Here is a 125,092-nt window from a genome sequence, read left to right as displayed (position 1 = left end):
TAGAAGGGTTCAACAGTGCAGCAGTAAAAAAAAAACCTCGTTCACATGCGAACATGAGGGGAAAACATGCGCCTGCATACACCCACACACATGCACGCACACACACTGTGTCCAACATTCTGTGTTTCCCACTGTTATAAATCTGAGTGAATGAAACTTTGTCATCCAATCACATCACTCACAAGCCATGCAGACATCCCCCCCCTTTTTTTTTTTCCTCCTCGCACTTAACCCCACTCTCTCTCTCTCTCTGCCTTTCTTTTGCTCTTTCAGCTAACATTTCCACATGTGCAGCCAAACAGTTTTTTATCCAATATGTGACATCCTCTTATCAACAGCCTCAAACTGAACGCCCCCTGCTTCTCGTTTTGTTTGCACAATAATTTCAGTCCTGGCTTTAACTCTTCTTTACTTGACTTGAATTGGAGCGATATATATATAGCCTATATATATATATATATATATATATATATATATATATACATATACACATATACATATGTACATATATATGTATATATATATATGCTTGCTGAATATATACATATATATGCTTGCTGAATATACAGTGGGTATGGAAAGTATTCAGACCCCTTTACATTTTTCACTGTTTCATTGCAGCCATTTGCTAAAATCAAAAAAGTTCATTTTATTTCTCATCAATGTACACTAAGCACCCCATGTTGACAGAAAAAAACAGAAATGTAGAAATTTGTGCAAATTTATTAAAAAAGAAAAACTGAAATATCACATGGTCATAAGTATTCAGACCCTTTGCTCAGTATTGAGTAGAAGCACCCTTTTGAGCTAGTACAGCCATGAGTCTTCTTGGGAATGATGCAACAAGCTTTTCACACCTGGATTTGGGGATCCTCTGCCATTCTTCCTTGCAGATCCTCTCCAGTTCCGTCAGGTTGGATGGTGAACGTTGGTGGACAGCCATTTTCAGGTCTCTCCAGAGATGCTCAATTGGGTTTAGGTCATGGCTCTGGCTGGGCCAGTCAAGAATGGTCAGAGTTGTTCCGAAGCCACTCCTTTGTTAATTTAGCTGTGTGCTTAGGGTCATTGTCTTGTTGGAAGGTGAACCTTCGGCCCAGTCTGAGGTCCAGAGCACTCTGGAAGAGGTTTTCTTCCAGGATATCTCTGTACTTGGCCGCATTCATCTTTCCTTCAATTGCAACCAGTCGTCCTGTCCCTGCAGCTGAAAAACACCCCCATAGCATGATGCTGCCACCACCATGTTTCACTTTTGGGATTGTATTGGGCAGGTGATGAGCAGTGCCTGGTTTTCTCCACACATACCGCTTAGAATTAACGCCAAAAAGTTCAATCTCGGTCTCATCAGACCAGAGAATCTTATTTCTCATAGTCTGGGAGTCCTTCATGTGTTTTTTGGCAAACTCTATGCGGGCTTTCATATGTCTTGCACTGAGGAGAGGCTTCCGTCGGGCCACTCTGCCATAAAGCCCCGACTGGTGGAGGGCTGCAGTGATAGTTGACTTTGTGGAACTTTCTCCCATCTCCCTACTGCATCTCTGGAGCTCAGCCACAGTGATCTTTGGGTTCTTCTTTACCTCTCTCACCAAGGGGCTCTTCTCCCACGATTGCTCAGTTTGGCTGGACGGCCAGGTCTAGGAAGAGTTCTGGTCGTCCCAAACTACTTCCATTTAAGGATTATGGAGGCCACTGTGCTCTTAGGAACCTTGAGTGCTGCAGAAATTATTTTGTAACCATGGCCAGATCTGTGCCTTGCCACAATTCTGTCTCTGATCTCCTTGGACAGTTCCTTCGACCTCATGATTCTCATTTGCTCTGACATGCACTGTGAGCTGTAAGGTCTTATATAGACAGGTGTGTGCCTTTCCTAATCAAGTCCAATCAGTTTAATTAAACACAGCTGGACTCCAATGAAGGAGTAGAACCATCTCAAGGAGGATCAGAAGAAATGGACAGCATGTGAGTTAAATATGAGTGTCACAGCAAAGGGTCTGAATACTTATGACCATGTGATATTTCAGTTTTTCTTTTTTAATAAATTTGCACAAATTTCTACATTTCTGTTTTTTTTCTGTCAAGATGGGGTGCTGAGTGTACATTAATGAGAAATAAAATGAACTTTTTTGATTTTAGCAAATGGCTGCAATGAAACAAAGAGTGAAAAATTTAAAGGGGTCTGAATACTTTCCGTACCCACTGTATATATATAAATAAATGTATATATATACACACATATATATATATATATATATATATATATATATATATATATATATGTGGTCATGCTGCACTTCATTACCTTTACTTACGAAACTGAAGGGGCCCTTAGCATTACAACACAGCTATATATTTACCCTTTCACTGCTTTGAACTGAGAAATTAATATGTATTGGAGCCTATATCACAGTAGGCCAATGACACCCGATGTGGCCCCTCTGTAACGACTGCTCCAGACACATATAAACACGCGTGTGCCAATAGCATGGCCTTGATGTGGGTTGTGTCTGCTCCGAGTGTCTGCAGCTGTAGGCCAAGGTTGCTAGGAGAGAGGAGGAACGAAAGAGAAGGGAGAAAAAGGATAAAGAGAGGAAGAGACGGAGGGACCTAAACATTTTATTTGGAAGAAGATAAAAAAAAAAGACTAAAGAGGAGGCAAGATAGGCAAGAGTAAGGTGTAATTCATCATTCTTAATCATGAACTAAAGTAAGAAAATGATTTGGTATAAAATAATGCAATCAGAGGGTGGAGGAACAGTCGGAGGCTGCAGGAGGCGAGCTGTCCAGAGGGGTAGACTTGTGGTGAAATGTGGCAGACTTGGGCTGGAAGGCTGAAAATGGAAAATGTGACATGTTTTAAGCACAGCAAGAGGGCCCCCATTTGAGGCTGTGTGGGTGTGTCACTCACGCTGCTGTGTCCTGGTTTTGGAAAGGTGCTTCAAAAAAGCCAGACCAGGCCACAACCTTACTGTACCAAAACTTGCTGGATTTACTGTGGCAAGCTTTCTTTGACCAGAACATGTCACTAAAATCCACATGATGGAATATTTCAGACAAAAGAGAAGAAGAGAGGTTTGAGGGATACACTCTCCGAGCAGACACGTGAAGCGCCCTCTTATTTTTTGCTGTGAAGGACATCCGTGAATAACAAATTTGGCTGCTTTATTGTTATCTTGAACTAACTCTGTGATCAAAGGCAGATCTCATTTTCTAACTCATCACACACCAGGCAGGAGTCTGTCAGGTCAAAAGGTCAGGGTGGAGGCCAAAACATCCTGACTCAGCTATTAGTTTAGCTCAGTTTGTTTCTCAATAGCCCCTTCTTGAAACAATCTTTGTTTCATTTTGAATGAAAATACATAACCTACCTTGTAGGAATCATATTAACTTATTTAATTACTAATGATCCATACTATCAGTGATAAGACCAATCATTAAATAGTGATGTACGATATTGTTGCTGTCCTGCAAAAACGACCTATCTCCAAAATGTCCCTGCTTCATAAACTGAAGCTGCAACAATGGTCAGCTTCACAATGAACATTTCAGATAATTCAACAAGTTTAAAAATACTTTGCTTTGGAAGAATTTTTAAATCCTTAAAGGAACCCTGCATCTTTCACTTCTTATAAGACATTTTAAATCACATGATTCAGAGATATGTGGATTTCAATGAACAGCAGCCATACCGTATAGTGTTCGTATGTGATCATTAGACACAAGTCAATTGGAAAAATAAAGAAAAGTATATAGTAAGATCTGTCACAATCACAGAACGTCATACAGTAAATAAGTAATTCTGAGCCACTCGTACCCTGAGGGGGCTTTTAAGAAAAATGATCAGAAAAATAAACAAAAATGTGTCTGCTCCTTAAATTATTTCTGTTTTTTGACTTCTTACTTTTACTGTCCCTATTGTAAAAAACTAGATGGGTCTGGCCTGTAAGAATTGTTTTAATTTAGTAAATAATCTGAGACAGAAACATTTCTCTGCTTGAAACTCAAAGACAAGCAGAATCTGATCTGTCAAGGGGTTACGAGCAGACATTGTTTCAGTTTAAAGGGTCACAATCCAAAACAGTTGAGAACTGTAGAGCCATGCAAAGTCAACACAAATAGTTGGAATAAATTATAAACTGTCCAAAAAAATTATAACTGATGCCTATTTAAAGTGCTGTAGCGCTCTTTTCTGCAGCCTCTGGCAAATTTGGTATAGTGGATGATGCACTGACCCCATCTAAAGGCGAAGAGGAAACTTGCAGGTTCTGTGGGGAAAAGAAGTGCCACAGGCAGACAGGTTTTTTATTTTTTCATACTTTAAACAACTTCAAGCACTGCAATTTTTTTTTTTTTTTTTAAATAAGTAAAAAATAAAATTTATAAACATCATTTATCTTTGATCATTTAGGCTGCATTGATTTTCTCATCTACACTGTTTCCCAGAGTACTAAAAAAATAATTCCATGTCAAATTTGATCATTCATGTGCTCAGATTAACAAAAACTGTATTGATAAAAAAATAAATAAAAAAAAACTTTCTTCTAACACCAATCATTGTTCTCAGTTTTCCCTGTAAATAAGCATCCCAGCAGAGAAAATAATAAATTTCTTTAATGGTGCCATCACCACACCAGGCACTCATTTATGCAGCTCACAATGACCTAATTCATTCACTGTGCAGCTCAGTCAGAAGTCAACCACGTCCATTCACAGGATGGGAAAAAAAAGCTTTTCTGGCCAAGTCAATACAGGGATATATTAAATGTTTTGGTGTGAAGCACATAACTACTTTTAATTTGTTCTTTTCTGGAAAGTTAGTCTCAGTAATTCTGTTAGTGGGAAACTTTTAAAAGGGTATAACTTCATTAAAGATATACTGTAGCTGCACCATTGCATCCAACACCAAGTGATCTAAAAAAATGATCAGTGTCGATCGTTTTTTCTCCAGTGTCTCCCTGAGGGTTGAAAAACAATATGAAAAGCTTGTCAACGTGTCTCTCTCTGACATGACATTTTTCTGCCAGTTTTACCGTCTCCTTGTCGTATGTCCTCTTATTTCCAGACTTTTAAAAATCACTTCAAACAGAATAGCTGATTGCTGACCGTTGAGTCCACTGAAAGCTCTGTAACTTAACAAAACAGCGTGTTAGCAGTTTAAAGCTTTGTTTCATGGCCTGAAGGGCTGAAGAAGTAGACAGCTGGTGTATTCTTATGTAAAGAAACTGTTTCCATTCTGCTCTCCACTATCCTTTTACAGTTTTATGTCTCAGTTTCTCTTTCACACAGCGAAACCCTCAGCCCTATCGGGCAGCTCAGTGTGTGTGTGTGTGTGTGTGTGTGTGTGTGTGTGTGTGTGTGTGTGTGTGTGTGTGTGTGTGTGTGTGTGTGAGAACCATACTGTGTTGTCTCTCAGCCAGGTGGACCTCTTCTTACTCCTAGAGCCACATGGGAGGGGCCAAAATGTGAATCCAGGAAAGCTAGCTCCTCTTATTTCCCTGGCAAATGTTGTCACCACAACCAGTCACATTTCTCTCCTCCTCCTCCTCCTCCTTCTCCTCCACCACCGACGAGGTGGAAGAGAACGACTCTTCCACTCTTTTCCTCCGCTCCACATCTATCACTCCCTGCCTGCCTGTCAGAAGTCCCAAATATCCCTAGAGGATAAGATGCCATGGAGGCCACAGGAAGAACAGCACTCTATGTCTGCTCTGTTCTGTTCATCTTTACAGGTGAGTGTGGCGTGGTAAAGTGTTGTGGGTGGGGATGTTGTGCTGGAGTTGTTGGTGTTGTGTTGGCACGGTGCGAGCAGTTACTGTGGTTGCTGTTTGTTTGGTTGGTAGGGTGAAACTGAGGAGTCAATTGAGGAAGTTTTTGTGGGAAGCAGGAGTGAAATATTCATATAAATCCTAAAATGTGTTTGGACCAGAGAAGCAGCAATGAAACTGGGTTAGGAAGTGTCTTAAAGTGCTCCCCTTAGAGTCTGTCTTGGGTTATTTTGCATGTCTTTTCCATAGTCACCACCGCGTGGCTTTACAGAATTAGCTTTTCTACTGTTGCTGTCTGTAAGTAAAAAAAAAAGACAGGGTCAGTGGAAAGAAGAAGTGACCTGGGCCACAGCTCTGTGACACCGAGATAACAGACAGCGCTGCTTTCACAAGATTAATCTAACAGAAAACTGCCTCAGACATGGACACTGCCCCGCTTTGATGTTGGTATCATCAACCTTCCTTAAGAAGCTGTTTGTCTTATCTAGAGTAGGACAGGAGATGGTGGCGTTCGGACACGCACCCGGTAACTTTATTTAGTATCCAAACAACTTGGATATGTGTGAGGGTGATAAGAGGCAGGTGCTGGTGGGTCTCCACATGGAGCTGTTTGAATGTGTGTGTGTGTGTGTGTGTGTGTGTGGTCACAGCCACTAAACAAAGATGATCCTCACACCTCAAAGCCCATTGTCCTGCAATCTCCTCTCTAGCACCACAACAATATCCATGCTGTTTAGGGACAACAGTGAAGGAGCGGGCTCGGCACACTCCTCCTCATTCTGCCTTTTCACCGAATCTCAGCTGGTATAAACACAGGCACACGCCTGCTACTGACAACACACACACACACACACACACACACACACACACACACACACACACACACACACACACACACACACACAGACCTGGGGGCTTGTATGAGTGGCACCAGGGGTGTCTGTGCTGCATTTATTATTTAGGACATAACACCAGACACAAAGTAGATCTATTGTGATGAGCAATACGTGCAGCAGTCACCAGAGACCTGGCTGACACCAGCTGGATGTCAGAAGGAGGAACTATGTACTGCCCAGAGGCAAAGAAGAGGATGACGAAGAGTCTGAACTCACATTTCTGAGTTTTTCCTTCTTTTCATATATATTTTTGTATTTTTGTATTTTTTTTTTGCAATATCCAAAGTTTAAATCATTTGAAATATAGAAAACTCTGAAACAGTTTTTCATATATATATTCCTGCCATGTCTTTAAAGCTGAAATGGAGAAAGAGAAGATGCACAGACAGAAGTAAGACAAAGGGAATCGTGTAACAAAAAGGGGAAGTTGAAAGAAATTACTGTGAATAAAAACTGTGAGGTTTTTAGAGAGTTTCTTTCACAGTAGCACTGCCTACTCACATGCTGTTGCTCAACTCAAGCTGGCAACCAAACAGACTCACTTATCAACTTTAAATTGACAAACGAGCAAAGGTCATATCTCAGAAGAAAGATGCACTTCAGATGAAAAAAATATGGCTGTGGAATAAATAGGTAAATGACAGTCTGGATAATTTTATCTTTTCATATTGAGAAAAAGCATTCAATTCAAACTTCCAGTTTAAAATGACAATATCTGCTGAAAAACACTGATAGCTTCTTCCATTCTTTTTTTTTTTTTCTTCCAAGTTGTCTGTTTTGGCTGTGTATCCAGTGAACAAACTGCCCTGGCAACCGGCCGTCACTCGAACAGACAGCAAGAAGCTATATATTAACTGTCGAAGTAACTTCAGACGGCCCAAGTGTTTGTTTCGCGAGGGGTCATGATTAGAGAGACAGGCCTCGTCCTTGTCTGACAACAACGACACTCTGTAATGAGCTGGGTCAATATTAACTCTCTACAGTTTCAGGACATGGCACGAGGATACAGATGACTGGATTACACAGTCTTCCTCTTTCGAAGGAATAGCTCTGTTTTGCTTTCATATTGTTACACTGACTCCTTCCAACAGTTCAATATGACTCAAAATATTTTCCTGAAAGCAACCCACTGCAATTCATCCTGTAGAAAATGTATGCAAAATCAGTTTGAATTTGTTCAAATTTCTACATTTGAACCACAAAATGTTGTGAAATGACAACACTATATGATCTCATCACAACAATGCAAGTTGATATATTTGATAATATGATAAACCTTAATTGTTACAAAGTTCCAATAAGCATTGCTTTGATGCAGCACTGATACATGCCATGGTTTTTTAACTCAGACTGAACAGAGTTGTATCTGTGATAAGGTTGCTATTATATGGTGTGTGTAAACGGAGTGCGGAGGGAGCGGGGGGGGTGGGGGGAGGGTGGAAGCACAAATATTTCCCTCTGAAATTGGAAAACACAGAGAAGATAGAGCTCCAGTTGAATGCCAACATTGCCCAATTTCTGGTGGATTTTAAGGCAGTGCTGTCTGTACAGCTTGCTGCTCAGCCTCCAGGTGCCTCAAAATTCATTTATTATAGATTATAGATATTATAGATATTAGCTTTTCGGCACCACCAAGTCATTTGACTCAAGAACTAAAAGGGCAGGCTGACATGAAATTTTTCTTGTAGCCATTTTAGTAAATTGTTTCCATTATTGTGAAACTGCAGTTAGGTGACCTAACCTGAAGAAACTGCTGAAACACCTTTTTCACATTCTGAATTGTCAAACTTAAAGACAAAGTATGGTAATATTGTTTAGCTAAAGCTTGGTGTCGGTATCAGTCTCAAATCCCATATTGTTTTGAATTACATGGCGAAGTGAATACTCTGTGTCATTCAGTATCTCACAGACATAGTCCTGCAGCACCCTGTGTGTTTATCCCTAAAATTATTTTAAATCATTAAAGGACTGTACACTTGTTCCGAAACAAGCTTTATATTGGTATGTAATGTGCATAGTGCAGGTATGAAGCCTGATGTCTTGCATGGGAGCTCTAATAAGTTACCTTACAATGATCGTGCAGTAACTATGTTTCCCTTCCCTCTTGTTTCCTTCTCCCATCATTTCCACCAACTCAGAGGTCAGCTCCGAATTCATTCACATCCCTACATTAGTCCATCATGGCATTGAAGGAAAGTCCTTGCTGCTGTCTGTGGAGACTCACTTTCTGATGGACGAAGCTGAGATCCAAGGAACTTGGTCTCACACCAAGCTAAGTGGCACCAGGACCACCTTAGTGACTTTTACCAAACAGGCTGCAATCACTGACATGATGTACCGTAACCACCTCCTCTTCAGAGAGCCCAATGTTTCTCTGCTAATCCGGAAATTAAACCAAGAAGATGAAGGGGATTATCATCTGAGCCTCAACATAGAGTTTCATAACAAAACAGGACTGGTCATCAAGGAGGAAAGAACTGTTCATGTAACAGTAGATGGTGAGTTACGTGTTTATCCTGACATGAACCATTTTAATGACATCTATTGGATAGGACTCTAAAGTTACCCGTGTTTCTTGTTGTCTCTGTAGTCCCTGTGTCCATTCCAATGATTCAGAAGAGCCCGTCATATGCAGTTGTTGAGGACAAGGCGAACGTAACTTGGACTTGTTCTGTTGAGAGAGGAACAAGAGTAGTGTTCCAGTGGCTCAGGAATAATGTCGCAGTGGGTGCCAGCAACAGATACCACTTCTCCCAAGACAACTCAACACTGTTAATCAGCCCTGTGAGGAAAGAGGACAAGGGAACTTATCGCTGTGTGGCCAGCAACCCAGTCAGTCAGGGCCGGAACAGCAGGCCTGTGGAGCTCAACGTCTACTGTGAGTAGCTTCAGTTTCTATCTGTCTGTCTATTCTTCTTCCATTTCCTTCCAAAGCCACCTCTTTTTCCATTTCCCGGAGAACTTTGGTTTGGCTGTTTTGGTTAAAGTATCAACCCGGTAGCAGGCGTATTACAAGGTAAAGGTATTGACATATATGAGAGATGGATGCTGACACGTCACAGCCAGCAGCTTCTCATGCTTACTTTTATCACTTTTTGCATGTGAAAATAAATGGGGTGAACATCAGCACCAGAAATGGTCTGTAAATTCACAATGCTGAGGCAACATTATGAGGACTGCAATCAGATAACATCCAAATTTGTTTTTACCTCCCTGGTTGCTGAAATATCTTAAATGGCAGGATCTTGTGTCGTGCATTGAACTGACACAATGACACACGTTGAGTCTAGATAAATCATCGTTTTCCTAAAACACGTTTGGGAATATTTTCCATTTTTTTAAATCTAATTTGTCACAAACTGCCTGTACTAATTACAAACCAGAAAAGACGTCTACTTTTGTGTTCCGTGTTGTACCTTAATGTCGAGGAAGTATTAGATTATATGTAAATTTCTGTGAGGTCAGCCTACAGTCCTTTTTGACAGCAGAAAGCATGAGGTTGTTATGGGATGGTATTTGCATGCGAGCAGACTTATCTCACAGGGCTCCTCTGTTTCACAATAAAGGGTATAGATGCACTGATAAACTTTACTGGTTGCGTGAGTTTGAGGTTGGACGGAGAACCCGTGTCTTCTCTTCCCGTGCATTAATTTGAAGGTTTTTCAATATTCACAAAACTGAAGATTCGGTATTGATTGGACCTATAGGGTTGGGTACATTTTTCTGCAGCTTCCTTAAGTTATTTGTACCCTCTCATTATTCTGTGTATTTAAGCACTTGACACTGACATCACCCCAGTTTGCATAGGCAGAGCATGTTTGTGTTTCAACCTGCAGGAAGCACTATCTCTTTCAGTTTTAGCCGGAGACTGCTTCTTAATCTCTTTTTCAGTCTGACATACAACACAGAGGGACTTTAGTTGTTACATAGAAGTTGCAGTGTTTGGTTTGCTGCTGCTGTTACAGCAAATTACATCATAACAGACATAAAACAGAGAACTTATTGGCCTCCCTGCACCAAAGAAGCTGAGAGACACAGCTGTTGTTATCAAGAAAAAAGAATATCTGCCCATGAAGAGGAAACTTCTGTGATCATAATACAATCCTATGATATTATGTATTGCTATTTAATATTCAGGTTTCATGTAAAATATTGATTTATGGTCTTAAAGTGCACACTAAACCTTTTTTTAAAAAAAAATAAAAAATCTATTTATTAATGTGTTGATTTTCTAGTAATCCTTCTGTTCTTAGCCCTGTTTTTAACCCATTTTTATTTTATTGGTTGTTTATTTTATTTGACTGTCTTTTAAATCCAGATTTTGTTTTATATATGAGCTGCTGGACATACGAATTTTCCCATTGGATAAATACAATTTCTATCTATCTATCTATCTATCTATCTATCTATCTATCTATCTATCTATCTATCTATCTATCTATCTATCTATCTATCTATCTATCTATCTATCTATCTATCTATCTATCTATCTATCTATCTATCTATCTATCTATCTATCTATCTATCTATCTATCTATCTATCTATCTATCTATCTATCTATCTATCTATCTATCTATCTATCTATCTATCTATCTATCTATCTATCTATCTATCTATCTATCTATCTAGCTTCCGTCTGTCCGTCCGTCCGTCTGTTTGTCTGTCTGTATAGATACAGGTTCTAGTAATGGAAAGCATACAGTTTATAACTGTTGTTAGAAATATTATTGTGTTGCTATACAACAAAAATGAAGATGTTGCACACATCCATGTGTATGGGGCAGTGAAATAGTCACCCATGTTTTATTTTTAATAGTTGTATAGTTAATAGTTTTAATGCTTTTCTTAACTGTTCGAAAAACAAATTGCTCATTCTTAAAGACAAATGATGTGCTTCCGCTAATGTGTGTTGTATGCCAGAATACATCCAGCGGTACTCTAGTACCAGAGTACTTTCTCTAATGAGGTCTCACTGATCTCCACTGGTGCCATATAATTAAATGCACCTCACCTCACTCACCTATTTATCCTGGTAGTTTGTGTATTGAACCGGTGACCTTGTAGTTAAAAACCCACTTTCCTCTGCTGCCCCATGCTATAAATAGCACCCACTGCATATAATAAAGCAACATCTCAGCAGTTAACTGTCATATTTCCTTGGCCCATACAGATGGCCCCTACAACCTGGAGGTGAACTCTGTCCAGGGCCTGCGGACAGGGGAGGTGTTCACCATCAATCCCGGGGAACTGGTCTTCTTCGAATGCCAGGCTGACTCCAACCCACCAAACAGCTACGTCTGGATCTCCAAGAGCCGCAACGCCACCCAGATCATCACGGAGGGCCCGCGGCTGGAAGTGCGCTCCTACAGACTGGCTCAGGCCGAGGAGTACCTGTGCCGCGCCTTCAACAATGTCACGCAGAAACAGGACGAAGCCCAGTTCACTCTGGTGGTGGCCAGCTTAGGAACAGGTGGGTAGAGGGTGGAACATGGCATGATGGAGCAGAGCGTGGGTAGGGTTTGGGAATCCTCTGAGATAAACAGTGTGTCATGCCAAAAGCAGAAGAGTTTGGTGAGCTTTGAGAAATAAACCTTGCCAGTGACACACACTGACAGGCTTTGGAAACAGGTGGGTAGATAGTATACTGTAGCTGGAGCATTACTCTGTGCGCCACTGCTGAGAAGTGAAAGCAGGTTATGGATATAACATGAAATATACATGGCTATCATGAATCAGAGGTTTTATCTCTGTTGCCAGGTTCCAGTGCCTGCAGCCAGTATTAAAGTTCAGTGGATGGGAAAGTAAACAATGGAGAACAGCTGTTGAATTTGTTGACCATGTTTTATAGCATGTGGAGTTTCTGTGTGCTGAATGCGACATTGATATGTTGTCTTGGTGATAACGAGAAAGGCTGATTTAAAATGCTGTTCAATGAGTCAACAAAAATTGTGACAGCCTACGTTTTTTTTGTTGACATAAAAATCTCTTGTGAGCCTTACCAGAGAATTTTCTAAACATTTTAAAGCCATGTTAGCTGCTGTGTGAGGCTACGCACACTGTTGCCTTAAGCAACATGCTGACAATAGCTTGATATCTTGCTATATGGTTTTTAAGGTATTCTACTCAACAAAAAATGTCAACATGCAGTAGGCGCCAGAGGAAAATTGCAGGGTTTTATCCTCTGAAGACCATGAATGTCTGTACAAATTTTCATGGAAATCCAACATACCTGCAAGACATATTTTAGTCTGCACCAAAATGGTGGACCTAATGACCGACACTGTCTTCCCAAGAGCCATGCTGCTACCTTGCCTAAAAATTTGCGTTGCTATCATATCATTCACACCTCTGTTGTCTATTAACAGGGAAAGAGAAGCACACCCAGGAGGGCGGCTCTGTATCTCCGCTGGCAGCCATCACAGTCTGCTCTCTGTTTGTCATCAGCCTTATGCTGCTCTTTTTCCTCAGGAAAACCTGCCATCCTAAGAGAGGTTAGATGATAAGTGGTTTTCTAGCAATACTTGTTGTTTATTCCTGTCAGTTCAGTCCTGACAGGAAGCCTGCATTGTGTTTAACATGTCCAAAGCTTCAAATCTGGATGTCTGAGTAGAGATGTAAAATATTCTGGCTGTAGAATGGCAATCTTTTCCTGTCGGAAGATAACTGTAATAGCTTGCTGCACCATGCTCTTACATGTTGAAGTCAATCATAAATGGAAATAACTTGCAAATGTCAGTCAAACTGAAGGTAACTGGGGCAGAGTAACTTCTGTATTAAAATAAGTCAAGGCATAATATTCAAAATTCTGTCATTTGTTGCATTTGTGAATAATTATTTTTCTCTTTTTCTCTATTATCAACAGTGCTTATGAGCATTTACAACAGGTAAGAGCTTTGTATATAAAATTAATACAGACAATTATTATCATGCATTTAATCCACATATAATTAACTGCTGTATTTACCTGTTTTTGTCAGACCGTTCTTAGAGCAGAAACGACCACATCGTTCAGGTAAACCATTGTTTGTTCACAGGTGTTGTTACCTTCATGTAACATCAAACACCGCAATCTTTAACAACACCCACATAGTAAAGTTTGCTCTTGTGCTTACATATACATATGTCATATTTTGTGAGGCATTACTGTAGAAAATAAAGGATGAACGGCACTTTGCTTGGTTCAAGTCTTTTCTAAAAAAAAGGTTTAAGATAGGTATGGAGAGGAGGAACCTAAAGCAGAAAAGTAAACAAGGTCAGGATCATTAATTTTTAGCTGAAAAGCAGTGTTAGGTTTTATGATATTTATCAGTAAAAATTAATTTTAATTATAGTAGACACTAATGCTGTCACTGTAATCAAAGTGTTGGTGTGAAATATGTATTAGCAGGCCATGAGGATGCAACAGAAGACTTTGGCATCTACGAGTTTGTCTCCATACCTGGGAAAATGGAGTCTGCACAGGTATTTAATGTGTTGTACGCTGACACTGATTCACAGATGTGACACCAACCCTCATTTTGACTAAATTAATTTGTGTTTTCCATCGTATTTGTTTTCCTATACGACTGTACCCGCAGGCATCATGCAGATCTCTGGCTCGCCTCGAGTCAATTCAGGATATGCACACCACCATCTACGATGTGATCAGACATGTGTCTGAGACTCCTAGTCACAGTCTGCTAGAGTAACATCCAGCTGGAGAGTCGCTTCACTCGAAGACTTCTGTGTTGCTTTACTCTCCTAAGTCTCTGTTATCAAAACCTGAAGCACTGGTTTTGGGACCCAGGTTTTTTTTTTTTTTTTTTGCACAAGGGGTGAAGAAGGCCTGTGTGAGTACACAAACTGATCGTGCACTGCTATTGTCAAAAGTGTGGGACACATAGTAAATGTCCTTTTTTGACATTATTGTGTGATGAAAATGCATGTATGGCTTGTTTTTTCATGTGAAAGTTGAACTGAAGTTAAACAGTTTTTCTTTTTCAGTTCAAAAGTGAATATCACGTTAAACCAAACAAGTCAGTAGTAGTCAGTTTTATATTATTTTGAAAAGTTTGAAAATTCCCACATCTGGATTATATTTAATTTAATTTAAAATATGAATTTATCTATATGAATAATATCTTTCTAATTTAACATTCCCTGCTAAGAGAGTATGTTTTGTGAGAAGTGTTATAATGAATGCATTTCCTTGTATGAAATATATTCAGGTTAAATGTAAATATTGTACATGGATTCTCCTGCAGATTCTTTATACTTATTGTTCTATTTCTATGTTTGGCTCTAATCTATTTATTCCTATAAAAACTCAACCCTGTTTCCCCAAATGTAGCATTATCCTCTGCTCACAAAGGACACAATGAAATGCTCAAACAAAGAAAACTATAAATAATTCATAAATTATTGTACAGTTTGCATTCACATGTTTGTTTTGTACTTTATTAAAGATATAACTGTTTACTATTCTGGGTCAATTTCAATATTCATTTGTTGCCTGCAATCAAAAGACAGTGTGCTCCATTCTGCGATTTTTGCGTTTATATTTGTATATTTCTTAATACATGCTTGTTTCAAAGAAAAGAAAAAGCAGTCATGGCTTGAAAGGAACAATTTTCCTTTCACACATCCTGAAAAAAAAAAGGTAGCTGAAGCCAGCAAAGCTGTCAGTTGTTCTGTTGCTTCACAGTCAGTCTTTGTCTGATGTCTTGGCTGTGATCTCTCTTCTCGCAGGAGTATGAGTTGGATTTATTGTCTCGAAATTGCTGCAGAGTGCTTGTTTCTCTCAGCCTAGTTGTGTTGGTATGCTGTGTACCTGGTGTGATATAAAGACAGGCAGCAACAGACGGATGCTTCAGCATGTGGCAGAGTGCCCTCCACCTGCTCCTGCTGACATCTTGTCATGAGCAGACAGAAACGTGTGTGTGCTCGCTTGTGTTTGTGTGTGTACGTACGCTGCATATAAATATTGTACATATACTGTATGCATGTGTGTGTGTGTGCTTTGAGAGAAAGGAGATATAGAAAAGTGTGAAGAGATTCCGAAATGAAGATGTTTAGTTACGAAAATAGAAGCCAAAGTTTATATGTAATTTTAAAAAGTCAGTCAAGACTCCCACAGTTAGTTTTCTGTTATTTTTGCCAACCTTGGACAAATGAATCATGTTGCAGAGTGCTGAGTACTTCCATTTAATGTCATGACAAATTCAATTGCAAAAAAAGTTTGCACATCTGTGATTTTGTATCAAAAAATACATTATGGAAGAATCAATGCATTGATAGACAGATTGATAATCAATGCATTACTTATTTTACAATACTGGCATCATATTGATAATTGACAAATTACAATAATTGACAAAGACAAATAGTTTTACGATTATATTGTTACTCTTTCACTGACCTGATCTTCAAACTGAGTTATAAAGTTTGGCGGTTCATGATGCTCCCCTGCATAACAACAAGTAGTTTATTGAATCTCGTTCTAATTATAGCTTATGAACTGACCAAGTGAGTGTGCGGCGTCTTTGTGGTGGCATCTCCGGGTAGGGGTTGCCATCTGTTCCGTCTCAGTGTATGCTTTAAGGGAGGCTCCACACTGTGGATGACTGCCTAACAAACAACAGTGGAGTAAATTCACCTAAAGAGAGTGACCTCACCTTCATTTGACTGGGAAATAGCCCGAGGCATCATTAACCAGGAACTAGAGCTCACAGTGCCTGCTGTCTGCGGCATGGTGCCTGCTTTTAAACCAAGCACTGCTCGACATAACACCGAAGGGGGCAATTACAAAGCAGGCTGAATAGGTCTGCATGCACGAATTTTATAATTATTTGGAACAGTTTACAATCCAGGGCCAGGTCTAATTACTTGCTTGGCAAAGATGGTGTTATATGAGTCATGCATGGCATGGCGGTGACATGACAACTCTTTCTCATGAAAGCAAATGTGGTTTGTTAAAAAGTGCAGCAACACAAAAATAATATATAGTGTTAACCCGGTGGGACCAGAATGACACTTAATTGCAATTTGTAAACAACAAAACATATTATACACTGCACAGACAATGGAATATTTTTTATTTTTATTTGCTCAGGTAAAGGTGGCTGGACCATCATGTAATTATACTGCATTCAAAATCTTAAGTAAAAGTATAGCAGTATTTTAAAAAATTTACTTTTAGTATCAGTAAAAATGTGCAAAAATGGCTCCAGTAACACTGACGTAATTTTATATATTTAATTTAGTAAGTTCTATTATTGTTTCATTATCATGTCAGTTTGATATAATCATATTTCATAAGACTATTATGTAGCCTAATTCATATTTGTATTATAATATATATATTTACTTGAGTAAATCAAATATTTGACCATAGGTTATAGATAGATAGTAGCTGTTGAAAGATGGCAAAAATTAAGAAAAGCAGAAGTGTTGCTTTTAACGTGAACAATGACTCTATTCTATTTAAATGCCACATAATCCCACAACAGACCCCGAAACCAAAGAATTCAGCCTCCATTCATGTTATTATGTACACCTGTGCTTCTTTTGCTGTGACACAGTGAGGCAAAACAACCACCCCTATGAAATATTCTATCCCAGTCTGCCACTTCAGTAATGTTAAATTACTACCATCCTGGTGCCATCCAGTGGTCTATGACAGCGATACATGCATCACACTGTTAATAATTTACACCATTTTTTTAATACAGTTTAAAAAAAAAACATTTTCCCCATTCAAAACAACACATACGTTCAATGTCATTCAGATATTTTGATTTTTAAACGAGTGTCATTCTGACAGGTAAGGTTCTATGTACGAGTAATAATTAAAAACTACGTTTCCCAGGATGCTTTGTGGCTCTGCCGTAAGCAGTCACGTGACAGTCAACCGCTATGGCTTCCTTCTCGTAGCGATGGAGGCGAACTGTTGAAAACACGGCGAAATTGAAACTCCAGACATTTAATTTGCGTGCTGACACCAGTTGGAATAACGATGCAGAAGATCAAGTCTCTCATGGCCCGTCAGGTGAGCAGAGCAGGTCCACGGAAACCGAGCTGCTCGGCCGTTTGCCTCTTTGACAACTTGCAGGTAGCTAGCAAGACAGCTGGCTAGGCTAACTGGCTAATTTGACAGCTCATCGTGAGACTCATTAAAAAAAAAACACAGCCGGGTTTTTACATTTTTTTTTTATAGCGACTGCATCTCCGTTATTATCTGTTCACCTGCCTTGATGAAAATCCATCCGTATGGGCAAGCTACACTTGAGAGTGCACCGCCAGACGAGCACAACAACGGGGCGCCACGGTGGAGGCTGGGCGGTGAAGGAAGTTCTCGGGTTTTGCATGAGCAGTGATGTTAGACAACAGAGCACATCGCTTTCAGAAATCTGCCTGTCGCTTCCACTTTTCTCTGCGTGCAGCAGCGCACGGGATGAGTGACCGGCTGCGTGACATGTGGCAAGAGGTTTACAACGGTACTCGACGTTTTGAGGTTTAATTTGGATTTTTAATTATTATTTTTTTTTTTTAACAGGGCCTGAAAAGCCCCCAGGAGAGCATGGCGGACCTCAGTCCTGTGGAGAACCTGAGGATCCCAAGCAAGGTAAACTTCTTCACCTGTGATCGATTATGTTGGAGACGTAACATCTATCTATCTATCTATCTATCTATCTATCTATCTATCTATCTATCTATCTATCTATCTATCTAATCCATCCATATCCATCCATCTATCTTTCTTCACTGTGATAAAACTTGATTGGATTCTACCACAGTTGAAGTTGTGTTCAAGTAGTGTAGCAGGTGACGACCTGTCCTCTGTTGCTCTGATGTCCACATGCAGGAATATCTTGAGTATTTGAATGCCGACTGCAACACCGTGTCTGCTGACTGAAGCACATTTGGCTGCAGTCTTGTCATTCTTTTGAAGACACGGCGAAGGTCAGCAAATGTGCGATTCTGCTATTGAAGCATGATCTCGGCCACTTGTTGGTTGTTGTTGTTAAAGTGGAGATTTTGGCCAGCTTGACTGTGTGTATTATTGAAAGTACACATGTTCTCAGAAGCAATGATGTCAGTAGTGATGCAGCAGGGTTGAATATTTCACGCATGTTTTGCGGCAGTGGTAAGTTCACTACTCATTGTATCGCATTTTAATCTGATTCCTGGCATTAGTCAATCTCGCCCACAGTGTTTTCTAGACGGCCGTATAAGGAAACTGAAGGGTCCCATTTATATCACTTTCCTAGCCTTAGCATCAATCCTCGCACAGCAGTGTCAAGTATGACCTGCTGTAGTAGCATTTTAACATTTTGGCATGGCAGCGTTTGAGACATGTAATCAGTCATGCTTAGTCACAGGAAACATTTGTCATTATCTACTTGTACAAATTCAATTTGTCAAGAGCAGGCAGAGCAAAAAAGGCGGAGTGGCTCTCGGTAATGTATAGTCACTTACTTACTGACGCCTCAGTGCACTGCTTGTTGCCGGCTTTGCTTTGACTTTGCCTCGAAAGTGATGACCTTCCATTAAGGCAGCTGAGTACAATTTGGAAGGCGACCAACTCAATTCATTCATCGTGCTGGGTGATATCAGCCAGGCCGATTCAACTAGACGTTTAATTTCTCTCCTTCTGAACACTCAGCCTTTATGTCGCTCTGACTGTCACCAGAGTTTGACCCGAGCGCTTAATAAGTGAGTAGAATTTCCTTCGTGCCGAGGCTGTGCGGATAATTGTTTGGTGCGCAGGTTTACAAATGCTGCAAAAGATAGGAGCAGGTAAAAAAGGGGAAGAGTTTTTTTTTGTGTTTTTTTGTGTGTGTCAATTCACCCGTGAGAGTTCCGAAAGATTAAGCTGACCGAATTTTTTAAAAACATCTTTCAGTCTGTTGTTTAATTCAAAAGCCGTCATGGCAAAAAGAAAAAGGCGGGAGTGTCTGGAGAAAGATTTGTTTGTTTTCATAGGATATGAATCTCTTTGGGATCTGTATCAGGCGATGTGGTCCAACCCGTTGGTAATCAAACACTCCTTTTGGTCAAAGGAAAATATTCACCTTTGTTTGTGCTGGACTCCCATGAATGACTGCAAATCTTATAACGCCTGGTATACACCTTTTTGATAAGACCAAAAATAAATAAATATATAGCATAGAGTTAATATGGATGTGAGAATTGAGTGCGTTAAAACCTGCTGCTTGAGATTACCCATGAATTGACTCTTCCCAAGTGCACCGCAAACACCTGCCTATTGTGTGTTCAACCAAAACACGGGGCGTTATTGTTCAATGATATCCTGCTCTGACTTAATTTACTTTGTTGCCTCAACTTACAGAAAAAACAAATAAGCTCCCACACAGGCCAGGCTTTATATAACACAAGTCCTTTTTGATTAAAGATAAATCATCCTCCCAGCGTGCCTTTAGCACCGCCATGGTAGGGTAGACGGCACGACATGACACGCTGCTCTGTGTGGGAGAGGGAGACCAAGGTTCTGCAAGTATCAATACAATACCGACACCTACCTATTGGAAGCATTCCTGCGATTCCCACCATTTATCATCCTTCAGGAGATGACTGCACCATCTGGCTAACTGTAGGAGGGAGGACTGATGTGGGGGATGATTGACAAATGATGCTGACGTGTCATTTGGACACGACTTATGGGTTTGATAGTGTTTGAGTCATAAGCAGGCACAAGATAAACATACACAAGTGTGCCTTTAGTCAGATTAATCAATTATGAACAAAAATTGTAGGTTGCAGCTCTCCACCAGTGGATAAATATATATTCATATATTATATGTTAGGGTTGCTCTCCCCAATAGGTCGACGTGTTTGTCATGTTTGGGTGCACAGAATAACCTTTAGATGCTGCAAATGGGTATTATTGTCTCTTAAAGTAATGTTACGCTGCAGAGGAGGTCAGCAGGTAGATTCCACCGTGGGTCAGGTATTTTCAGCATTCTTCAATAGAGGGCAAACATAGCTTTACAGATGCTGTGGAAATGCAGCTTCATGTGACCTTCGTGTTTTGATATCGGGTTTTATTTTTGAGCATTTTACGCTTTTTAAGAATGAAACTGATTTGTAATACTGTTTGTTTTAAATTAGTGTTTGAGGGCAGAAGTCATGTTTTTAATTGGGAAGTTACAGCAGCTTATGTTGATACTCATTTGGCAAAAACACAAACTCTTTTATGCAAATATAGATTATGTGTTGCTTGTCTTCTATTAGACTGTCAACCATTGGAGCAAAATCCTTGATTATAATTCGATGGTATGAGGTCATATTTATGTGGTTTGCATGAGCTTTGTATTTACATCTTTTACTCACAGTAGATTTATGAAAAATGGTGTCAAAGTTTTAACCTACAAAAACAATTGCTTTTGTTAGGGTGGGGTGGGGGTGTTGCGTTGAAGATGTCAGGCTGGTTACGTGTGCATACAGAGGTCAGACTACTGGCAATAGCATGAGTTTACCCTCAGGGGAAGCCATTCTCTCAAAGAAAATCTCATCCCCTTGTTCACCTGCTGCTGTGTACCTAACATGTACGTTTATGTCTGGGTGGTAGTGACACGGGGACACACATTTTTTTTATTTTCATTTAACATGCCAAGGTGATGAATTTCTTCTCCTACAAAAAAACCCAGATGAAAGTAGGTCAATGGCATTTAAAACTAAAATGTGTTTACCAAAATTCATCATAACCATAATATTTTCTTTTATGTTATTTAAATTTTTTTTTTTTTTAATTTCAATGAGTCCGAATGGCTCCAAGCTTTTTTGGACCGCTTCGATGTTTCTGTGCCTTTTTTTTTTTAATGCTCCGAAGCGGCTTTGTGGGTTTACACTAAACACAAACTGGCCTTTTACTCCTTTCCAATCCTTCCTGTTCAAAGCTGTTGTCCCTCTGCGAGTCCATTTCCCGGATTTTCTTTGAAGGTGTTGTGGATGGGGGTTATCTCTCTTAACCTCTTCAGCCCGATGGTGCCTTTGATGATTTGTAACACTGTACTATATTGGCTTAACACTGAACACAACGAAACTTCAAATTCTATAAACATATAAATACAAATGTGAGGATTTGGAGCTTTACTTTGCTTTCATCATAAAGGCATTTCTATCTCTCGGTTTTGGACCTCTAGTCAGACAAAACAACTCATTTTAGTGAGACTCTGGTTTGAAAACATTTCTGGAATGTTATAATCTAAATAATGAATTGGTTAATTTCAAAATAACTGACATAGGCTGATGTAAATAGTTTACATAGTATCTCTGGGATGCTGGGCCACATAGAAAAAAAAAAAAATAATTTTTTTTTTACCTTGCTTTTGAGAGAAGTGTTCAATTCCCTGAGGCAGCAACGCACCTCCAACCCTGCTGTTTGTGTGCTGGTCGATACAGTAACCATTCCCCACCAGCAGGGGTCGCCCTCTATTTACTCATCACACATTTCTCTCAGAATTACTCAGGTTACTAAAATGTTCATTTACTCAAGCTGAGTGCACCATCTTCTTCATATTGTCCTTATTTCTAAACTCAATGGAGTAACGTGATTGGCTGACTACCTCCGGTGTGCATGATGTATTTTTTCTGAGGGCAGGGCCTGCAGATAAAGCTGTGAGGGTGACATATTTGATAACCCGTGAGTGGTTCACACAGCATATCTTGAGGGGGAACATGGCTCACTTTGACCTTTCACATGCGTTATGACCTGACGACCTCATCAAGCTTTGTAGATCAGCTTTTGTGTAAATACATATTCAAGTGCCTGACGACACACTCGTAATGAAACAACTGCATGACATCATAGATACACAGTCCTCATGCTTTTGTGGCTCAATAGGAGACCGCGCTGAATGAAAGGTATATTAATCACGTTTGTCCAAGCAGAAATACAATCATACTATTTGTTAACCCAGCGGCTGTTGGCAGCGTTGAAGCCTGGATAGCGCTGTCGGCTGTGATTGCGTCCTAATGTCCCAAAAGACAACCGTGTTAAACCCTTGTTGAGTCGCAGACGAGCATATACACCCAGTTAGGCTCCCATACATATTCAACGCTGATTACAGTGAGGAGGTTTTGATTTGTTCGTCTAATGAATGATTCCATAGTGGAAATAATTGGCTCTCCTCTCCTCTCGCCGTGTCTCACAGGATTTTCCATGAACCTCTTTTGTTTATTCAGTCGTGTGTTTTACCAGGGCCGCTATGTTGTCGAGATTTATTTATTTATTTTTCTGGTCACGCGCTTGATTTTCCACACTCAATCAGCACTCCAGACCAATATCCACTTTGATTCTCTGATAAAGCCCGTTAAATGTCCCACACATGGGATGCAAATAGATTTCTAATTTCCGCAATGAGATGAGGATTTCATTCATTTGTGTGTGTCTCTGTGTGTGTGTGTGTGTGGGGGGGGGGGGAGAGGAGGGGTTAAGAATGGTTTGTTTGTCTCTCATCCCTTCAAAGTGAAATTTGATCAAATTCTCACAGTGGCTCATATTTCGGGTTTCTCACGTGGGGCATAGCTGCTTTGTATTTGTGCCTTGCACAGCAGCAGGGAGGGTAGGGAATTGTTTAACCTGAGGCAGCAACCTCCTCAGTGAGTCATTCACTTCAAGAAGTTTTAAGTTTTGCCTGTCACTGCCGGTGGGAGGCGAAATAAGAGAGAGCAGAGAAAGATGGTGGAGGTGAATTGCCCTAAAAAGCGGCTTCACAGGAGACTCATCGCTGTCTTTTTTTTTTTTTTTTTTGCTCATTCCTCTTGTCTTTTTCTTTCTGCTGTAACTTTCGCGCCCAATGAGTCATCCACCTCATCCTCCACCCTCCCCTTTTTCACTTTCCCTCTCATTTGAGCTGATTTCCCACCCACCCTTTTGATAGTGGAGCATGATCTCGTACCGCTAACCCTCCTTTCCAATCTTGCGCACTCACCCACACATTTCCCCCGGGGCTCGAGCTGCTCACTCCTTCACCTGGATTCAAATATGGCAACATGCACACTTGATCTCACACATACACACACAAATGCACCAACACACATATTAAACACATTTAACGCTTCATTTCAATCCTCCCAAATGCCTTGTGTAGATGACATATATGGTATTAAAGGGATTCTGTGTGTGTGTAATTGAATTAGATGAAGCTATATTTTAACTGTGAACATAAAAATTGCTCACAGCAACATTTCTTTATATAAATTTCACTCAGCAAGACACGCTGTCACCCACAGAAGCAGATTTAGTTCCTTGGGTGGTGGCACACCTCATTGCCTCGCTGTACGCCTTTTGCTGATAGTGTCTGGGAAAATATTTGTGGCTAGGCAGGTGTGTAACAGAGTTGTCTTGATCAGTGTCTGCTATCTCAGGAAGGTGTTTTTTTTTTTTTAATGGAGTATGAATGCATATAGGGGTGTATGGATTGCATTTATCCCATAATTCCTCATCCAACCTCATTCCTAAGCCCCTGGCCTATTTTAATTGCCATTAGGCTTTAATGTGCTGATGCCTCAAAGTATTGATGCCACACAAACAAGAAGTTCGACTCACGATGCAAATGAAGGACTTCCTCTCCATCCAGCATGAATTGTTTTCTTTATTTACCAAGGATGGGCATTTGAAGCAGAAATGCTAATTGGTATTTGGTGGAAACAATTTGACTTTAATTCAAAGCGACCTAACAGTCCCCTGCGCAGGACCTCGTTTTTGTTTTTGTTTTTGTTTTTTCGAAGATGCTCCACGCAGATCTTACTGACAGGAGCCTTTGAATGTTTCATTCGTTTGTACTGTTGCATCCTGTCTCACAGCGCCACACATGTTCTTCCAAAGTAATGTCGTCTTCTTTTGCTTCTTAATAGCGGTTAGCGAACAGCATTTAGGAGAATTACCGCCCCCTTTTGGCGATAGTCATGCATTACTACAAGGTGCTGGTAGAAACGAGGGGAAAAATAACCACAAGTGGCATTTTGCGGGTTCGAGCCTTTTCGCGTTCAGAATGAAGCACCTCAAATGACCAAAATTAAAGCTGCAAGCAGCTTCCACAAGCGTGGTTCAACGTAAACATCTACCACGTTTTATGACGATTGGACAGATGCATTGATTTGTGGTCAAATTTGCACCGGGCTCATGCACATGTTTGGAACTGGTAGCAGCCTGGATTGAGGAGTTTTTGAAAACAGTTTTACACGCATAGTTCGCTATTGTTATGAAACATAATGGCCTGTTTTGTAATGATCGGACAAACAATTTCTCATTTATAGTCGGATTTTGTTGTGCCACGTCCATTTTTTTGCATTCGCAGCGCCCTGTTCGAATGAAACTTTCAGAGTATGGTTCAAGTCCTTACGTGGATGCATCCTGCCTGTTTTGTGAGGATTGGACCAACGGTTGTTGATGGTGGTCTATTCATGTTCTGAGCCATGACTTTTTGAAATTAATTAGTCTATATCTTAAAAACCATACAAAGGAGCAATAAGCTCTAATAAGCTTGGTCTGATGATAATCTACAGGAAATCCAGTTGGAATCGGACCGACGGTTTCGGAGGATATGTCAATGTGTTTTTTTAATTTATTTTTTTTATCAAGAAATAAATTGCAGAAAGTCTATCATGGCGGACTTTTACGGTCCTATTCTTTTATATAAAATGCAATCTTTTTATGCAATGTAATATATTCAGTGGGTATTTAGTATTCTTAGTCATGTTAGTGGCATGAGTCTCAGGATGAATAAATATACCTTTCACTTTTATTTTGAGCAACTTTTACTTGTATATTGCAAAACACAGTCATCCCACCACCGTGGAATTAATGTTACTGTATCTTGGCTCATTGAGGCAGTCAGGAGGGGATGTGGGGCTTAAAACCCTTCATCTGAAAGACTGACTGCAGCAATAAGCCTCGACGGATGCGCGGCATGTTAATCGATAAGGCTCTGATGTTTTTCCGAGATTCTCAGAAGGGATATCTCCGTTGTCTCTCTTTTTTTATTTTATTTTTTTTGGTCAATCGTGTCTTCTTTTCTTTTCTTCTCATGGCTGCCTGCCATCCCCCATGACAGCTGTCCAACGAAACAAGCTGCAATCTTATCCCAAACTCTGTGATTAACATTTTCCTCCCTTTTTTCCCGCACTGCACACCACCTCGTTCCCTCTCCTTGTCCTCTGCCTCATTTATTTTTCTGGCCTCACTTTGTCCTTTACTCTTTGTCTTTGTCCTTGAACTCCTCTGTACCTCTTGTTTCTCTAATCTTATTGTTTCTCCTTTTATTGATCTTTCCTCTGGCAGCTTTGCTATTTTCTACATTTTTCTTGATGGTATTTTTGTTTGTCATTACTTGGAAAATGATGCAATCTTGCGTCTCCAGCATTTTCTGTTTATGTCCCAATGTGTCTGGAACTTTCTGATGCTAACTTCAGGGACGTCTTTTAACTATGTCTCTCTTTGTCCCTCTTGGTCTGTCTCTGTCTTTTAGGAGGAGCTGCGGGAGCTGAGGGAGCAGCCCATCGACCCACAGGCGGAGCAGGAAATCATTGACAGCATCGAGGAGGTCTACTTCTCAAACGACTCCTTCGACATGGTGCAGCATGAACTGGAGGTCGGATACTCTTTATAAATGCCAGGGCTTGAGCTATTGACCGAATGAGCACCACTCACTTGTAAAATGACGACATTTGGAGACTGGCCTCCCAAGTTCCCACGCCCCCTCAGTGAAACAATAATTCGATCCAACCCACCCCATTTCAATAACTTTGATAACAGCAAGACTGCATTTCTAATGTGAATAAATATGGTTTATTGTGCTTTGAACCCCATCTGACTGGCAGAAGTAAAGCTCTTTCTCACCTGAGCTGCTGCCTCTTACACTTACACGCTGAGCCGCATGCATACCATTGACGTCCCGATTGATGGATTGCATCCGCTCAACAGAAGAAGGGTGTGAAATCTCATTAGATTTATCTTGGTATTGCTACGCCATCTAAAATGAGACTCTCAGTCAAGGGGAAAGTAATTACCTATCATCCTCTGGGCCATGGATTTGCAATATCTTCTTTCCCGAGCAGAGTTTGTTTGCTGTTTACTAAATAATGTCCTCTACCTTCTTGACTAATCTCAGTCATGATCTCGCAAAGTGTATTTATTGAGCAAATTCTTTTTGTTTTTTGGAATAGAAGAAGAGCCAACGCTATCTTTTGTCACCCCTGTGAAACCAGCTTTAGCTCTTCGAAATGCCTAGTGCGATATCTCTGAAAAATTAGGATGCCCAGGAGTGAAAATTGTCTCTCCCAAGATAAATGACATCGCTCCTACGGCCCTCAGCATCGGAACTTTGATACTGCCATAGGTCTTCTTTGAATATTCTTCTGTCGGACGCACACACAGCGAGGATTTTTATTATGTTGAATATGAGAAGTGTTTGGAAGCAAAACGCAGTTGTCAAAGAAGTGTGCAAATTGTGTTTACTGACAGAAAAGTCTTGGATATCTCCAGCTGTGTAGGAGGAAGTATTGTAAACACACATTAAGTTTGCATGTTTGTATCCTTGTGCGTGTGCGTGTGTGCGTGTGTGTGTGTGTGTGTGTGTGTGTGTGTGTGTGTGTGTGTGTGTGTGTGTGTGTGATTATAGAAACTCCCACCTGAGCTGAACCTGCAGGAGCTGGAGGAGTACAGAGACAAGCTGAAGAGACAACAGGCAGCAGTAAGTACCTTCCTACTCTGTCGCTCTCGCACACACACACACACACACACACACACACACACACACACACACACACACACACACACACACACACACACACACACACACACACATATTCACACATGCAGGCGTACAACCATGCCAGTGTATTTTATGGTCATTTCTGGCTCATAAAAATCAAGAACCAAAAGAACTCAACTTTCTTTATGATTCTTGCCCTGAAATTAGTAGTTTGACAAAATGTTCCGGTGCTCTCAGCTCTCTTGCATGGTTTTTTGCAGTTGTCATGGAGATGGAGCTGTTGATACATAGTGTATGCTATTGGTTGTGATTTTAATGACGGCAGTTAGGACGTCATGTTGGCATGAAAGCGCAATGATGTACTTAAGGCCTGAAACTCTGTGTGCCAATGAAGACCATGTAATATGGATTACAGCTCCTAAATGGACCCTTGCATTGTTTTGTCTTTTTTTTCTTTGACTTTGAAACCCCTTTCCCATTTGATTTGCAAGTGCTTCAGTTTTGTGGTTTGTTCATGAGTACTTTGCCACAAATATGTACAGTGTGCGAGTGTTATAGTTGACATAGTTAATGGATTTTCTGTAGATGCATCACATGATTTAACAAGATCAAATCAAAACCTGGTACTGCATATGTCTCGACCTTTTATGAAACCCTGGAGTGCTTTTAATTTCAAGTGAGGGCTTTTAATTTGAAATGGATGCACTCAAGCCCAAAAGAAAACAACTCTAAAAGGTCCTCTCAAGAGCCTGTTGTGAGCAGTGGCAAACTCGGATCATTTGTCAGGTCAAAATGAATGGTCAGAACATAAAATACAAGTCTGGGGAATCTTCCAATCAGGCTTTTTATGGCCATGGATTTATTGGGATTGAATTCTTCAAATTTGATACTGATCATCAAAAGTATTTATTTTACTGGTAGCAGTGTTTTCTCAACAAAAGAAACTAGAGGTCCAAAGTTTCTTCTCCTTCTTGGAAACCTTGGCTGACTTCATGTTGAGCTAAATTTTATTCTTGTTTCTGGAAAATGGAAGTAATAAAAACTGCTTAAGCCGTCCATGCTAACTTACATTGTAGATATATAATATATGAAATTAAAACACCTGAAAATCCTGTTTTCCTTCAGATAAAGGCATTGAATTTCTGCATTTGCTCTGTTGTCTCAGGACAACTGATCAACAACAGGCTTCTGCAATGTGGTGTACAACCCAAAGATTTTACAGTCCTACCTGACAACATATAACGAGCCCCAAACACCATGGTTTTTTTTGGGCTGATTTGGAATTTGGTGGTCTTTTAAACTACAAATGAGAGATGGGGGCAAAAATATATAACTGATACCGATCAGCGGTCAATAGCGCTTGGGTTCCTTGTGCCTGAACTCTTGAGTCCTGTGACGTCATCGGCCTGTGTTTTCTTCCACAGCAGGGCCATCTCCATAGTGACCGTTGTTCTGAGGTCAGTCAGGTGCGCTCAGACTTTCAGACTGGAGAGCTGGCCTGTCAACAAATTCTGTTTATAGAAGCACGTGGAAGAGCAAGCAGCTGTTTTCCCCTCTGTTCTCTCAGTCCCCACAGTCCGGTGTAGTTTTTTTTCCACCTACCCTCCATCCTGACATGCGCCTGTAGATTTGCTCACCTGTTTGTCACCTTTTTTTTTTTTTTTTTTCATGCTTTGACACATTTATACCATTCATACTTCTTATCCCTGTTTTTCATCCATGCTGCTCGTCCTCCTCGTCCCCTCTTTTGACATCAGTAGCCCACAGAGCTGCTTGCGTAGCTAAAAGGACGCTCCAGACTCTCTCGCTCTGTGGTATGGCGACACCTACAATTTAGCACCGCTTCAGTGTACACAAACACACTCTCACACATATCCTCTCTGTCTCTTACTTCCTCTATCTTTCTGGCTGTCAGCCTGCAGGTACCTCACGGGAATGGCCATGGTAATTGGTTCAGTGTGCTGCCAGGCAGCAAATCCGCAGCTAAGTTTTTCAGCAAGCTTATCAATGCAAACCTGTAGATCTGCACCTCAATGAAGTGTTTGTCTAACTCAACGCCCTGAGGTTTTTATAAAGTATTCACAGTATACACCTCAGTCCATTCTACCTACATTTTCTGCTCTTTTTTCATCATTTAAAAAAAAAAAAATAATAATTTTATGAAGAGACATATATAGTATATATATATATATATATATATTTTTTTTTTCCCACTGTCTTGAAAAGTTTGACCATTCCATTCAAGAGTCAGGCTTTTTCAGAATAGTTACCAGAAGATTGAGATTACACTTTTTCCCATTAATGAATTATACCTTTCTTTTAATCTAAAGTGAATATTTTAACAAATACTTCAACTGTCACTCTCATCCTGTCCAGACAAAGTAGATTGGTAAATGGTGGTAAATGAGGTTGTTAAAATAGAATTGTTCTTTTCTATCTGCAGTGTGATTGAGTTCATGCTTCCATTTGGTTCACTAAGGTGACATCCCAGATTTGATTGGCGGGTGTTATCTTACGCATTATAAATAAGATGCAAGGGGAAAAGTTTGAAATATGCTAATGAAGGGGGGGTTTAAAGACGCTGCTGAATTTAAAATTTGTGCTGAAATATATATATTTTTAAATGCCTTTATTGTACCGTGAAGTCAATAAATGGCAATGTTGGCAACAGCATCTCTACAGGTGGGCAGTTAATATGTGTACATTCATACTGTATACAACTCTTCTACTCATGCGCACACACACACTTGAGCCTACGGATGCGCTCAGTCATCAGTGTGTGAAATAGAGCATAGTCCTCTGAAGAAAGTGATAATAGTGCTATCAGATTGTCTGCATCAGGATGCCCCGCGATGGCCTTTTCCTACTGGTGGATGAGATGGACGCTCTCTGCACAATTTATCTGTGACATCATTAGTTAGGCTGTAAAGCAGCTCGGCGTGCGTGACCGTGCGTACTAACAGGGGCTTGACTACATGAAAGTGAAATAGATGCAGTATGTACCATATACATTTGCAGCCCTTTACCATCCTCTCTTCACTCCTGCTGTGTTTGTGTGTGTTTGTGTGTGTTTGTGTGTGTTTGTGTATGTTTGTGTGTGGGTGTTGACTTACATGAACATGAACTCTTCTCTATGTGAATTGTCTGCTGCAAGGCGGAGCGGACTCTCGGAGGTTTCGGGGAAGAGAACCGCTGCCCCATTTCTCCGTAGTCGCGGTGTCCACACTTAATTGGCATCGCTGACAAGCGGCTGGCAGAGACTCGTCTCGAGGCTAATTACCCTTTCATGCTGCGAGACTTTGGCTCATACAAACAAATGTCAGGGTCCAGAGATGCAATTTGTGTGTTTTTGCCATTATTCCCATTTAACATAAACACTTTAAAGCATCAATTAATATGGACACACATGCTTGTATCATACTTTCTCGGGGCGTCATCAAACCTGATCAAAAGTGTGAGCTACTTTTACCATTAAAATTAAGTTAGTCCGACTTTTAAATGTTGAAATAGTTTGAGACAAGAACTATTCATAATAAAGTACACACATGCCCAGTGATTTATTCTTTTTAGACACAACTTAAGAGCGGTATCAAAACGTTTGACATTACTGTTCCCATCCACCTGAAGGTGACTTTCTTCACAGGAATGTAGGTAGGCTACTTGGCAGCAGAGGCGATGGGTAGTAATGCGGATGAACATGTTCAATTTTTAATGAAACTTGAAAGCTGGAGATGACTCTCCCTCCTGCAGCAGTAATGAATTCGGTCCCCCTGCTCAGTTTTTAAATTTTTTTTTTTTTTTTTTTTTTTTAAAGTTTGTAAAGCTTATGCAATCTTTGCCTAAGTCTTGCCTGGCTGCCAGATTCCTCCCCATGTCTTAAATCAGGCTGAAGTGACGTCCTGCTGTGCAAGAGGAAGTTCTAGTTGGTGGAAGTGGAAGTGAAAATAGAACAGCAGAAGCCGCATGGTTGCATGACAAGTACGCGCGCACACACACACACACACACACACACACACACACACACACACACACACACACACACACACACACACACACACACACACACACACACAGTGATAGATAGCTTCAAAGCGATGGTATAGTGATATTTTTTTAAAAGCTGGAAAGCACCCCTATTGAGAAGTAAACAGTGAAAGTTAATACATTTTTATTTGACATTTTGGTGGAGGGTGTCCTGCTCATGTGAGGGACCAGCGCACCCTTCACTTCAAGGTTATTTGGGTTTATATGGTTCTGTGCTACCTGTGGAAACCCTCACTGTTGACTTAACTCTCTGTAGTTATTGTTGAGTTGAATCGTAAGTTGAACTCTCTTAATCAGGCTGACCTGCACCATCACTTCGCTGTTTAATACTTTTCACTGCTACCAAACCTAATCATCGCTCGCTAATATAATCTTAATTGACTCGTACATCTCAGTTAATACTTGCTAGAAAGAGGAAACATATTTTTGCCACATATTTTTTCAACCTAACACTTATATCTATAGGGCACATCCTTCTTGCTAACGAGTGAGTGCAAGATAAACTGCCCAAACATGTTCAGTCTTTCATTTTAATGTATGATGTGTGTCTCTGTATGAGTCATTTGTCTTCTGCTGTGACTTCCCTCATTTTGTCTCATTTCTTTTATCCCTCCTGGCACAGGAAAATTGCATTCATTGTCTCGCTGTGAATTGATCATTGCTCATTGTCAGTCACTAGTTTTGGACAATATTTAGTTTGTCTGCTAAATATTACATTCACTGTGCTTGCTTTGGTATTCAGTAATGGCACAATTAACCTCCATTTGTGTGCGAGAGGGCAAGCTGAGAATGAATGACTTTGGCCTTGTGGCACAGGTGGGAGGACTGCATGGTGACTCAGCCAGTTTTGCTTTAGAGTCTTTTACTTCTTTTGAAAATGTTTAGTATTGAATGGTGTAAAGAGTGGAATGCCAATAGGTGGCATTATTTTGGGACAGCTTAGTAAACTCCCAACTTCTTACAACTTGATCAACTTGTTCCTACATTTATATTAAGGATGCACAGTAGCAGACTTTTTGCCGATATCCAATATGCCCATAGAATGTATATAAAAATGGACGTAGCCTCCTGGTCTAAGCGGGAAGCCAATGTGGAAGGGCCTTAAAGTGCCACTGAAGGCCACTTGGGGTACACTCCAAAAAGCCTCCAGCTCCGTAGACTCCCATTCAACTTTGTTCATGAAATACACAATCAATATTTATTTTTACAAATTATTAATGTGTCCCTCAATAAGTAAACTCCTTCTGATCAGTGTTCTGGTGGTCCATCTGAAAATGATCCCATAATTAATGAGATAATAGGCCTCAAAAAGCTATAGGTGTTCGGGTTCAGAATTGTATCAAGTCAGATTCGCCACTTGCTCCTCCTCAACTCGTTTAAATATGGTCACTTGTGGCTCTAAAAAACCCACAAAGATGTCAAACTCGACGCTTCAAAATTATATAATTGGTTCACAAACCAATGTGTGATGTCATGGTAGTTTGTAGCTTGGACATGCTCTGATATTTTCTAACTCTTTTGGCCAATTGCCCGAACAGACATGTACATATTTTCCACCTAATTGCAGGGTTTATCAAGTCTCTCCTGTGGTGGAATTAACATGTTATGCATATTGTGAAGACATACTGGCAGATGTAGACATAAAAACAATGCTTTTAAAAATGTGCAAAATCACTTGGCAACATAAGAAACCCCTTCAATTTAGGTTGTATTAAACATGGCATATTTACCTTTAGGTAACATTTTCTTTCAAACTAAATTGTAAGCTTAATCCTGGGGTTGGATAATGCTCTCCCTGAAACAGTCCTAACAGTGGCCACAACCAGGCACAATTTTTAGGACTTCATTTAATCAATCATTGAGCATTCCCTTATAGTTACATTTTGGCTTCATGGTCCAGTCATATTTGTAGAAATGTTAATTTTGGGCCGATGCCGGTATTATTTTTCAAGGCCTTAATCGACCGACACTGATGATGTGCCGATATTGTCGTGCAACCCTATTTTGAATATTAAAAGACACACAGACATGCTCAAACCCTGTCGAATGAACAGTTTCACTTGAGCTGCATTTGCCATCTGCTCAGGTCTCCTGCTGGCTACCGTGCATACTTTACATATGTCGAGATGTCATCCCCACCTCTGGCCTCAGGAAGGCTCACTGTGAGTGGGAGAAAGATAGTGGATTGGTTGGTTTTATCTACTGGATGAGTGCTTGTTCTTTGTCATTGTAATTAGCAGGACATTCATTTCCAGCTCATATATTTGTAATCAGATTTGAGAATCCTCAGGTTTATCCTTGATATTTAAATGATTAATAATAATAATTAAAACAAATGAGTAGTTGAAATGATGCTGTGCTGAATCTACAGAACAGTTCATGTATTTTTTAGTCAAATGCTTCTTCTTGTAACAATGGAGATTGTACAACATTGTTATGTAATGACCACTGTAACTCTGGATGAACTTTAGAAAAAACATTTGATGATGCCATGATGTCATCAGGGTTAACTTGGATTGGGCTTAGAAAGTACAAATATATAAACAAAATGCTAGAGCCCGACTGACACTAGATGTTTGAGGTCGATGCCAATATTAGGGAAAGTAAAAAAATTCTGGTACTGATATATCGACTGAAATGTCCTTATTAAACACTTTTAATGGAAATATGTAATGGAGGCAGGATATTTTACAGTTTAATGACAAATTTTGGTGTCCAAAATGACATCAGTGCATCAAAGTAGTGAACTTCACTAGAAATGTAATGATACAAAATAATTATGAAAAATACAAATAGAACAACATCTAAATTACTCCCAGCATCTTTTTCTGCATTATGTTTTGTAAGACTTTTTTTTTTCATATCGGATACCATATACACTGATACTGATATATCTGTCTATCTTTTTCCTTTTCCACTAAAAGAAAGTGAATATCCTGCTGATCCTTTGACAAGGCTTAATACCGGGCTGAATGTCATGAGCAGGGCACAATATCTTCAAAATAATTACAATTTCACTGTAGCTGTGAATTAGATTGGTAATAAGCACAGCGTAGAAGACAGGACATTAGGAACAGAGAGAACAGAGACTTCTCTAAAAAAAAAACAAGAGTAATGTTATTGAGAAAGACACTGAGTGAAATGAGACTGTCCCTTATAAGACTTTGGATTTAGATACAGACATCACTGATTGCTATTCTTGTCCCATCCTCAAAAGCAAGATTATTCTGTCCAAACTGTTTCTGCCTGGTCACATTTGGGAAGAACATCAAAATGTTTTTTTTTACTCTTTTTTTAATTTTTTTTTTTTTTTTTTAAGAAATTGTTTTTCTCTGTCTGTCTGTAGGTTTCAAAAAAAGTTGCAGATCTTATTCTGGAAAAACAGCCTGCTTATGTCAAGGTAAGTGTCCAGCATCAACTCAGGACATCACTAAACAGCCTTTCCTTTCTTTTTTTCAGCCCAGCTGGTCTTAAAGTGTTTATTTCCAAAACAATTCACTTATATTTGCTTATCTATCTATCTATCTATCTATCTATCTATCTATCTATCTATCTATCTATCTATCTATCTATCTAGATATCTAGATATATACATATATACATATATACGTGTGTATATATATATCTTTCTGTGTGTATCTCTCTCTCTCTCTCTCTCTCTCTCTCTATATATATATATATATATATATAGATAGATAGATAGATAGATAGAAGTTAAGAATATATATATATATATATATATATATCATGTCTTAACTTCTGACATGTTATGACAGGACATCCATTTTTTTTTTTTATGCTCTCAGGGTGCCAGTAGATATATTCCTGTGAATGTGATGCAACAAGATAAAGACAGAATTTTGGTAACCATGGCAATGGGAAATCTAACTCCATTCATGGATAAGGAAAATGGGGCCAGCAATCTCGTTTTTTAAAATTTTTATTCAGAACATAGTCAGGTTGTGAATTAAATCGCACAGTGGTTCTGCAATGAACTGAAATGAACCAGTGTTTGTGAGGATTTCCTTTATAGGAGGTAAGTTCCTCTGTGTGTGTTTGGTTTTGAGAACGGGCTGGCGATTACAGGAGACCAAATTTGCTATTGTGACAAGTCTTTTGCCTAACTTTATTTAATACCATTTTGAATTGATGAATTTTAGATAACAATACTTGTTGGTTCATGAAACGAGCAAAGGAAGCCATCATCAGTACTAAACTATTAATAAATAGGTAAACATATAATTTGGTTTGCAGCTGCATCAAGTGGGCTTCAAATTAAAGCATTTTGGCAGAAGATCAAAGACGTGTGAATGCTGAGATTTGTACATGTATTTGTGTGTGTTGGATTTCACTGAAGAAGTTAGTCTTTTGATTTGATTTAGCAATCAAGCTAGTTCCATCAGATATAAATCACTACTGAAGTTTGGTTGAGCATGTTAAATTCGAATTTAGTCAAAGAAGAGTTGAACCTGGTAAGACACAGCAGATGACTGACAGCTTTAAAATATTTCGTGTGCAGTGAAATTGCAGTGAGATCACTGCCATTGTTAAGCCATCGCAGGGTCAGTCTATGAATAGTAAACTGATCATTTCTATGACCCTAACTTTGACTCCGCAGAGTTAAGATGACAGCGGGGCTTATTAGTAGACATTGCCAGAGATGTTGGGGCATTTCCGTTGACCCATCTCAGCCCACATTCAGTCGGTCTACAAATGTCATGTGAAGTTCAGAGGCCATTCCAGTTTCCACATCTCTGACTTTACTGTCACAATGAAAGGGAAGAAAAGGTTCTACTGCATCATTTTCTAGCCCTGAGCAGGATTTAGACACCAATTGTGGCCTCCACTTGCACTCGGAGTGTTTGTGTGGAAGATTGCATCGAGGACAGAGCCTATATTACTGGTTCATTTACAGTTGTTTATCACGATCTCATTGTGTATCATTTTCACTTGCCCACACTGACCTTGTCTTTTTTTTTTTTCACTTCAAAACCTCTACCTTTTAGTTTTTAAAGCTGACACGTATAAAAAACATAAAATTCCATGAGTTCATGGTTTGATCCAGTTAAACTCAGCAACATTGGTAGCGGGGTGGTTTGAAATAATTTCCCCGTCTTATCTCCTCAGTTAAAAAGAGACAGGTTAGAATTGAATGGCCAAGCTGCACGAGCCTCATACTTATCAGGAAAGAGGGATTGCCTCGTTGGAATCCCAAGTTGTAATGAATTTGCACCAGGTAGCCCCGACCAGGTCACTCAGCATCGTTACAAAAGAATGGACTTGGCTCCCTTGAAAGAGATTGGTAATTTGTCCAACATGGGCGGTCATACCTTCCAATTACAGGGGGGGGGGCCCTTAAGCTCTCTCATTGAGGAGACTACAACTTAGAAAAAAAAAGGATGCGACAGGGTGATTAATATCTAATGCAGACGAGCAGGTATGGTCACAAAAATAATTGTGTATTAAAGTGGAGACATAAACACACTATAGAAAATACAATGTTAACTTCAGCTGTAAAAGCTATTTTCCACTGTGTCCCGTCTGCGACACGGCCACCGGAGCTGATCACCGTCATTAAAGTTAATGCTTCATATCCCACCAGTTGTGCCACGGTGCGTGTCGGCAGCGTTCCAGAAGCGGCGCTAAAGATAGGCGATAGACAGTCCATTTTTGATTGAAAATGCACGGAGATGCTGGGCAGGAAGTCAGTCACAAGTAAACCAAAAGAATCCTGTCAGTTTTCAAAATAAAACATCCATGTGCAAACTCGTGCTACAATAGTTACAAAATAATTCAGAGGGTTAATGTTTTTTTAATGTCTAAAACACAATAAACTATAATAACTTTGTCTGTAGGCTACAGCACAAAGTAGGAAATAACAACAATAAACACAAAACGGGCAATTAAACAACATTTACCCACTTTAGAAACATAAAAATCAAGAAAACATGACCAAAGCAGGAAGCAGGCAGACAAAAATGCTGCACCTCTGAAATGCTCCCGGTGGGCTATGAAACCACACCGAGAACTGAACAAAACTGCAAAAATGCAGGTAAGAAACTGCACTTGTGTCTCCCTGTCATTCAGCTTTGCTTTCAATGCACCTCAATAGTACAAAGTCGGTACTTCAGGGCCCGAAACAGCAGCATCATTAGCATGTATAGGTGGGAAAACAGGGAGCCACTGCATAATCAATGTGCTACAGGGTCACAGAAAGGACCTCTTATGAATATATGAATAAAGAAGGCTGGAAAAAAAAAAAAGGGCTCCCATGCAATTAACCATCTTTTTCTGCCTAACCTGCACTTCCCACACCAGAGCTGTGTTTGTGGACACTGTAAGAGTCGGGTCATATAGTGTAACTGCTTTAGAGTTTTCCTGTTTGTGTGCGGTACAAATCTATAACTGCATTTGTGTTTTTCATATAGTGGATTTCAGTCTCTCTTTTCTTGTGGTCTTACTTTGAAGTTTATTGCAGTCATGCATACAAACTGTGAAACCTCTTTTATGTATTAAAACCCACCTGACTGTTTGTCAGACCTCACCACAGTTACAGTATCTCCTCTTCCACGAGTTAAGCTGATTGAGCACTAAGTCTGTCAGGTTAAGTGTAGCTCACACATAGGGGTCGACAGCCCGGAGTGTAACTACAAATTGGAGCCTCAGGCTACATACTGAGCACTCATCATGTTGGGCATTTGTGTCTGTGTGCGCGTTTCTGTTTGAACCCGAATGCGACAGCATTCAAGCTGTCTTCATATTTATTTTCCTGTGTGGATTTATGAACGTAACAGAATGCTTGTGTTACGCTGTGGGACTGTTGTGTTTGCCCAACTGCTGTGTGTTGGTAATGGCCGCCGCAACATGGGGTAGAGACGGCAAGACCGACTGTGAGTGTTTGCTCGGTGAAGATAAGGTTCTGCTGGAGACTTAAAGAAAAGGCTTCTTTTGTCATTACATTTCCCCCCCCGAGCGCACTTCTTCTGTCACCACACTGCTATTAACTGTTAAACTGAATGAAACCAGCCTCCGTTATGCTTTGATTTACTTGTCAGTCGTCGAATCACCGCTTAGCAGACAAGGGCATCTTCTGAGGACGCATGTTAATGTTTGTCTGAGTGGCACCTAAATGCCACCATGGTATCTGCACGTATTTGTTTTTAACTAGTGCGTAACTTATTGTGAAGAAATGCTGAGATATGTGGTAACTTTAAAGACAAGTCATCTTCGGTATTTAAGTTGTATTTGACTTGCAAAGACATCAGTTTGATTGTTGTTCTAATGTTCATGCTTTCATTCAGCTTGTTGTTCATGTTGTTGGTTGTAGCGGTACCTGCCACCTACTGCACATATGTGACTTAATGTGAATTGTTTAACAAACAAGACAGAGTAGGTCAAGTTGGAAGAAACAGTTTGATTATTTCATGTATTTACTTGTTTGGAGACGGTCTGGGGAGACGATCCATACTCTCAAAATCTGCAGCCAGCAGCTGGTTGGGTAGCTGAGCATTAAAAACTGGAGGCAGGGGGAAACAACTAGCCTGGCTCTGTCTAAATGTAACAAGTGGAAAAGTGGAAAAAAGTTGTAGTTTTAATGGGGGTGATATTCCTGACTAAGAAATAGCTGGAAACGTAATCCTCTATGGAACCACAACTTGTTGGGTTTAAACTAGATACAGTACTTTTAATTAGACATTTACTTTAGACAGAGCCATGGTAGCTGTTTACCCCGTTTTTAGTTTTTAGGCTAAGATAAATGAACTATCTCCTTGCTGTAGCTTCATATTCACTGTTCAGATATGAGAGCAATACTGATATTCTCATTCAAAACAAATCCATGTCTCCCAAAATGTCACATTATTCCTGGAACATGATTAAGGATTGTGTGTAGCTCAAACAAAACAACTCATAGTTACAAATTAATAAAGCTGTAAGCAGTTGATTTTTCTGCTGATATACGACCAGCTTCCAGTTGGGCTTCATGAAATCAGATTGTTGAATTGGCATCGTGCCATGTGGACGTTGTCTCTTAGTTCCCCAGAAGAGCGTACGAGTCACAAAGTGCATTTCCTTCCAGAGGAGATCCTGGCTATTGAATCAACGCCTGACGTGTCAGGGTCTTCATCAACTCTCAGGATGTTGAGGGGAGATTGGTTTGAAGGGGTTATTGATTCCGTACCCACAGCTAAGGTGCTTTGATGTTATTGTTTTTATTTTTTTTATTTTTGCTGAAAATGATTTTCCCCGGATTACATTTTCTTTGGAAAAGTTTTGTTTTTGTCTGACTATGTTTAATGAGGAAGCTTTTGAGAACTCAGAACCTTTTTGGCGATGGGATAATACAATGTAAAAAAAACAACAACCCGATCAAAGAACAAGCTACTCCCACCTACGGCTCGACATCTGGCAGACCAAGAAAGTAAAAGCACAAAGGCGAGAAGAAAAGTCAACAATATTGCAGGAATGCTGTTTGTCCCTTCGCACTACTAATATTGGCTGAGGGGTGTGCTTGTTCTTGGCAGAGGTCGTTGAAGTGGCATAATAACAGAACTCTCAGACCTGAGTCCTCATTGATCCTTTTCTAAATGTCAAAGCTCGCAAGAAAAATAGTGTTTTCTTATATTTTTTATGTTTTCAAAGTTGTTTTCCAGAACTATACTTGTCTTTGGCACCGATGAAACACGCCTTACCATAAAAACAACATCTATATTATCTGTCTGCTCACCGCAGGGTGCATCTCCCAGAGGAGTACTATGTGTGTGTGTGTGTGTGTGTGTGTGTGTGTGTGTGTGTGTGTGTGAGGACTTATTTTCATGGGGTTTGCTCGATAAATGACATTATTAGAGGCGTACCTCTCTGATAGCCCCCTAAAACGAACCAGTCTACCATCACCTTTGTGTCCTACAGGTTCTAACTCATTTCTTGTTCTCAGGAGCTGGAAAGAGTGACGGCCTTACAGACCAACCTGCAGCTCGCAGCAGTCATTTGCACTAATGCAAGGAGGTAATGACGTTCTGTTATCCTCTATCTATTCACTGCACTGAAATAGCTGCTCAAAAGCACACATTAAACCCGCATCTGCATACTAAGTGCTTTTCTCATAACCATGATAATGTCCCATCATATATTCTCAGTCTCTTGACACGGTCACAAATCCCAAATGATTCCGCCTTGTTTGCCCTGGAAATAAATCAACCATCGAAAACATGCCACTACACATCATACTATGTTCTAAAACACTTGTCTTTATTTATTAGACTTTGCCAAAGCACAGTGAAGATAGGAATTGTGGAGAAAGAGAATAGAGGAATGACATGGAGCAAAGGTCCAGACTTCCAGGAGTCAGATGATTAATTTTGTGTTATTTAATTAGAACCCTTACATACTCATTATTAATCTCAATGATTTGTCTAAATAATCAAGCTTCTGGTGCTACCACCTCTGCATCTGTTTAATAATCAACATCCAGGCAACCATGTCAAGATTATTTATTTATGTTATGTGTTTGTGTAGCAAATCACTATTGACAGTATAGATCTACTGTATGTGCATCATCTGTCTCATTGTTCTACTCACCATGTTGTATATGACCTTTGATTACCTTACAAATAATAAAAAATAGTAAGACTGTCCTGGGACTTGTTTTCTAAAGGCAACTGAGTGTGGCAAAAGAGGGATTTACCGGGGCCAGCCTGGGTTTATTGGCCAATCAAAGAAGGCGACAACTGCTGACAGGCCTGCTCAAGTCCTTGAGGACCATCAAGACCCTGGTAAATTTAACAAGCATAGTTTACATATAACATATTACACTCTAATTTGTCTCTAAATGTGTTGTGAATAGTTTGTTTATGTTTAGCCACAAAAACAGGAATCTGTGCTCTGTTGAATTGTCCATAAGTAAGATTGATATAGGCTTCAGTAGTTATGCTTGAGTCTTTAATCCTGTGACCATCCCTGTCCTAGTTTACAGTTGAGCTGGACCACTAACCTTCTTTTAGAAATTCTTCCCGAGTTCCAAGTAAATGCACAGTTTCTGTTGGGTCCTTTTAGTAGGTTCTGCATCGATTATTATTCTGGTTTGGTCCAATAGCGTAATCTAATTACCAGCCAACATGACTGCATAGTCCTACAGAGATTGTCTCAGCATCCAGTGTGTTGCCTGTTTACTTAAATGAACAGTCATCTGGAAACTATCGTTTAAATATATTGTGTAAAGCTCAGCTACTCGCGGCCATTAATGCAGCTACGTCGTGCTCACTGTGTCTTCGGAGCGGGTCTCCAAAGGCACTCAACTTTGCTGCCGCCTGGGCCTCTTATCACCCCCCTATACACTCGCAGACCTCCGGTGGCTGAGGCTCCTGCCAGTAGTTGCTCTTCGAACGGGTGTCTTGGTCAAAAATACCCCTTAGTCCGGGCCTCACTCCCAACGGGACGCTCCCGTTTCCCCCACCACCTCCGTTAAAGTGACGCACTCCCGGTGTTAGGGGTGCAAATGGAGGCAGGTGACACACGCTCCTTGCCCGCCGCTTGGAACGTGGCACCCTGGACACCCTTCAAGCACCTCTGCTACACAACACCCTGCCTCTCTTCAGAGGAGTTCAATTAAATGAAACAAAAGAAAGACTACTCGACATGAAGGTTATCAGTCGCCTCTTTGGTCTCCTACAGATTTAATTCGATTCGATTTGATTCAATTCAATTTAGTTCTATTCAATTCAATTCAATAAAAAACTAATTATACAGCGCCAAATCACAACACAATATGGTATTTCAGGGAACTTAACATAGTAAAGTCCTTGCAACAGAACTTCATAACATTATACAGATGAACTCGACAATTAAATAATTTCAACGTGAGCAGGGAGAAAAAATTCCCCTTTAACAGTAAGAGGTGGGAAGAAAAAACGCTTTTAACAGAGAGAAACGTCCGGCTCTACCAGGCTCAGAGGTGGGCGGCCATCTGCCTCGACCCGTTGGGTTGAGGGGAGAGCAGAGAGGGAAAACAACGGCACAGAGATCCAAGACAATGAACTGTTGGTGGGGCCAGTAATTGCAGACATAAGGCATGCAGCACCAGATAATTTGACTCATCAACTTTCAGGGAGCATATAGTACAAGTCCACTGTAAGTGGGAATCTGAGTCACCTACTGATACTGACCCTGAGCTATTTCTTTCCGAAATAGCTTCACAAACACTGTGGCACATGTTACTGTTGATGAATGAATCGGTGGGGTCGCCGTGAATTATTGCAACTGCTTCTCCACACGTTTCAAAATTGTGATTCGTGTTAATCAGACATACTCTGTTTTTTTTTAATACATTTTCTCATTTCCTTTGATCATTTCCTCAAACTGTGATTATTAAAGGATGTTTCCAACATTGTCACAGGAAGAAAGCATGCAACCAATATTGTGTCTTAATGCTATATTTCTATCTTCTTCTGCCGTTCTTTCCCTAACAGCAAAGAACAGATGTAAGACTCAGCGAGATGCTTGAGGTATTGCCATTCAACTCAGTATGCATGCACGTACACCCACCCACACAAAACAAGCGCACACACACACACACACACACACACACACACACACACACACACACACACACACACACACACACACACACACACCTGCATACATGCATACATGCAGAGATGGTAGTAATTGACTGAAAAAGATCAAACTTCAGCAGGGTTTCTGCCTTGAAAGCAAAACCAACACAAACACTAGATACTTTAACAAATACCCATCTATTGTGAAGGTCAGCAGTAGCGATTGGTATGGATTTGACCACTGTGTGTTATCCCTGGATATCTAGACAGTACTTGCTGTAACAACCTTTTCGATCAAATAGTTAGATGAGACTGGGTCAGAAAATGGATGCGCAGCACGGAACAATGTCACAATCAACCATTATCCAGTATTTTACAGTGTCAGTAGCAGTTTTCTTTTGAAATTGAAAATGGAGATTATACTGTCCATTTGGACATGGAAAAATAGATTAAATTATCTCACCTCTCTGTTCTTTCAGGAGGAAGATTATCCAGGTGCAATCCAGCTCTGCCTTGAATGTCAGAAGGCTGCCAGCACCTTCAAACACTACAGCTGCATCAGGTACAGTATGAGCAGGTTGATGAAGTGAAACTCAGCCATATCCAATATGTGCAGGCATGGACTTCATTTTCTGGCTGGATGGAATATTTTTTTATATAAATATGATTTTTCTGATCGCGTTAGTCTGGAATCATCTGATGTCAACTGTGCTTATGAAGAAAAACATAGAAAATTAGTCTTGTTTAAATTTCTGTTTACTTTGAAATGCAAATGGAAAAATGCCATAAGTATTTTTTTTCAAGGTTGGAACCTCCTTGCTTTGTTTGGAAATATCTTATTAAGGGGTGCTTTTTAAAAAAATTCCTCTTGTTTTGCTCATCATTATTCAATTTTTAACCATCTATAGACATCAATAGAGGGCTTTTAGCTTAGAAGAAATGTACACAGTCTGAACCAGAACATTTTCAGTGTCATTTTGCTGCAGTCACATTTGTCTGTTTGACTTTTGGTGCTAAATTGTTTGGTATACATCTGGCAGCTGACATCTTTAGATATATTATTACTGATTATCTCTTGTGAAAACTTGTAGTTCTACATTGCTCAAAAAAAAAAATAAAGGGAACACTTAAACAACACATCCTAGAACTCAATGAATTAAATATTCCAGTTGAAAATCTTTATTCATTACATAGTGGAATGTGTTGAGAACAAAATAACATAAGAATGATCAATGGAAATCAAAATCATTATCCCATGGAGGTCTGGATTCAGAATCATACTCAAAATAAAAGTGGAAAAATCTGATCACAGGCTGATCCAACTTCTGTGGAAATTCCTCAAGACAAGTCAAAATGAGGCTCAGTCGTGTGTGTGGCCTCCATGTGCCTGTATACACTCCCTACAACGCCTGGGCATGATCCTGATGAGACGACGGATGTTCTCCTGAGGGATCTCCTCCCAGACCTGGATCAAAGCATCAGTCAACTCCTGGACAGTCTGTGGTGCGACGTGGCGTTGGTGGATGGAACGAGACACGATGTCCCAGATGTGCTGGATTGGATTCAGGTCTGGGGAACGGGCAGGCCGGTCCACAGCATCAATGCCTTCATCATGCAGGAACTGCTGACACACTCCAGCCACATGAGGCCTAGCATTGTCATGCATCAGAAGGAACCCAGGGCCCACTGCACCATCATATGGTCTCACAATGGGTCTGAGGATCTCATCCCGGTACCTAATGGCAGTCAGGGTACCTCTGGCTAGCACATGGAGGGCTGTGCGGCCCTCCAAAGAAATGCCTCCCCAGACCATCGCCAAACCGGTCACGCTGGAGGATGTTGCAGGCAGCAGAACGTTCTCCACGGCGTCTCCAGACTCTGTCACATGTGCTCAGTGTGAATCTGCTCTCATCCGTGAAGAGCACAGGGTGCCAATGGCGAAGCTGCCAATCTTGGTGTTCTCTGGCAAATGCCAATCGCCCTGCACGGTGTCGGGCTGTAAGCACAGGCCCCACTTGTGGACGTCGGGCCCTCGTACCACCCTCATGGAGTCTGTTTCTGACAGTTTGAGCAGAAACATGCACATTAGTGGCCTGCTGGAGGTCATTTTGTAGGGCTCTGGCAGTGCTCCTCCTGTTCCTCCTTGCACAAAGGAGCAGATAGTGGTCCTGCTGCTGGGTTGTTGTCCTCCTACGGCCCCCTCCACGTCTCCTGGTGTACCGGCCTGTCTCCTGGTATCTCCTCCATGCTCTTGACACTGTGCTGACAGACACAGCAAACCTTCTTGCCACAGCGTGCGTTGATGTGCCATCGTGGATGAGCTGCACTACCTGAGCAACTTCTGTGGGTTGAAGACACCACCTCATGCTACCTCTAGTGGTGAGGGCACTGGCAAAATGCAAAAGTGACCAAAAACCAGCCAGAAAGGACGAGGACAGAGAAATGGTCTGTGGTCACCACCTGCAGAACCGTTCCTTTATAGGGGTTGTCTTGATAATTGCCTCATTTCCACCTGTTGTCTGTTCCATTTGCACAACAGCAGGTGAAGTTGATCCACAACCAGTGTTGCTTCCTAACTGGACAGGTTGATTTCCCAGAAGTGTGATTGACTTGGAGTTACATTGTGTTGTTTAAGTGTTCCTTTTATTTTTTTGAGCAGTGTAAAATAGTTGCCGTGGACTGGAAAGTTTGAAGCGACAAGATAGAAAGACGCAGGCATGCAGGTGGCTAGTCGTGCCATACAGATGGTGAAACAGAAAAACACATCAGCAGACAGACAGGCAGACGTCCTTTATCGAAAGCACGCGTGACGCATTAGAACACCTGAGGAAATGTGAATCACGAGGAAAACACAGGGATTGAAATGCCTACACATGACTGTCATAACAAATCGTTCTTTCTACTTGCCTCTGTACTGAGAGAAAAAGTAGGATTTGAAAGGTTGCCACAAAAATCGAAGGTGTATCGAGGCTTTAAGTGGATAAGCATCTGTATGTAGGACTGCACTCAGCACACGGGGAAAGTCATTGAATAGCTGAGGGTCAAGCATGCGTGTCAATTTAGTCAGAAGGTGGGTGCCACAGCGCTCAGTTTTTGTTGGACCACTTCAGCGGGACCACAGACCTAGAAACATGCCTATTTGTCACTGAGTGAGTGATCAAAGTTACACCATTGGTCGTGCTGTGACAAATAAACATCTCACCTCATTTTTGTCAGCCAATTAGTCCTGTAGAGTCTAATTGGGGGGACTTGCTCCTCTCAGTGTAGCTCAAAATGAAGCTCTTGCTGAAAAGGAGGCGTTTATGTCAACAATAATAACAATTGCTTACCACAGACTGGAGGAGAAAACAATGGGGATCTTGTTATGGCAATTCCATTTGAGTGACAGATTGACTGCTGGGAAATGGTTATCAATAAGGCACTATTATTAAGGCACACATTGTACTGAGGCTTTAAGCCCAAAACTGCTGGAACCCTGACCGCAGTATTGTCCTCTTCAGGCATCTCGTTCCCAGTCTGCCTCTCCTTCATTTAACCTTGTAACTAGGGTTTTCCATGGACTGCTGAAAGCCGTACGTGGAGGCTTTGTTTCATGCTTGACCTTCCTTTGTCTTCATCTCTTACCCTTTAAAAGTCAATGTTGTTTTCCCAGGAAGGCACTTACACAGCATCATGCTCTGTCTCAGTCCATTTGCATCAGGCAGTCCACATAGGCATCTACTGGGCAGCTTAAGACCCCAACAATTCAGCACAGTGCTCATAAACTGTGAACTCTGCTGTGACTATAGAATAGTAAAACTTGTCATCCAGCCTACACCTTTTGAAATTGTTTTCTTCACAGTCTAATAATTTCATAGTATTTCTTGCAGAAAAATATTCTGACCTGTTAAGGTGTGTAAATATGTATCTTCCAGTTAGACTCAGGACATTTATTATGAACATATTGCAAATCAATTTCCATATTTCACGTCTGGAAATGACTTCTGACAGATTCGTTCTGCAGAAGTAGAAAGAAATGTGTTGTTTCTTACAGAACTTGTCGTAATTTAGAATAACGATCTCAGGTCTGTGTCCCCCCCCCCCCCCCCCCCCCCCCCAAAAAAAAAAAAAAAAAATCAGGATTTCCAGGGTGTTATACAGAAATGCGCACACACACACACACACACACACACACACACACACACACACACACACACACACACACACACACACACACACACACACACACACACACACACAAAATACCTGTGGTTAAATTGCAGTCTGGCTCAGAATACAATACTTATTTTATAGTAGTTGTTGTACAGATAGTCGGTGGGTTATCCGAGGTGAAGCTCCTCCATATCTCCACTTCAGATGAGGCCCCGCTTTTGTATTTAGAAAGATTATTTGTTCAGCTGGTATAATCTATTCGAAAGACAGGGCGGTTCAGCTGCATGTTCAAGAGGCGAAAACATAGGGCAGGCAGCTTCTGAATGAATTTTTGTGTCACTTATGTTCACAGTCTCGACTCTCGACATACAAACAGTTGTGCACAGGCTGCCCAACATGACACTAGAAACACGTCCGCAGTTCACCAATTTATTCAGAGCCACGGTGCCTTCAATCTCCTCTTTATGTCTGTCGAGCAGGTTCTCAGTCGTCACCGTTTGTCACTTGAAGTTGTGTTTACTTGCAGTGGTTTAGAGATCACGATAAAGGCCCCCCACTCACAATAATTGCAGGAGCGTATTCAAAGTCAAGTCGAGTACATTGGTCTGAGTGACGTGTTGTTTGGGTCGTGTTTTTTTTTTTAATACTCTGGCTGATAGAGCCACAGTGCATTTGTCTGTTTCTCCATTTGTCATCAACATTACTTTTACAGTTATGCTTGTATAGGTAGAAGAAAGAAGATGCTGAACATATTTATTTCAGTTTAATTGTAAGCCCGTCTTTTTCACGATGTGCACCAATTATGCCGCGTGCATTCATTTCTGCAGCCAACCTGCTTCAATCAGACATGCTGTCTTCTTTCTAAACGTTTGGATTTAATTGGATTTTCACACAAGCCTGAACCTAAAGCATTGTAAGTTATAAAGGGCATATCTAAAATTTGCAAATATCTGAAATATTTTTCTTTTTTTCTTTTTTCACATCTGCTGTAAATCATAATAAGCTTGTATGACGCAAACAATTTGTACAGCTGTGTCCCAGTTTTGCACCGACTCTGGATTGGACAATAAATTCACAAAAAACAAACAAAAGCAAAAACAATGTGAGACTCAATGAACTATTGAAATGTCGCTCGTAAACCAGCGTCTGTTTATCAACTTTTGATGTTATGATCGTTTGACCTCGGAGGGCCCATAAGTCAGAAATGCAGAAATGGTCACAAACTCACGAGAGATATCGGAGCCAAATATTTATCACATAAAATCTTGCACTTGAAGAAAGTAATACAATACAATCATGTTCCAATGGTCTTTCGTCATCACTTTTTCCCCACGGCTCTCACTCCAAACCCCTTCCATCTTCGAATCCTTTTGTTCTCGTCTCGTAGCTCCCCCATAACCACCTCTGCGTTCTCACTTGCATAATTGGGGTTGCTGTTGTCCCCTCTCGCCGTTTCACTCTTTGAAGCCCTTCCCTCGCCGCTCTGTTGCCTCTCCGCCTGCTTTGTAGCAGCGGCTATCCCGACCGCAGCAAAAACGCCGTCCTCACAAAATCTGAGCATCTGGCAGACCCTTGGAAGCACAGTGCATGTTGCCTGTTTAGCAAGTCAGCAAGTCACCATGGAGCGACTCTCCTCAAGGCCCAATGGACACCTACAACCAGTGATAATTGAAAAAGGGATGGGGATAAAGTACCTGACTTCTGCATAACTCTATTTCAATGCTTGCATTCCCCGCAGGGAACAGATTGTTAATTAGGTTTTTTCTCCTCATCTGTTATTTATGCATTCTGTCTGATCGTGGAAGGGTGCCAGTGTGGAGGGAGGAGCTGCATCTGTACGCACAAGAATACGCTCTGGACAGTATAATTATGTGATTTATATATCCCGGGGACGGACCCAGAATAACAGCGGGTGACCTGGGTTATTGGCTTTGAGTTGACCCCCTGTGTTGTGTTTTGCCAGGTGATCATGGATCCTTTTTTTGTGCTGGAGTTAAGTCTTGCAGGCCCAATGTGGACTTTGTTAGTAGACTGTTAAATCAATCCGTTTAACTGAATGGATATGATGTGTACTCTGAAGTTAGATGACATGAACAAAAGGGCAGGGTATTGATCGGCAGTTGAATGGTTGTGTAGCAAATGAGGATGTGGTCCAGACATTTGTAAGTGTCTCTTTTTTCTCCTGTTTTTCAAAATAGAAGTTTGACTTTTTGGGGAAATACTTTTCTTGCTAAATGTGAGACGAGAATGTTGAGGCTGTCTGTATGCTAAATATGGCGCTTTCATTTAGCAGGGAGTTAGCTGAGCTTAGCAGAAAGACTGGAAACTGCTAGTCTGGCTCTGAACGAAGGTACATAAAATAACACAACCACCACCTCTAAAGCTTGTTTGTTAAATCCATATACAAATGAAAATGTAAAAATGATCTTTTTGGGTTTTAAGGGGAGTTGTGTGCTGTAAATATTTTCTGGCTTTTCCAGTTGGGAAGTCATTGATTTGGCCCGCTCTTGTCCAGATTAAACCAGCAAGATATAAACGAGCTTTACCTGTGGTAGTAGGCTTATATCTGAACTCTGGGAAGACATACACTTCTTCAACAGTTTGTCATATGCTTTTCAAATGCTGTTCAGCTTGTGGTTTATCTCCAGAATATTCTGTAATGAACATTGCATTTATCCTCTTGGCCTCTGCTCCTCTGCTGTATCTCCTTAGTCTGGCTGCCAGAAGCACAAGCCTTGATTTCACCCTCTCCTGGGTCTTGCTATGGACATTCTGATTTCTTTCTCCAGTCGCCAGGACCTGACATTGATCAGTTCACCCCTCTATAGTTGAGCCAGCTTTCTAACGCTGTAATATTTTCTGAATCGTGGCATCCAATCCTAGTTTCCACTGAGGATACCGGCTACAGTATGACTTGCCCTCTGATATAGTTGAGAATTTCTGGTGTTATCATTGCTGTAGCACATACCAACTCTGCAGAGTCCATTAATGTGGTAGTAATGGAGATTGGGAGTCACACTCTCATTTGCCATCTGCAACTGTATGTCATACTGCCATTAAACTGCCTAGTCATCCTTAAAAGTTCCATTCAGACACTCGCTGAAAGCTGCTGACTCCTAACTTTCTCTCTAATATCTGCTTTTTGGCCAATGTTTCATTTGACATCTTGGTATTGCTTCACATTGTGCTTACTAGTATTATGTGTGTGTCAATGTTGTTTGAAAGTCGCCTCCTTCAGTCCCCAGTTCTGGTAGCAGCTGTCTTTTGTGTAGGTTGAACATTTGGTAACTGACAGCTTCTCAGATTTATACGCACACACAGGCAGATACAAAAGGGTTACAGTGCATCACAGTTTTAAATGGCTTATTCATTTTGTTACTTGTTTCAGAAACTGCACGTCGAACAAAACCCGCAGTCTCCTCTCAGTTTCTCTGCTCCCTCCTTCTTGCTCGCCTCACCCTCTTTCCCCAACTGAAGCTAAGATGCTTAATTAGCAATTTGTTAAGGACACTCTCTGCCTTGGGCGATTGCAGACTCACAAGGCACCACATAAGAGCAGGCTGACCTGAAAAAGACCCCAAGCAAAGCAGGGACAGAGGCGGGTAAACGGTGGAACGGAGGATGATTATGAATGGACGCAGTGCACGGGGGAGTCACGGGGGAATTGAAATGGTGTCTTGGGATCTGCAAAATAGTCTGGATTTCTAATGCTATTTCTCAACTTTTTCAGTTGAAAGCATTTTCTTGGATGAGGCAAACTCTGAGGATGCGTAGGCGTTTTGTGTCTCGGATAGAGTCGAAGATGAACACACAAACACACGCAAGCTAGGAGAATTCAAACTCGATTTTACTGTAGAAATTGAAAAAGGATAAACTGAGCAGAAGAAACTGCTTCCCTTTCTAAAGTTGGGATACATCCATCACTTATTCCCAGTTTATATGTGTTTCATTGGTGTTTGCCGGGACTTCCCGGCAGAAGACATGTTGGATTTCAATGGAACCTTACTGGTTAAATACAGGATATAAAATACATTTCCTGGTTAATATAAAAAAATACATCAGTTTTATTTATTTGTAAAAAACTAATTGTAGATAACTGATAACATGTTAATCATTCTTAACTTCATTGATCACGTCCCTTATTTGGTTCCAAATTCTTAATATAAAGATAGGTTGGATTTCCTACAGTCTGAGTATTTTCAGTATCTTTTACTGTTGGTCAAATGAACAATTTCATGGTTCAGTTTAGACAGCAGTAATTTGTGTTAAGCATTTGACATTAACTGTTGTCATTTCACACAAAAAATTTGACTTTTTATTGACAGCTGTTAAATACCTTCAACAAAATATATTGGATATATTATTTGATAATGTATTTTATTGTTCGCTGACTTCACATTCCCCTTCAACAGTCTCTGTTTTCTTCCACAGCGAATTGAATTCCAAACTACAGGACACTCTGGAGCAAATAGAGGTGTGTGCTTTGCTTCTAATGCCATGACCTGATATCCTGCTGCAGAGACAGTGGAGCACTTTCTCCAAAAGATTCCTCCAGCTCCGCTGTCACAAGGACAGATACAGGAGATTATTCCTGCCGACCACAATTAGACTGTACAATAACTCACCTCTGGCAAAATCCATCACATAACAATAACACTGTTGTCTGTGTTTCTTGGTTGTTTATATATAATATATATAGATATATACTGTACTGTATATACTGTGCATTTTATATTTTATATTTTTTACTGCTATTTTATTGCTTTTCTATTGTTCTATTATTATCTTATTGCTTCTGTATGCTGCTGTAGCGAAAAAAATTTCCCCTCAGGGATTAATAAAGTAACTACCTAACCTAACCTAACCTAACCAATAAGGAGACTTTTAGTAGTGCAAAATATTTTGTACCAACCTTGTAATTTTCCAGCAGCCTTCATCTGAAAGAAGCAATTTATACTTCATTTTGACATTTTGATGGTTTGTCTTTCTCAATCTGGGTGTGCCAAATATTGACACATCCAGAAAGTCATTATTGTGAGTGTGGAAGCGCGGTAAATTATATCTGTTTCATCTCTAGCTGTGTTGTGACATTTGTGCGTGATGAATGGTATGCAAAGCAATTTTCTCTGCACCGCTGCTGCGCTTGAGTAGATTAATTACTCACAGTTTTGTCTGTACACAAGAAAGAGGCGTGCGTGTACGCACACGTGTACGATAAGTAGTCACTCGCTTAGGTGCTTGTTTGTTTACCTGTCAGGATGAGTCAGTGCAAAAGCAATGCCAAATCCTCTAAAATCATAAAGGTGTGTTTGTTCTTGTGTTTACAAGAACAAACACAGTCACAAATTAAAGCCAGTTCTATTAAAATTGGTTAAACACACGGTTCACAGTCAGGGGCTTTCGTTTTCTATTTGTGCCCCTCCTCATATATTCTACACATTCACAGTATATACTGTGTATGTAATCATCCAACACACTTTTGAATTTCATTAATATCATTACTGATTAGTTACTTCTTGTCATGTACTTCTTGTGTTTTTGCTGCTGCAGTCTCAAGTCCCGCTTTGAGAAAATTCTTTGTGACGGAAGGCATTTGCTCAATTAGCCGTTGTCAGCGCTAAACGGTGTGAGGTGGCCTTATTGAGTCAGGGCCATTACACATCCTTATCCTCCCTAGTTTCATACTCACCTGGTTTTACTTTCTTTTGCCATTCTTTTCATCTCTTTGTCAAAGACTTACACACATACGCATACTGTATCTACACCCACATCTAAGCACCTGCCCTTGGCCTTGTGCTATAGCTTCACATCTGCGCATCTATACGTAAATCTCGGGTCTTAACATTGATAATCCCCTCTCTTTTTTTTTTTTTTCCCTTTACCTGTGCCCCTTCTTTGCCTTTGTCATCTATCTATTTCTGTCTCCAGGAGCAGCTTGACGTCGCCCTGTCGAAGACTTGTAAGCACTTTGATGTTTCGCACTACACCAAGGTCCAGCTGGCATACACGCTCCTGGGCAAAACACAGGTCAGTGGTTTGACCAGTCTGCAGGGTCACTGTCTCTTGTTTGGGGATTTGAAAGATAATGACAAAGTTTGTTGTATTTTCCTTGATTGTTCGTCTCCTTTTGGCACTCTTTTTTTCTGTTGGCAAAGTCATTTCCTCACATTTGCAACCATTTGAACAGCATTAAAAAAAATTCACATGACAATGTAATTTAGTTTTTTTCAAATTTCTCGTAGTCATTATTCCTTTTTGCCACAGTGGCATGTTGTCACGAGTTGAGTAAATTCAGGGTCTTTTCTCTTTGGAGTTAAGAGTATTTTGGGCTTTTTGAATGAGTAAGGCCCCGGGGCCCGTGCCATGTCATCCTTTTACAATTGAACAATCAACCGCCACCCACAAAATCACACACAAAAAGGAGTTGTGATTCTCCAAATACAACCGTAGAAAATATTTAAAATAAGCTTTTGAAACATCAAATAATGCTGTCACAAACAACATGTTTGTAAGTTAAGTTTTTATGACTCCTTGCCATTGGCTAGTGATACATCAAAGCAAAGGATTTAGGGGATTTTTTTTTCTCAGAAAAAACATCTACGTTTGTAATTCTGATGAACAGTGATGAGTTTGTTGGGGTTTAATCAATGCCAGGAAAAGAAAATAACTTTATCATATTGTAACATACCACGTCAAGTATATTTTTACTTTCTCCTTACATTGGTCTCATGGCTCTCCCTGTCATTATCTGGCACTGATTCACTGGCTTCTCTCAGTCTAAATAGCCTCGCCATTAATCTGGTCAAACATCTGCTTGTTTGCAATAGAAGTGTTTCCTTTTTGCAGTTTAGGACTAATAATGTGTTCCAAGATTGCTGGCTGGAAATTGGGATTATTGTTACGTATAGGTGCTGCCATTAGTTGCCTGCCTTTTCTTTTGCAGCCCATACTTTGTGAAAGAGGGCAAAAAATGTTGGAATTACCTCGGTGGCAGCAGGGAGTCTGAATGGATGGGGGCAACATTTTGTGGTCGTGAGCTTGTGGAAAGAAAATCTAATTGCACTGCAACACCAGTACCTAAGGCTTCGTTCAGTACTGTGCCCACGTCTCCTGTGACTCTGGTGTCCTCATTTCTCAAGGGTCCCATAGCGAGACAGTGGTTGGGAGCCGCCACAGAAAATGGGGGTAAATGTAATTTGACTTTGAAAGAGAATAAACGATAACAGTCTCAATTTGGGAAGACACAAACAGAGCACAGTGCGGTGGAGCAAAACTGTACTGTGTGTGCGTGTGTGTGTGTGTGTGCACCTGTGTGTGCGTGAAATCATGGTCTAGAACAGATTTTGGATTAAGTTGCCAATTAAATCTTTGATTATTATCTTTTCAGCATACACTGCTGTTTTCTATCTGCTCAGGACCAACCTGACTAAGTTGGTGACTTGCTGTTGAACAAAGTTCAGCTTTAAGCAATTTTCCACAGGACTTTGTGGAAACACAAGTTAATATCCTCACGCAGCGGGAAATACACCCATCCGTCCAAAATAGCATACTGTTTCCATATCATGTTTTGCCTCGTCTAGGCAGTGAAAATCAACGCGCTAACATTTAGGGGAAAACAACAACACGTGATTAGGGTTAGGCACAAAAGCTAGCTGATTAGAAAAATATCTCTTCATAGAAATTCACATCAAATTTTTCTCAGACTGAAACCCAGGTGTCCTGGGTGTAACTTCTGAGTTTGATCTATCCACCCATCCCCAAACTACCTCCCTCCTTTTGTACTGTACTTTGTCAAAAGACCTCGGTCAAATAACCTTTGTTACATGGGCCCTGTCTCATGACCTCCTTCTTCAAACATGCATGTACTTCCATGCAGAGGCAAAACGTGACACTTAAATGATATCCTTTTGCCGACTGAAAACGTATTACACACTATAGCTTGATACTGGGCTGGGAAACAACAACAGAGCTAAAACAGTAGTAAATATTGAACATCAGGTTGACACAACTCCAAATGAATGCTGATGCTCTTCCATGTCTGTTGGATGTGTACATAGAGAAAAAGTACCTGCTTATAGTTGATTTCAAACAAAGCCAGAGCAGAGGTGGAAGAGGCTGGTTGGGAGATACATCAAAGACACGGAAAAGTACATCTTAACTATTTCTATTCAATATATACTATATACTTTTAGTGTTTGACAGTTTAAGATTAATTGATTAGTTTTTCTTTTCACTCAAAGCAATTTGATTATAAAGGATTTTGATGAAATGGCATTCCTCATGAGATTAGTAATGCGACAACAGAACTGCTGGAAGCAGTTAGCTGTGCTGCCACACCATCCGTGTCACAAAAAATATGTCTCTGCCACTCTGTTTTTCTGAGTATTTCTTGTCCTTATTGCTTCATTACTTTTATTTTTCACAGCACACTACACTTGAGTTGTGAATCACGGAAACTGGAAACAAAATTTCCCATTCTCACTTGGACGTTGCAGTTCCCAGGGTGGACAGCTATCCTCATTCCCCCCATGCAATATTGTGCAACCAACATAATATGTCCGGAGATAATTCAGATCATCAAGTGTACACGATGTGTGTCCAAGAAGACATTTGATTTGCAATTTCCCTGCTGTTTGCCTTTTCACAGATCCCCACTGGCAGACTGACAGTGACATCTTGATACAATAGTTTTCATAACACTGTGTTTGGCTCTTTCTGCAGACTGCTATGGACCAGCTGCACATGCACTTCACCCAGGCCATCCACAACACAGTGTTCCAAGTGGTACTGGGATATGTTGAGCTGTGTGCCGGCAACGCCGATACAAAGTTCCAGAAGATGCAGTACAAGGACCTGTGCACGGTAAGGATGTGTGTGGTAAATTTTTCCTCCACTGTTCACCCACTCTGTAAGGAGCTGAGAAGCTTTTTGATTGATTTGGTTAGATGCTACTATGAAGACTTGCATCATCTCAAGTCAGTGAAGTGAGAGCTTGTATAAAACACACTACATTTACAAACTGCTGGGACAAAATGCATGGAACACGCACATCTTACTGACAACCCTCCCTTAACGTTTTTATCGTCTTTTAGCCAAGCGCTAATAGGCTTTGTTTCATGACAAGAGATTCTTCCGATTTTCCATAATATAGTGTAACGCTGGAGGAGACGAGAGCATGGAGAGAGTGATTGAAAGAAAGGGAAAAAAAAGTTATTATTTAAGTGAGAAGCATAGTGGACCGTAGCCCTTCACTGAGATAATTAATCTTGCTCACCAAACAGAACCAATGCACCGCAGCAGCAGCAGCACTTTTTGACTGGGGTCTCCATATTGGTCCGCACGCCTCAGTTCCCTCTCTGTCTTTTTCTTTCCCCTCAAATTTGGAATAAATCACATTTGCATGCCCAGCAAGCCATAGCTTGGCCAATTCATCATGAACTTGCTGAGAGTGAGTTTTCCTCCCCGAGGGCTGTGTTACAGTCCGACCTGTGTAGTGGTGTAGTAAAGGTTATCCCAGCCTCATTTGAGGATACAGTTTGTTCCTTTACAGTCTCTCCCAAGATATCAGCTATTTGTGTGTATTCCTCCTTCACTCTTTAGCTCCATGTTTGGTGTGGCTGTTTGACTGCACAGCTTTTACCAGGGGCATTGCCAGCTGTGCTCATTTCCACAATGGCCTGTCCTTTACCTCTTACCTTTGTGTTACCTCTCCCCGCCTTCACTCCTCATCCCCTGATTCCTGCTTCTTTTTGTCCCTGTTTATGCTTGGTTTCCTGCCTCTCCTGGTAGGTGGCCTAAGAGGAGTTTTTTTAATTTTTTTTTATTTATGTTAAGGGGTTCTGGGTCAAGGCTTCTTTTGTTTGGGTCCTGGTTGCTGTTCCAGTTGGAAAGTTTTCATACCGGCTTCATATTTCCCCTGTTTTTCACACACTAATGTAATGTTTGGCCAAGAATATTAACGTACTCAGTAAAACATTGTTACCTCAAGCTAAGGTGACATACTTAACTGTCCATATCCTCTGTTCCTTTTCTTTTTTTTTTTTTTCCCTGTGAACCAAACTATTATTTTATTTCTAACTAACAATTTTTCAATTTGGTTGTATTCTGTGCAATGCTAATAACATCTATTCTATTCTATTCTATTCTATTCTATTCTGTTCTGTTCTGCTTTATTCTGTTCTGTTCTGTTTTTACCTATTCTATTCTATTCTATTCTATTCTATTCTATTCTATTCTATTCTGTTCTGTTCTGTTCTGCTTTATTCTGTTCTGTTCTGTTTTTACCTATTCTATCCTATCCTATTCTATCCTATTCTATTCTATTCTATTCTATTCTATTCTGTTCTGTTCTGTTCTGTTTTGTTTTTTTCTTATTGTAATCTATGACACAGATCTGAATTACGGTGACACTGTACACTAGTTATAGACACACTCTAATGTTTACTTGTGTTTAATAGATTCACTGTCAGCACGGCGTGTTGCCTGGATGATTCCACTCATACCACAGGAACACTTGTTTATATTGTACACTCAACAATTTAAGGTTGGGCAGATGTGTGGTTAGGTTCTCGGCTGTGAGATCATGATTGATCGGGTAGCCCTTACACAAACACAAGCGCACACTCAAATGAAGAGGTTTGTGAACACCCACTTGCAGTTCATCTGTGTCACTGACGGCCTTTTCAGCCTGTCTGCAGTCGCTTTTATGGGAAGATCAAGGGTTTTGCTTCCTTTGACTCCTTATGGTAGATTATTTTATTGAAGGCACTTATGTACCTGACTTTAAAATGTTAAATGGAGAACAAATCAACGCACCCATGTGAAATACACTCACTCACTCACTCACTCACACACACACACACACACACACACACACACACACACACACACACACATATATATATATAGGACTGAGGTGGTTTTAAAGAAGTACTAAAAGTCTCAAGAAGGGCTTTAAAACTTGTTCCAAAATACCTGTCAGTGTCCTTCTCTGAGTACATTTTGGATTTTGCCGCAAAAAGTCCCTCACTTGTTTCTAAGGTTTCTCTGGCTTGTATAAATTTACACCTGTGACAAATTCTGGCTTAAATCAACAGATTGACTTAAAAATGTGGTTGAGGAAATCAGCAATGTTCTCTGCTCCATAAACAAATAATGCAGATTTTTCTTGAGCAAGGCATTACAAATCCCATCTGCTGCTGCAAAGTTGCACTGTAGAGAATGTACTGACTGTGTAGAACTGCATCAGCAGCAGAAAATGCACACCCCCAACTGTGACAGAAAATACTGCCTCAGTGGGTGAGGCCAAGTCGCTCAGTTGAGAAGCCAATAGAGATTACAGGAAACCATATCATCCCCGGCAGGTATGGAGCCACCAGCAGCATTGTGTGGTTGCTTCTGTCTATTCTGTGAAGTGTCAGCAGGAGCAGTGGAAGCGGAGGGAACGTATACAAGAGGCAATCTGGTCAGAGGTGTGCCAGCAGTCCATCCTGCCCCAATGGACTGGCTGGTTTCAAGAGGGAGAACCGCAGCTCCACTCTGCTGCCTTGTTCTGCACACCTTGCAAATGCCTTGCCCTAAGTCTTGCAAAGGAAAGTGAGGACCACTGAAGCAGCCTCTGAGCCTCCTCTAGGGGCTGACTGGATTTAGTGTCTCCCTGGTGCTTCACATGAAAAACTTTTGAAGTTTTGTCTGACCGAACAAGGACATGTTTCCCTTCCAAGACAGGGAAGAAATATCTGAGGGATATGCTTACTGCATGTAGCTGAGCCTTTGCTGAGGCCCTGCTGGTCTGTCATTTTACACAGACCCTCAGCATGGGAGGGAGGAATCTGTTACCACCATCTCCTGATGAAAGGGAAGGGAGCCCAGCGAAACTCCATGGCACAGATAAACCGAGTTCTAGAAACCAAAGGTACTAGTTATTGATCATCACCATCCTGCTTTGGTTCCTCTTGGGGTTGAGGACCGAACAATTGATACCGTAAAGCAAGGTGATGTACTGAGACTTTTAAAACAAATCTAATGTCAGGAAAACTGTCATAGTGTAAAGCCCATTCCATCCTATATAAAATCGGAGTAAATAAAGTTTGCCTTTTTCATGCAATCAGAACAGTTGGATGCATTTGCATTTATCATCGGGACCAAACACTCGCCTACAAATCCAATTAAACCAGCACTTAGAACGCCGTAAGGCTACCGATGTCGACAGAGGGAACAACGCAGCTCCAAATTCAAACTGCTGGTGTCGCAGACAATTTATACAAGTTACTTTGGTAGGTGTAATTGCACATGATCACCATTAGCGTTAGGTCAGTAGTCAAGGAACAAAAGGCACTCTTCAGAACGATTCCCCAACTGTCGATACAGTCCTCATAACCAGGCAAAAAAGCCTCAGAGAGAGTGATCCGTCAAGTATATAAAAAAAAAATCAGGTGCTAAGTGGTTAGCAGTGCTTACCTGTTGGGGAACTAAAGGTGGCTACTTGCCTGAAAATGGCCAATGCTTTGTAGTTAAAGTTTTGACAAAAACTTCCAGCAGAGATGAGCAATGGCCATGCAGCTTCTGTAGGATAGAATATTGCTCCGAGCAACAAGTTACTGGCATAGGCAGTAAAGCACGGATGCTAGCTAATGCCAACAACATACGCTCGACCTGCTGCGCATGGTCACTGTGCACATCCCAATGCATATCGTCTCTGGCAGTCAGGAAGACTGCAACACAACTTAGTGTTTGCGAAGAAGAGAAAACTTCAGAGGCCGTTCCCCTGATGAATACATGCTGAAGAAAGTGTGAGAGCCTCTTTGCACCCTTTGGACTTGCCTCTTAGTTTTACACCTTTAAATTCAAGGGAAATGGGAGCTCTCACAAAGGTCACTTCTGAGTGTGAAAGGGTCATATTCATTTTTCATCAACATCTCATCATTATGGGATATCCTCACTCCATATCAATCCCTGGTCTGTCTGACTTTTCTCCTGATGCAAATTGGATAGTTCACTCCCAAACTCATAGGAGGCTTTTACAGAAGAGAAGGCGAGTATAAAGGCCGGATAGTTAAAGTATTGCTCTCCATCTGTCAGCTGGTAGCCTGCTAAACTAAAAATAGTAGCACATTAGAAGGGGCTACCACAAATAGTTGTTTGTTCCTTCAACAAACAGCAGCATTCAAATCACAGTGAGTGTAATTATATAGTAACAACCTTTATGTTCTGTAAAAGCTTGTCGCTGGGCTTATGACTTTTATTCGTGTTTTTTTTTTTGCCTGTGTTGTAAAAATGTATCAGCTCTACTGATAATAGAAACATCTCCAGTAACCTATTGTGATCAATCCCACACTCTGTTGTGCAGTGCTGATTTTTTTTTTTTTTTTTTTTTTTTTAAATATAAAACTTGACCTTTATGGCTGTTGTGTGTCTGAAGTATTTTGTCAGGATGTAGAGCCAGATGTTGCTTTTTCATGTTGAGCAGTGCCAGCTATGATCCTATACCAGATTTTTGTGTTAACTGAAACTGCAGATTGCTTCATTGTAGACTATTAACAATCTACTACAGCTCTTATGGATGGAAACTGGTCTCATGTAGATTATTGTTGTTAATCTGTCACAGTAGTGATATATAGCTAAAGACTGCAGCTTTTTATCAATTGTTTTCGAACGTGTGTGTGTGTTTGTGATTTGGTGCCATGGTTCTGTCTCTGAACTCTTGTAGCGGCCTAGATAGCAAGGCCTTATAAATGAAGATCAGCTGTTGCCTTCTAGATTGCAGTGGGGAGGCTGATAGCAGTATAGATAAGATTTCAAGTATCTCAAAAACTTTGTTAGATTAGATGTTTTTAGAAAACTGAAATGTTATAGAGAGGAATTTCAGTGCAGATTCTTTTTTTAAGACTTCACTTGTATTGTGCTTTTTTTACATCAGCAGTTTACAATGTGCTTCACAGAGTTTGCGTCTCACTCACCCGTTCACACTGGTCACACTGGTGCCATGCGTTGGGTTCACTGTCTTGCCCAAGGATGCTTGCGGACAGGAGGAACTGGGGATTGAACCATCAACCTTGTGATTTGTGGGTAACCAGTTCTATCACCTGAGCGACAGCCACCTCAGTCATTGCTCACACTTGTTACTCAAACCAACCCAAACTGCCTTGATATATTTGGTCCATATTGTGTCATATGTCATGTCCACACTTGCAGGTTCCTACACCAAGTTGTGTAGCGAGTGTTCTCGTTTGCGCAAGTCTGTAAGAAAGAGAGAGAAACTCTTCTTCAGTGAACTGTACTCGGTTTATTTGCCTGCACAGCCTGTTTACAGACTGCTGATTAGGTTTTTGATCTCTTACAGGTTAATTTGTTCATTTGTTCTCATCTGAAGCATGTGTGGAGCATGTGACTGTCGCTAAATCAAGGTTAATTGCATTCCTTTGGATGTCTTTTGGAAGATGGGTGGCATTTCTGTCATGCATACCCCCCACATGCCCACTCACACAAATGCAAATGTGTACAGAGCACTTTTGTCTTTTCAAAACCTCTCCTACAGCTTGGCATATGTTATGTGTATAAATAGGTAACTGTCTCCAGAAAATCAAATGAGTGTTCTAAAATAGCTGCCTCCCCCGATGTCTCGTCTCTGTTCGTGTTTTGAAGGAGCTGTCTGGCGACAATGTATTTATTGTTTACCTAACGGTGTGACTTGTGTCAGTTGCAGCCAGCAACATGCGCACACACAGTCGCACAAACAGTAAAAGGCAGCTGCTCTGCGTAGGCGTAGCTGAAGTTACTTCTTCTCATTAAGCCCAATTGAAGATCCTAACCCACGCACCCCAGTTGCTTGGCAACATGCTGCTGTGATACGTTTGGCTGGTACAGAACATGGGATGTCAGGGTACGACAGGTTTTTGTCAGAACTGGTTCATTAGCTTACCTATGTGGAGTTAGTGGAGGAAGAATGGTTGTGGTGGTCAGGTGTAGGATGTATGACCTTATGGCTTTGAGCAAAGATAACGCTGCCAAAAAAATGTAGTCACAGGTCACACTAGATTAGATGTTAAACAGGTAGAGCAGCGGTGATGGGTGTGAGTATTGAGGGAAGTGGTCCTGGGACGCCGGGACTGCTGCTGAGCCTTCCAGAGGTGTCGTGGGCCTAACTGGACGAAACACTGGTGAAGGGAGGTGCCCACTTGATACCCCCAGTGAGATACTGCACACTCTCACCGTGTTGCCAAGGCTTTGTTATTGGTGGTTTCCACGTTGGTATATTAGCATACCATACATAGTGTTAGTTAGTGAGATGTTTGACAGAGATTGAGTCAGTTGATCCTTGAGGTCTTATTCTGCATTAATTTGACACCTTGTGTATTGTAAAACTGTGACTACGGCTCGAGTCTGTCTGTAGTTTCACTTGTATTCAAATGTATTTATTAATTTCATGTCGGTTGTGAAGCACTTGTGCTCACTTAGTTTCTATTATTGCAAATTATAAGTAGAGTAAACTGTAATGGTTCAGGAGTAATGGAGGAAGTTGTTCATTGTTATGAGTGATATTGTTTGCTAAGGTGCCAGTAGAGCAAGACCACTTGAACTTTCTAATCCCTTAAATTCTGTCACACTATGTTGGACCTTTAGCAATAAAGCCAATATGGAGCCATATCAGCTGCACCTCTGCTGTATTTAACCGAACTAGAAAGAAACTACTTTTGGCACTCCTTAAAATCACTGAAGCTCTGCTGCACTGACTTAAAAGAGAACTAATCAGAATCTTAAACACTGTATGCTCCATGACAGTATGATCCTCGTTATGCATTACTGTTATTAGCCCTGCTGATTTGAAAATAAGCCAATTTTTTATATTTTATTGTTGAACTAGAACTTGAATATTAGAATATGACAGATATAGTGTGCAGCTGTTCAGGTAAGAAACAATCCTTTGCTCTAAATTATTCCGCTCTACACTGAAGCAACGAAGATCAAAACAAAAAGGATTTCCAAAATGTGTTCCAGCTGTTCCATGTGTCACCAAATCACCGGGTGATACTTTGGTCTGTGCTTTGTGGTGTTCATGGCTCAGATGGAGCTTTAACACTCTGTTAGTGTTGCAAGTAAAGCACAATTCTTGCAGTCAACACAGCTCATAGGGGACAGCTGGTATTTGCGTGTGATTTTGGTGGTGTGTGACTCTTTGTGTGTGACTCCTGGAGTATTCACTTCCCCACTACCAGCTGTAAACAGTACGCTGGGGTCATTATGTTGTAGAGCAGAAGTCTTTGACAGCGGGTCCGCGACCCCTAGGGGGTCCGTGGAGGTACTGCAGGGGGTCCGTGAAATTTTTGTTTGATTAGACAATTTTTCACATTTCTTAAAAAAACAACAACAATTCCACAAATTTAAATGTTTTTAAATACACATTAACATGAATCCAACATATTGTAGCGAATGGATAAATGGAGGCAGAAGATGTTATTTTTCAGTCAGAAATGCAAACATTCAACGACACACAGGAGCTCTCAAACTGGGCACAGGTTCACTCACAGCGCGAGACTAGCCTGGACCTGTCCCTCCAAGCCTCCTGCACTCCTCCAGTTTAATATAAAACACAATTTTATACAATATATATAGTAGGGGGTCCCTGCTCCATCTCTCTATCAGTTTGGGGGTCCTTGGCCTGAAAAACGTTGAAGACCCCTGTTGTAGAGGATTGTCTATGTGCTAAAATTTTTGTTTTGCAAATGAGTTGCCATCGTTCATAGTCATAAACACACATTAAGAAAACTGATTAATTTCCATTGCAGCACGCAGGTATTTAAATGTCTTTTCTACAGTTAAACAAATTGAAGGGAAGAATTGTTTTGCACTGGTAAGAGCATCATTGACTGCCATCATTGGAGATTTTGCATGGCATCATACATTAACGTGTTACAGTGAAATTTGTATGAAAGCATTACCTTACCTGCAGTTTTATAAAAATTGAATACAACATAGTACATAAATAATTGATATTACTTGCTTTTCATTGGAAGAGCCGCAGGGGTTATACATCGTTTAATTTGAGTGTTCTGAGTAGTGATGTTGCGCTTCTTAGAAATGTCTGTGATCTCATAACATTTCACTCCGACAACACTGTCTCATGGAGTCATGCCTGTTGTGCAGTTCGGCTACCTTGGGGAGCAGTTTGGATTGAACATCCTATCAGTTGGGAGCCAGCACATGAAGCTCTCTTGCTGAAGGCTCACAGTCGTGAATGTACTTCATATGTCTTGCTAAGAAATGTTGTGTTGACAGATTGTCCTGTTAAGTGGAGGTTTTTCACTCAGGATCCCTCAAACCTGCCAGACAAAAAAGCCTGGAGGAGAACTTTACTCATGTTAGCTTTTTGCACAGTTGGCGTCTGTTTAATTCTGCGACTGCCAGCGTGTTCGTTTTGTAAGCGGTCTCCTAACACTTTTTCATTAACATGGTGGAGTCTTAACTGATGTTGACAGAACAGTTTCATCTGGTAGTGATTAATTTGTCTCGTTGAATGGACTCGTTGGCTTATTGAAGAGCCTTGAACTGTGTCAGTGGCTACTATTGTGGCAGCTGGACTTTTTCGAGGTGGGCCAGATTTAAATTCGGCACACATATTTTTCCAGACTGTCCGACCCAATATCTCATCTGACAGTTTCACTAACATGACTAATTCTATGTGGGTTGGTAGGTAATTGTTTATCATAAAAAAGACATCTCAACATTATAATTATCTTAAACACATTAATACATAATCCATGTTACTGGCAGAATTATCATTCATAATTGCTCCTTTGTAAATATACACTTAATACTCCCATTTACTGTGCAACCAGTCCACTCTCCTTCCCAGGGTGTCAAATTGCAAAGTTTTTTTTCAAGGCTGTTGGCATCGGTAAGATACGCACAAGATGCCTTTTGGTGGCAGCACTGTGACCACCTGTTTGAAGAAGGAGGTCATGTGACAGAGTAGAAAAAGTGACAAAGTCCACATAGGGAGGAGGTTGGGGTGGTTGGATGGAACAAACACATGATTGTCACCTGAGTGACTGTTGATCAAGTCGGAGAGAAAGCTAAAGTCCACATGGATTTCTTTTCATTAATGTAAGTAAGTTACTTAGGTAACGATGAACAGTATGTACAGAATATAACTTATCTTGTCCCAACCTTAACGAAGTAGTTTTGGTGCCAAAACACAGTTCAACCATGTCACATTTAACCCAAACAATCATCTTTTCTTAAACCAAGGGCACTTTGTGCGTATTGCTGAAACGCCATCAGTCTGTGACAAAACCGCCATATTTGACGCAAATCATATATATGGCAAAATTTATGTATGAACTTCACACAAGTGCTGTTACCACAACAACTATAGAGTCAATCATGGATATTCATTTGCATTCTTAGGTGCCTGCTAAAACAATACTTTTTCAGTTGGTACACAATACAATTATAACATTGTTGATCATTTGTGTATGTTAATTTTGAACTAATTAAAGTTATGTTCTAAAATATTATAATAGCTCACACTAATGTGCACATCACAGAGACTTTTAGATCACTGCTCTGTCTAAGTGTGACACCAACTCAGCAGCATTCTTGTTTTAACCAGTCCTAACATTAATTAGCCCTTACATAAGATGAAAGTGTTTCTTCTGACACAGAAAAAAAGATGTTTTCCAACAGTGTCCTTGAATGATTAGTATAAGCAGGCTTTGATTAAATGTAATGTGGAGGACAGCTGATAAGCTATTTTTGGGAGCCCTGTTGCTGAATTTATTTTAAAGTAGCCCAGCACTGCGTTTCACAACTCCAAAATTATAAATTTTTCTTTAGCAGATGCAATGCAGATATGAGAAACAAAGTCCTGCAAACTATTTCAAAGAAAAGAGCGTCAGTGACCTTGTTTTCATTATCTCTCCTTTGGCAGCATATCACCCCGGACAGCTACATTCCCTGCCTGACAGATCTGTGCAAGGCCTTGTGGGAGGTGATGCTGAGCTACCATCGCACTATGCAGTGGCACGAGGAGCATGACAAACAGGAGACCACGTCCACTCCAGGTAGGAGTTTTCACCTATTCAAACTTATTTCTTCAAATTTGGCACAGCTGTTTGCTTGGGCTCGAGGATGAACGGATTAAAAGTTGGGCCTTGACGGATTTTATATTCACCAACACTACTGTTTTGTGGAAGCTAATATTTGGTGCCTGAAAGCTCTTTCCTTTTTTCACTATTCCTTTTTAAATCTGTTTCTGTCACCTATACTCCAAACTCTGCAAATATGCTTCCTATACCTTAGTGACGCAAAATCAGTTCACAAAGATTAATTGGAAATGGGATCAGCGTCTTTCACACTTTCTCTCACCAGCTTTTCCTTGCAGCTTGATTTCCACATATAGTGGGTTTAGCTTTACAGCTCCCAGAAAGGAATGCCTGAACCCTGCTTGATGAAAAGAAAAAAAATACATTCAATGCGATCTGGTGCTTTAATGCAGCGCATGGTATAGTGGTTCTGAGGACGGAAATGGCATATATTTTGCAGCCTTTACTTACTTCTCTTTCAGTGTGGAGGTCATTGGAAAGGCCAGAGGCAGAATAATCACTTGTGATTACACTGTCTCCCTCTCCTCTTTGCTACAACACAAAGAGATGTGCCGTATATTTTTCTGGTTGTATTGTAGCACTGTGGTGTAATAATGCACTCTTTTTGTGTATTCATTTTGTAGCATTATGAAATTTTAAGTAGGATGGCAGGCTGTCCTAATTCTAGGAAAATTAATTATATGTAAACATTATTGAATTTACATGGTGGAATTAATATGACCCTGCTCTATGGTTTCAAGGATAAATATATGCTGAGGTGATGAACCATGAATGATGCATTCTTTCTTTATGGAAATGTTTCATGTATGACTTTGAGTTTGTTCCATGTCCGTGCTAATACAAACAGGACATTCCTCGACACAAATGTAAAACCACTCACTTTTAATTAAAATCATGGCTGTTTTTATTTTATGATGTTAATTATATTTCCTGTTTAAAGATGGTTTTGAGTTTCCAAGGTCATCAATATCCAAACATTTCATTTCAGGCAAGGTTTTGTATATTTTGTGACAATAACAGTGCTCTGCACTGGAAACTCAGTATAATTGCACTCAAGTTACTGCCCATTAAGGTCAGTAAGACGACATCTGTCCAAAGTCAGCCAGATGTGAAAACATCAGCCTTCAGAAGCTCCGTTGTCAAGGCAGTGCATTATTTGTGGTTAAGCATTAAGCTCCCAACAGAAGTCATATTTCTTACCAGTGTCGTCAAAGAAATATACTGGATTTTGGTTTGTGGCACTTCTCATCTCATCACTGTTTATATAATTGGTTTTGCCAAAGAGTTTATCAGGTTTTAGATGTAAATGGAAAGCTGTCATATTAGCTTGTGCCATGCGACTGCTTGTTGAACAATAGCTCATTTCCATTCCTCATACTGTACAGAGCTCATTAGGTTAATAGATTGAGGCCAAGATTATGTCCTGAGTGGTGACATGTTATGTTCTTGGGATTCATCATTAGATGCCATTGTCCTCGGTGGGGAAAGGACATACACAGTGTTCCATTTCAAGCAGCACATCTATCATCTCACTATTTGATTGGCTGTCACCTTCGTCCTCCGTGAAAAGGTGTCCCTAACCCTGGCTTTGTCCTGGTTTTCACCTAAAACAATTAATTGTGTGAACGCATGTATGTATGTGTGTGTGTGGGTGTGTGTGTGGGGTGGGGGTGGGGGGCTGATCCATCAGCGTACGGATTTAGTGTTTAAGCTTTTGGCTCATTTGTGGAAGAATATTTTGCGGTTACAGTGACCTCCATCTCACACACGAGCCCATCGGTGTCCTAACAGTCACCCCCACTGAAGATCACTCTCCCCCCCTCCCCCTGACTTCCTGACACATGGAACTATCCCCCCATCAAGATAGCAAAAAGAGTATCCCTTTTGGCTGGGGCCACTTGACACATTGTATTGGTCAGTGTCATGTTTCAGTAATTAATCTGGCCACTTGATGGGAGGAATTGTTGTTTCAGGAAGTAATGTGGACCAGGGTCGTTCTCCTACCTTACAAAATAGATTCTCTGCTCGAGCACACGCCCGGTCATGTGTGATCAGCGGTGATGGCTGTCAGGCACAGCTGTTTCCTCCTCGTGTGGCAGAAAGTTAATAACCAGTTTGTGCATCACTGTATGTAAATGGTTCACACAGAGCATGGACATAAACCATGCAGGGTAATGTTGGAGTACATGGAGGCTGTCTGCTCTGTTATGGGTGAGAATTGGTCTTCGCACCATATTAACGCTCAGTAGTAACATGGCATTTAAACTGAATTAGAGACCCAGACTGTGAGTTCACCTACGTCTTACCCACCTCTGCTTGTACGAATTGCAGTTATTATTTTTTGATTGATCACTTAAGCATAACGTTTGTTCCCTGAGGCACCAATCAAATCTAATTTACATCTCAATATTTCCAACTTGCCTATCATGTGTAACTTAATTATTAAAATGCATCTCCTTTTAAAGTAATTTCAGGTGGGAGGTTAGATACTGTATGTTACCCTGGCTCTGTCTGCCTTTTTCTTACAACTATAGTTGTTGCTGTGATTGTAGTCTGGAAACCCTGTTCGCATGAACGCTCAAACAGACACTCTGAAGGGATTGAACCAATCAGCGACCAGAGGAGGTTGTTAAGTGTGATTTTAGTCCAGCGTTTGTTTCAAAATGTAGTTCCAACAACAGTGATGGTGGTAGAGCTAAAAGAAGTGATACAAACATTTGTAGCAATGCTCACAAATATTGAGGAATTGAAGATGAAACAAGGACCATGTCTAAAGTAAAAAAAAAAAAAAGAAGTCCTTTACCAACATGGCATTGCACTCTGCTCACATTGAGGGAGGGTCTCTGTTGTTTACAGTTTGGTGAGTTTCGGCGCACAACATACGGGATGTTGTGGTTAACGCCGATTGATTAAAGGCTGCTCAAATATTTTCAAAATGAACCCTCTGGTTCTAGGCCCATTACAATTACGCATCGACCGCAAACAATCCACAATGGAGCGCGGCCTGATCGATTCACAAAATGAATTTGGATTCGGTAATACCAGGCAAAATATCAGGAGCACCTCTCAGTGTAACGGTTCAACACATCTAAAACATTTAGTTTTCAAAATGACCATTAAAATAAATTAACATCTCTCAATCAGATTTAACAACTACTAAACATTATAAAACTCATGAAGGGACGATCTAATTCAGGACTTAATGCTTCACCTGTCAGCGGTTTTAATGTTATTGCTAATCGGTGTTAATGCACACATCTCACGCATTACGGTTTATATTGGAATAAAAAGACATCTGCTCAGACTGTGCCAAATCATCACCGCATGAATTAATTACAAATGTAGGGTGTGAAGTGTGATGGGATGTAATCCTTAGAAATTAAGTGGGATTTATTAACCACATGGCCAATGTTGTCCAACAGTGCGGAACGAGTTGCCGAGCTATTTTCTTATATTTAAAATACATTTCAGTTTCTTATCTTTTTTTTTGCATTCCTTCTCTCTGTTATCTGTCAAAAAATATTTAGGTCATATTTTAAATCCAATTTATATATTCAATTTGGACACATTTCTGTGCAGTGTGATCAATGCACCATTTAGATTCTGTTATTATATCCTGAAACTATGAGGACTTTTTCTCCAAACTTTTACAGATTTATGCAAAGTAATGCACCTGCCTCTGGTATATGAGTCATCGTTTGAAACCAGTGAGGAGCTAAGGCCCCTGTGGAGGTGGAGGAGGGGGAGGGGGGGCGGGGTGGGAGTGGACCCTCTGAGTCACAAAGCACTTCCTTACCCACACTGTCTCAAAAGGTTAAACACTCGTTACCACCTATGGGTTGGCTTTCCCCATTATTTATCTTTTTCTCCTCTCTGATAGCAATTAATACTGATTTCTGAGTAGTTCACCTCGGGTAGGCTGTCTGCAGCCTTAACAGGTCAACAGTGAGAGATCGCACTGACTCGAACTGCAGTGACAACAACAGCAGAGTACCTGGAATTAATGGGGACCCAACTTCTCCAAAAACAGGTGGAAATGGTGTGAAATTGAGTAAAAAGGTTGTGAATTCAGAAAGGTTGTGGAACGCATCAGTGTCAGAATTGTTTGGCATTTGACCTGAAGTAAACAATAGTGGCAAAATATTGTTTAGAACTGTAATGGAACAGAGTGTTGACACTATGTTTGTTTTTTTTAAGCTGTCAATTTCTTTTCTCCAAACATGCAGGGATGGTTTGGACATATTTGACCTCAGTGACTCCACTGTGAACATGCCTCAGCGGGGAAGTGTCCTAACATATTAGAGCAGACCAATTGGGGCCAGTGAGCCACGTTTGGCCCGCACCTTCTTTGTTCTGTTCCTCTACTGCATTTGACAAGCCGCCTTCTTATTCTTCTTATTCTTCTTCTTCTTAAGTGCTGAACAATCTAAACTGTAAAATTTTGTGCAGCTAATTAGTACATAGTGAATTTTACAGCATGTACAGGATAGTGCTGGTAAGCTTCCCTATTAAATTTCATCGGCCTACGTCTACGAAGCATAATTGTATTATCTTTCCTAGTAATGGGCGTTTTGTTTGTTGTTATTGTAATTACTATTACGCAGATTAAAGAATAGTATTTGAATTATTAAAAAAAAAATTATATTTTAGATTTAAAATGTTAATTTTCTGTAAAATATATTCCATTTGAATGAATTTTAATTTTAAATTATAGAAACCTTTATTTTCCACCCAGAATCATTTTTGGCGCTTTATAATAAAAGAATTTGGGCAATTCCATAATGCATAATATACAAATAAATAACAGGTGATCATATACACAATGTTGGATTTTCCAGGTTTCTGTAGACAAAAAAAAAAAAAAAAAAAATCATTGAACAATAGCAGTAATAAAAATGTCCAACTGAATTTTTTTCCCCCACCAACAGGTCCTTCTCTCTTTCTGGTACACACCTATTGATCTCAGCTTCGTATCATCGGTTAATCATGCATCGTCTCTGCTCCCTTTGTCAGAGCTCTCTGCTTTCACAGCTTCGGTTTCACTTTGTTGTCCTGTAAATTCCTCACTCCCCCTCACTCCTGCTGTTGTCTGTGAGCTCATTAAATTAAAGCCAGATATGCCAAGTTAACATGTCACGATGTCTCCCAAGCCCCGTGTTCTTCTATCTTTTAGTCGGATGCAGTTGTTTTCTGTGCCTCTTAATAATTGAAATTACAAGCAGTTATATTGAAAACCACCAGTAGCCAAAGGGAATTCATTGAAACACAAACACGTTTATATTAAACACAGCCACAATGTTTGTATTATTATTATTATTATTAGAAAACGGATGTAATGGCCATAAAATGGTTGTGCTAGTAATATGAAAGGATGGTGAGGGGTTGACTTTAAAACGCATCATAAACGCATCATCACAAGAAAAGCACAAGCTTGCTGACAAATCCATTTCGCAGTGTGATGATTTCTATTGGCTGATGGGAGGAGAAGATAATCATCCATGACAGTTAGGTGCAAAAGTATTCTTGCTGGCCAGAGTTAAATTGAATAATATGAAAGTGGTATCTCTTAGTCCACCAAATAATCTTGCTAGACTGGTGCTCAAAGGGACCATTGTCTCTTCTTAGTAGCAGGAGAGGTTTTTCCTCCTCTTGGGGATACGACACATTGCACTGGATCTGAATAGGTTAAAAAACAACTGGTTCTCAAATTTCTGTTCCTGACACAGTTTAATGCACTCACAAGATTGTTAACAAAGTTTTCCAGAAAAATGTCCAATGTTAATTTTTTTTTTTTTTTTTTTTTTTTTTTTTTTTTAAACAAAAACAGTGCAAATGGACTCAGATCATTTTATTTCATAGTTTAGGGTCAGGAACAGATGCAGATTACAAAGATTGCTGTATAGAAATGCATTATAAAGTTGACTTGTATTGATGATTTAATCTCTGAATCAAAAGTTGTTTTTATATCACTAGTTTTTATTTTACGGAGTAAATGCTTGGCTAAATTACTTCAGAAATAGCCACACAAACTGAAAGGTTGCTTTCCTTCAGGAGCTTCAGGATTACTTTTGTTTTTTGAATTCGAAAATATCTAATTGTTTTTTTCTTTGAACTTTTTGAGGTTCTTTGAAGTCAATTTTCTGCAGTTTTTCACTCAGCAGTGACCTTACTCTCTCCACTCACGACATCTTGCTTCAACTGTCTCTGCTCTCTCACTCTTCCTTTGTAGTGGTTATATTCATATAATTTGATGAACACATGCAGCATGTGGGCGCAATAAGATTTACGTCTGTCTGTTTTTTTTATTAGATGTGCTTTTTGCTCCAGTGTGTCATTATGAAAACACCCTCACTGCCACAGATTTTCAGGTCCAAAAGGAACCTCAGATTTGTCAGATTTTTTTTCCATAAAGTTTCGTTATGCTATTGAATACCAAAATGTGACATATGCTTGTAGTTCACTTGTTTTAAAAACAGGCAATATAGCAAGAGCTATTTATCCTCCTTCTCAGCAGACAAATGGCTCACCCAGCAGGTTCAGTGCTCTGATGCTCTGCTTTGACAACAGCTGAGATAAATAATGAGTTTGTATGTTTAAGGCTTTACATCTTTTAGACATCTCGGAATAAGAAAAACACTACCTACGATTCATGCCTGTCTGCCTTGTTTTGGATGAATAATGTGTTTCACCACTGTCATGTCTTAATATAATGTATAGCAATTAGAAATACTCAAGGATCCTTTTTTCATAAGTAAAGCAGGAACTCAGATGCTGTGGATGTTTTGTTCATATTTCAAAAGATTCGATCTTTTTGTTTTATTTTGAACATTTAAAAAGTTTAATTATTATACAAATGTATGATGAATTCAGAGCAAAACACTCAGCAATATGTGAATTCAAAGTAATGATGTGTTTGTGCAGGACTGGTATGAGTGTAAAAGCTTACACAAATACAACTGACTAAAAACAGACATACCAAATGACATGAAATAACTAGAAGGGCACTCAGAGAGCGAAGACCTCCGACAAGGCCAATAGTCCACTTCTATGAAATACAAATCTGCAAATGCAACCACAATATAATGAATACATTTCCAAAAGGATTAGAATGATGTTAAAATAGTCTGGTGCCTTGCTGAAGCCTCACATCTCCTATTGAAACATAAAAGAAAGATGTTTAGATTGAATACGTTTGCAACAAATTATAAATGGGCTGAATTGAAATTCTCCAAATACACTTACGAGACTGCAGTTTGTTTTGTTAATGGAAGAAAGGAATTAACTCCTGAAAATGAGAAGTCATGGTTAATTTAATCAAACTTACATCTTACAATTTAAGATGTGAGCAATATGTACTACAAGAACATTTTAAAGAATAGAGCCTGGATACCCCCCTCATGGTATGTTTTATGTTTGGGTTTTAACATAATGCTCTTGTGGATGTAAATTGAACCTTGAAACTATTTAAATATGGTGTCTCTTAAACCATATCTGGATAATTTTCCAACCACAATGTCCTGATTAACTGAATCAAAATCTAATGGCAGATCAATAAGGTCAGTTGATGTTTTTGTTGCATCAGTGAGTTGTTTTAGTGCCATGAAGTATTGTTAGAAAATTATGGATAAACAAGAAAGAATAGCAACTAAATTGGAATTAGAAAACATACAATAATATTTTCCTCTGGGGGGAAATAAAAGGAAATTACTTAATGTTCATTTCATCTATGAGCCTACATACTTATATACTGTTTTAGGTCTTTTTACGAATCACTGGCGATGTTTTATACAGCACTTCATCACACTTAATGGTGCTGAGTAAAACTGGATTTTGTGTCTACAAGTATCTTCTCTGTTATCTAACGGGAAAAGCAACAAGGAAAAAGTCATTAATGCTATGATTCTGGACAAATTAAGAAGTATTTAGAATAAAAAGTGTGCTGTAATGAATAAATTGTTGTACTTTTTTTTAATTTTAGGAGTGTTTTTTTTAATGAATATTATGAGCAATAACAAGAGACAGAAAAACTATAAAAACAAATGTAAACCAGGTTATCCATGACCAGTGTAGTTGTCAGTTTTTCTACCTTCCAACAATGGGATTTTGACAGCCACCTGCTTGTTGACTTAAGGTATCAGTGCCGCTGGCTTTCCCGAAAAAACCCATTTGAAACAGGGCAGGCAGCTTGAGACTTACTGAAGCAATTTTCAGCTGAAGGGAAGTATTGCTGCTACTTTGACACGGTCGTCCCTGCAGTGTCCGTACCACATGATAGTCTATCTGATCCGCCAGAAGAAAAAAAAAAAATCACACACAAAATAGTGAGCTGATGATAGAGGAGGAACCAAATCTGACAACCTGACAGTGAGCAGGACTCCAACATCTTATTCACAGCTGTCATTCAGCACTGGATGATGCTGTCAGTCTTCTCTCTCCTTTGGGAGTACATGACCTCTGCTCTTGTCAGGTGCTGACTGGCAACCGCTTCAGAAAGTCCTCAGCTGACATTGAAAGACATTTGACAGTACTTAAGTGGGACAGATCAACTACATTAGTTCCCCCTTCATATTAGCATGCACCTAAGGAATTACTTTTTACCACTAACAAAGTTGTTTAAAAAAAAAAAAAAAAAAAAGTTTTTCAGAAATCATTACAATATAATTTTTTTTATTTCATCTTGAGCCCCTGTCTCATTGTACACATATATTGAAATAAATTTATTCGAATCTTGAATGACAAATAACCACTAGGTAAATTAAATTGAAATGAATAAAGAGAATTTTGTCAGTCTTTTTTTAAAGTTTTTTTTTTTTTAAATTCTTCTGCGTGGTTTTTTTTTTGGATTACCTGTAGATGAGGCTGCAGCAGCAGAGTCTGATGAGCTGGTGGTGGACCGCAGCTATGTAAAGAAGAAGCTTGAGCACGGACTGACACGGATCTGGCAGGTTTGTGGAGTAGAGTCCACCTCACTGTCTCTCTGTCATTTTCTGGTGCCTTCATCAGGTCACCCTGTCCCTCTTGTTTCTCTTCTCAGGATGTCCAGTTAAAAGTGAAGGCCTACATCCTGGGGACCGACATGTCAACCTTCAAATACGACGATTTCATAGTGGTGCTCGATGTCATCAGCAGGTACGCCTCAAGACCAGCGCAGCCAGCTCATTCATGTTTTAGATAATTGGTCTTTGTTGTCGTGCTATCACAGTCCCTTTCGCATGTTTTTTTTTTCTTCTCTTTGTCAGATTGATCTACTGCACTTTCCCATGCAGTCTCTCTTTAACTTTAGTAATATGTCCAAGTGCCCATTTGTTCAGTTAAATTGTCACTAACTGCCTCAAATTAGGCACATTTGTACACAAAGTGCACATAACAACTGAAACTAATGTCTAATACTTGTTCCTCCAAAGCCATTAAAACAACACTAATTATTTTCATGCTGATTTTACTAATGTGATACTTCAGTTTAATTTGCATTAAAAAAACACCACTTTGGAAGGCCTTTCTTTTTTTCATTCAACTGTGGTCCAGTTTGTTTGTTGATGGAAGGAATCAGTGTTTGTTTCTACGATGGTAAATATAGAATCAAGGATATAACTGTATGATATATGTTTTTCGAGGCCTTTAATTAGAATGGGGGGCATTTATTTGTGAAAACACATGACCCAAATCAATTCTCAAAATGGAGAAATGTAGTGTTTGTTGATGTAATGAAACCACTTTCTTTGTGTGACGGCTGTTATCTTTTCTTATAGTGGAATGACTGTTTGCCTACTCAGCTGTAATAAGTTGGCTAGTGTGAAAATGTGGAAAATAGGTCATTTTAACAGCTTACTGTAGATGCAGAATTCTTCTTCAACACCACTGCTAACGGTAAAGTCACAGTTACCAGAGCATGTATGAGCAGAGCAGTTTACATTTTGTCCCTCTGCCCTTGGTGGCTTAGCTGTCAGTCAGTCAGTCAGTCAGTCAGACACACACACACACACACACACACACACACACACACACACACACACACCACACACACACACACACACACACACACACACACACACACACACAGACATACAGTGTGTGTGTGTGTCTGGTAAGACAGACCGACAGACTGACCGACCGACCTGTAATCATCCAGAGGCTTTGAAGCAAAGGGCTGTTTTTTATATTTCCGTAAAGATTTGTCATTTTAATTGTCTATTGTGAGTTTGGACTTTATTATTTTCCAATTCTCTGTTATCGTCATTGTTCGTGAAGTAATTTATTATTTATTCTTTATTGATAAAATACATTTCTAAATACTTAAAAAAAGCTTACATTTTTCGATGCTTTATTCAGAAGCATGTGCTGTTATATGTACATATTAAATGTTCTATAATGTTTGCTGTAAAATCTTAAAATGGAGTAATTCAAGAATACATTACATTCATGACACTTGTCCCAACTTTTAGTCGCTGTATTACTGTGTGCATGTACAGCTGTAAAGGAAGTTATTATCAAGCATAAGCCACCATTAGTGTGTCTTCAGCCTTTGTTCCTGCTGTCACTGATAAAGTTGTTTTGGTTATTGCAGCTTTCAAGGCAACACAGTGTGAAACACTTTCTTCCATAGCGGCGTGAACTCCACCTGCCGATTTATTTAATGCAGTGTGGACTAATTGGATTCTTATGCAGACATTGTTTTTTCGTCACTTGTCTTTGTCATCCATTTCATTTCTCTAAATCCCTCTGTCTCCGTCTTTGTCTCTATCTCTCTTTCTCACCTCATCTTCTACCACCATGTTTGTATTTGTCAACGTTTCTTCCCTCTCTTTCAGGTTGATGCAGGTGGGTGAAGAGTTCTGTGGCAGTAAGTCCGAGGTCCTGCAGGAGTCTATCAAACGCCAGAGTATTAACTACTTTAAAAACTATCACAGGTAAGACGTGCTAGTCGCTCCTGTTTGATCATTACCCGGATCACGTGATAATTACACATGTTGTTGAAATTCATGAAAGTTGGACGTGACGGACGGCAGATGAAACTAATTCTTAAACAGTGAGTTATTATTGCTTGAGAGAAGGTTTTACACACAATCACAACCACTGGCTGCTCCTAACACGCTCTATTCCCTGTGAAAGCCTCTTCGGAGTAGACATTAATTACACGGCAACACTCACTGAGGCAGAAGCACATTTACACCTTGATTACATAACCCCCTGCCAGCCTCATGAATATGTATCACTTCACACCGTCTGTACCACATCATCAGAGATGATTTGCATTGATCAGCATTAAGCTTACCTGTCAAGAATCATTGATAAGATGTATAAATGTCTGAGCTCTAATAAGCTTCCTTTCTGTGATACAAAATGGCAAAGAAGGGAGACGGAGAGACATGATGGGATAAAGCGTTGGGTTGGAGGTGGTGAGGTGAAGGGGGATCTCGGCGTGAAACTGAAATAGTAATTGAAAAAGAGAGTAAGAGGTGACAGAGCAAGAGAAATAATAAAAGTAGGTGGACTACAGCAGCACAATGAAGACCATCATGTACACACACTTCTACAGTGCCGGGTAGGAGGCATCCAGTGTGCATTAACTTTGATTCATTTTCCAGTCAGGTGTCATTCCCAAAGAAATTATCCATCCGTGAACTTAGGCTGTATTTTGTCAGTCAGCTGCCTGCAGGAACACACCGAGTCATCAGCGTGGGTGGATTGGTGGCCTGCAGATGCAAAGCACAGAGTGACATTGTCAGGGTTCAGACATTATAAATGTCTACGTGCTGCAACTTTGGGAACTTGTGCTTGTTTCTTTGTAACTCATTTTCAGTTTTGCCGTTTTTAATGTCCTCTGTTTCTCCATGTATTCAGGGTAGAGTATTGTGTAAATTCAAATTTCCATTTCTTTTTTAGATTATAAAGCAGATCTATGAGCTACGTAAATACTGTGAAAGTGTCGAAATACTCAGTGCATGCAGAAATGGACCATATATAGCAACTGTGTCATTTGGATTTCTGTAAGTTTGTGATGTCACAAATGCACACTCATGTCCAAACGTTTATTCAAACGAAAACACAGAACGGTCTTTCCATCGCAGACCTACAAAACCGAGGAAAACCCGTTTGGCCTGGGGGTGTGTCATGCGGACACAAGTCCAGCCAAACAGAAGAGAGGGCCATTGATATCCATGTGTGTTAAAGACAGACACAAAACAGCCTGTTCCTGTCAGAGTTTTAGGGAGATGTAAAACTATATTGAGATCATTTTTGGTACTCGAACCCACAAAAATTAAATAATTTTGATGTCGAACGGCAAATAAAATATTGCAAAAGTGTGAAATATGGGACCTTTTGAATCTGAGAAATACAGCTTGATATTTTGTAAACAGCCTGGTTAAAAGTAGTATATGTCAATGTTACACTTATTAAAGTCAACACAAGGTGTGTCTTCCCTGTGTTCTGTGTTCTATCACTACTCAACCTTCAAACACCTTTAAGACAAGAAAACAACTGATGCTGCCGTGTTTGAAGTCAACACTCCACTGACATTTCACACAGAACCACCTGATAGTGACCTAGCGGGTGAGCAATGGGGTGGCTGCTCTGAGCTGTGATCACAGTGAACATCGAAACATGTTACACACACACACACACACACACACACACACACACACACACACACCTCTTCCTTCTCACTGCACATTAGTAATCTTTGCAGCTTTTATTTCTGTCAGCGTGTTTATTCTCGGCCCTCATACAGGAGCTGAATACGTGTAATTGTATTCGGTCATTATTGGGCCGATTGCTTTTTGTCTCCTCTCTCACTTCCTGACTTCTTCTACTTTTTCCAACCCCTCAGGGCTCGACTGGAAGAGCTGAGGATGTTTCTGGAAAATGAGACGTGGGAACTGTGTCCAGTCAAGTCTAACTTTAACATCGCTCAGCTCCATGTGAGTAGTAAACGCTTCATCATCAAAGGCCAAGCAGGGTTGCATTCATTTGTGCCACACTGTCACTCAAGGGATTGTGCTTGTGTGTGCGTGTGTGTGTGCGTGTGTGTGTGTGTGTGTGTGTGTGTGTGTGCGTGCGTGCGTGCGTGCGTGCGTGCGTGTTTTTAAAGTTCAGTACCCGTTATATAACACAGATGAAGATCAGACGGCTGATCCCTGTACCCTGTGGGATGTATGTTAGAGGATTTTATTTCCCACACTCATGAGCAACAGTTAAAAAATAGGACCTTGGATATCAGAGCCTCATGTGGAGTGTAAAAAACTATAACCAAAATGTAGGTATCTCATGCGTGTATATACTATAACCACGTCGAAGAAAAGATCATTTTGCTTTACTGTACATACGGCTCACTTCACACAGAAATAGTGGTGATGAGTGGCAAGAGATGTCGAAAAGATAAATGGAGTTCATTCAGAGACTATTTTTTTTAATTTCATCTCTGCATAGCTTGGGCACACACTGCAACACACAAACATGCCGAAGAACCTTCATAATAAATATACTAGCATGAAAAATTCTCGACAGCAACTTCACTATTATATTTAGTATACAGGCGTTTTATACTTAGCCTTCATTGCAAAAAGATTTAATCTTGTGACTTTTGATTGCCAACACATGCAACAATTTGTTAAAGACATCCTGTGAGGACAATGCTTTTGTTGTCATGTCCCTTTAAAACCAACTACACTATATAGAAGTCCATCTCAATTTTGGTTGTGGATTCTGTTCTCTAACAGATGCTACTTTCCTGCTCGCAGCTGGTTTTATCTCTAAACTTCTTCTCAAACATCTCTATAAGGCAACATTAAAAACATGATGCAATAACAAGCAATTTGCCTTGAGAGCAGGCAGATCACTTGTGTTTTTGCCTTTTAGCCTGGCTATTTACTGGCGGATGCACCTGACATGTCAGGTTCTCTTGTTCATCTAGTTAGATGTCCACACTGTTTGTTCTTTACTTTCCTTCCACTGTTTTCTAACTTATTATCATTGCTTGTTTGGATAGGCAGCCAATAATAGTTTTCAAAATGTATACTCTTAACTTTATATTGTCAACTTTTTGTGAGGTAGTCTTTTCCTCTGTGCCTCATCTGTTGACATCCGTCTCATTGTGTGTCTCATTGTGCCATCTTCTCTGATCCAGGAGTTTAAGTTCATGGGCCAGTGCCGCTCTCCGTCCGTTTCCCCGAGCAGACAGGCCGTGTCCTCCACCGGCCTGGCTCAGGAGGAGCTGTCTCTGTTCCAGCAGTACCTTCAGGAGGGAAACCCCTTTGAGATGCACATTGAGCAAAAAGAAGAAGAGACCGAGGATGTGCTGGCATCTAACGGGGTAGGTGTTGAGAAATGACCAATTGCAAAAATTTGTGCCGTACAGTCGGTCAAAAGGTTACAAAACCAATATTTGGGGGATTTTGATTGTTTTTTTGAAAAGGGTGAAGATCATGTATGAATACTTTTGGTATTTAAGAGTATAAAGGAAACACTGTGTTGGGTTTGCTATTGAGCTGCTGTTACCATCACATCCACCTTCTTTACACATCGTCTTTATATATGTGAACTGTTTTCAGGTCATGTCTGCTGTGACACACATTCACTTACATAAGTATATCTAATTAACAAGCCTACCTGTTGAGGTAAAACACCAAACAAGCTCATAAAGAGGCAAGGTGATGTGGGACATAATCACTTTGGGCAATTAAGTGGTTTACAGCGGCACTCAAGCTGTCATCACCGTGGCCATAACAAACTTTTATCAAGATAGGCAGCGGGGCAGCAGGCAGAACCTAATTGTCCTCACAGCATCAGTCCTCAATCTGCTGCTTTAGTGGAGGTTTTAGTGTGCAGTCTTGGAAACTCATGCTTTTGTTTTGTCCATCCATCATCTATACCCACTTTATCCTGAACAGGGTCACGGGGTTGAGCTGCAGACTATCCCAGCTCACTTTGGGCGAAGGCAGGGTACAACCCTGGACAGGTCGCCAGTCCATCACTGGACCGACACGCACAGAATGACGGAAACAAAGACCATTCACGCTCTCGTCCACTACCTAAGGGCAATTTGTAGAATCACCAATTAACCTGAAATGCATGTTTTTTGGACGGTGGGAGGAAGCCCGTGATGCTAATCACTGAACCACTTTGCCGCCCAGTTTTGTTTTGTATTGATAATAAATAGAAAGGACCTCAACTTAAATGAAATGTTTTGCTGATAAGTATTGTGTCTTAATGCCAGGCCTACCAATTAGGCCTGGTATTATATTCATAATTAACAGAGAAGAAACATGTGGTTCACTGACCTAGACTCCCATTCAACTTCTGTCTTGAAATTAGAAGTCAATACGTATTTTTCACAAGTTATTTCGGTGTTGCAAGCTAAAGCCGTTCCTTCTTATTCGTTTTCTGGTGGGCCATCTAAAAAAAAAAAAATCCCTTCATTAATTTAAAAATATACCTCTAAAAGATCAGCTGGAGTCAGATCCCTCGCTCTCTCCCTCCCAGCTCGTCCAAATATGGTCACTTCTGGCTCCAAACCGCGCTGAACTAGCAAGATGGCGACAGCCAATATCAGAACTGGAGGCTTCATTACAAACCAATGGGTGATGTCACTGTTGGTTGCAGCTTGTTCACTGCTCATCTATCAATATGTGTTGGACAACTGCATGTTTCAGAAGAAGAAACTCATCTTTATCAGAGTTTTAGTCGGGTTCAACCAGATATCTCGAGCATGGATAAACTGATCTAGATAATATTGCTAAGTACTGTGGATGTCACACACATCTGCTGCTCCTATGACGGCCTTCTCTGAAGTCCAATACAAGTTGTTTTTTCCTTTCAGGCTCATTTATTGAGGGAAACAGTATTTTTCTTCAAAAATTGACAAAGGTGCCAACACCCTGACTTATTTTTATGCTGATACATTTTCTTTTCAGGTTCAACATCAAAAGCATTAATGCTCTATCTAACATGTCAGGCTTACAGAAGCCCTAGGTTGGTTTGCTCTTAAGCGTGTAATCCTTTCTACATGATGCTTGTGCTTCCTGAGCATGCAGTTAAGGACAAAGAAAATATTGTCTCATTTCAGGGAGGATTTATCTAAACTCTCCTGTGAGAGGTGAATGAATGTTCTGCTTTTCCACCTCAAGTCATTTGATAGTTGCGCACCCACCGGGGGCTAAATGATAACGTGTTCGTTTTCAGTTAACTTTAGGATAATCAAATCACCGGCTTCTAACACAATTTTGTTTTACACTTCTCGCCTAGTTGTAGTTTTATTTATTTATTTTTTGTCCGTGTGTTATATGATCAGCAACAGCGACGCGTTTTCCCAACGGCATCACATTTTTGCACATCTATCTTCTATAAGTCCTGATTGGTCCTTATAACAGAGTTTGACTTGTTTTTAACTGCTTTGCTCACTTCTTCTGTACTTCATCTTTGCTTTGTGCTGACATTTTTTTTCCATGACTTCCATCCTGTCTTTCTCTTCCTCCGTTTCTCAGTACGAGTCAGATGAGCTGGAGAAGAGCGCGTATCAGGATTACGACAGCGACAGCGATGTCCCCGAGGAGCTCAAGCAGGACTACGTTGATGAGCAGACAGGTGATGCCCCTCTAAAGAGGTCAGTCCCAAATCAAGCTGTTACACTAAGTCTGATGGTGCAGCTTTCAAAGGAGGGCAAATAAAGTCCCCTTATGTCTGTTCAGCTGTCCGTCATTTCTACTCTCAGCTATTTTAAAATATGACAGAAAGTCAACACGCACCTAAAACAAGCTGCTCACACTGCTTAATCCAAATAAAATGATCTCTCCTTGAATCTCTACTTTTAAGGGGCTTATGAAAAGATGTGAAGTCATACATTATGCCACTTTTCATGCCTTTAGCGATGATCATTTTAATTCACCTCTGCCTAGCCCTGCTAAGTAGGCAGAACGCTTTTGTAAGGTATTTTTTCTACCAATGAAAAAAATGATCTTCTTTTCCACCTCCACCTACGTAATTGGTGACTATTGAAAGATTAGTTGCTGTCTAATAATGCTGAAGTCAGTCATGCGCTGCTCTGCACCTTGTGTAAAAGGAGCCCCTTTCACTCGAAAGGAGACATTTGAATGCAGTTGAGGAAAGTTTTGTATTTTGCTTCTTTTATTACCAGAGAGTGATGAAATCCAAGGGACCTTTAATTTGTGCAAACAGTTTGCATCTAAGCATGTTATCACTGAAGTTATTCAGGTCTTTCTCTTGAATTGATTCGATTTACTTCATAAACAACTGCATACATTTTGATGCCTGATTCAATACAGCATCTTGGAGTTATGAATTTTACATTGTTCCTTGTTCAGTTTAGAGACTTTGTCGATAAATTCGCTGTGCTGTGCATGTCTCTCTCTCTCTCTCTCTCTCTCTCTCTCTCTCTCTCTCTCTCTCTCTCTCTCTCTCTCTCTCTCTCTGTGTGTGTGTGTGTGTGTGTGTGTGTGTGTGTGTGTGTGTGTGTGAGATGAAAGGAAATAAGAGAGAACTGTATGTGTACTTATGCAAATCTGAGAGCTGACCTCAAACTTTACACCAGATTTACAAAGGGATACATACACAGAGATGTAAAATACTCTTACTAATTCAGCAGCTCCTCATTAGAGAGACTCTGCTATAATGATCATTTCCTGTCATGTAATGTACAATGACTTATTGTTGGAGATATTTGTGCTCCGTGTCAGATTATTTCATAGGTCCTGATGTTTTTTACTTTAACGATCACTACACTTCCTTACGTATTCTTATTTCCCATTCTTATACGCAGGAATCACTAACGGATAATTATTTAATGGGTCGTGTGGTCACATCCAGAAATAAGATGGCCCGTGTAATGATTGCTGCCAATGTAATGATTGCCCGCTAATATGGCTCAGTGGGCTCGGTGCCAGGTGTCTGGTGCTCCAGGTTCACCAGTTAAGAGACGTCACCATCTGGGTCCCTCTGTGTCTCCCGTGTTGGATTCTGATTGATCAATTACAAGACTTTGACCTTCACTAAAGTTTGTGAACCTGGCCTATCATAGTTAGGGGATTAGTGATGCGCTAAAACATGTCACTGACTTTCTTTTCTCATGATGCCACCCTACTATCTCTCTCGGTCTCCCTTTCATCTCCTGCATGCATCAGCGTGTCCCGAGAGACCATAAGAAGCAAGAAGAAGTCAGACTACAACCTTAATAAGACCAATGCACCAATTCTCACCAACACCACCCTCAACGTCATCCGGCTGGTCGGTACGTTCTGCACACTCGCACACGCACGCGCACACACACACGCACACACACACACACACACACACACACACACACACACACACACACACACACACACACACACACACACACACACACTCTGAGCCCAGACTCAGCCACAGTACGTGTCCTCTCTGGCCTGCTGAGACTTCCATTTATTCACCAATTAAGCTCGCAAATCACTCCGATTGGCACGCTCAAAGTGTGTGTGACTGAGCCACAATAATAATGGTTAGCCTTCGCCCTGAACTCTGACCTTCCACTTCCAAAGAGATGCTTACGCGTCTCCGTGACGTGACTTTGAGGATGTTTGTATCCGTCACTGGCGAAGAGTGTTCTTTGGTGATGTGACCCTCATAATGTGATTATCATTCAAGTATCAGAATTAGAATAGACAGTTATCTTTCCTGTGTTGTGGCCCCAAGGTTTAAAAGTTCTTCAGGCTGATACAGTTTGATATCTGTTAAGACAAAACGTAATGTCTGACTTTCAGAGAATTATTTTTCTCTTCTATGTTTTATATTGCAACAACTTTCTTGCACATAGAATGCACGATCAAATATTTGTTTTTCTTTTCTCTCTCTTTTCATATGAAGGGTTATATTGATTTAGAGCCATGTGGAAAACTTAAAACAACAAAAAGCCAAAGTCTGATTCCATGCAATCACTTCTAATTCAGTCTCTGCAGCACCTTGATGGAGTGAGATTGCTTCCTGAGTTCTCGGTGCAGAATTTAACAGAAAGGGTGTGAAAAATGAGAGTGTGAGAGAAATATTGGCAAAGCCAGCTAGACTGAATTTATTTCTTCTTCTTTTTCTTTCTTTCATTCATCAGTTTTGACTCTGGTAACCTTGTTACACCCCTGTACCTCGGAAGTTATTGCTTTTATTACCTTTCTGCAAAATTTTATCTTTACAATTTTATGCAAATGCAACGTGTGCCTGCTTAAATTCTTCCCTAAAGGATGTGGTTCCACCATGATTAACATACTATAGTTTAATCTCCTACCAGATTTACTTAAGAACCGAACCATTTCATTCTTTGTAAACTGATGCTGGCTGGAAAAATGCTCAAGCCAAAAAACAAAAACAACATGGATGCACACTGCATCACACTCTAGGATGCAATCAGGAACACACAACGCTCCTCTTATATCTGAGTTTATGGTAACTTTGTGTCCTCTCCACACAGGAAAGTACATGCAGATGATGAACATCCTGAAGCCGATTGCCTTCGATGTCATTCACTGTGTATCACAGCTCTTCGACTACTACCTGTACGCAGTATACACCTTCTTTGGACGCAATGACATGGTACAGTATATTTTTCAGTTACTGTGCCTTTGTTTTGTGACTGAATCCATTAGAGGCTTTTCTGGATGTTTTACATACAGAAGCTTCAGAAAGTGTTTAACTATCTGCAAACTTCCATGCGTTTAAGGAAGTTATATATACTGGTGTCTCATTTATAGAAAACACATTTGCACAACCCTAAATTAATATTTTCAACTTCAAATTTAACTGATTACTTTGTCACTCAAGGAAGCCTGAATTTACCCCTCTGACTGAGGTGGGAATGTCAAAGTCTCCGGTTGTTTTTCTTTTAGTGGTGTATTTATTGATGGAATCATGAACTCTGGAGTAAAGAGAAATTTTGGATGCCGACCTAAAGAAATGAGCCAAAAGATTATTCAGGTGACAGAAGTAGATCCTTCAGCAGGATAAAACGCCAAAGCGCACCAGCCGCCAGTTGAACGGATATTTTCCCAGGAGAAAGTCAAAGTGTTACAGCGGCCTCTCTCAGAGCCCTGAACTAAAATCCCCACCTACGGCATGCAGTGTAGAGAAAATGTCAGCTTATCAATGCGCTAGTGTGGATGAACTAACAACAGGCTAAAGGATGACAAGTCAAATACTAAGATGCGAGACAGTAAATAAGATCTTTAGTAAAGCCACTATTGACTGCACTCATCTATTGTTTTATCATTTAACACTCTTAACAAAGTTCCTTTTGTGGAATATTTTCTTAACAACTTTTTCTTTAAGTAAATGTCAGTTGTTTTGACATTTAACATCTAATTCGACATCTAATGAAAGGATGTGTGATTGTGGCAATTTGAGGAGCTAATGCAACACAATTTCCGATTTCTGGAGAGTTAACACTTGTTGCTGTTTTGGAGGCTTAGAGGTTTGAAGATTTAAGGTATCAACAATGAAACACAGTTTCCCCAATTTGCATCGAACCCGGTGATCCTACATGTTATTCTCTATCTGTCTCTGTTTTTTTTTAATAAAAGAAAAAAACAACCCATAAAAGAAAAAATGAGAATAATAGGCTCTAGTGTTATAATGTGCATCATTTACAGTGCTACTACAATTACAGGAATGCAAGCTCGTCAATTAGCCGTACCCTACAAGTAATCAACAGTTTGTGTTTGTCCATTGTAATGCCTGCTTGTTGTTGCGATATCATTTTCAGAGTTTAACACTTCACTCCAAGTTGTGCACTTTTACTTGCATCAGTAAGATGCTTTATGAAAGTTGCCTGCATTTGTTATTTCTGCAGATGGACTTGTTAATGTTTATTAGATTTTATACAATGAGATGTTGGAATTTCTACTGCTTCCATCTTTTCTCATCGCTGTCTGTCACAGTAAAAATTCCAGCTGAACGATAGGTTGCTGTCTACGAGACCGGCTCCCCCCGAATCAATTTAAAGACCATCATGTCATTTATAACGTGCCTCACAAAAGAAAGAAAAAAACAACAACATTTGTGTCCCCCTCAGGGAAGTGGTAATGATGGCAACAAAATGACTTGTGGAAGAGATAAAGATGATGAAAGCTCTGTGGGGGCCTCTCCAGTTCACATTTATGATGTGCGCGCGTGCGCGCGCGCGTGTGTGTGTGTGTGTGTGTGTGTGTGTGTGTGTGTGTGTCAAGTGGAGATGTACCATTCTCTACCTTGTTACATAAACTGTATATTATTTTTGTCTCTCAAGCCTGCTACCCACCCTGTTTTTTTGTATTAATCTATTTTGCCACATCCTTGATCTAATTTGTACTGCTCCTTTAATGTAGCATCGCTTGTCTTTCACCCCTGCTGCTTTTTACTCTCACTATTCCCGCTCTATCTTATCTTTCTCTGTGTATGTCTATCTCTCACTTTTTATCCACTGTACCTCTAAAAATGTCATTTCATGAAGCCACCCATTTCCTTAATGGTCTCATTCCGAGAGGGACAGACAGTAAAATGCTAATGTCCCCATGAATCTTTAAAAAGCTCCTGGATATTGCTATGCACATATTGCTGGTGCTTTTAACCTAGGCTCTGCTCTTCTTATACCACTGGAATCAAGATGGAGCTGCTTGACTTCTCCACTTGTGGAGTAATTGGTGGCATTAATATTCAAAAGGATAAATACGTCCATTATCTGTGTATATTGGCCCTGTTAGACCGAAGTGCACTGTTGACGGAGTCGCACACATGTTAAAGATGCCTCATGTGCTGTGCTCACAGATTAATAACTCGTCTTTCAACTGCAGGGACTGCAGAAAGGCAGATTTACAAACACGTTTTTGGAAAAGTGATCAGGTGTCACAGAATTATGGAACGCTGCATCCCAACTTGGATGTTTCAGTCAAGTGTCTGTTTTAAGAAGAAACATTAGAAAGACGTGGTGACAAAAAGAGATCAAGAGAGAAAGTGGTGTGAACTGAAAGATGGAGGGAAGACAAAAATGCAAGAATATACACTTTTGTTTTGAAATATGATGGCAGGAATTAGAGAGGTGAAAGGCTGCCTGCTAAAACAGAGGCAGGATGAAGGAGTTGACAGAGAGCAGATCAGGAAAGTAGCTGACACTAGAATAGATGGCTTCTCTGAGAAATGAAAAGTAATACAAGAAACAGTTATTTTTCATTTGACTCCTGACACCCACTGACTGCTCTTAACGCTGGATTCATTTGTCCTGTATGCACATGTGCAATGTTTACACAGGCATAGTCACCTGTGACCGAGAATAAAAGTGAATACACCCTGACTTCAGCTGTTGCCCTCGAACTTCAGAAACGCTGACTTCTAAAATGCCAATAATCAGACCGTACCTGCCTCCTTAATGACTACATCCAGTTTGTCAAATTAAAAATGTCTCAAGGCCATACCGAGATCACTTTTGACTTCATCAGGGTTATTTCTACAACCGTTTTTCAGCGACAGGATATGTAGTGTTCCTCCTCATGTTTAAATCGAACCTCACGTGCGAAGCTGGTGGAAGACTAATTCTAAAAGTAGTCAGTCCAACTCGAGAGTGTGAAGCTCTGTGAACAGCATTCAAAAGTTCAAATCCACATACAATAAGGGCAAACCCGACAGTAGCTGCTAATTCTAAGCTTTCACTGAGCTTTCTATCTCATCTGAGAGATGTTAAACGGACATATTTGAGAAGGAAGAAGCGTATCGGCCAGTTTTCACAGCCCCCATCGAAGTTCCTCATCAGTTTCAGAACAAATTCATGTTTGACTACTGCACACCAGATACGACTGTCCAATTTAGGAATCTTTGCTTGTTTTAGATTAAAGAAAATTGAAATGTGAACCAAGAAAAGTGTACATATATACAAGAGTAATTCCAAACATTATTGTCATGAATCCACGTCTTTGTTTACTTAATTTAAGTTTCCATTTCTGTGGTACCTCCTCCACAATGTCACTTAAAATTTGAGATTTGTGCTTCTTGTTTTTTTCCTTTCTTGCCGTCCATTCGTCCTCCATAGCCCGTCCCAAGCCCGTCCTTGTCTACTGCGGGTGGCAGAGATGCGGGCCCTGCCAGGGTGGTGGGCCCTGCTTGCTTGGTAAGAGTACAACCTGAAGTGTTATGACTAATAAACAGGGTTGTACTGCCGTGTGAGTCCAAACCACCAGCCAACATGTCCTTAGATGTGCGTAATTTGCTCTCTAAAATGACATCAAGCACATGAGAGGGATTTCAGAGGCGTTTAGATGCTGTGCTTTGACCCTTCTCTATTCGCCCACTTGTCATCTCCTGTAGTCAGTGTGATTGTCTGATTTTGATGTGTGTAACTCCTCACCTCTTTAGGATTAGAATCGGCTTGAGGCAGGAAGTGAAAGATTCTCTTGTGTCCGACTACATGAGATGAGAGCAGATGCTGCGGTGTGGGTGCGTGTGCGTGTGTGTGTACCTTCACACTCTGCCAGAGTTTGTGCACTAACTGTGTGTATGTATCCTACAGTATGAGTCATCAGGTCTGGGCCTTATCAGCAGCCGACTGAGAACCACACTGAACCGGATCCAGGAGAGCCTCATTGACATGGTAGGACTGCAACGCTCGCTCTTCCTCTCTCCTTTCTGCCTCACCATCTCCTCTGCTCGCGCTCTTTTTCTTTTTCCATCTCTTTTCTAACTCATCGCCGGTCTCATTTTCTGACACAAACGTGCTCTCTCCGCTCTACACCCCGTATCCTCGTGCACCTCTTTCCTCTTTACGCCTCTCCCTTTAGTTTTAGTCCATCCAATCCATCCACATTAACCGCGCCGTCTGTGTGGCTACAGCCAGTGTCGCCACAAAATGCATTATGGGTCGTCATTATGTGGCCAGTGGTCACCCTCACACACATCCCCCCCTTGTTTTAATGGGCAGATCGGGATGGATGTGTGTGCTATTCCATTAGGGCTCTCAATCACTGCTCCCTTCTGTAATACCACACAGTAACAGTTCGTGTGGTGCAGTCCACACTCTTCACTCTGTCTCTCCTTTTACATGGTGATACAAGTATCATCCCATACTTTTGTTTTTAATTTGTCTCCATATCTGGTAGCCATCTCAGCCTGTTTTTCCAAGAAACTATGCATTGACTTAATCTGGCCTCAATTTACAATGTCAGTGAAGTTTTACTCCCCTGGAGGGAAATATTAAATACTGCTGATATTTTGTCTTGTTTTTCTCACGAATAGTGTCTAATTATGTGTGAACAGCTCACTGAACTCATGTTTTAGTCATTCTGCTTTAAATTTAAATGTTAATACCAAAAATCAACAAGCCCTTTTTTATTAATTTAAAAATGAATACTCATATATGTCAGCTGTGTACATTGTTATTCAGAAGGGTCCATTTGTGCTGCTCTGTAAACCACTTTTATTTCAGACAAATATTAATCCCACAGCCACTCTATTGGAAAATATAAAGACACAAGTTGTGACTCCCAATACTCCACCAGCTCTGTAAATAAAAAAGGAAATATGGTCTTTTCCCAATCGTGAAATCCTGAACATTTTTTTTTCTTTTTTGTAAACCTGTGGGGCTTTATGTCCGTTTCTCTTAAATATCCTTGTGTCTCCTCATTCAGGTAACTCCACAAAGCAGGCGACAAACTGTTGTCCTGAAGCTACTAACTATGATTCTGAATTATTTTTCTGCTAAAAGAAAAGAGCTGACAAACACTGGTTTCGTTCAATTCTGACTTCACAGAATTAGGGATGGGTAGCAGACTTTGATACAGAGTTGCTTTAGTAGCCTATTGTTTACTACCAAAAGATGTTCTGTCATCGAGCACCAAATGTGATACCTGAGCTACATCCACACTGACACATTTTCAAATTTATGCAGAGGTAATTCTGATCAGTGTCTGCCAAGCCAGATGAAATGACTCGATTTCAACTAAATCTAGCACACTTTTTTTCCAAAAAAATGTTGGGCCGCATATCTTAGTTGAGTGCGCGTTGAAAAGACTGCAAGCTTCTGTGCACAGCTGATTTACTTAATTACATTTTCTTTTTCTTAAAATGGATTTTATATAATTAGTATTAAAAAATAAATCAGAAACTGGTATTGAAGTCAAGGTATCTATACTAAGTTTTTGACTGATGCCCAGCCTAATACAGTATGTATAATGAACAGTATCAGGAGTTGTCAGCTGACTTTTCCTACCAATAACAATTCCATGACAAGTTATTGTGGCAATCATCCACAGTATATCACATCAGAAAACAAAGGAAGGCAAACTGAGGGAATCTTTGTCCAGTCAGCATCAACTTTGTATGCTATGCATGATATCTGCTCTCCTCTCACCCCAACTGTTTAAGACGGATGGCCGCCAACCTCTCAGTCTGGTTCTGTTAGTGGTTTTCTTCCTGTTAAACGGGAGTTTTTCCTTCCAGCTGTCGTTCATTGTTGAGTTTCTCATTATAGTATCGTCGGGTTTCGACCGTACTATGTTAAGATTACCAATTTTTGTAACTTGGTGCTACTGTATATGTATACAACTGAAGTGACTATAATCAGCAGTTTTCCACAGCAGAGAGCACAGAGTATCTGAAGCACATCTTTAAAACAAAGCTTTCATTCGACAATGCAGCATAATGGTATTTGGCTGTGATAGCAGTGCTGACTTCTGTAATGTTTATTGCTGAGCAGTTTTGTAGGTGGCATTAAGTAGAAGTCAAAAAATGCAAATAAGTCATGAGGGAAGAGGGAATAAAACAGATAAAAGTCTAAATGAAGAATAAATGATTAAAACTTTCAATTGTGTTATGCAGCGACATGTTTTCTTCCCTTTAAGTGGCCCGACAGCAGCTATTTACACCCGAGTCATTGTCTGGGTAAATTGTGAGCGGTTTTCAAATCGCAGACAGGATGCGGCTGACATGCTCGGTGCTCAGCGGCCTCCTTTGGAGAATATGTACACCTTCTGAACTGTTCAGCTGATCAAATGCACTCAGTCGGACAGGCAATCCGATTCGATGCTGAGAGAACAGAAGAACACTGAGCTGTGTTCGGGTTTCTGTGAGGGAGCGCGAGATCTCTCTGAAGACAAAACCGTGCTAACCCCAAACCATGTGGATGCACATGCACATTTCAGATTAGCATAATCATATCACTCTGTGCCTGATTAAGAGCTATTTCTAACCACCTCGGAGGAAGGACGGCGTCGGGCTTTGTAGCTACACCTATCCTCTCTCTCTAATGTATTGGCGAATGCTTTCAGCCTCTCTTTTCTCATATGCAAAACAATTTTAGCTCGTCTCAATAAATCATTCAATGTTGGAAAAATGCCCTATTTTCCAAACTAACACAGGGCTTACTATTTCTTTGTCTTGCTTTCTTTCTGCTCGTCCGTGTTTCACGTCATGACCTGCGCACATAAATCGCACAAACACAGTCAAGAGTTAATACTCTATATGTTGTCATATATTTCTAATTTAACGGTTCTCTTAGATCTGGCGGTGTGGGGGGGGGCACGGCTGATAAATCTTGACTCGTGTATTCGCGTAGAGAAGAGAAACTCTTCCACCTGCATACAAATAGACACACCCTCACACTCCAGAGATTGAGACATGGTAGACCTCATTTGTAAACAGATTAGAAAGTTAATTGCAGACTGCATGTCAATTGAGCTGCCGAATCCTTGCGGTTTTGTTCCCCTGATTTGCCGTTGCAACTGTTTGACTCCAAAACCGATGCGTTGGTAATGACTCCGAGTCCCATATGAACACCAGCGAGATTCCATCTCATCTGGTCTCGGGTACACGCTGGCTTCAGTCTAAATTGGGCGCACCAGTGGGGGGAAGTAAAATATCATTCCTTAGTTTATGTTCCATTTCCCTGCCTCCTGTAATCTTGATTACCTTCCCGAAACCCCATCGCTCGTCTAATTTTGACAGTTTTCTTTTGGAGTTCACTCGCTGTGGACTTAGAATATTTAATTTGCGGTATTTGGAAGGGTTTCAAGGTTTGGGAGAAACATCGGAGAGTGGCAGAGAGATGTATTGTCGCGCTCCATAAAACGCTTGTTAATGTTTAATTACATGCGCTGTCATCCACGCCAGTTTCAAGTTCAGATGTCTTACCTTTAACTAAATGAGAAGCTCTGAATTATTTTCCTGAAAGGGCATCAGCTGTTGTGTAAAATAATGATTTGGTTTTAAATCCGCTCTTTAAAAAAAAAAAAAAAAATCATATCCTCGGGTGAGATGGCTCGGGACAGGTTAGACGACTGTTCCATATCAGAATAATGCCATGAACCTTGTCTGTGGCCATACTGACGCTGCCAGACGGTTACGCTGTGACAGCTGTTGAGAGCCTTTGATACGGGCCACATTGTGCGAAGAGCAGACAAAGGCTAGCATATGCAGTGAAATGACAGGAAAGCCCCTGCTGGCTCACCGACCTCTTTCCTCTCTCACCACCCCTCAATTCTTCTTTCAACCGGTCTCCCCTGTTTCTCTCAATGCTTTATTTTTCCCTTCACTTTTCCTCCTTCCATCTTATCTGTTCGCCCCATCGCCTCCGTCTCCTCAGCAGCTGTGTGATTACATGCCTCTCAACTCTCAGCACAAACAAACACACACGTATTGTCCCTCGGATTATTTGTGCTTCTGGCTCAATATACAATGGTGTGTTTGTGTGTGTATTTATTTCACTGTTCACCATCGGCACAGATCTCAAGATAGCATCGAGATCATGTTTGATTTTCTTTCTCTCCGAGTAGTTGTGTGTGTGTGGTGTGTTTGTGTGCCCATATGCCTGCTCATTGGTACTCAACGTTTTTCAGGCTTGGCACTGAAACAGCAGCGAGTCGGGCAATATCTGTATTGGCATTAGTAATCTGGCAGCGAGGGTGGCTGCAGAAATGCACACAAAAACACACTCCGACAGTCAAGAAAATACACATAAAAAGCCATCCTGAAACTCAATGGACAAATGAGCACATTTACAGATGTCACTCCGACTTTGATCTGCGTCTGTCTGTCTCGCTTCTCGCTCTCTTCCCGTCAGTCTCCCAGTGCGGAGTTACAATCTCTAAGCATGTGTTGCTGTTGTCGTGGTTTGTTACACTGGCTTGGCACAGCCAACTGGCACGTTGCCTCTCATGAGAAACGCGCGCACACGTACACTACATTTCACACACATACGCTGAACACTGAACCCAGCCATTAGTCCCGCGTCTCTCACGAGGGCCCATCACTGTCCATACCGGTGTCTTTGTTGCGGCCTGCTGTCTCGCTCTGTGAGAGGTGCAACAATCCAGAGGGGACCGCCATTTGATGGGAATTATAAATCATAATTAAGCGCCGCGGTGTGACTGTTTATGCTGTGGTGAGAGAATTGACATTTCGCTGGGGTTTCAGTGGAGCGCGTTGCGTCGCTGCGTGGATAGGCCCAGCTGCAGGTCACGCTCCTCAGCTGTGATGAGGAGACGGTTCATCCCCCTGGATGCAGTAACTCGGCTCCCTCTGCGTAACCTCGTCAACCTCTGCCAATGACTCATCACCCCTCCCCCAGGACGGACACAGTGATAAGCAAAAATGATGCGCTTTAATTTAAATCCTTTAATTTGTGATCCGCATTCCCTGTAATCACAACATCCCGCTACATACATTTTATTTTGGTTAATTCCTGTTTAGCTGTCCGAACCCAAACGTCCCGAGCAAAGCCTTTTATTCCTGTACGCTGGTAGTTTTGTCAGGGCAAAGCAGGTGAGCAGACGGGCGGCTGCGGGAGAAGAAGTTGCCAGAAATAGGCTTAGAGGGGCCCGGCGATGTCGCGCAAAATAAATGAAGGCCTTAATTCCATTTGACATTTATCTAATGAGAACCAAATTTCTCGTATTAATGTGACAAAGAGGCACAATAGGATCCACTTGACAGTAATTGCCCGGCAACCAGTCCACCCCATGTGGCCATAAATCTTTATGGACTGGATTGGAGGTCTAAGCAGTCAATCACGATAGATTGAGATACTTGAGCTGCGAGATCAATTTTCAACTCCCAGCTTGAAGCTTACTTCATAACAAGTGTGATTACAGAATTACAAAACTGTGGGATTTTACTAAAGCTTTCAAAATTAGGGATTTTAATGTATTTCTTTATTTATTTCAGTATTTCATGCTGGTAAATGTAATTTGAAGCTGGGTTTGGCCGGTTTTTGCGTCATTGGGCAAAACTTCCCTAAAAATCTTTCAGCATCTTGTGCATCAAGTGGTCTGAGAAAACAATAAACTTCTGAACCTTTTCTTGGCTGACTTTAGAAAATCTGTTGACTGAGACGTATAGGTCATTTCAGAGAGAGGACATTTCTACTGGCAGCTCTACAAATGCAGATGTGCACATACCTTCAGATATATAGCCTGATTCAGTGGCAGACAATCCTGGATAAGAAATTGCTAGTCCAGCACTGGCAATAAGAGACTCTGACCCCCCCCTGTTTCAAATCTCCTCCCTCGGAGGCGCATGGCGCTGAGGTTAATGTCCCAAGTGGTGGGCCAGGGCTGGTGTCACCAGACGGGGACCCTGCATCGGCCTCCACAGTCAATGTCAGGTCTGTCTTTCCTTGGGCCAGGGCACCGGGAGAGTGCTTCTTAGTTAGAGGTGGTGGGTGGTACAGGTGCATCTGGGTGGGAACCAGGCCTAGACTATGGGGTGTTTTTTAACCGCAATGCCCGTCTCGCAAGGGCAATAGCTTGCCCTCGCCTGCCACAGCCTTGACCAAAGGAGGTGTGCAGAGGTTTGGTTTTTGACCTTTTTCAGAAAATTGCCTACCCCAGTTTTAAAAGTGCTTTAATACTGTAAGTGTTGGTCTCCTGACTGGTTTTCAAAAGATCACAACTTTGTTTGGTTCTTCTTTAACTATTTCCTTCCACTTTTGATTTATTGTTTGTTTTGTTTAGTTAGGCTTTAGGATCTCTCTGTATAATCATCTGTCTTAGTTTTGTTTATTGGTTCCAAAAGCAACGGCACACAAATTACTTTTACAGATGACAAACATAATAAAAAAAAAATGTTTTAAATAAAAGTGCCAAGAAAGTCAGTGGTTGAATTTTGATAATGAAATATGTTCAAGTAATTTTACTATTACAAAAGACAAAACAAATCACTGCTTTGAGCTTTGTAAATTTGTGGCCTTGCTGGTGTTTATTGTCTGCTGGGACAGGAAAGTGAAATGTCTGAGTTTTGAATGTTTTTATTAAGTTTTGACACAGAGAGAGCTCCTAACTCCCCTCAGGTGTCTGCTGATGCTGACAGCGCCTCCAGTACTCACCTCAAAATTAGCTCGGACCGCTACCCAAAATTGTGCTGCTCAACAAATCACCCAGTGGACATGCAGGGGAAACCCAATAATAAGGCAGATGCTGACTTAACACTCGAGAAAAAAACAAAACAGAATGTGTTTGAGTCAACAGAAACCCATCACATGAAATGCAGCCTGTGGCTGTTTCAGTGAAATACAGGAGCCAGTAGCTATTGTTTGTGTACTGCACACATGCAGGAGAGTTATTTAGGAACTGCTAGAGGCGGAGCTCAAACGGGTGGTATTTGTGTTTAATATAAGGATGTTATGTGTTTTGTGCACGTATGAGATGAAGATGTGAGATGAGTGGAAGCTAGTAGGATTTTCGCCCGTGGAGCTGCAATCCTTTTTCTGAGAGGAACTCTTCATCCTGATTGATACAGAGCTTTAGTGCCACTTCTCCTTTAGGCATTATGGGAACGGAATTACACGTCCCATGTGATATCACAAAGCAGTGGAGTCTCCTTGTACTAGAGCGGCCACCCACACAAATGCTGCACATATTCACACACATGCATCTATTTTAACTGTCTGTCCTCATTAAGAATCATTTTCAGCTTGGTAAATACCTCATCCCTCTAGTCTTTGATCTGTTTAAGGAGAAACAGTAGAGATTGATAGTCATCAAGCTCTTGCTATATCCCTGTTTTTCAGTCTTATTCAAAGCTTTGCTCTTATCAGTTTTGAAATCCCTCCCTGGATGTTTAGTTTTATTTTCACTGGGAATTCCAAAGTTTGATGTCTAGATGATTTGACAAAGCAGATAAGCTCCATGACTTTGATGCTTGATGTCTTCATACTTAACAATGCTGTTGGTCCACAGAAGGAATACTAACTGAAGTGGATGTTTAGGCAGGCTGTTCTTTCAAATACTGGATGTTTGCAAACCTCACAGAACCAAATAAAGAAAGTCTTCCCAAAGGCTTTGGGGTTGTGCTGCTCTCCAAAATTATTAATCAAATTATGGTTCAGCTTCAAATGACTGCAGCTGTAGTGAATTGTTTCAAAGCCTTTCTGGGGTTTTTTTTGCGTTTCATTTTCTGCAAACTCCAGAAATCTCTTTATTCATGAATTCCTGCTGATAGATGCAATTGCTGTCACACTCTGCCTCATTCATCTATTTTGTACCACTTATATTAATTATTGATCATCTATAAAGACTTATCTTGCCAGTTGGTAAGAAAACAGCATGACTGAGAAACTGCAGTATCTCATAGACAAAAAAAAAATAAAAAAAAATGGATGTAGCCTCCATGATGTCACCCAAAACTTTTCTGAAGAGTAGTTTTTAAGGCTCAGCATGGGTGGCTGCAACCTTCGTCATATTGGCAATGCCTCACTCGGCTTTAGTCCCCGCTAATCCAAAATTGGTTAAAGAGGTGATGTGTGGGTGGAGCTGAGGCGGGCTGAACGAAGCTTGCTCGCTCAAACCAGCACAGTGGAGAGGCTCAGGCTGACAGTCAATAGCTAAAATTTGGCTCCCACCTGTCACTTAAAGCAGCTCAACCTTAATTATGGTAACTGTACTAAGGCCTTAAGCCTTAGTACAGTTTAAATGGGGCAGTTGCAGTGGTCCTGAAAGGGGAAATTTTCTTTAGGGGCCAAAATCACTTTTTGTTTTACCAGCCTGTAAACATGTTTCTTTCTGCTGTGAAGTTGGTCGTTTTAACAGAGGTCTGAGGGGATTGACTCACTTTTGGAGCCAGCTTCCAGTGGCAAACTGAGGACCTTCTGTATTTTTGTAATATACAATGGAGATTTGATACTTGATATACATTATAATAAAATTTATTTTCCTGGGGTTAAACAAAAACTTCTGCTGTCACTTTGTCAAGCTGAAGCTATTTAATGAGTGCACTGCTTTTCATAGCACAATGTTTTCAGTGATAGAGCAGTTCGTTTTCATGAATTCAATAAATCGATTTACTCTTAGAAAATTAATTGAAAACAATTATTGTGATTATCAGTAATTTTTCTTGCAAAAATAAAATCAAAACAAAAACTCATTTCCACTTCCTCAAAAGTGAAAAATTGTGTTCTTTTCATTGTCCTCAGTGATTAAAAGGTGAACGTGAATAAATAAGCAATTTGAAGATGTCAACTTGTGCTCTAGGAAGTTGTTTTGTTTATGTACCAATTTGGTGTAGCTTAGTTTAAAAAATGCTCCTTTAGTTGTAGCTATCACAGCTTTAAATTATCGTCCTATACGTCAAAGGTTTGAATGACTTTCGTATACCTCGACTTTATTTTTGTTAAGACCTATCCAGGGGCAAAGTGGTCTCAATTTAAAGAAAAGGCTAAATGTATCTGTCAGTGGGAGGTTTTAGCCTTTTTTTTTTTTTTTTTTTTACCAATCGCTCTGCAAAAATGTCTTAAAATGGCTCATTAACTCCAAGGCCACTTCAGAGTGCCAGCACTAGACAGATAATTAAAACACGGTGAGCCTACAAAGAAAGGAATTGTTCTCTGCCTCCAGTCTTGCTTTTTGGCCCCATTGTGTTAATTCAGATTATACTGAGCATTGAGACACCTACACAGATATTTCCTTTTTTTGTAATACAATAAGAAGTACCTCTCTTCTGAAAGGCTTCTTTGTGTTTTGTCCTTGTGGTGGACACTTGTCAGTGTTACTGGTCTTGAAATATACAAGGATGCAGTGTTTGCTGAAAATCCCCTTGAGTTGCTACGTCTCCTTTCCCTGTGTCCTTTGTGGGCATGTCCTGGGCCCGATGGTGGTTCTGATAAACCCAGCTTGTGCTCCCGCTTATTTGAGGACAGCAATGTACACATTTTGGCCCGGGGAGGCCAATGTTTTGAAAGAGGGGTAAAAGAGTCCATCTAGGTCAAACTGGAAAGATCATCATTGAACTGAGGAGGTGGTTCACAACACCACGTATCAGCCACTTGCATTGCAGTCCTCAGTTCCCTGCCCAGGTACATAAACAACATTCACATCTGGACCCTCACGACTCAAGAGATGGCAGGGTAGGTCAACAACCCCAAAACCGCTCATACCATGATTATTATTGGCCCTAAAGACTCACAGGATGCCGTGGTGGGTCTCACTTGTGACCGCAACATCTGTCAAAGTGTTAACAAACCCGCAAGAGGTTGAAAACTAGAACCTCCCTCTAGTGTGTTAGACACTAAGTAGTAATTCAGTTGAGAGGTGAAACGTCTTCAAGAAACTTAAATAAACCCAGTTGCCTTTGGGTAACAAGTAGGTTGACTCTGAGTTGGATGAATGAGAATCTTCACAGATATAAGCATCAGAAAACACACATTTTATTTCATGCAGTAACCCACCGATAAAACGTTTTATGGGTGATGGTAGGTTTAAATCTTGACTTTACATTTTTGGTATTGGGGCCACTTTTTTGTTTTACATTTAGGTCACAGATTGTGCCTTTGGTTTTTGGTGTTTCTGAGCAGTGTTGTGATATGAGCCACATAACTCTGCCTCTCCACAGGTCAGTGATGCAGTGGCAGCCTAAAAGTGGATGAAATGCTCAAAGTGATGATTGTAACTAAGTGGTCCAGACTGCGAATAGGAGTAGCTTAATGTTGTTTGCCACGGCTCGCTACCCTGCTTAATGATATATTGTTGTCTTCATTTCTTGTGTTTTAGCAGAAATCTTTGCGCCGCAGTTTAAACTGAGTCAGAGCTTGATGATCATTTACATTAGTACACGGAGGTGAATGTCTTCACAGTGACAAATGAAAGCAAGCATATTTTCTTCCCAACACCTGCCAAATTGATGTCTGCAATATAGGAGACTGCCTCTGGGAATTTGTAACATTTCCAGTGAAAAGCTTTTTGACTTGTAAATATCTTCTGAGTGAACTGTATGTACTCAGCCTTTGGCTCTTACACAGAGGCTGCTGTGGAAAATGAAAGATTTTCACTGATCAACTGATGAATGATTTTATTGTTTCAAAGAGGAAATAATTCAAAGGGTTTTCATAATAAACTCAATGCAGCAACTCGCAATCACTAATAATAGATACATGCCAATTTGGCATTTGTCAAAACTTTTGTTGTTGTTTTTAACAAAACAATGAATCAACTATTTATAAGGGGTTTAATGTCACATGCTATAGACTGAAACCTCAAATTCTATATTATTCAACTTATTTAGTGTTTAATATTATAATATAATACTGTATTTAATGACTGAAGGAATATTTTTGGAATCGGTTAAACAAAATGATTTTTACTAATTGTTTAGTTTGTGAAATAGTGAAAATATTTGACTCATAAGCCCTCTTCAAATGCCTCATTTTTGTTTTACCAAAAGCTGAAGGAATTCAGTTTACTATGACATAAAACAGAGAGAAGTCGTAAATCCCCTCATTTGAAAAGCTCCAACAAGAGAATTTGGGGAATTTTTTTATACTGATTTTAAGAAATATGACTGGAAAGATTTTTGATCATCAAAATAGGTGCCTAAGAATCTTCTGTCAATCAACTAATCAATAAATCAACGAATAGTTTTAGCTCTTTTTTAGGACACAAACACATCTCACATATAGATACTCTGCACACATGAAGTTGTGTGCCATCAGCTTGCCAGGAATTGGTCAAATGTCACTGACAGTTGTCATCTTTAAGAAAATACTGAGAATCTCCACTGTGCAAATATTATCAGTCTATATAGTTTACTCTCTGCACTCCACTGTGAAAATGCACTTCCATTATTTATCTCAGTGGGACAGCAGAGAAAAGTTAAAATTCCTCCTAAGTATCTCCAGCAGCTGCAGGATATAAATCAAATGAAGCATGACCTCGTCACTATAAGTCACGCCATATGGAAATGTCTACCTCATCCCTCCCTTCTTCTTTAGCCCTTTGTATGACTTTGAAAAATCTATCACTGACTCTTAATTTGTCCAATATGTCATTATTCTGCCACGTGTACTTGGTGACACAGCAGGCACATGCTGTTAGTTTACTTTTATCTCACGAAATCCATTTGTCATTTTGATGGAGTGTCATCATAACAGTGAAAACATAATTGTTTGTGCAGTTTTATCTTTGAGGATATCAAATAACAAACAGTCGGTTACAGCAGGTTTATAGAGGATCTGATATCTTGATCAGCGAGTCAATTATTCAGGTTGAATTTTACTTGTTTTCTGATGGATCTGTGGAAACCAGCAGCTGCAGCTTGTTGATGCCAACAGCGTCAAAGATTACTGTGCTTGAGTCATGATTGTGTCACGGACTGGCTCAGTGTATGTGACAAGGAGGGAGGTGAATGTGCCAATAAAGGGCTTTATTTGGAAGTGAAGTATTTATTAAAGGATGAAGAAAGCAAATTGAGCCAATAAGTGTCATATATCATTTGTGTAAATTAATACATGGGAACAAATAAGGACGCAATTAAATTGTGAGTATTTGTATCCATTATATTAACATGCTGGAGGTCTTTACAAGATTCAGACAGGATTTGCATGATTATCCCCAAAACTTATCAGAAACATTCAGGGCCACTTTTATATGTTTTTATATCAACTCATGTTTGCAATTGTGATCATTTATTGATAATTAAGCATCAACTCAACATGAATTTGTCATTCGGGGTTGATACTGTATGTAACGAGATTAAAAACCCTCTTGCGGGTTGTTGCAAGCTGTCGAAGCTTGGCCCACATCTAAGATTGTGTTTGCGTTCCTTTTCTCGCCTCACAATAAGAAAAATAGATGCATAACATCCTAAATGTCATGGGTGTTGTTTGTTTCTTTCTGACATAGTTTATTTTCAGTCCAGCTTTTGCTTTTACCGGAATAATCCCTGCAGAGCTACATGCATTGGAAGAGAAAAAAAAAAGCTTTTCTCCCAAAGGTCTTTCATGAGCCAATTTATGCTAAAAGAGCACAGTCAATGAAAGGTCGAGCATCATGTGAAGCGACTAAATATAGACCAAACCAGACTCTGCTGTAATGTCAGACTAATGCAGCTGAAGTTTAACTGATTTGATTAATTTAAAGGAGGAGACACCAGCATTACTAATATAGCCCCAATTAAAGGGAAGACACTATAATGGGAAAAGAGAGCGAAATTATAAGAAATGCAAATAAAAGCTCAGCCGCAGTGTGGGGCCCTCAGAAGGGACATTATTATTTTTTTGATTTTTAAACTGTTATAACTCTTAAAATCTTTAACCAGTAGATGTTATTTATCTTACTGGTAAAGTCCTCATGTTGCTTCCTTTCTTTGATGTGCATGTAGAGGCTGGCGTAGATATAGAGGTGCCTTTCTCTCCGATGACATGTTGCCGCTTCATACTGAAAACCCCTGGGGGTACATTTTTATAGCAGGCACAGCATTCCCAGCAGAAGCAGATCTAAAAGAGGAGACGAGTCAAAGATGTGAATTTAGAATTCAAAAGCTTCAACGCACCAGGAAGAGAAAATGGCTCCGAGTGCAGCTGCATGTTTTGACCACAGTGTGGCTCCACTCTGCTGATATGTTACCCAACTATACAAAAAAAAAAAAAAAAAACACTTTCAGTTTGTCTGTAATTATTAACAGTTTATTTTGTATTTGTTTATGTGCAAGTTTCCCTTAATCTGGCACGTCAACTTTACAAATGGCCAGCAGCCGCAGTTGTGTTTTTTTTTAAAGTACTTTCCAAATCCTAAATCATTTGTCAAGTTCGAAGTGGGTACTAATGGCCTTTCTGGATTAACTCCATAACCACTAAACATTTGTTATGTTTATGTGCTGCGATGTGTTTGAAATGCTGGAGACTATCCTTCCTTTAGTGGCTTTAACTCGTTAGTGTTTGATGGCCAGCTTTATTTTTTATTTGGATCCCCATTAGTTTCCATAAAGAGGTCGTTAGTCTTCCTGTTGAAAAACAAAAACAAACAAAAAAAAAAAAAATTGACGCTGCATCAATAAAACCGAAAAGAACAGAAACAAAACTCAGAAAATACCCCAAAAAATGTCCATGCATGAAATAGTAAAAATTTTTTTTAACCTTTATTAGAAACATTTTTCACCAGCTAACACATCTGTGTAAGGTAGATTTTTATCATACAGTACTTTGGTTTATAGGAATTCACATGACAGCAGAATAAAATGAGGGGAAAAAAATAACTGTAAACTTTCCATAAATACTTCATCTTATATTATACTACAGCTTTTTCTTTTGAAAACAAAGGTTTTTTTTTCCAGCGTGCTGCTAGGTACAAACTCTTTAGCATACATACAAGAAAAAAATAAGCAGCTTGTATGAATCCTAAAAATAAACCAAATTTAATATCTGTATGCTTCAGTGGTTAACTTAATAAGTGAACACAAAAAAAAAGTGCAGCTTTAACGTGGCGCTGTGGAGTTTACAAGATCAGCTGTCTACAGGCCAATGTGTGGGCGCTTTGATGAACGCTCTGCAGCCTCTACCAACAGAAAGAGGTCTTGGATTGCAGTGAAACTCGCAGAAACAACATACCAAAGTGTTAATTATTATAAATCTGGTTTAATACTTTAATACAAAAATCAATAAAAAAAATAATGTAACCTCCTAATTACCCTGTTATTCACATCTTATAATATTTGATTTCACCAACTGTGTTTGATTCCATTTCATGTCTTGTTTTATTCACACTCTTGACTTTAAATAGTGCTACTTTATATTTGTGCAGAGTTGCTCTTGGGAGAGATATATTGCAGTCTCTGTGGGGAAGCCATTAGATTCCCACCGCTGTAAAAGTAACATAGACGAAGCGTTAATCTCCCGAATGAATTTCAGACTGATAATAGTCACAACACTGAAGGTTTGATTGAATGCTGAGTGATAAGTCAGAGGTTGTAGAAAGGTTGCGGTTATCACACAGGAAGAGACAGAATAGCACATCTGAACTATAAATTGCCCACAGAGCTGCATACTGAGCATTTTTTGTTGCAGGATGTATGCCGGGCTCTTAATGCATCTTATTTTAGTGAATAGACGGCTTCTTTTTAAAACAGTGCACGTGACTGTCTCTTTCATCTCCAGCTTCGTATCCAGTTTTCAGTGATGATAAACTGGTCAAACTCGTCAGCCTTTTATCATACAAGGTTGGATTTTTTTTTTAATGAATTCTTTACACTTTTCACATCAATAAGGAGTGATGTAATCATTTATTTTGACATTATGCTTTGATTTAATCCTTGTTCTAAAATAGCCCATCTCCACGTTTGCCGCTGTGTGCAGTCTTGGTAATACAAGCTGTCCTCTACTTACCTGGAATATTAGTGATCATCCACAATATTTGACCTAGACTGTGCAGGACTGCAGCATGTAAGAGGGACAATATGGTACAGCATTAATAGCTCCCATTTGTTCATTACCTGCGTGATTGCTATTGATCCGCCAGAGGATGTTTCATGGGTACAAAGCTCCATGTGCCAATATGGTTAATAATGGCACCGAGACATGCTTTATTAGAAATAATATCATCTGCTGTCCCGCACGGAATCTCAATGGCTTTTTATGCAGATACAGATCATTGTGATTGATGGGAAGGGAATCAGGTTGAAATCATTCTTTTTCTGTTTCGATTGTTTTTCAAATGAAGGGATAAAAGGATTGCTGGATAGAGAGGTGTGTTGGAATATATCAAATGGAAGATAAATGCCAGCGCTTGAGGAGTGTTTGGTCAGTAGAATTTTAGAGTGCTTTGGATGTGACTGAGTTCCATAACGTTGATTGAATTTCAGATTTTGCCTCCACACAGGGACACACCCTCATCGTTGTTATGTCAGCTTGACTGTGAGAGTAAGTGTATTGCAATACTTGTGCACAGTAGCAGCACAGAGATTTATTTAAATTACAGTTGTCTCTGTGCTTCTTCAAATCATATTAATAACCGGACTTGCAAATGCAAATACAGCTACGTTCAGTTATTGTATGCGAGTCATTTTGTGCCTTATTTAAGTTGCAAGGGCGTCTTTGTTTTTGTTCTGTTACAACTGAACAAGCTGGAGGATAACAACTGTGCGTTTCAGCCTCAGCATGCTAACTTGTCCGTCCGTCTTTGTTTCTTCCAGGAGGCTGTCGGGGAGAATGCAGGAGTCCATGGCCCAGCGGAGGACAGGAAGGAGAAGGTGCCCAGCCCCCATCTCAGTCAGCTGGTGGTCCTCACTAACAGTGGGACCCTGTACGGGCTGGCACAGAGGGTGGTGGCCACGGAGTCTCTGTAAGTAGTTTCAGCAAAACACTGGAAATAGCTGCACACTGAATCATTATATACTGCAAAGAAATCATCGGGTCAACATAAGATGTGCAATAGAGTGATTATATACAGGCTTATTATACATTACACGTAGCGATGGGTATTTCGAGCAAAAATACTGTTTGATATTGGCTGGGAAGTATTCGACTATTATATAAAGATACACAAACAAAGAAAAAGAGAGACTCTCTCTCACCGTAAACTCTGGCTCAACAAATGCCATCAAGCTTTAGTCTTTGACGAACCTGACGGGAAACTTAGTGGCCATCTTTATTATATGTGCCGTTGTTTGCTTTGCACGTCTAACATCTGACTGTTGATGTTCGGATGGACCATCTGCTCGGCGCTCTTTGTTTGTTGATCATGGGTGGTGGTGGTATCGCTGATGTGCTTTTCGACGGCCGTCAAGACGTGAGGCATTACAACCAAGCCATGTTAAAAACAAGAGAAAATATAGACAACAGTCACATCAAAAATTCTATTTTTTATGATTTACAAATGTGAAAATCATGACCCACCCCTAAATAACACAACTCCTGTCAGTATTGGACATTATTTCTCTGGCATGAATAAAAATGTATCCCATCATCCCATCTGGTGATTACAACATCAGTGCTTGTTTTATACAGCCACCTGTCTGATGTAACTCACCAGTAAAGTTCATCAAAGCATTCACTCTGATCAAGTCAGATCTTGAGGCCGATTCTCGCTCATCACCTCACCTCAGGATGGTCATCATGTCATTCAGCAGACAGCTCTGCCGTGCCTCCCTTTCCTCCTTTAATTTACTATTGGTGTTAAACTCGTAGTCACTCCCTCGCTGATTTACTTTTCTTCCTCTTGTTCTCCACGTGTGGTTTTTTTCCCCCACTCTGTCTCTGTCGGTTGCATCCACACACACACACACACACCACACATTGGTGCCCTCATGCATAATTAGGACAAGCTATCATCAGTGCTGACAACTGTTGAACCCTGAGAGGTCTGCAGAGTACAACAGCTTTATAATGAAAGTCTGTAAACCAGGGGCTCCGACAACACCGCTGCAAAAATGCTGAATAGGCTTATGATCTTTCACAAAATGCTTTTCATGTATTGAAGGCAGGCAACAAGCTCCGAAGAATAATGAAAGTAAAAGAGCAAAAGTGCAGAGGTGAAGATATTTCCTGGGTAAAGTTTGAAAGGAAGAGATTCTCTGGGGAGTAGGACACAGACTTATTCTGGGCAGACCTGCATGAGAAGCTTTTTTTCTGTCTGAAGAGGTGTTATTAGAAAAGGCAGCTTACCTTCGTGTATCCTGCGAGCACCTCTGACATCAGAGCATATGCTATTTTAAACATCGTCTTTGGAGGGAAAAAAAACTTTTTCGAGTAGTTTAACATTAGAGTGGACAAACCAGTGATGTGTGAGGAACCTCTGAGCAAAAATCTGAGAAAAGAGTTCAGTAAACTGACCATCTTCCTGTTGTGGTTGTTCATCCTTCAAGTGGTTGTTTGGGTGTCGTGTTTACGTGTGATAACCAGGAGCTGCAGCCTGCAATGTTTTTTTTTTTTTTTTTTTTTTTTTTTTTTTTTTTTTTTTTTTGATGAATCAGATTGTTTTACAAAAAAATAATCCTGTGCATCTAAAATGTGTTTGTGCAGCACTGGGTATCATCCTTTAGAAGAGTTGGCTTGTAAAAATGTTTGTGGTCATACAGTATGGCCAGAAATCTAAAAGAGAACACATTTTCAATTATTTTCATTTTCATTTTCATTTGACTAAACACTAAAAATACATTATACAACAAGTACTGTACAACTGTGCATTTAGAACATGCTCAAATCAGCATGACATCACACCCTGCTCATCACTAGAAATATCACTCCGCCTCCCTTTTTACTAACAAAAAGTATTATATTTTGAGAGCGAATTACCCCACAATATGAATATATTTAGATTACATATTTTATTTAGTTGGTAACTTCAGTGATGCTTACTGACCGCATCACTGTTGTGCCAATAATCACGTTAAAGCACACCCTCGCGTGTAATATTGCTTAAATATCAATTAACTTTCATTTTTAAATACCGCATGTTAAATCTAATCGGCTTATATGGGTGATATTACCTGTTCAGAAAGAGCACAACAGAAACACCAAAGATTTGTTTGTCAAAGTTTAGGGAACAGCGGCTTCATAGTTTTGACATTAGAGAGCACTGGCACATTTCATTTTGAACCCTCATCAGCAATGTTTGTTAATGTCATGTATAATTGAATACTTTCTCATTATGATTGGATTATTGGTCAGACTATCATTAAAAACAGACCCTCAACCATAGCTTATATTTCTCTATTTGTTGCTGTCATACTAAAAAGATCTAAGTAGGATGTGAGTAAGTGTTTGTGGTTTTAATGATACAGTTCATTCTATGGTTTTAATAGCTCTATTTGTGTCTTAATGCCAGAATTGTATTTGTTCGTCAGCTGCTTAAAGAACATGAAGGTAGCTGATGATAGTGACAGGATATATCCTGGTGCCTACCAGTAGGAGTCTTTGGCTGTAAGGATGACGTTGTTGGTCATTGGTGAGTGAATTCAAACCAAAACTGCCTTTAAAGGGAAGTACAAGATGGGAAGGCCACTCATGAAGCTCAAGTCCCAAGGCTCTATCATTTACCCGCCAAGCACCCATGTTGTTTAAATAACGAATCTTCTTGCGCCCATCTGAGCACTGTGTTGTTCTTGAAATGAGGTGTGATCAGGTGCATTGTGGGTGCATTGCTATTTTGAGGCCGTGGAAAGTGATCAACAAAAACCTGCTTATGAATAAATGGCGTAGGATTTTACTGTTATTTAAAAGGTGAATGATAAGATAGTGTTATGCACCTACACACACTCTGCTTGTTACACACACAGGAACATGCAGCAGCACACAAACATGCAAAAGATTATAAATAAAATGATTACAATGTGAAAGGTTATTATTATGCACATCACCGAGCAGATGTGCTTCCTCTACAGTGAAGAGTTCTTCCTACTACTTTGGACTTTGGATTTGGACACATCCTAAATGCACCATGCTCTTAGATCGTTAAAGGAGAGGCTCAGTCTTGTTGAGTTGTTTTCTTTTCTTAAATTACATTCTCCAGTTTTTGTGGCCTGGATCTGTCACAAAATCGTTCCTTTTGTTGTACCGCAGCAGCCGTACTCGTTAAACTCTGGACTCAACTCTGAACTTCAGACCACTCAGACCTGCTCGCTCACTTTTTTATTTAGTGTACGGTAACACTTCAGAGCCATCGATCAGCCCGAGTCAAAGGGTCCTTATTTAGTCAGTGCTGGATACACGGTGGAACGGGGGGATTAGTTCTGTCTGCATTGATTTTCTTTTTTTGTCCTGCGTTTCTCACTCTGCTGCTTCGCTTACTCTCAGTATTTTTCAAGGATAATTGAAATCCATTCATTGTAAAAACTGCTGCTTGATTTTCTGGACAGAAATGATACTTGGCCTTGAGAGGTAAGACTTGAAGATTTGGAAGTCAGAAGTAGTTTTCAGAACAGGGATCCAACGGACCAGAGGATAATTTATGTTTTAACAACATTTGTTCAGCCTAATTATTAATATAATTAAACTGTACTGATCAGGGGGAGAATTTAGATTGCTGGAACGGCAGATAATACATTTGCAATTTGCAGAATATGCTGAGAGTTTAAGTGAGCATCACTGAAGGTAAAGATTTGCAACATTGGTAAAGAAATAAAATAAAGCTGAAATTTTTTAATCAAAATAACAGATTTGATTAACTTTCAAGTGTTCTGCCAAACCTGCTGAGATGTCAAACAACCAAGGCTGAGCTTTAATGTTAAGAGGTGTTTTATTGTATTCAGTTGGCTTGTTCTGCAATAGAGATGGAGGTTTACAGAAAGGTGATGTTTTGTGAAGAACCCCAACTGCTCAACTCCAATTATCCGTCTCTCCAATTCAGGCCATCAAACCAATATCCAATCAATAGTAATAAAAGCTTTTGCAAATAGATATGTCACTCTTGACTAATACAAACACAAGGCAAGAAATAGCAATTGCCTTTTGTTATGTTCCACAACAGAACATGTTGAATGGCCTCCACAGAGCTAAATTAAATGGCTGTTTCTGGTATTTATTTATTTTTCCTCAGTGTGTTTCTGGCTGAACAATTTGAGTCCCTCCAGTCCCACTTGGACACAATGATGCCTGCTGCCAAGAAGCCCTTCCTGCAGCAGTTTTATTCCCAGGTATTGTATACTTTCTACACTTGTACCTTGTCTCTAAAGGCACCTGCCTGAACATTTAGATCAGTTTGATCATGCCCTCGCTGTCAGCTGCAGTTGTTGGGTTGTACCAAACATCTCACTGCAATGGTACTAAAACTGTTATTGTCATTTATTAATTTTTTTTTAATAAGATCATAATTTTTCAAAAAATTCACTTTTGTCATTGGTTCTTTTATGTTAGCTTAAATCAGTATGATAACCAGATGACATGTAAAAGTGGATTATTTTGCAACCTTGTCATGTTCCTGATTATAAAGCTTGGACTATGTGATATCTAAAATATTGATGACAGTTTTCATCAATCTTTTACAAATAAAGCCCTTTTTCCACTGCTGGTACCAACTCGGCTTAACTCTATTCACATTTTTGTTTATTTTTATCGGGCAGAAGTTGCGGCCAGTAGCTGATCCCTTGTGCTATGTTTGGTCTCACCTCTGTCGAGGTTTAAAGTGAGCTGAGTTGATGCTTAAAGGTTTAGTGAATAGCACTGCAGACCATAATCGTCAAATTCACTGCGACACACAACATCCAGCAACCTCCTGCCATTTTAGCTACTATAGGCCCTAACAGATAAACATATGGTAACATGGGGAAAGTATGTGGGAAGGTTTTCACATGGGAATCTAAATGGGCTTCAAACATTACACTGTGAAAATGTTTCAAAACGTTTCACTTTTGTGCAGAAGGACATGAGTTCACGCGAGTTTTTGCACATCAAATTCATGTTGTTGTTTTTTTTCCTGTAAGGGGGCTGCAGTTTTTTTTTTATTCACTAGACAACTTGATTCAGGGCAAACCTACAAAACCGCACCGTGGTCAACTGAGGAGGCGCAGACATGTCGCAATGAATATGACGCCACTGTGGTTCTTGCAGCGTTGCTATAGTAACGATGCTGCTTTTAGGAGCCACGAATGAAATCCAGAAATGTACTTGGTACCAAAGGTGAGTAGAGTCGTGTAAAAGCTGTACCCACAATGGAAAAGGGACTTTTATACTTCGTAAAATAGTCTATCAGATCTTTTGAAAAGGGACACATATTTTCAATTTCAGTTCTGTAGTAATTACATGGTGTACCATTTACAGTCTCTCTGGCATTTGTTGTGCTCTCTTTTACAATATTTGTAACCACTATTCTGCCATGTTGTTTTATTTAAAAGTCTGTTTCTCTTCAGAACCAATGGCTGTAACTGCAACCTGTATTTAGTCCTGTTCTCAATCCGCAAAGGCGAAAATTGTCTTGTCACTCAAACCCACACAAGCAGTTCTTTCTTTCCTTTTCTTTTTTTTTTGTCCACCTGACATTTGAAAGGTTCATGTCCACAGACAGGTTTGTTTTCCCCCAAACATTAAATGAATGTCTTGTCCTATGATTTTACTCTCGGAAATATTAATGCAATTTTGTATTGGGCAACCCATGACACGTTCATCCTGGAGGAGACCTTGACTTCCTGTTTGCCTCGTCACCGTTTAGTGCTTTCATAAGAACATGTTGAACGATACACACCTTTAACACGCGTGCATTTATCCTCCCCTCCCCCTCTCAGACGGTGTCTACAGCCAGTGAACTACGAAAACCGATTTACTGGATCGTGGCAGCCAAGGCCATCGACTATGAACAGATGCTGCTCATGATGGCCGGAGTTAAATGGGACATTAGGGAGATAATGTCCCAGCACAATGTATATGTGGACGTCCTATTGAAGGTAACATTGCATAAGAAATGTGTGGGTGTGGGTTGATGTTACATGTGATGTGGTAAACTGTTGGTTCATCATTTATGAACTGGCTTTCAATATACTGATATGACTGTTTTGGATCTTAAAACAATGGAATCAATATAGCAGCACACACTGATATTTTGGACCCAATGGGGTTAAAGAAACAAGTTGTAAAGTTGTTACTTACGCATCCAGCAAACAAGGAGCAATATGAGCATTTATTTGGAGTAGGTACATGACAAATTCATGTCCAGTATTTAATCTGTTCACCAGCTAGTTACTAACTTAGTCTGCCATCTCGTGGTGGGAAGGAAGCTTTAGTTACTTTACCAGAGCTTTTACACTGGAATCAGCTGCCTGCTGCTAGCCTGGCTCCGCCCACCTGTTGTTCACAGCTTCAGTCTTTGCTATGCTGCTGTAGCGAAAAAATGTCCCCTCTGGGATTAATAAAGTAACTACCTAACCTAACCTATGATTATAGTCTGGAAACCCTGTTCACATGAAGGTTAGGTCACCCACTCTGAAGGGCGGACCAATCAGTGACCAGTGGAAGTGGCTAAATGGGATCACGTTAAAGTGTTGTTGTAGTTCCAATAATAGCAGCGGTGGTAGAGTTACATGAAATGATGTGATAAGTTGCAAAGCTAGCAAATATACAGAAATTGAGGACAAAGATTGACTTTTTTTATTTTTAAGTCTGAAATGGTAATTTACTGACATGGCATTCCACTCTGATCACATTCAGAGGGGAGCTCTGTTGTTCATAGCTTGCTGAGTTTCTGTGCACAACTTCCATCATATGGCGGTCAACACCGACTGGTTAAAGGTTGCTCCAGTAGTTTCAAATTTAGCCCAAGCCCTACTGCTATTACGATGCAGCGACTGCAAGCAATCCTCGGTGGAGCGTCACCAGACTCGTATATTCACTGAGCGATAGTTAAATAGTAATGATGCTCCACTGAAAACCAAAACGAGGAGCTGAAAGACTCCAAGGCTCTCTGAAAAGCTGAGGGGAACTACAGTGTGAGGTCATGATTATCTGTGGATTTGTGACCTCCAGTGACTCTTGATGTATATGTGGTCATCGTTAATGTAAAGAGATTGATGAGGGCATCTTTAAAGGTTTCCAGTTAAAAACAAATTGGTCACAAAGCTCAACGTTTTTTTCTAATTGGTGCTGCGTTCAGCTTCTGTTCAGAAAGGAGGCTGGAGACATTGTTGCAACAGCTTTTGCTCTCATTTCCTAGAGATAATATGCAAACATCTCCTCATTAAGATTGTTGCATCATTTATGCCACCAAGACTCTACACTTTGTGAGTTGAATACAAATGATGGTTCCAAGACTAAGAGTTTTCTCTCTTTTCTTGTTTATTTTAAAGTCAAGAGAAGTTCCCAACGTTTATTACTTTTTCCAAACAATGCAATAGCCACATTACGCAAAAAGATGAGTCACAAAACAGCGCTATTAGATTTGCTTTTATCTAGCAGGCATTTATCATACTCGTGAAATACAATCTGGGTTACCCCTCTAACATCATGTGTCATTTAAATCAAATATCAGCCTTTATTCTACTTAAACTCCAGAACTGTGAAGTTCTTTGTTGTCTCTCCTGAGTTAAAATTCATTCAGGGAACTTTTAATATCAATTATTTGGAACGGGGTGAATAATTTAGTACATGGTTGAGCTACTGGGAGCCAAATGCACATCTCTCCTGGAGTTTCGGCTTTGTTAAAGACATCGGAGCTCACCGGTCCCAGAAGCATTTTGGAAGTTTTCCACTAAATGTGTGTCTTTATGTATGCTGGCCACTTACTCCATTATAAATGTTGCATGTGGGGGGGAAAGGACACAGTTTTACTTGCCTCTGACGTTAAGAGCCAGAAAGGTCTGAGGCTGTGGTGTGAAATCATGAACAGAGCTGCACCTAGCCAAGACAAATCTCCATGTACTGTATGCATCAGCATGTTTTAGACAGCTGCTGCTGAAACAGATGTTGTTGAAGTACATAAACCGATATACAGTTACAGTTAAAAGTTATTTTCTTATGAATGAAGAACTCACCTTTTTTTTTTTTTTTTTTAGATGTTTGTCTCGGTGTTTTGCATTTAAGGTAACTAGTTGATCTTATGAGCCAGTTTACCTGAGGGGAAATCGCAGACTCGGCTTTAAACACCTTACTTTGTTAAGGGGGTCCGGCTGATGGACTGACATGGTGTGTATTGCACCCAGCATGTACTTTATCCCGTCAGGTGCTAATAGCCTCTCCTGTCAACATGTCAGAAACTCATAAAACCTATGGGTTGTGTTATGTGCACTGACTGAAAAGATTGTGCAATGGTTTTTTTGTACTGCACACATCAGAATATTTTATTCATGAACTCGACAATGGCACTGATTTGCATATAAAGTGGCAAGGAAATGCAGAAGCATCAGAATGACTTCACTGACAAAATGCTCTAGTCAGAAATTATTGTGAGACTGATGCGTGAGTGAATAGCATTTTATTTTTTGGTGCAAAATTAATTGCAACATATGCCTTAAAATTAATTTTTTTTAATTTAATTTTTTTTTAATACAATGCAATTTGAATCAGAGACATACACATTAAAAAAAGCACATACGTCCTTGAGATGCATCCATCATATTTATGTATGGCCCTTATGTACTGCAGTTTGTTTCCCATAAACAGCGACATAATATCCTAATTGTATAAATTTCATCCACAATTGAATGTCTCGGGGTGCAGTGAGTTCATAACTGGAGCTCATATATAAACAATAAGCATCAAACACAGCACATGCAGCTGCGAGCCTCATGTGACCAAAACTGCTCTGTACATCTTTGTGTCCTGCAGCCAGCATCTTCCTCTGGGATATCTCCTCTTTAATCTTTTCATTAAAACATAACACCAAGAACATTTAGAGGCCCGTTCTAACGAGACTCATACTAGTGTCCTATTTGTTTTTACTGGGTATAAGATATTTGATCACACCAACAACAGTGAGATTCATGTATTTAAAGGTTTACTGTGAATTAAAAATAATGAGGGGTTTCGATGACTGTTAAGAGCTCTCATTCACCTGACTGTATTCAGCATTAGTGTATTCGTACTTCCTGCCCCCGCATTCCTCACTGTATCACGATGCTGTGTGTCCACCAGACCAGACTGCACTATCATTAAAGTAGCTTCGTTAAAGTACATTTATAACAGACCACTCTAAAAGTCACTTTTGCAAAAACACAAATTTAGCCTAGAATCATCTGATTTTCTTACGTCACTCTTTAGATTGCATACTGTATGTTGAATGATTAAAGTTTGAGTTAAAAGAGACACAAAATGCAGTTTATTTTTCACAGTTAATAATTCGGTTGTGCGCCTCACAACACGAGGTAGGTTTATAACATCATTCCAAGTTAAGATTGTCTAGTCGAGAGTGAGTACGAGGAAATCCAGACATAGTGTTGTTCATGAAGATTTAAATTTGTTTATATCTTCCAGTTTGTAATCTAAAGAGGTATTGTTCCTCTTTAGATCTGTTCGTGCATGTAGTCGTGTAGGGATGCGTCTTATATATAACGTCGGTTGTGGTTTCTTAGATACCTTACACAAACTAATTTGTTTTTTTACCTTTATTTTTTCAGATATGTCTTTGTTAGACAAGTTTAGTTTATCTTTTTCTAAATATCAGTAATTAATCTGATTACATAAAATAAATTCCAGGCTGATTATTGGTTTTCCACTGAAGAACACCCTCCATCCTCTTTCTCTTTCACTGCAAGTTTACTCCTGAATATGTTCACCTTTGCTTTCTCCTCCACCTTTCCAGGAATTTGAGCAATTTAACAAGCGGCTGGGTGATGTTTCCAGACATGTGCGCATCCCACTGCCTGTCTCCAACGTCCTGTGGGAGCACTGCATCCGCCTGGCCAACAGGACTCTTGTCGAGGGGTAAGACAGTCATAACACACCTCTTGAACATGACGGGCACGTGTTCAGCCTTGGGTAATTTTTGCTGAAGTTTTTTTTTTTTTTTTTTTTTTGTCACTACGAGTTATTGTAAAACCTTGTGGAGAAAAGCATCTTTTTACTGTGCACAATACAGTATTTCCTCACTCACTTGCTGAATGAAAGCGTGACTCCAAGCAGTGTGTTGCAAACTTTTAATTGGACAAGTTTGTCTACTAAGACAAAAAATAAGAGGTTAGCTGAGGAAAGGCTTCATGTGCGTGAGCACGTAATCCAGCCTGCACTTGACGGACAGGTTCTTCTTTCTTTGTGATGAAGGGACTTGTAACACGAGTTATGAGCCAACTGCAGCTTGTAAGTAAAAGTCACAAGGATTCACAAGCAGCTCAGTTATTGGACAGAGATTTTACAAAATGTCAAATTCAGCTTTTAGGTATTTTAGCCAGATTCAGTGGCAGCAGGAGTTGAGTCAAGTTTGCCTGCAGTTCCTGTAACTTTACCTGAGCATGACTTTGTGGACTTTTAGTTTCTCCAGTTAAGAGTACAACAGACTGCAGTTTGTCTTTAGTTTATTTTGTCACGCTATTGGCTTTCCCCCCACGAGTAACATCCATCTCTTTACGTCTTAAGAGTCTGAGCTGTCATTTGTCTAATGAATGAAAGACAACAAAACAAAGTTCTAAAGGTCAAATGTACTATAAACATCCTTTATATGAAAATGTTTTTACTGTGTCCCAGCCCAAGTGTCTTAATCGTGGTATTCTGTGGAAATTATGCCATTCGGGTAACAGTTCTCACCTGATTGAATACAGTTATTCATGAATATAAAGTTGTTTTAAAAAAGCATCTTAAAACCAGTAAATAACACAGACAGTCAGAACAGTAAATCCTCAGTCAGCTGCAGCAGAAGGTTTAAATGCATTAAATATTTTTTTTGGATGCCTCAGCAGCATTTTAAGTTGATACTGGGTGACACTGCGCTGCAAAGAGGAATGAAATGTGAAAGAAAAACACAGAGATTTCTTAGTCTGCGTGTTAGAATGATGAATTATTCAGAGAAGTAGTGTAACCAAGATAAATACAGGGCAGACCTGTGGAGGGGTGGTTTTATTTCTTAAAACATGAGGCTGCTCCTGTCTTTTCTTGTTTTGTCTGTCATTCCTACTCTCAGGTTACAGTCATAAATTGTGTCAGTAGTGTCGTGTACAGATACCTACCAGCATGTCTAAGGGATTGCGTCACAGTGATTGGAGCCCCCCCCCCCTTCATCCTCTAAAGAAATACTCTTTCTCACTTTACTGTCTTTCTTTATTTCTCTCCGAGATGATCCCGAATCTTAAACATCTGCACATCATAAATTAACAAAAGTGGAAAAATTCCTTCCAAAACATGTTGTCAAACACTGTGAAGAACAGAGGAAATTACCTACGCTGCATAAGACTCCGTTGCCAGGTCCCTTTGGCGTTATCCTCCGAGAAAAAGCATTCAAAATTCCTGCCATCGCCTCCTTTCCTCACACTGGAAACCCTCTGTGTCAGTCACATCTCTTCAGCCTCACCAAAATGCCCATCACGGTATCGCCTTATACAGGCCACTCACACAAACCGCAAAATGCTCTTGACACATCCCTTGAAATGCATTTCACCACTTTCTCCCTAGTAAGCGGGAGATATGGGTTATGATAGGTGACAGAACATCACAGAGTGGTTTTTTTTTTCTCTTTCTCTCTCTCTCGCCGCTTGCTGTTTTTTTTACTCAGAGACCAGGTTTTCATATGGGAGGTGTGATGCATCCCTCTGATCAGACAGACAGCAACACTGAGTTAGAGCGGCAGCGGGGCGACGAAGCGACAAGTTAACAGCTGACAATTATACATTTCACTGCGAAGAAAGGAGCCTGATGTTCACAACAAAGTCATCTTTGGCTGCTAATTTAAAGCAGGTTACACCAAAAGTGTTCGTGGGATTGTAACGGCAACCATAGAAAGCGGTTTAGGTTCAAAACAAACGCTCGCTAAGTGGTTTTGGGCTTTCCAAGTGTTTTAAGACAAACGTTGGATATGAAGCATAGGTGGAACGCTTGCCCTCATCCTCTGAGAAAAAAGGGAACATGTTTACCTCTCCACACATTTTGCTGAGCGCTTTTCCTCTCATTGCGTAAGAGAACTTTAGAACCCCTTCCAATGAGCAAATGGCCCATTACGAATGTGATGCTCGGTAAATTTAAGATGCTGTTGCAGACTTCTGCCGCTCGCCTTGTTCTCCCTCCAACACACACGCACGCACACGCACACACACACACACACACACACACACACACACACACACACACACACACACACACACACACACACACACATCTGCCACCCCCTCTGGCACACCAAGATAGAGTGGTCATATTTTTTTGTTTGGACTCCGACTCCTTCAGTTTGTTATTCAATTTTTCTGTCCAGCGCTCGTCTCCCCTCAGAGACTCGCAAAAATGCCCCTTTCTGCATTCTGAGCTGAAGCTCAAACACTCTGCACCAAAAAAAAACTCCAGCAGGCCTGACAGGCAGACGAGCGAGAAAAGAGAAGAGATGACAGCAGGAAAATGGAAACAGAAGAGAGAAAAGCTGAAATATGAGACAGGGGGAGAGTTTACAGAGAGCATACCTGTCTGTGTGGCGCGCTAATGTACTGGAGATGTCACAGACTCTGACCTGCCAGTGGACAACAGTCCGTGCTGCCAAACACATGAAACACAAACAGAAACACTCGCGCACTGAGATACACGTGTGCTCTGGCCCACACGCACCGTTCTCCTGACGCGACACGCACCCGGGAGTCAGGAAATCACTGTAACATCATAAAAAGCAGGTTTTTTTTTTAACTGGTCCAGCCTCGGCACCCACATTATTAAAGAAAATTCCAGCCACTGAAATTTAATCAGAGAAAATAGTGTAATAGTAGATACAGTAGCTGCCACACAACAGAGTTTAATGTTTTATCATATTTTGAGCTGATTCAATAATATACACAGAACACGCTGGTCCAAAGATTCAGAGGACAGAACGAAAACCAAAGCAAAATCCCACAGACACAATCCGACACGGGATATGGACTCACAAAGACATAAATACAAACAGTGAAAGTTATTGGAACTTATTTCCATAGAGATTCTAGCCACTGCCACAACTTAGAGTTAAACAAACATCTCGGCATGCAATTTCAGTTATTGCCGGAATTACCCATCATTCAACTGTACAAAATTTAGTTACTAAAATAATACACTCTCGCAAATCTTCTCTTTTCATTCCCATATTAATGAAATATTAAATTTCTGCTGGTATTTTGACAGAATTTTGATATTCTGTCATTTTGACCAAAATGAACAGACTTTGGCACAAGGCAAGCTGAAACAGTTTTTAATGCATAATTAGTTCACGGTGAAAGGCAGAAGGGGGGAGTAATGAAGGCAAGTAGTTAACATGACCTTCTCATTCAAAAGCAGACAAGTTAACCTAGAATTTCAGATGAAACACTACTTGGTAATTCCTGAAATTGATTCAAGCTCTCGTCCATAATTTCAGTACACGTAATCGTGCAAAGCTGAATGAAAAATGACTGTTTTGAACCTTTTAATCGCCTGGATACCTTGTACACTCAGAGCACTTTGGAAAGGCAATCGTTGGGTTGTGTATGGTGGTCCGTTGAACCAGTCCAGGTTTAGACAGTTGCCAGCTTGCCAGAGAAATGCAATGCAGGATTGTCGAGGACGACGAGCGTTGGTTGGATTTTACAAGTGTGCAAAATGTATGACAGGAAACACAAAAGTCAGGCCAGAGATGGATGACCAACCCGTGATGACTTTCATGAATCAAAATGTATTCCAGCCGCTGCCCACCTGTACCCGATTGCTCAGTCCGGTGCTAACCGCTTGTTTCTCCTCGGTCCTCCGCTGTAGCTACGCTAATGTGAAGAAATGCAGCAACGAGGGCCGGGCCCTGATGCAGCTGGACTTTCAACAGTTCCTGATGAAGCTGGAGAAGCTGACCGACCTGCGACCTATCCCTGACAAGGAGTTTGTTGAAACCTACATCAAGGCCTATTACCTGACTGAGAACGATATGGAGCAGTTCATCAAGAACCACAGGGTGAGACGGTGCAGCGGGCTGCTGGATAAAGCTAAAAATGTGAACATGTGCATTTCTGGTAAAGTCTGACATTCATGTTTTATTTTCTGACTGTTTGTGTGGTGTTTTTTTTTGGTTTTTTTCACGCTAGGAGTACTCCATGAAGCAGCTCGCCAACTTGGTGAACGTGTGTCTGGGCTCGCATATAAACAAAAAGGCTCGTCAGAAACTCCTGGCGGCCATCGATGATATCGACAGACCCAAGAGATAAACTGATCCGCGGATCAATTCCCAGATGTATCGACCAGCCCGCAGACACTGACACGCCACCAGAGGAACTCCCAAAGGCTATACACAAGAGATGGAGCTCGGCTACGAATGTCTTAATTTTCAGTTCACACTATACATGTTGAGATGTGTTCGACAAGCTTTACGGTACCCGCCCGCTCTACAGCCGCTGCATACAAACCTTTTCATATTTAGCCCAATGCTGCTTATCTGCTCATCGTCACAGGCTCCAAAACACAAACGGTTGCTTGTTGAATGCACTTCACGACATACTGATGGACACGTATACCGAACCTCAGTTTCACACTCAAGCATGCTGCAGTTCTTCTCTGCAGAAACAGACCGTAACGCATGCCCTCGTGTTTTCATTTGCAAACATGCCCGCTCGCTCATTTTTGTCCCGCGAGCCGTCTTCCACCGCAAAAATTGTCACGTCTTCAGCTCCTTAAGACGGTGTAAGACGGTGTCTTAAGGAGCTGAGCTATCCGGAGTCTGTCTCTCCAGATAAACTGCTACGAATACAGGATCTAACAGTTGACCGTGTCACCCGACCGCGTGGCTGCTTAAGACATTCCGCGTTTGATTTCACCGAATGTGCTCGATGTCTGACGCGACTCCTACCTTCAGGTTCAAGAAAACAACGAGCGAACATGTGTTAGCTGCTAAATCTGACTCGTGTCATGTCGTTAAGCTCTGTGGAAAATACGGTATGTCCCATGAGAAGATTATATTGGTTGTAACTCGCAGAGCGACAGTGGATCTGTCTTATTGTTCACATTAATCCTTCGTCATAAGTTATCCCAGCCTGTGCGGTGGCTGTATATTAAGTCAGGGTATTTGTGGCACCTGACTGGATTCTCTGCTTCTGTCTTTTTGTTTTGTTTTGTCCATGAATAAGAAAAATCGAATATAATGATGATTCTGAAAGTAATATAAGTTACTGTATTTGGCATTGACATAGTTAGATTATACAGGTATGTGCACCGGCTGCATTTGTGTCTACCATCTGTCCCACCTGAGAAGGGATTGATTTCATCTTCCCGAGGAGAGTTTTTGCAACTCTTTGTGAAAGTGCTTTTCTTGGACTTAAGCATTTTTTTTTCTTCCTGAGCAGGCTTTTTTTTTTTTTTTTTTTTTTTTTTTTTTTTTTGTATCTGTATTGTAGGTGCGTGAGTATATTGTAGTTAGTTCACTCGCTACAAAAGCTTTCCTCCAAGGCTCCCCCCTTCCCTCCAGTCATCTCCATCGGTTTAACCTGATCACACCGGCAGAGAGGTTTGATTTACTCTCAAAAGAAAAAAAAAGATGAAGTTACAGTTTTTGATACAGCTTCATATATATTTTGTGTGCAACTATTCCAAGAAGAATATTGTAAATGTGAATGTTTTGAACGACGTCTGTATTTATTTTTTTCGTTTTGTTTTGTGTCTTGTTTGGGTTTTTATATGATGATTGCTGGAAGTGTACTGCCATTTATCACCTCGCTTTATCTTGTAACTTATCACCTGAAGCAAATATTTAAAATTGTCAATTGATGTTAAGGGTCAAGTGCACTATAGTAAAAATCAGTAATCAGTGTTGGAATTGTAGGTTGAACCGGGATGATTCTAACACAATAAACACACTAATAATGGACGTTTACTGCCTGTTATTCCCGCCCAACGTCATCCTCGTGGTGTCGCAAATAAACTCCATACATTATCTCTAACCTTTAAAATCTCTGTGCCACAGCAGAGTAGAGTCACAGAATATATGAGTGTTACCTTTTGAGTAGCGCCGCTGTCCATCTTAATGATGTTTAACTCGGCCAGGAGCAGGACGCTGTCAGACTAATTAACGTGGTTTCCTGTGTCCTCAGCCCTCCCAATTCAGGGGGAGATTACTGATGAGGGTGAACAGACAGATCTACCGGGGACTCATTATAACTTGGCTAACTCACTTTTTCTTATCATACAATAACTGATAGTTTCTATTGTTATTAGATCTTGATGGGTTTGATATGAAAGATACCACAAGTCTAATTTGAATGAAACCTGGCGGGGTAACACGAGAAGTAAAGACATTTCCCTGTCAAACAAAGGGAAATGCTCAGCATATGTGTGTGTGTGTAAATGTCTCTCAACAGGAGAGGAGACTATGAAGCTGTATGAAACCATGATCAAGCTGAACCTCCTCAAATTGGCAATCCCACGCACGCACTGTGAGTACAAACACATAGAGCACTCTACATATACTCTAGATGGCATGTGGGTAATCACCACATACGCTACACCACTCAAATGTGGTCTGGAGCCTCAACGCGCGCAAACATAAAGTTTTTCCGCATCACATTCAACAGGGAGCAAACTGAAAGGCTTTGTTAATTTCTGCTGCTGTAGCTACTGCTGTCAGCAAAAAAGACGGTCCCCGTAAGCCTCCACCATGAAGGAGGGGCGGGGGGGGGGGGGGGGGGGATATCAATCCCTGTTGGCTTTTGCTGGCTTTAAATGATGCCAATAGGCGGTGGCACAAACCAGAGCAATGACCAAAATAATAAATCGTTCATAATTATTCCAGTTCCACTAATTATTGGACTATATGTATTACATTTGAAGGATTATGTCTACTTAACCCGTGTGCGTTCACACATCAGCCCTGATTTTTCATGCAGAGCTTTCCCTCACAGCCTCAAGACTCTCTGATTCATGACCCTCCGCCCATTACTGTTCCCACTGTCCTTGTGTGACACTTGAGGGTGCCCAGTTAGATCGTACCCCTCCTGTGATGCCGTGGCCCAGTTACCCTTTTAGATAAAAGACCACGCTCTCTTTGCTCATGAGCGTCTGCCCCTCTGCCAAATTCCACGAGCCAGCCGGATAACAATCACTACCACCGACCTACACGGCCTCTGTTCCCTCGCTGTCTACTGATATGCATTCACACAGACTTCATTCATGTGTATTCATACATATTTAATTGAGAACAATTGCTCGCACAGCCTATTAGTATTGTTTGCTTTGCAGGATGATTGATAAGATGTGACAGTGGAGGGGGAACGGCCAAAAGTAGTCTAAATGTGGTGAACGGAGGAGATTCTGATGAACTGCGCTGGTTGCACATGAAAGAGAAAATTGTAACAGGAGTCAGAGGAGGGCAGATGAAGTGTGGACCGTATTTAGATCAAAAGTTACTGACAAAAAAAAAAGAGTGTCTACTCTGGCTCAAAGAAAGTTGCTTTTTATCAACGGTCATCATCTTTAACAAAGTTTATACATTTGCTCGTGTTTGAAAGTCTTTGATAATCAAAGCTCTTTGAAGGATCCATCCATTATCTATACCCACTTGCAAACTCCGCACAGAAAGGCCCGGGCCCGGATTACAACCCAGAACCTTTTCGCTGTGAGGCCACAATTCTAACTACTGCACAGGCACTGTGTCGCCCTCTCTTTGAAACAGTTTAACGAAATTAAACTTACTCAAGTTAAACTTTACTAATAACTAAAGTTGGTTGTGCTGTTTGCTGGAGTGTCTGTTATAGTACGTAGTGAATGAATGAATGAATGAATGAATGAGGGACTGATCTTGTGCCCAGCCTGGGACTATTTTTACAAGCATCACTTTGATGCTGATTAAACAGTGATGGAACTTAACTGTTAAAAAAAGCTGTCTGAACCCTGATAACATAACATTTCAATTTGGATAGATCACAAAGGTCTTCATATAAGGATTTAATTTGCCATTATATACCTGTTGTTATATTAGTTGAATTGTCACTAGATTTTTCACTTTGGAAAGAAATAGAAAAACATTTTAAAATGAGGTCTGAAGACCCCTTTTCAGAGAAAGGGCTCAATAGCTTGTCCTCCCCGTCAGGTCAGCTGTCAGCTTTCTTACAGAAGAGAGGGAAAGATGTCGAGTTCATCTCTGGAAGTATAGAGGTAGGAAACAATTTGTCAGGTAAGCTGGAACCCACATACACACGAGGACTTTTCTAATATCAGTGTCTCACTCTGCAAGAGCAGAAAATCGAAAAGTGTAACCAGGGAGCTGTGCGCGGTTTAGACAAACTCATTTGCTCTCTCATGATGACAGCTGAGTGTTCGCCGAGCTTTTCATTAGAGCAGTCTTATTGATTTAGCATTATAACTAAAGAAACCTGCGACGAAATGGGAATATCTGTTTTCCCAAAGAAATGGCAGACGTGTCTTTTACTGTGCAAAGAAAGGGGCTCAGAAATGTTCGTGCCGTGTTTCAAAAAGACCGTACCACTTGTTGCACGGCCACAAATTTGTTTAACTTGATTTTGAACGCAAGATAACTTAGGCCACAGAAATATAATGATGCTGGGCCCATAGAAAATAGGGTCCGTTTCATATGCATGCAAATTGCATGAAAGGGATTATTTATGTTTTATTCAAAGAGACCCCTTTGCACTTCACTTCTTTTGAAGTATTTATTGAACAAAATGGCAGAGCTCTCTCATCTTGTTGACTGGCATCCCACCCTGAAGCAGCTAAATGGATGTCAGGCTCGGCTTTCACGACGGCCCTCGGAGAGTATTTTTTGCTCCACCAGTCGCAGCTAATTTGTTGCTTGACTAGCTGTGCTTGGGTGGAAACAAGTGTTGTGTGTGGTCGTAAACATGAATAGGGCAGGGAAACCTCTCAAGAAACATTAAGGATCCGTTTACAGCAGACAGAACCAGGGACGGGTAGCTATTCCCCTGCTAAATACTATCATTTAAAGTTTAACTTCATGGGAAAGTGCTATCAAGTTTCCAGGGAGGCTTTCATATTTTAGAGCAATGCATTATATAGAAGAAGATAAAACCTTCTAAAAGAGGAGCGATCGTTGGCTTTGTGTTTCTCGCGTCAAAAGAATAACATAAACATTAGCTGAAATATTTTTGTCAAAACAAATGTGATGAATCAAACCTTTTAT

The 125,092-nt window shown here is 40.4% G+C and overlaps 2 protein-coding genes across 7 annotated transcripts; both read left to right on the top strand.

The window, feature by feature from the left end:
• The first annotated feature begins 5,480 nt into the window (after positions 1–5,480).
• hepacam2 (HEPACAM family member 2) lies at positions 5,481–15,116 on the top strand. 4 transcript variants are annotated; one of them, XM_069176602.1, is made up of 9 exons: positions 5,482–5,723; positions 8,794–9,153; positions 9,246–9,533; positions 11,827–12,126; positions 13,022–13,147; positions 13,519–13,540; positions 13,634–13,668; positions 14,044–14,117; positions 14,234–15,116. In XM_069176602.1, exons 1-9 carry the CDS (start codon positions 5,666–5,668, stop codon positions 14,342–14,344), a joined length of 1,374 nt encoding a protein of 457 aa, XP_069032703.1. In that variant the 5' UTR covers positions 5,482–5,665; the 3' UTR covers positions 14,345–15,116. The 4 variants fall into 4 exon arrangements, with proteins under 4 accessions (XP_069032705.1, XP_069032704.1, XP_069032703.1 ...); XM_069176601.1 differs by having other exon boundaries at positions 14,041–14,117; XM_069176604.1 differs by lacking the exon at positions 13,022–13,147 and having other exon boundaries at positions 5,481–5,723.
• Positions 15,117–17,531: 2,415 nt separating this feature from the next.
• Positions 17,532–121,807, top strand: vps50 (VPS50 EARP/GARPII complex subunit). Of its 3 annotated transcripts, XM_069176307.1 has the most exons (29): positions 17,532–17,682; positions 18,190–18,258; positions 26,129–26,251; positions 27,281–27,352; positions 34,764–34,817; positions 40,350–40,420; positions 41,070–41,187; positions 42,880–42,915; positions 43,446–43,528; positions 51,550–51,592; positions 53,047–53,145; positions 55,840–55,980; positions 66,047–66,179; positions 75,075–75,166; positions 75,256–75,350; positions 77,030–77,128; positions 79,051–79,141; positions 80,347–80,532; positions 82,703–82,821; positions 84,356–84,462; positions 85,672–85,793; positions 89,254–89,331; positions 89,731–89,811; positions 105,603–105,751; positions 109,946–110,042; positions 111,627–111,785; positions 115,631–115,752; positions 119,716–119,905; positions 120,036–121,807. In XM_069176307.1, the coding sequence occupies exons 1-29, from the start codon at positions 17,650–17,652 to the stop codon at positions 120,153–120,155; spliced, it is 2,982 nt and encodes a 993-aa protein (XP_069032408.1). In that variant the 5' UTR covers positions 17,532–17,649; the 3' UTR covers positions 120,156–121,807. The 3 variants fall into 3 exon arrangements, with proteins under 3 accessions (XP_069032408.1, XP_069032409.1, XP_069032410.1); XM_069176308.1 differs by lacking the exon at positions 34,764–34,817; XM_069176309.1 differs by lacking the exon at positions 89,254–89,331.
• Positions 121,808–125,092: the final 3,285 nt, after the last annotated feature.

Source organism: Embiotoca jacksoni, unplaced genomic scaffold, assembly GCF_022577435.1.
Source record: "Embiotoca jacksoni isolate LCO1_2020_lvr unplaced genomic scaffold, fEmbJac1.0.p SCAF_7, whole genome shotgun sequence".
NCBI lineage: Eukaryota > Metazoa > Chordata > Actinopteri > Embiotocidae > Embiotoca > Embiotoca jacksoni.
This window is presented reverse-complemented; position numbering and strand designations above follow the sequence as displayed.

What these genes read in the sequence shown, in the direction of transcription:
- hepacam2 (XM_069176601.1), top strand. Translation starts at nt 5,666, where the DNA reads ATGGAGGCCACAGGAAGAACAGCACTCTATGTCTGCTCTGTTCTGTTC. An exon ending in TGTGGAGCTCAACGTCTACT is followed by an intron (nt 9,534 to 11,826) that starts GTGAGTAGCTTC and finishes TGGCCCATACAG; the next exon opens with ATGGCCCCTACAACCTGGAG. An exon ending in GGAAAATGGAGTCTGCACAG is followed by an intron (nt 14,118 to 14,233) that starts GTATTTAATGTG and finishes CTGTACCCGCAG; the next exon opens with GCATCATGCAGATCTCTGGC.
- vps50 (XM_069176307.1), top strand. Translation starts at nt 17,650, where the DNA reads ATGCAGAAGATCAAGTCTCTCATGGCCCGTCAG. An exon ending in GACTGACACGGATCTGGCAG is followed by an intron (nt 75,167 to 75,255) that starts GTTTGTGGAGTA and finishes TTCTCTTCTCAG; the next exon opens with GATGTCCAGTTAAAAGTGAA. An exon ending in AGTTCATCAAGAACCACAGG is followed by an intron (nt 119,906 to 120,035) that starts GTGAGACGGTGC and finishes TTTTCACGCTAG; the next exon opens with GAGTACTCCATGAAGCAGCT.